Genomic DNA, 143,858 nt, shown 5'->3' on the forward strand with positions numbered 1-143,858 from the left:
CAATAGGGAACCATCTATGCACAGGATGGGATGTAATCAAAAGCATGTCTTTTATTTCTCCTTCCTTACTAGTTAGGAGGAGGCTCATATTGAGTCAATTTGCTGAAAGGCTGGTCAGGTTAGATACAATTTTAAAGTTACTTTTAATTTCTATAGGATTTTTAAATTTTTTACATTTTACAATTTACATTTAAAAAATTTAAATCAGATTTGTATATACTTGTCACTAGTTCTTTATTTCTTGGTTTTTCATGAAATCTGTTTACAGCTATGCACTCTACAAGCATTAGCCTTACAGGCTAGCATTTAAGTCTTATTATCTATCTTTAAAAATAGAGATGTAAATTATCTTAACAGATGGAATATCTAAAATGTATACAACAGATATCTGAGGCAGACAGAGATTGTGCAGATCAAGAGAATCTTACTATAGATGAACAGAAATGGAAGTGATGCTCCACCATAGAGAACATTATTCTTGATTGCCTAATTTTTAAATATAAAGTACTCAATGAGAAATTATATGTGGCCTTTGATAGAATCAAAAGCTGTTTTGAAGCTTACAATCAGACATTTCAGAACAACTTGGTTCAAACTGGAATTTACCCAAGCACATTATGCCTTCTCAGATCTCGGTGTGTGACCTCAGTAAGGCTAGGTCTACACTGGGGGGGGTGGGGGGATCGATTTAAGATACACAAATTCAGCTATGCGAATAGCATAGCTGAATTCGACATATCCTATTCGACTTACCCCGCTGCGAGGATGGCGGCAAATCGACCGCTGCGGTTCCCCCGTCGACAACGCTCACTCCTCCCGACGAGGTGGGAGTACACGTGTCGATTAGGTGATCGATTTATCCATCTAGATGAGACACGATAAATCGATCCCCGAGAGATCGATTTCTACCCACCGATCCGGGCGGGTAGTGTAGACTAGCCCTAAGGCCAGAATTAGAAAAGGAAGGCAAGGTGACTCCACCAGCATTTTCGGGAATTTCAAAGGGGGGCTAGATTAAGCAGAGATGACTTCTGGCTCTTTATTTAAATTTTATATTAATAACAAAAGAAAAATTAAAGGAGCTTGTTTTTCTTTGTTATTCTTAGGTTGACTGAAGTGTTGGGTAGTGCTGTACATTTGGTTAATTTTGCAATAAATTATCAAGCTAAAACGCAGTCTCGTGGGGCTGTAGACTACTGAAAAACTCTGAAAACTGCACTGGATTACTTTTGAAGATACTGGCTCTGCTCTGCTAAACTCCAAGGTTACACCAAGCACTAGGGAATTAACCCTGTGCCTTGCTGCTAAACTGCAAGAAGACATCGTCTAGGTTTATGGCTACTAAAGCAGCACCTTAGCTTCCTGCAATTAAACCCCCCCAAGCCTGGGGAGAACATTTGCAGTTTCCAACGATCCCGGCGCTGGAGAAGGGTCAAGGATTGTAGGGACGGCGCATCCCGGCCCTGCAGAACTAGGGCTCCGCGGTCCGGGACCCGCTGCAGGCAGGTGGGAAGCTGGTTTGTGGCGTTTCCTCACCATTAGGCGCGTAAAGCCCAATGACACGAACTCGCGGGACTGAGAGCGTCCGAACCACTCAGCTAGGGTTACCATATTGCAATACTGCAAAAAGAGGACACTCCACGGGCCCTGGCCCCACCCCTTCCCCAAAGTCCCCGCCCCAACTCCGTCCCCTCCCCTGAACGCTCCGCCCCCCTGCTCTTCCCCCTCCCCTGCTTCCCCCGAATCAAATGTTCCTGGGAAGCCTGAAACAGGCAGGCAGCAGGTAAGTTGGGGCGGCGGGGGGGGTGCGAGGAGGCGCAGCCCAGTCCAGCCTCCCCAGCTGAGCGGCTCCTCCGTCGGCCAGCCCTGGCCAAGAGGCTCTGGCCCCGGCGGCTCCAGACCGGCTCGGGCTCTGGCCCCAGCCCAGTGGCTCCGGCCCAGCCGCGGCCGAGCACTCCAGCCCCAGCGACTCCAGCTCGGCTCGGGCCCCAGGGCACCGGCCCCGGCCGAGCACCCCCAGCCCCAGCGGCTCTGAGCCAGCTCGGCTCAGGCCCCGGTTCCAGCCAAGCGGCCCCGGCTGGCGGCCAAGCACCCCTGGCCCCAGCGGCTCCGGCTCCAGCCTGGACCCAAGCCCCATGACCCCGGCCGGAGCGCAGCCCAATTCTTGCTAAAGCCGGCCCTGATCGGGGGAGTTGTTAGTTTTGCTGCAGCCACTCCACTCGCACTCGGGGTCCCCCGAGCGTCTTTTGCCCAAGTGCGAGTGGCTGCAGCAAAACTAACAACTCCCCCGATCTGCAGGGGCACAGAGGCGGCAGGCGGCATCCGAGTGCGCAGCTGCCTCCTCCTGGGCTCCGGCTGCTGCTGCGCTGGGGAGAGCGGCGGGAGCTGGGTAAGCTGGAGCCCGGGAGGAGGCGGTCCCCTTACCATGCCTCCCTATTTTCCTGGACATGTCCGGCTTTTGGAAATTCCTCCCCGACGGGGATTTGAGGACCAAAAAGCCGGACATGTCCGGGAAAATCCAGACGTATGGTAACCCTACACTCAGCACTGAGCCCACGGGGACTGCGCCCGGCTGGGCCGGCCCCTTGCAGGTGTGCTGTTAGGGCGGGGGCGCGCTGGGCCCCGCCCGGCCACAGGCGCTGAAGCTCGCTCGTGCCGTGCGGGGGAGGGGCCGTCTCAGCAGCGGCTTCCTCCCTGTGAAGCGAGGTTCCCTGTGCTGACAGTCCCCAGCCCCCCCCTTCGCAAGGGGCGCGCACCCCGCCCCCACGCCTTCTGGAACCTCCTGGAAGGAGAAAAATAACCGTCGCTCGTAGCCCCGCCCCCTTGCCCAACATGCAACGTGACTCAGGGGGACACTCAAGGAGCAGGCGTGTTGCTAATCTCAGAATCCAATCACTACCTTCAATCTAGGCACCTTCTGGGCCGCATTGCAACGGGCTGCTGGATTGGACGGAAGTGTTTAACATCGTCATGATTCATCGCCGTTCCTTTCTCCCCACATTGCTCTGTCCCCTCCCCATCAGACTCTGCGGTTAGGGGCCAGTTTCCCAGCAAGCCTTGCGGCGTCACCGGCGGATTCTCCTGCAGCAGCGCGTGTATCGCTGTCTCTGTGCGCGCGGGGAAGATGGAGATGGGGGCGCTGGCCGTGTTCGGAGAGCGGATCTCCGGGGAAGCGATCCGCGGCCAGAACGGTAACGGCTGCCCGAGCGCGGAGCGGGGCCCCGGGCGCCTGACTCAGCGGCCGCTGCCGCCATGTGCTGCCACGACGGGCGGGGGGACGTTCCTGTAGCAGAGGAACCCGGGGAGGGGCCAGGCCCCGGCTCTCAAGCGCGCTTGTGTCTGCGGGACGGGACGCGGCCTCAGGCGTTACGTGCCTCAGCCCGAGCCCGCGGAGGGGGGCGCCCGGCCGCACCTTGGCGCGCTCGGAGCTCGGCCCGGGGCGGTGGCTGCCGAGAAGCAGCTCGTGGCTGTCCACGGGCCCGTTACTTCGAGCCGCTTTCCCCGCGGCGGCGCCCGCGTTCACACGGAGCCGCCGGGCCCGCGGGCGCTCTTGTCTCGTTGCTGTTCGCAGCCCGCTTCCCTTTAGGGCGCGCGGCCAACCCGAGCTCGTTGTTACGTGAACAGCCCCGGCCGCCATTTTTGACCCGCCTTCAGCAGGAGAGACTCGGGGTAAAGCGGTGTGAGACTTAACCCGCCTGGGTTCTGTCCTGGGACGGGCCTGCGGCTCGCTATGGGCAAAGGGCCGAGAAATCGGTATCCGTGTGCCGTGAATGTTTACCCTGCCACTGAAACGTCTGACGTGCCTGTGAACAATAGTGACCATCTTATCAACCCCACCACCACCACCAATCACCACCGGGGGGCTTTGCTTCCCGATTGGGCAGAATTTATGAAAAGTGGCCCTTGGAGTTACACTGAAGATTAAGGTTACAAATGGGTGAAACTTGATATTGGTACTCTTAAGCTTTTGTCTACATGAGACCATTTTTGTGTGTGTCCTACAAAAGATTATTAGTGTTATTGAATATAAATTATGAATGACTTTCCAAGATTAAAGCTTGCTGCATATGCAAGTTAAGAGCATGAAAACTGAGTTTCTCATCCTTTGTAGCATAGATGTTGTTTTAATATGTCTGAGGATCAAAAATAATTTTGAGACATTTGCTTAACTCCATCCAGTCACTGTCAATTAATAAGCGAATACCAGTATGTGGCCCTTAGCGCTAGTATAAAATCAAGATGCGTTAATTAAACAACGGGGTAGACTGACTAGTTTTGTGTGAAAATAATACAGCTCGGTATAAAGCTTTGGTCCCAGATCCTCAAAGGTATTGGGCGGGGGAGGGGGGGGGTTGATGTCTCACTACCATAACTTTGAGAATCTGGGCATTAGCTCATTTGGGATGGAATCAAGCCTGGTGCAAGACAAAGACAGGCCTAGATGTAGCTCCCTAGTACTTCACTAGCCCATTAGCCCACCTTTGCCATAGCTGTAATGATCTCTTTGAAATGTTGGTGAATCTGGAAGTTTTAGTCCTCTAAAGGATTCTTTGTACCATCCGTCTCAGTGCTTCAGACAAGTTATTACAGGAGCCCTGCACTATGAGCAGAAACCAGCTGTTTTTGAAGTGGATGCTGTGTGGGTAGAAACATCAGGTGTAGAAAAGTGGTACATATCTTAGTAAAGTCTAAGGAAGCCTCTGATATATGGGCAAATTTGGGAAATAGCGGTTAAATGTTTTTGTTTTTTACAAAGGGTTGATCTCCGGAAACAAAAAATGAGCGAGTTTGGTACATTTAAAGCTTTAAAGGAAAGATCAGATTTAAACTGAACCCTTCCCATTTGACTACCACTCCTTCAGTTTACAGATTGAGTGGCTATGCTTATGGGATAGAGAAAATACTGCCAAAGTCTGAAGGAGAAGATTGACAATATCTTTTTCCTATATGAAATGGCAGAACACAGAATGAAAAGATTCTGAATGACAAACCAAATTACATCATTTATTTCTTTGACCTAGAAAGTTTTTTGGTTATTTCAGTAGCCAAAACAATATCCTTCGGACACCTGACTTGTTCCAGTCATGAAACTGCTATTTTGTAGTATCAAAGGTCCAGATCTTGCAATCAAGTGAGGTCATGGACCCTTACTCAACCTCCCCTTTTTTCCCCACTTTCCTGGTCAGATTGGCAAATTTGTTTGCAGGATTGGAGTCTAAATAAGGAGTCATTTTATTTCAGGTTCCTGAAATTAAGAATCTGCTGACAGAAAAATATAAATGCTCTTAAAATAGATATTTGGGAAGAAATAATTATTTATTTTTATTTTGTTTGATTTATACAGTTATGGCTGCAGCTTCAATTGCCAATATTGTGAAGAGTTCTCTTGGTCCAGTTGGTTTGGATAAAATGTTGGTGGATGATATTGGTGTAAGTAAGCATGTCTGTCATGTTAACTTTTAAGAAAAGGGCTTACGTATTAACAAACTTACACTGTAAATTAGTGCTGTGATCTGTTCTGTTTCCGCTGAAGGCATGTCTGTTTTTTTGTAAAGTGTTTCCATCTAAAATATGCTTCATGGCTCTAATTTACATTTGTTAGTTTGACCTCTTTTTCCATTTTGTCATTAGGGATGAAAATACTAAACGGTAAGCATTAGTCTTACTGTTAACCCACCATTAACCTCCAGCTCCGGGCGGGCTGGCCAGAGCAGCCCCAGCCCTGCTCCTTTTAATCAGTTAACTGGTTAAACATTATAATTTTAATTGTTTAAATGGTTAACTTTTTAAATATTTACATCCCTATTTGTCTTTATTTTATTTATTTATTTATTTATTGAAGAAAACCTTAATTGTAAACTATGGTTAACTGTTACTTCATCCATGATGTGCTCCCTTATTTTATAACAAAATTAACTCTTGCTCATATGCAAGTACGTTTGCATTTCAATAAACTTTTTTTCTCACATGGATACTTGTGTGATGGGTTGGATCAGAGAAACCCCCTTCGGACTGCCACTTGATGTGCCTAGACTACCTCTCAGTCCGTTTTCCCTGCCAGCTTGGGACTTCAGTACCTTGCCTTGTTTGAGCCAGACACGCTTGCCTGCTGCAACCACAAATCCAAGTCTGAACCCCATCCCCCACAAGCTGCAGGCTTAACTGAAACAGCTTAAGAAATGCTCCTATCTCCAGCACTCAGATACCCAGCTCCCAATGGGGTCTAAACCCCAAGTAAATCCGTTTTACCCTGTATAAAGCTTATATAGGGTAAACTCATAAATTGTTTGCTCTCTATAACACTGAGAGAGAGATATGCACAGCTGTTCTCCCCCCCCTCCCACCCAGGTATTAATACTTACTCTGGGTTAATTAATAAGTAAAAGTGATTTTATTAAATGCAAAAAGTAGGATTTAAGTGATTCCAAGTAATAACAGACAGAACAAAGTAAATTACCAACCAAAATAAAACAAAACATGCAAGTCAAAGTCTAACACAGCAGGAAACTAAATGCAGGTAACTGTCACGCTCAGAGATGTTCCAATAAGCTTCTTTGACAGACTATCCTCCTTCTAAGTTTGGGCCCAGTCCTTTCCCTTGGTACAGTCCTTGTTCCAGCTCAGGCAGTAACTAGGGGATTTCTCATGACTGCAGCCCCTTTTGTTCTATTCCACCCTGTGGCAGGGCAGAGGTATAAACCCCTTGGATGCTCTGCTAAAGGTGTTCCGCCGTCACCCCCCCCCACCCCCCTCCTGGCAGAGCAGCTGGGGGCGGGGACCCAGACACTCAGCAAGGAGCTCAGTTGCAGGCCCTAATGAGGGCAGGCTCAGGGGAATCAGCTGGGCTGGTGACTGGGAGGAGATATAAGCTCAGTGGGAAGCTAGCCAGGGGAGAAGACGGGGATTGCAGCTCTCTCTACCAGCTGCAGGAAGCCTCAAGGGCGAGAAGACCCAGGGAAGGGTCAGTGTGGGGATCGGTGTTGGGCGAATTGGGATTGCACTAAGCACTGTAAATAAAGAGACGCGGGTGAAACACCTGAAAGAGGCATTGGGACCCTTTTCCTTGACCAGCCTAAGCAGAGAACACAGGGACGAGAGGGAAGGAACCTGTGCAGACCCTGTGACCACCCCCGCCCTCCCCCATATAGCTTTGGCACAAGGCGGGAATCTTTTGTCTCTTTGGGTCCCCACTCCTCCTAAATGGAAAAGCCTCAGGTTTAAGATGGATTCTAGTATCAGGTGACATAGCCACATGTCCTGTGAGACCCCCCCAAGCCTTCATTCTTCCCGGCTTGACTCACAGGAAGGCTTGCAAGTAAACAGAGCCATCTACAGTCAATTGTCCTGATTAATGGGAGCCATCAAGATTCCAAACCACCATTAATTGCCCACACTTTGCATAATTACAAGAGAACCTCGGAGTTATATTTCATATTTCTAGTTCCAGATACAAGAATGATACATTCATACAAATAGGATGAATACATGCAGAATAACATAACCTTTGCACAGATATGTTACATGGCATATCTAGTATAAAACGTATTCCCGTTATGTCATATTTACATTCATAAGCATATTTCTATAAAGCATTATGGGGTGCAAAGTCACAACTTGTACTAACATTGTTTAGAACGGCGCACAGAATGAATAAATCAAAACTTATTTTTGCTGGTGTTGACATGCATACTGTTGTCTTTAAATTGTTGTACATATTTTAGAATTCGGTACTGTTGTACATAATTTGCATTGGTTAATGTTTATAATAAGATAGAACCACATCCCATTTTCAAATATTTAAACCAGGTGATAATCTGATTTTTATCTTTCTGCTGTGCTAGCCTGAAAGCCAAAGTGAGATAGCCTTATGTAATTAATAAAAGGTAATATTGCACATTAGCTTAAACTGAGATTTGTAAATAACTGTATTTAAAATACTTTATTAAAAATTGACAAAGATATTCAAGCTACATTTAAGAAATCTTCCCTAGTTCTTATTTATACAACATAAAGAATTCTACCATCTAATAGCTCATGCATATTCTTGTGTGCCAAGGCTCCCATCCTGCAACACATGGTTCTTGGGGATTAGTCGTGTGATTACATATGTATGGTTGTAGTATTGAAGACTTGGCTTAAAAAGACAAAGTAAACTCTTGAGGTAAATGGTCAATATGCATGATATTGCACTAGGCATATCATTGTCATTAAAATGTCTTCTCATATTTTACAGTTTAATAAAGTTTAAAAATAAATTAGTATGAATATCAATCTTTTGTTTATTTTTTTCAAACTAGGATGTGACCATTACTAATGATGGTGCAACCATTCTGAAGCTGCTGGAGGTAGAACATCCTGCTGCAAAAGTTCTTTGTGAGCTGGCAGAACTGCAAGACCAAGAAGTTGGAGATGGGACCACCTCAGTGGTATGTAGAAAGTTTTACAGGCAGACATGCTGAAAGTCATTATCAAATGCAGCTTTTGGCATATCCTTATAAATCCTGGCACTGTGCAGATTAAATCTGGACCATTTCATTATGTGACAACAAATTTCAAATGCATCTGCCCCAGTGCAAACTGAAAATTGCTTTGAAGCATGTCATAAACATACAGCTAAAGGTAGCATAAAATCCCTCCTTTACCTGTAAAGGGTTCAGAAGCTCAAATAACCTGGTTGGCACCTGACCAAAAGGACCAATAAGGGGAGAAGATACTTTCAAATCTGTGGGGGAAGTTTTTTGTGTTCTCTGTGTGTTCTCTCCGGGTCAGCGAGGAATCAGGACAGGGAAAATACATCTCCTAAAACCATACCTGAACTAAGCATTTAAGATTACAAATTGTAAGTAATAGGAAGAAAATGTGTTAGATTATCTTTTGTTTTAGCTTGTGAATTTCCCCTAGGCTAAAAGGGAGGTTTAGACCTGGTTTTTTTTTTTTTTTTTTTTTTTGGTAACTTTAACGTTTTGCCTGGAGGGGAATCCTCTGTGTTTTGAATCTGATTGACCCTGTAAAATTACCTTCCATCCTGATTTTACAGAGGTGCTTCTTTTACTTTTTCTTTATAATAAAGTTCTGCTTTTAAGAACCTGATTGGTTTTTAGTGTCCTAAAAACCCAAGGGCTGGTCTGTGCCCAACTTGTTAACTTATTTGGTTCGTATATTATTTTCAAGCCTCCCCAGGAAAGAGGGTAAAGGGACTTAGGGGATATTTTGGGGAAATAGGAACTCCAAGTGGTCCTTTTCCTAAATCTTTATCTAACTCAGTTGGTGGTGGCAGCGATACCGTTCCAAGGACAAGAATTTGTGCCTCGGGGGAGTTTTTAACCTAAGCTGGTAGAGATAAGCTTAGGGGGTGTTTCATGCGGGTCCCCACATCTGTACCCTAGAGTTCAGAGTGCGGAGGGAACCCTGACAAAGCAGTTCCTGGAACCAGAGTAATGAGGGGAGACCACTGTACAAAAACTAGCACCTCTAAACATGCTTGCATTCTGGAAAGGGGTTATTCTTTACTTACTGGCTGCAATTTGAGAATGATCATTCCTTCCCTTCCTGTAGTTATATTTAAGAGTAGGTTCTGGGTCGAAGAAGTTCTTAATTCTCAACCCCTGAGAAAAAAAGTGAAACATAGGTGAACTAATCGATGGAATAGAATCGGCTGATTCCAGACAACTCATATCAGAACCCCAAAATCAGTTCAGAGTTAACTAGTGAAATGAAAAGAAGAATTAGAATGGTTTTACTCATTAATTAATTTAAATGATGGGGAACTTCTCATATTCTTCACTTGTTTGTTTGTTGGAGCAAGAACTACTGTTTATATTAAGACTTGCCCATTTTCTCAGTGAATCTTTTTCCTCTTTTCAAACAGGTAATTATTGCTGCTGAACTTCTGAAAAATGCAGATGAATTGGTCAAGCAGAAAATTCACCCCACCTCTGTTATTGGTGGCTATCGTCTTGCTTGCAAGTAAGATAATCTATTTCAGCGGAAATATTTGTATTTTGCAAATCTAGTGTTCCATTATATCCAGTGAACACTTACTTTACCTTAATCCTGTATTCATTATCACCGACAATACAGGATTTTTTTCTAAGCTGATAAATTGTAAAGACTTGTGGTGGTGGTGGTTTGTCAACTTGGTTCTAACTCAGCATTTAGTCTGCATTTCCCCGCAGAGAGAAATTCTACTAACAAGAAATAGAGAGAAATTGTTCTTGAAATGTTGTTGGTTTTTATCCAACAGGGAGGCAGTTCGCTACATCAATGAAAATCTTATTATTAACACAGATGAACTTGGCCGGGACTGCCTTATTAATTCAGCTAAAACATCAATGTCCTCCAAAATCATAGGAATGTATCCTTTGACTTGGTAATAATAAATTGGAATCTTAATTTTAAGAAAATGAGGGATATTACTGCGGAGAGCTTGAGTATCCACTTTAAATCCCGTGGCAGCAGTTCTTAGTCCTTATCCTTTTTCATTATAAACCCTTATTTTAAGAGTTATAACTCCATTGTGAAAACTTGTTCTTGGTATCAACTTGGCATAAAAGGTGTATTCTGGTTTACTAAACCAAACCCTGCTTGTTCACAGGACAGTTGCAACATTTTTTTAAATCTCTCACGTACCAAAAAAGGAAAATGGTTTGTATCACATTTTGTTAAAACCCTTAATCCTTAAACACAAGCTACAATTAACCACCTCCTTAGATGCTGAAATTGTAGCTGTTTTCTCTGACAGAAGCTGCCCCAGAGGCTTGAAGGAGCTGTTCTAATCTAAACAGCTATTTTCATCCCCCTAATAGTTGTAGAAAACATGATGATGTGCTGTGACCCTTGCCTATCATTTTTCTTGTCTTTACCAATCTTAGTTTCTTTAAAAACAAAACTCTGGTGAGTTTGCCTGCGTGTGGTTTTTTTGTTTGTTTGTTTTTTGTTTTTTAAGTATAACAGCTTTAAAAAAATGCTCTTTCTGCCATTTACTACATAACCCATCACCCTTTTCTCCTTCCTGGGGCTGCCCAGGGGCTTTGCCCCTGTGAAGCCCACTCTGACTCAGTTCACATTCCATCTTAGCCAACATATAGCTTATATTTTGCATTAGATAGAAACATTTTAAAGCATTCAAGCAGGTGATCACCCACACTAATCCTAAAAGTGTCTCCATTATTCCAGGCAACATTCCTTCTTGCAGTCTGTCTTCCCACTGTAGTTCAGTGATGGTTACTTGCTTATGACATGCATTTGTTTCCTTTGAAAAACTGGTTGCTAATTCAGGATTCTGATCTGACTGGGATAAAGCAGGCAAAAATAGGCTGTGTGCGCGCAAGTTTTGTGTACACAGTTTTGTATGTAGCAAATATATTATCATTGTGAAAACATGAAATAATTTGATATTTCTAAAAATGTACTGGTAATCCAGTTATGTGGACTTGCCATTTCTTCTGAGCTTTTCAAAATAGTCATATTGTATGCAAATAATACCTTTTATATTTTCAATTTAAGTCATATCTTTAATTTAATTTTAATGTATTTATTTATAATCTGCTTGGAGACTTGTTGGATGTCAATCTCAACTGATGTTCTGGAGTTTAGAGCAGTAGTCCCCAAACTGTGGGGGAATGCCCCCCCATGAGGGCGTGGAGAAACATTTGTGGTGGAGTGGCAGGGCCCATGTCAGCCTCCCCGGGAGCGTGAAGCAGGAGCACCACCCATTCCCACTCTGCCCCCACCTCAGCTACAGGCCCCGACCGCAGGCCCACCCCAAGCTTCCCGGGGAGGGGGACAGACCAGGTATGGGGGGTGCATGATGAAAAAAGATTGGGGACCACTGGTTTAGAGTGAAGCCACATGAATACGTGCAAATGCCACAAATAACGAGGAAGACATACAAGTGGTAGGAGCCTATAATTAACTATTACTTGTTCTTTCTGTTTAAGTGCCATGCCCTTGGATGGTATCGTATGCAGATGTTAACTGCTTGTTGACACAATAGAAGAAATTACTGGAACAACTTGTAAAATGCTCTGTGAACAAAGGGGAATATTTTTTGTACCATTTGCTTGGGAATGGGAGTCAGGAACACTTGAGTTCTAGTGCTGGCATTGCCACTGATTTGCAGTGTGGCTTTGGACAAAACATTTAAACCCTGTCCTAGTTTTTTCTAGCTGTAAAATTAGATTAATAATTATTTTACCTCATAGATGCTTCAAGGATTATTTTAAAGGCATGTTAATATAAGGCAGCCTATAAATGTTGTTTTTAGCATTAAAGTCAATGTATATTATGCTAGTTGTCTCTGTGTAGCTCATTTTAGCCTTAACAGTATTTTAGTGATGGTGACTTCTTTGCCAACATGGTGGTGGATGCTGTGCTTGCAGTTAAATTCACAGATCAAAAGGGTCAAGCCAAATATCCAATCAGTTCCATTAACGTTTTGAAGGCACATGGCCGTAGCCAGAAAGAGAGTATTCTTGTAAACGGTTATGCACTGAACTGTGTGGTGGGCTCACAAGGTAAGCTCAGATTTTGTTTTATAAGCCTTCAGTGAGCAGAATGACTGAAGTTTATTTCTGAATATTGCTCTTATGTGGATGTTTCTAGTGATGTGAAGAATTGGCTAATAAGCTATTGTTTATTTAGAAAAATTAAAAACAACCCTTGAAACAACTTATAAGTAAATGAATACATTCTTAAATAAAACCAAACCCTACTCTAAGCAGAAGTTTTTGGCCCCAAAAGTGAGAAGTGACAAACTCTGTGAAGTCCATGGGCTCTGCTGTTGTGTTTTATGTGAAAGGAACTTGGGTATTGCAGTGACACACCACGGTATAAAATCCAAACAGAAAAATTATGGTGGTTGCTTTAATATATTACGTTGTACTTCAGTGTTGACACAACTTGGATAATTATTCCCGTTTTCACGGTCTTATAATTACATGTCAAATATTTGTGTCATTGAAACACTATCCTGGTTCCCCAGTCGAAGGTTGTGTTTTTCTGAAATTTTGTAAAGTTACTCTAGCAGTTTAAATCAAATAAATAATTTAGCAGTTTCTAACTACCCATCTGTAGAAAAATAGCAGACACGTAGGTCCAAATTCTCCCCAGAAACTCATGGGCAGCTACTAAGGACTTCAGTGAAACTTGCATTCATGTCTGAAGTCAATATTTGGCTTTGAAATCTTGTCTCAATAAGGATTTTTTAAATGAGATCTAAGATCATATACATTTTTAAATGTTTAGTCTGTCTGTTCACTTTCTTGCACTTGAATGATGGAAATAAGCTAATCGCTTATCTGGTCCTTAATCAGTGCCTAGTAGATCTCTGGTTACGTTTGGAATGCATACATTGCAGTGTACTGTTTATTTAAAAACTTGCAATTTAAAAGAGACTCAAGGAAATATTACTATTGCCCATAAGGTTTTAAAAGCATTTTTTTTAAGTCTAAATTTTGTGCAGTCTTTGATCTGACTGTCTCATCATTGTTTATTACATCAGTTACTGTGCAGCACTTTGCATGTGTCAAGAAATCACACTGGCAGGTAAAACTGTGAGGCTTCAGTAGTCAGTGTTGAAGGAATGTGCATTTCAGTGGCAAAGTCTGGAATACAGCAGAGGCTGCTGTTAAGTTGCTAGTGGAGAGGAGGTTGACTGTATTGCTCAGCCTATCTAGCAAATAAGTGAGCAGCAATAAATGTCACGCAAGGGAGTTCCATCCAGCCCTCCTTAGCTTGAGGATAGTTGACTGCAGTGCAGGGCCTCAAAGGTGGACAGTGTAAAAGCAAGGAAATTGGCTACTGTCACTAGAACTAGGTTACCATATTTTGACATGTTCCGCTCTGTTAAAATCAACATGTTTTTATTATCCCTTACTGGGACCATAGTAGGGCCCTGCTAAATACATCAGAGTTTTCTGTAGATTTACATAGTGATTAAACTAGATACCAACAGGTCAGTTTTACCTGTGGTACTAATACATCTTGAACTTCTAGCTCAACAATGTAACAAACTGGGAAGCAAGGAGTCATGGAAAGGTGCTCCTCCATGCCTTTGTATGAAGAGGTAAATTAAGAAAGCAGCTAAGATTATGTCTGCGTATTGAAGAATGTCTTACTACCCTTTTCATTGTTCTTGTTATAACATTTTCCCAAGTGTGTTCGTGAAAAGAGTTGCAGGGGAAAAAAACAGCTTTAGATGGGTAATTGTGTGTGTATTAGAAATCTAAAAAAGTAAAATAATACATCACAACTATTTTCATTTTATTAAGCATTTTTAATTAAAACTTACTTGTAACATATTGAGTAAAATACCATTTTTATATAGGTATGACCAAGAGGATAGTTAATGCAAAGATTGCCTGTCTTGACTTCAGTCTGCAGAAAACAAAAATGAAGCTTGGTGTTCAGGTGCTGATCACAGATCCGGAAAAACTGGACCAGATTAGACAGAGGTATGCTGGGTTTTTAAAGCAAATGAGCACATTTTTCAAACTAATTTTGGTATTTTTAATTATGTACTGGGTGTATGGGTGTTCTGAAGAGTGTAATACGCAAAAAAATTAACTACAGAGATAAATAACACATCATCTTCTCAATATAAAATATTGGTGGAAAACATTGATCATAACTTGATTAAAATGTATTTGGATAATCTGTGTTCAGTTGAACTGTATAATTGTATTGAATTCTGAAGCAAAAACCAGTTACGTTATTTAGAATCAATTATTGGATTGATTTATATCAGAAAATAGGAAACTTTGATTTAAATAATTGATTTACAGTGTTTTACGTTTGTACTTTTTATTTTCCTAAAGAAAGATTGATTCTTTTATTGGTTGGTGGCCACTAAAATATAGCCTGTACACTATATTTGGCAATTTTTGCTAACCAGGTGGGTACACTGTGTTTGTATGCTTAAGCAGATATCTAGCTTACACCTACATTAATTCAGATTCTTAATTTTTATTATATCAGAAAATGGTGAATGATGCATTTGTTAAGATTTTTTTTTTTTTTGCGTGTGATTTGTGTTGGTGCATTTGGATGGGTACAGGAATTCAATTAAAATGCACAAACAGAATTGTAAAGTCTTTTATTCGTTAAATAAAAAAAATGATCAAAATATGTTTTGAATTTAAAACTGATTTATTAAACAAAGAAGTTAATGAATTGAACTGATTATTTCTGCCCACCAAGTCCTTCAGTATTTTAGAATGAGTAGATCTCATCCTCTCAACACACACTTTTATTCCTAGGTCAGGAGAGGAAACAAGACTTCATAATTTTTCAGCTTCCAGTCATTTCTTAACTTTGAATGTACTAGTTGTTGAAAAAACTGAAATGAATAAAATATTCTCTCTGAGCCTGTGGAAGGGGGGTTACTGCTGTCAAAAGCTCATTCAGCACTTCAAACTTTAGTGTGTAGCCAGTGTTTTCCACAAGTTCAGTGGTTTGACTTTCATAGATTCTAGGACTGGAAGGGACCTCGAGAGGTCATAGAGTCCAGTCCCCTGCCTGCACGGCAGGACCAAATACTGTCTAGACCATCCCTGATAGATATTTATCTAACCTACTCTTAAATATCTCCAGAGATGGAGATTCCACAACCTCCTTAGGCAATTTATTCCAGTGTTTAACCACCCTGACAGTTAGGAACTTTTTCTTAATGTCCAACCTAAACCTCCCTTGCTGCAGTTTAAGCCCATTGCTTCTTGTTCTATCCTTAGAGGCTAAAGTGAACAAGTTTTCTCCCTCCTCCTTATGACACCCTTTTAGATACCTGAAAACTGCTATCATGTCCCCTCTCAGTCTTCTCTTTTCCAAACCAAACAAACCCAATTCTTTCAGCCTTCCTTCATAGGTCATGTTCTCAAGACCTTTAATCATTCTTGTTGCTCTTCTCTGGACCTTCTCCAATTTCTCCACATCTTTTTTGAAATGCGGTGCCCAGAACTGGACACATACTCCAGCAGAGGCCTAACCAGAGCAGAGTAGAGCAGAAGAATGACTTCTCGTGTCTTGCTCACAACACACCTGTTAATACATCCCAGAATCACGTTTGCTTTTTTTGCAACAGCATCACACTGTTGACTCATATTTAGCTTGTGGTCCACTATAACCCCTAGATCCCTTTCTGCCGTACTCCTTCCTAGATAGTCTCTTCCCATTCTGTATGTGTGAAACTGATTTTTCCTTCTTAAGTGGAGCACTTTGCATTTGTCTGTGTTAAACTTCATCCTGTTTAACTCAGACCGTTTCTTTCATTCCAAACCATTTCTTAAAGTTTCTTTAAAACTTAAGCAGCAAACATTCCTTAGTACTTTTAATTTAATTTAAATTATAGTAAATTTAGGTAGATTATTGTAATTTCAAATCGGCTTATTTTTAAAAATAGAAATACTTTTTGTATTTAAATATATTTGTTTTTTTAAAATTACCAATTTTTGTCCACCCTGACATATATTCATGTGATGGTTCCTTTTCTCCCTAGAGAGCTTAAACTTTGCGCTACTGCTAATTATTCAGATGTTTGTGTATGGTTTAGCTATTTAGTCGATGATTTTTAATCCCACTTTTATAATTTTTGGTTATAAGTAAACATGTACCCGTTATCTCTTGCAGAGAGTCAGATATCACTAAAGAGAGGATTCAGAAGATTCTGGCCACAGGTGCTAATGTTATTCTAACCACTGGTGGCATTGATGATATGTGTCTGAAATATTTTGTGGATGCTGGTGCTATGGCAGTACGCAGAGTTTTAAAAAAGGACCTTAAACGTATTGCTAAAGCAGCAGGAGGTATGTATATATTGTGCTTTTGGTCGTAGTGTAGACTTCTAGTAATATATAGTGCAACCAGTTCCCTGAGTACTATTGGGCTGATCCACATACAGAGTGATAAGGAAGTATGCTTGGAATAGAAAACATTCAGGTGCTGCAACGCCCTGACAAGGAGCACCTCACTAAGTAGAGGAACCACTGAAAAATTGTGACTGCTGAACATGTGCAGTGAGGGGAGATGTTGGCTGGCATACGGAAGACTCTGTCATGCCAGGGGACACAACCACACTATATCTTATCTAGAAGTCTCTGTTAACCAGACTTCCATAAAATGGGGATTATGGAAGTCTGGTTAATGTAATTTCCAACTTTCTGTAGTGATTGTGAATTTTAAGAAAAAAAAATTCTGTCTATAGTATAAAATTATTCAATCCCCAAATGCATTTTATAAGGATCATCTAAAAGAGATTTTGATAGTTCAAGTCCTGTTAGAACCTTGCAGAACAAACTGTATAACTTGTTTTTAGCAGCAGTGTGAAAACTTCTATTAATACAGAATATGTGCTGTAAAGATAGAGTAAAAATGAACCCAGAGAGACTAAGGGGGACTATAAAATACAGTAACTGACTTAAAAAGTGAGGTTGGGCCTACAGGACTATTTATTTCCCTCAATTGCTGGCTGGATTAGAAATGCTCAATCTTGCATTTATGCTTAATGTTAAGGATTACTGATGACTATTACCATTCTGTTTGCCCTGTAAAAGTAAAACCATTTGTTGTGTGAGGTTGATAAATAATAATGAGTTGGTATTGTCCACACTAACTTCACAATTTTGCATTTGTTTTAAAGCAATCATTTGTTCGTCTCTGGCTAATCTGGAAGGTGAAGAAAGCTTTGAGGCATCAATGCTGGGACAGGCAGAAGAGGTGGTTCAAGAGAGAATTTGTGATGATGAACTGATTTTAGTCAAGAAGTAAGAACACTTCTAGCGTACATCACGCCTTGGAAACCTATTTTGCTAAACCTTTAGATACAACTTCCCATTTATTTACTGCCATGCAGTCTCAATGCTATGAGCAGTTATACGCGTGGGAGAGAGTATAATAAGGCCATTGTAAATTTGTGATGAAACAACCGATGTTTCACCATCCTTGCTAGGGCTGGACATCTTTCTCAATCAGACCAGTTACAATCTATCAGCCTGTCCTATTGTTGTGTAGTTGACTTAAAGAATGTCTCTGAATAGCTTATCTATAACTACAAAAATTACTTTTCTAAATATTGATGTGTGAAAATGTAGAGGAAAATCAAGTCAGAATGGTGTAACTATATTATCAGCTTCACTAGTGATTATAGTGATAAAGGAGTGGTTATATTGTGTCTTCTTTGACACTATCTAGATTTGAAAATGCTGCATACTAAAGTTTGATTAAAACTAGCTCTGTATAACCTTTTGGAGCTGATTTAAACACATTTAATGGAAGGAATTAGTGTTGTCACATGAATATCAAGAGCAGCAATTCCTAACTGAGTGCATTTTTCCTCTTATGATTTTGGTATGCCACACTGAGAGGAATGGAAACTTGTTTGTGCCTTGATCTGCCTCATCATAAAACATGTCTACACACTTAATCGGTTTCCCATGTTTTCTGGTGTGATCCCCTGGTCTCAGTTTCATGAGACTAAAAGACATTCTCCAGGATGTTGAGTAGATTACAGGCATTGAGTTTGTATGTTGAATAAAGAAATCCAGGAGTGGTACTGAGAGGAATCTAGCAGAGGAATTGAGGCAGTTTGTTTATTAAAAAAATAAATAAAAAATCTAAAATCTCTAGTGGCAGTAAATGTGTTTAAAATGCATGCATTTCAATTTTCGTTTTCTCACTCCTATGGTGTGGAAATGCCTTGCCTTTCTTGCTGAGAGGTAAAGAATTTTCTGATAGGGTGAGCAAATCAAAATGCATTAGCCAGGATAGAATATCTGGGATTGTCTGAGAGGGGGTTAATGTGAACTGATGGGTTACCTACAGATGTTGCAAGTGATAATATAAACCCTTTAGGAGTAAGATCCTACATTAAATGTTCGAGGAACCTAGCTGTAGAAATGAGATGGTAAAATAGCAAAGCTTTTTCTCCAGAAGAGTTTTGCTGTTCTGCATGAAGATAGAAGCATGAGTTAACTGACTTTTTTCCTCATTTTTGGACAGTACCAAGGCTCGTACTTCTGCATCAATTATTTTACGAGGAGCCAATGACTTCATGTGTGATGAAATGGAGAGATCCTTACATGATGCTCTTTGTGTAGTTAAAAGAGTATTGGAGTCCAAGTCTGTGGTACCAGGTGGTGGTGCTGTAGAGGCAGCACTTTCAATATATCTTGAAAATTATGCAACCAGCATGGTAAGTGCAGTTTACAAAATAACAACGTTTCATTGCATAACACTAAAACTTTTTACTGTGGTGGTTCTAATACGTGAACTTTGCTTTTAAGTACTTTGAGCTTGGTTCTGCCGGATCTTGAACTACTATTTTAATACACCAAAATATTAACTTCAGTCTTCAAAACAACTAAGAAATAAACAACCTAGTACTGGGAACAGAACAGTTCTTCCTCTCCCTACATCTATTTTCCCCCTTTATTGTTCATACTCAATATAGATTAAGTGTCTACCTGCCTGTGGTGCTCTAAAATTATGGCTACATTTTTCCCCTTGTATTGCATGAATTGGCTTGATGGGTTTCAAAGTAAATAACTCTTCCTCCCTCTCATTTAGGGATCACGTGAACAGCTTGCTATTGCAGAGTTTGCAAGGTCTCTCTTAGTTATTCCAAATACCTTAGCAGTAAATGCTGCCCAGGATGCCACAGATCTTGTTGCAAAGCTGAGAGCATTTCACAATGAGGCTCAAGTTAACCCAGAACGCAAAAATCTGAAATGGCAAGTATCCATTCAAACAATTAATAGAAGTGAAAGGGGTTGCATTTAAGTGGAGGGCTGTGTCTTAAGAGTTTTGTAAATATTGACTGCTTGTGTAGAAGTCCTGTTACAAAATATATTGTAAATTTACTTTTCTCTGAATTTCCGTTCTTCTCCTGTGGTGTAGTTTAGCTGCTCCTATGCACCATAATTTAGGAACTATGAGCTTGCTCTGGGAAACTTTATTTTCCTTCAGATAAGCATAGTGGTAATCCTCAGAAGTTTATGCTCTAACTTTAGCCAAATTATGTGTATTACCATAGTGCCTAGCACCTATGTGCAACACAACAAATTAGACTTGTCTAATTCATTTCTTGCTTGCAGGATTGGTCTTGATTTAATCAATGGGAAACCTCGTGATAACAAACAAGCTGGTGTCTTTGAGCCTACAGTAGTCAAAGTAAAGAGCTTGAAATTTGCAACAGAAGCTGCAATTACTATTCTACGAATTGATGATCTTATTAAGTTGCATCCTGAAAGCAAAGATGATAGAGGCGGGTGCTATGAAGATGCTGTTCGTTCTGGAGCACTTGAGAACTAGTCTGGCTTTTATTTATGTTACTGTTTAATTGTTCATCTTACACTTCTTCCCAGTATTGTACCTAGAGTGTATGTTAATAAAATAGGGGTAGTTACAAGAGAACTTTGCTGTCACGTTTGTGTTCTTTATTCAGCACAGTAAGTCCAGGGCTCAGAGGTAGAGTTTAGGGGTGTAAGTTCTGTTTATCACATCCTCCCTGCTAAAGTTAATTACTTCAAATGACTAACTTCAATCATTTTAGTAAGTTTACAATTTAGACAAACTAAGTGAATTAAGTAATACCATAGTTTTATTAGTAAGCTGAAACCACTCTATAAATTGTTGTACATTAGCAGTGAGAAAAGACTGAACTATGTTCATCTTTCAATGCACATAGCTATTCCCATCCCCCCTCCAATACAAAGCGCAGCAACACCACGTTTTCCTGCTGTTCGTTCCAGTGCATACAGAAGCGTAACAAGAATACGACAACCAGAGGCACCCAGAGGATGACCAAGGGCAACAGCCCCACCTTCAATGTTAACCTGAAAAATAAAATCAGCCTTATTTGTCATATGGATAATTAATAAGAAAGAGACAAGGTAGGTGAGGGTACTCATTTATTGGTTTAACTTAAGTTGGTGAAAGGTAAACAAACTTTGGGCCAATAAAAGATTCCCTCACCTACTTTGTGTGTCTCACATAACCTGGGACCAACATGGTTCCACCACTACTGCAAATAAGAAATAAACACCCTTCCAATAAATTGATAGTTTAATGACTGGTAGTTCAGGCTTTATTTCCTGAAATATTTTCACTAGCCCTTCCCTCTTTCTTGAGGTATTTTCTGGACATATGTGCCACCACATGAAAGAAAACAGTCACTGTCAGGTGTTTAGACCACACTGACTAGTACGAAAATAGTGAGCACTTTCCTTTTAGTTCCAACAAACACCCTCCTTATACTTAATGGTCTTACTTCCCCTCTGACAATGGTTTGCAGAGTACCTTCAGTTCTCAAATGATGCCCTGAATTACATCAGTACATCTTTGTATCCAGGCTACCTTTGCAAAGGAAACAGGCCTAAAAAACTGAGTTTGAAGTGCAGGCACAGATGCTATCCAGAATTACCTAAAGATACTCGCAGTATGTAGACGGTCAGCATAACTGTTACAGGAACTATCCAAACTTTCTAAGATGATAGCATACATCGCCTGCTGTAGCAGTAAAGCTCATGTACAGTAAGATTAAAGGCCACTGTATGCTTTAGTACAGTGGTTCTCAAACTTTTGTACTAGTGACCCCTTTCACATAGCAAGCCTCTGACTGCAACCCCCCTTATAAAAACACTTTTCTATGTTTAATGCCATTATGAATGATACAAGCAAAATGGGGTTTGAGGGAGAGGCTGACAGCTCATGACCTCCCTCTCCCCCATATAATAAGAATTGCTGGGTTTTTCCATTACATACCTTCTCTGGATTCAATTTCAGTTCTTTAGCTATTACTACAGCTAGTGATGCAAAGGCTTCATTAATTTCAAACAAGTCAACTTGGTCCAGCGTCCAACCTGCTTTATCAACCTAGGAGATAATGTTAAATATAATTGAAACACAGAGACTGGACTTTAATGGCTTCTGGAGGGCCTTTGTCCCCTCACAACTTACTCTGGTTTGTGACTAGGGAGAATATTGTGGCCTAACACTCTTTTCTGTAACTTTTTGCTCATTACCTACAAGTTTAGTGATTAATCTAAATGAGGCAAGAGATATCCAATATCCACTAGCCTATACTTGATTACAAAATGTCACTCTTTGAGGCAGTTGTGTGTGAACGATTTCAGTAGCTCTACAGTAACCCCAGCTGTAAGCTGTTTGACATAGTGCTCACTGGGTTAGCTCAGGGAGCCACCTGTGACAGAAGAGAGAGGGAATTGTTGAGCTTCCTCTTCCAAGCTCCACTGGTATTAGCTGTATTCCAGGAATCTACCTGTAAATAGTGCTGTTAATAGAAATATAGCAGCACTAAGGGATATTTTATTTTAAAAACATGCCAGTTTTGACAACCCTGCACATACTATATCCTGGATATTTGAAAATATTTTCTGCTGATATTTTAAGGGAGAAATGAACTTTACATAGGAAATAATTACATGGACTATGGAGTGCTGTGAAATGCACCAACTTTTTTCCTTGTTGGCTTTCTCTTAAAAGTAATCTTGGGTGCCATAACCACAGTAGGTCCAACATCCAGAAAAAGGGAGATAAAAACATCTTTAAGACAAAAGCTTTTCTGACAGCATCACTTAATTTCTAAACTCGGGGAATTTTTTTTTTTTTTTCCTGCTTCAAGAGTCTCTAAACTAGGAACAGGCCTGGCATGTTTTATGGAAGTCCCCCATCCCCAGTTTACCTTGCATCACTGTTGAATTTGCTTTATCAGCTGAAAATGTTTGCTGCAGTAGCATTTCACAACCATTTGTATTCCTGTATCTCCTCAGGTATACAATCAAGGCTCAGGACCCCATTTTACTAGGTTTTATTTAGACATTAATTAAATGACTCCCTGCTTCAAATAACTTGCATCTCTTTAGAAACTATTCTGCTACTGCAGTGCTAATATGCAGGGATCAGTCACTGTTTTTCTATAATGCACAAGTAGCTTACAAGGTCCTCAAGCTGATATTCCTATCAAATAGGCATAGTGACAGTTTAAACTTGTAATAGTTACAATGAAAGGATCTGGAATGTGCTTGTTTTTTGTAATTTACTGTATGGCTATGAAGTGGTAGACTGTTATCCCCTCAAAGCTGTTCATACACAGACAGTACTTTGTGTTCTTGTGTTAGAAGCTTTAGTTTCTTTTTCCATTAAATATTACACTTGGAGGGTGGGGTGAGACAGTAACAACCTCCACAGCTCAGTTCTGCAGTTTTCGAAGAGTACAAGTGTAAAGTAAGAGGATGGTACACCCCAGATCTATCTACTTTGGAAAATAAGAGACTTCACCTTCTGCAGCTTAACGTCCCCCAGACACAATTCTGATACGGATGGGCTATTCCGCCTCCTGTCTACAGTCTCCAGAGACAGTTCAAAGCTGTAGCACAGCTCATGCTACCCACGCTCCCTTTTCTGGCCTGCTGTCCGATCTTCTGCCTTCAAGTGATGAATCACCTTGTGCCTGACTTTTCTTTGCCAACTTATTACATGTTTTTACAGGTAGCAACATGCAGCCTTTCTTCTCCCTCCTGGATCAGTGGAGTGATCTCAGCTACCTGGAGCCAGTATCACAGCACCTCCCTGCCCCCTTCTCAGGCATGGCAAAGCTGTTGTGCAAACACTGAGCTAAATCCAAGCAGTGTTCTATTTGGAAAGCAGCTTACAGGCTCTTTGGAAGATGAATTGGGCCCTGCCTGTTCTCATTCAAACTTTGCACTACCAGGGCATAGGTCTTTGAGTCAGACAGACATGTTGGGTTCCCTCCCTTGCTCCAGGAAGCTATGACAAACAGAACAGCCTGATCTGGAGATGCAGAATGGGGAGAGACTCCAAGGATGAGTTCAGCCAGGCAGCTTAGTGTGAGTCCTGGGTCAGAACAGGACCAGAAAGAAAAGCCCTTAAGGGACACCAGGTCCTTGTCTCCCCCCAGCCCCAAAGTCTTAAAATGGGTCCTAAGTTCCTGAGGGAGAAAAGCAAGACTCATGTTCAGCTCCTTTCCATCAGGGAATTCCAAGGAGGAAACCCCATCCCGCAGGCAAGGGGAGTGACACCCTGAGGAGGAGGCCATTAAGGGAGAGATATCCAGAGAGCTTTGCATAAAGTAAGATGCAAAATGGCCACAGCTGAACAGCAACACCTACAAAGTGGGTCAAAAAGGAAAAGGTTTAAAAAACCTAAGAGTCCTCTGATGCAAACACCTCCTAGATGGATCCACCTATGCACTATCGAGGCAAACAAGGCATCAGGTGCTCCTGTTCCAGATGGCATCAAGGTGCACTCCAAAAGACCTATTACAACTGCATAGAAAGGGCTCGTGCTTCCACTACAGAAATCTGCAAGGCAGCAACATGCCCATCAATTAACACATTTATCAGATGCTATGAAATGGACTTTCTCCAGTAATAGCATTGCCATTTTGGGAAGTTAACCCTGAGGGGTCTTCGTATCATTCTGTTTTTCTCATCCCTCCCTAATTCTGTTCACTGCTCACTACTTCCCATATGTATCAGACCTGTGGAAGATGCTGAGCTGCACAATGTTAAATTTCTCACCTAATTATTTCCTTTCTGCTAGCAGTCTCTCCCACAATTCTGTCCTCCCTGGGTGGCTTCAAAGTCATTGTTACTAATCATACTCAACACGTTTTTACACAGCTTTGGAATGAATCGTCTGGCAACAGGCCAGAAAAGGGGGCATGGCTAGCAAAGGCTGTGCTACAGCTTTGAACTGCCTTAAGATATTACTTCATCCACCTTGTCTCTCTAGAACCTTGTCTCTCTGCACAGGATGGGAATAGCCCATATGTATCACAATTGTGGGAGATACTACTAGCAGAAAGGAAATCAGGAAAATGTACCTTTCCTGATATTTCTAAGAGGTTACCAAAAAAAAAAAAAAAACAAAAAAAAAAGAGGCCATAAACCCAATTAAAGAGAACCTTTGTTGTTTAACTTAACAGTAACTCTTCTAAAGGTGAAGCTTTGTGTATGACAATTGGGAGGCATTCCATAAACTAGGCTCGTTTCTACTTTTGACCCATTTATAAACTTCCCTGAAAACAACAATACAGATACTAGCCCTAGCAAAAAAGAATCAACGCTTCACATGTTCTCCTGCCTTTTAAATCTTGTTTGTCACTGTCTCCATTATAGAATTGTTTGGTGCTACATTTTTGGCATTTCTTTGAGAAAAACTAAGTCTGGACAGTCAAGGGGAGACATGTCTTAAACAAGTATTTCAAAGTGATCAGTAATGTTTCTTCTGATATTACTTACAGCTTTCTTTATTGCTGAGATAGGTCCTACTCCCATGATGGAAGGGTCTAAACCCACTTGAGCCCAAGACACAATTTGTGCCAAAGGAGTAAGACCTCTTCTAGCAGCTTCCGACTTCTTCATAAGAATGACAGCTGCAGCCCCATCATTCACACCTGCAGAACAATCACAATTGTTTTCAGTTTATTATTTTCAGACACCTACAACTGTGATTGTGTTAAACTCTTCACAGTAAGCAGATCATAGAATATCAGGGTTGGAAGGGACCTCAGGAAGTCATCTAGTCCAATCCCCTACTCAAAGTAGGACCAATCCCTAACTAAATCCCCAAATCGCCCCCTCAAGGATTGAACTCACAACCCTGGGTTTAGCAGGCCAATGCTCAAACCACTGAGCTAGATGATGGGTACCTCTCTGAAAGAGTTAGTTTAAATTATAGGTTTCAGAGTAGCAGCCGTGTTAGTCTGTATCCGCAAAAAGAAGAACAGGAGTACTTGTGGCAAACGAGAGTACACAGGTTATAGATATCGAGGCTGGTGTAAGTCAGTATAGCTCCATTGGTTTTGGTGGAGATATGACAGTTTACATCAGCAGGCCAAAGGTTACTCAGATTAGGCGCATAGATATTTACGTTGCGGGGGGAGTTATGTGATGTGTACTTTCTGTAAGTGATGCTGTGGAAGCGAGGTTTTAATGAGAGAGTGGAAAGGAAAGGGTGACGGCTGTGCTGAATAGATTTTGGAAGCACGTGGTAAGCATAAGAGGCAGCATGGAAGAAGGCATTAAGACCACCATAGAAAAGTTTAGTTCCATGATAATGGCGATTTTTTAGCGTTGGGTGTTTGATTTTCCTATTTACGATCTATGGCTAGTAGTGAATGTGCAGGAAGACCACTGGGGTCCTCTAGAGGGCTTGAAGAGGAATTCATTTTACATTGGAACAAACAGAAATACCAAGGTAAGGAAATGAAAAGGGGAGGAATACAGGAATGATCTAAATACAGTTAGACTAAGAAATAGAAGCATGAGGGACTAGGGAATGTGGACGCTGCTGAGATATGTCAGTAATAAAAGCACCTCCGACTTCATGTCATGACAGGCTGTTGCGGGTTGAATTCTGGCACTGATGCAAAAATCAAGTCTCCACTGCACAACATCTCGATAAAGAAGTATAGCAGGGAGAAAGCGCACACGCATATGCAAGTTCTTACATGTGCACTTGAACTCAGTGCTGTATTTCCTTGTACAGTAGCACACACTGTATATTTTGCAAACAAAATCCTGAGCTGCTTGCAATTGCTGGCCTACTGCATTTTGTTTTACCCATCTACAAACCTGAGGCATTAGCTGCAGTTACTGTCCCAGTTCCATCGGTCAGAAAGCAAGGCTTTAACTTCGCTACTGTTTCCAAGGTGCTTCCATGGCGAGGATGCTCATCTGTTTTAACTTCTACAGGACCTGCAAAATGGTCAGACATGAATTTGAGATCAATTCTGTGCAATTTTACATTTTTAAAGCGGTTCTAAATGGACAAAAATAGCCTCTAGAACAAAGACTACAGAGAGTAACTTCTAAGTAGTGGCCACTCAGGAATATTGTACACATAACTGGGAGGGAAAAAAGGAGTGAGGAAGGGATGTGTTTAATTTTTCCAGTTCATAACTGTCAGGGTTATAACAACAATATACAAGAACTTCACGTTTATATTTTAGCCCCATAACTTCCTTTAGAGGCCTATTTCCTTCCAGGTGCTGGTAGCAGTATGTAGGGCTACTTTACACCTGGGCTTTCTGAAACAAGCCCCAACTGCTAAATTTGCCTGCCTGTTCAAAAGCAATTCTCCTATCTGCTATTTCCTAACCATCCTTCTGCTAGGCTGGCTCTTTTGGGAATGGATACTTGTAGGGTTCTTATCATTTGAGAGAGTCAAGCTACATTAATATTATCCAGGAGCCTTCCATGGTTCAGCTTGGGCTTTTTCTTCTTCCCTTTACTGACTGTGCAGTTAACAATCACATATCGTGCCATTAAGCTAACTCCAAAGCTATTTTACAAAGTCCATTAAGTGCAAAGAAATGCTATGATATGCTCTGGGAGTTCTTCAACAGACAAATGAATGTAGGGAGTGTGAGTTTAGCACAAAAGATGTGGAACTCTCCCCCCATTCCCACCCAAAAGTGGATCCCGGAATCAATCAACTGTCAAAGGGCCTATCTATACAAAGAAAGGCACCCCAAGATTTAAAAAAAAAAAAAATCTGATAAACAAGATTAAGAAAGTGACAGGCTTGTAGAAAATCCACAAGCTACTGAGTGTAACAGAATGACTCTCTAGGTTATTTTCATTGTGTCTTTCACCAGTGAGGTTTATGCACTGAATATCAGGGTGAGTGTGAACGTGTTTTAAACTTAGAATAATATGTGTCTAATGTAACTCAGGACCTGATTCTACAACTGGCTCCATGGGGGCAGGAGCCCCATTGAAGTCAGGGGTCCACCTACAAAGAAGGGGTTGTAGGATCAGTAACAATCATATTTCATATATTTGCTGAGTTACATTTGGAAATTCTGAACATACATCAGTGTTCTTCCACCTTCTCTCTCATTTAAAAGAAATCAACAATGGGGGAAGCCTCACCCTTTGTTAAAGATTGAAAAGAGGAGCCCTCCTATCTGTAAAATAGGTTTTCCACAAAGACACCATTCATTAACTAGAAGGGACAGTCAGTACCAGATACTCCAATGCCAGCTTTTAGTTATTTAATTACACACACCTTTCCTAGAAGGCACAAGAACAGGAACAATCTCTTTATCAAAGTAGCCAGCTTTCTGTGCACACTCTGCCTTGTTCTGTGACTGTACAGCAAGTTGGTCTTGTTCCCTTCTGCTAACTTGCCATTGCTTGGCCACATTTTCAGCTGAAACAAAACAAAATACCAGTTTTAAGAAAAAAATAGATCTTTTACTATTAGCAGCAAGTTTGCTAAGTCTTAAGTTAAAATTCCAGCATGCCAATTAGACAGTTTGCTGGTAGCAGTCAGTAGTTAAGCTTACAGAACAGTGTTCATTCTGAGCTCCTGTTTTCACTCCCTCATGACTTTCTGCTACATTCACTTTTGGGGCTGAATATTTCCATACTTGATCTCCATGCAGAATCGCTTTAAAGAAAAAATTCTGAGCAAGCAAAATCAAGTGTTCATTATTGCTCTGGACAGTTGTGTTCAAATATCTCTGCAGCAATTGTACACTGGAAAGACTGTACTGTAAATGATACACTATTTTCATAATATCAGAGGTTGAAGACTCATTACCTCTTTCAGTGCAGAACTGTTTCCTACACATTCATACATGTTCTCCAGTATTCTGTCCTTGTACTTAGAAGTTTGGGGAAAAGGAATTTAAAATCTGAATTCACAGAGATTAAATTTTAGATGATATCTGTTGTAAAGCATTATATCATTATCTGATATAGAGTATTATGGGACAACATGCTGAAGAGAGAAACAGGTAAGGCAGACCAAAAAAAATGTTTTCCCCACAACTGACTTTGTTAGCTCAGATAGTAAGTATCCTTTCCAAGTCAATTTTGTATTATGGTAACACGCAAAAGGGAAAATGAATGGGAACTTGTAGATATAGTCCATTTCTTAACTATTGCTTAATTTCTATTGCCTTGAAGTATATTTAAATCATACTTTAAAGTTTCCAGAATTTGTTTATACTGCACTCCCACCCCCTTGCTAATTTACAATTAACTCTTCAGAACTAGAGTAAATGGTGGATTCTCTGTAACTTCAAATCTTTAAAACAAGATTTAAAGACTTCTGTGGTAAGTCCGTAACCTCTGGCTGAGTTATTGGAGCGGCTGCAGGATGTTCTGTGGCATGTAATGTGCAGAAGGGCAGATTAGATAATCATGATGGTCCCTTCTGACCTTAAAGTCTTGGAGTCTAACTGCTACTACTTACCTGTTATACCCATGTGATACTGGTAAAATGCATCTGTAAGACCATCACAGATCATACTGTCCTGCAATGAGGCCTCCCCCATTTTCACTCCAGCTCGCATATGAACTAAGTGAGGAGCCTGTAAATAAGATATTTTGAGAGAAATTTAGAAGTCTAAATGGTACGGTTAGTTCTTCCCAGCAAAGCCCCATCTCACATCCAATCCCTTCATCAAAAAGTCTGACCTTGATCTGATGGCCAAAAGGAATCCTCTTCCAGTATAATGAATAAAAGACCCCCAGAATAACCAGCAAAGGAGGGGCCACCCATTAGTTTTGGGTTTTTTCCAACCACCAAGAGAACTCTCTTATTCTAAGGTTTTCAATCTGAAAGCGAGTCAGCAGAAGGCACTGGGTGGCCCTTGGAGAACAACCAGTTCACATATGAGAAATGTAGTCTTCAGATTACTCCTGCACCTGGGCCTCCTGCAGAGCAAGAAGCAATACTGCCTTTGCCTGTTGCCAGGAGTAAACCATTCACTGTCATGGGGATGGAGGGAAGTTAAAAAAAAGGTTTGAACTATAAATTAAAACACAGTGTAATCAGTCTTGTCTCCAATGTTTCCATTCCCTCTCTGTTTAAGCCAGACATTGCATTTATAATTATTGTCAACTAAGGAAGTTTAAAAACTTAAGACACTCTAAATTCACCCCCAGAGCATGGCCATAGAGAAATAAGCAATTACATCAGAATTTACAAAGTTATCTTAATCTGTTTTCTATAATTACTCCAAATATATCCCCACCACCAAAAACTATTTGTCAGTATCTATCATCCTAAATAGCAAAGCTCAAAAAGAAAAAAGGTTGTCAAGTAGTCTAGCTTCAGTTCAGAAGGATTCATTCTGATCAATCAGGGTTCATATCAGCACTAGTTTAATTTCTACTCACTAAGGTTCCAGATGGTCCCATTTAAATCAGATTACTCAGGTGAGTAAGAGTTACAGGACTGGGCCCAAAGGGTCTGATCTAGAGCCCAACAAAATCAGTGAAAAGATTCCCATTGATTACAATGGGTTTTGGATCGGGCCTTAAGTGAATCTCTCTTTGAATTTCCTCTTTCTATATTTTAAGCAGGAACACTTAATAGATACATCAATAGTGTACACAATATTATTTTCACATCACGTGCAGTCTCATAACAGGGTCATTTTATTAGATCTGTCATACTAAAATTCCTAAATCACATTTTGAATTTCAGTAAAGGGTTAATCCAAGTTATGGACCCCTACAACTATATCCTGACTTTCATTTTATATCATTCATTATATATACATGTTTAATAGATTATATCTAGAAATATTCTCACTAGGAAAGAAAAAAATAAAAGGTTGCTCAAATGGATAGTTGGAGGATACTAATGAAGGAGAAGAAATTCTTGACAGTATTGAAATTTCAAAAGAAGCATTTAAGGACAACTCTGCCTCACAATCACTAAAGAGGTATTGGTTAGGGGAAGAGGACAAATACAATAGATGTATTAAAAAAGACATCTACAAAAGTAGTGGTAACTTTTAACAAAGTTTAATCTGCAATTGAAAAACAAAAACCTAAATCAAAAAAATAAATGAACAACAAATACATAGGCAAATTCCATATTGTTACTCACTTGCAACCCCAGTTGAGCTCATTAAGAGTTCCAGGTGCCCCAAAAACAAAGGAAAAGTCCAAAACATTTCCTCTCTGAAGATTTTCCTACCAGATTATTCAAGTTTTAGAATCAAATAGTAAACCTGAAGTCACGAGTGACCCTTTGTTATTGCCAAAAGGGACTATTGCCTCACCTTGCTCATGTTTTCCATGCCTCCTGCCACCACAATGCTGGAATCTCCTGTCAATATGGACTGAGCCCCCAAGCATACTGCTTTCAGGCCTGAGCCACAGATCATCTGACAGCTCCAAGCTGGTACAGCATATGGGATTCCTGCACCAACACTGGCCTGCCGTACAGGATTCTGACCAGCACCTGCAAGAATTACAGATCATTCCCAGTGATGAATGGCAGTTAAGAGGGGTTATCTAACTGAGCTCCTATTGGACAAGAGGAAGAAAATTACAAGGTCTTTTTTGCAAATGGGATAACTCATGGGAGTTCTCCTGCTTTCTGACACCAGAGGATTTTGCTCACATGACTTTCATGGTTAGAAATGAAGAGCACTCTTCCAAGTGGGATTCTGTAGTTGCCTAAAGTGATTTCTCAGATAAGATTTTTTGTTTTTTTAAAAAGAACCCTCACGCTCAGCTTAATTTGAGCAATAGCACATCCATCACAATGTGCTTTAAGGATTTGTTGCAAGCTCTCCCCATGCACTGGTGTTGTGATTCCCTTTGAAGAACTCACAGCAGAGCAGACAGAAAACTCTATTCTACCGTGCGCTGCTGCGGTCTTTGTCAGAGAGGGCTTTATCTACACTACAGACACAAGAGTCAGGGGAACCAGTTGCAGTTTATAACAGACAGGACTTTTGTCATATTTGGTCACTGGATTATATCTTTGGATATGACAGTTTTATTTGCTATTTGTAGCAAAGACAGGTAAAAGATTTGCAAAAATAGATACTTCCACACTTTGCTGTAAATAATTCATATTTACAGCCTACTTTCCATTGGTTACAGATTTCAGGCAAATGTGTGACTTAACTAAACTATTTCTTTTTTTTAACTAAACAGACATGTGTCATTTTATTTATTACTAGCTCAAACTTCTTGGAGATTCTACACGACAGTTAAGAATGGCCAAATATTACCATATACCCCTTAGGAAATGGATAACGCTCAAGCATACAGCAAGAGTCATAAAAGCTTTCATTCTTTGCTCTGTAACCTCTGATGGTGAGAATGGAAGTATTGCATATTACAGAAAGCATTCTTCAACTCCATGTCTCCAGGCCAAAGCAGTGCCTGCTCTTTTGTATAAAAGTCACTAATAAAAGAAGAGTGTGCGCACCCTTCAGTGAATTACATAATATAGGAGACAAAGAATTGAGCTCTATTTTAAATTAAAGAAAACAGATAAAGGCATGTGTATTAGAATTTATAGTTCAAATAACCCAAAGCCATGTAACGCTCTAATTAAGAAGCCATTAAAGTGGTCTTCTTCTTTAACAGCTGCATTTCCCATCAGATCAAAATAATCTGAAGTTTCTCTTTATGGGATTTTAACCCAAGGATTATTTCTACAGCATCACAGGTGTATATATTGCATTACAGACAGATACAATGCAGCTCTTTGCCCTGGGGAGTTTCTAGTTAAAGTCAGACTTAACATGGCAAGCAATGATTAACAAGGATATGAGAGGAGGCTGGTTACAATAATGAAAGGTGACAGTGTGTGGTTAGTGTTACATACCCACTTAGATAATTCCTCTTTGGATTAAAAGAAAAATAAGTTAGATATCTATGGCTCTATGCAGAGTGTCCAGAATGAAGGTTGGGGGTAAAGTCAGGATCTGCTTTCTTCAGTCCTTAAATGCCAACAATGTTAATCAATACTATTCTTAAAATGAAAATTTTAAAATTAACATATTTCAATGGAACAGTAAAATTGGGACTTGATTGTATAGCAGAGAACAAATCCCATCAAATATCATTACAATATTCCACTAGATCAGGGGTGGGTAAACTTTTTGGCCCGAGATCCACATCTGGCATCCAGGGCCATGAATGTAGGGCTGGGGCAGGTGCGGGAGGGAGTGCAGGGTGTGGAAGGGTGTGCAGGATGGGGCTCAGGGCAAGGAGTTGGGGCAGAGGAGGGGTGCGGGGTGTATGAGGGGGCTTAGGGCAGGGGCTTGGAGTGCAGGCAGGGGGCTCAGGGCAGGGAGTTGGGATATGGGGTGCAGGAGGAGTTCGGGGTGCGGTCTCCAGCCCGGCGCCGCTTACCTGGAGCAGCTCTGCGCGCACCGGGGCCAGCTCTGCGCGCTCCCTGCCTGCCTGCCCTTGCCCCGCGCCGCTCCTGGAAGTGGCCAGCACCACGTCCCTGAGGCCTCTGGGGTGGGCAGGGCAGAGGGCTCCACGCGCTGCCCTTGCCTGTGGGTACCTCCCCTGAAGCTCTCATTGGCCGTGGCGGTTCCCCGTTCCCAGCCACTGGGAGCTTCGGGGGAGGTACCCACAGGCAAGGGCAGAGCGCGGAGCCCTCTGCCCCCCCTCCCGTATGGACTGCAGGAACGTGGTGCCAGCCACTTCCCAGAGTGGCACAGGGCCCACGGCACCGGGCCCACAGCACCACGGGCGGCAATCCCGCGGGCCGGATTCAAAAGCCCTGAGGGGCCAATCCAGCCCGTAGGCAGTAGTTTGTCTACCCCTCCGCTAGATAGTCTCTCATCGTAAAACTAATTCAAAAAATACCTGCTGTCAAGACTTGTCCAAATATCACCTCAGACACTTCTTCCGGATTGACATTTGCCCTCTTCAGTACTTCTTTAATGACAATAGAGCCCAGTTCATGGGCATGCATTGTGGACAAGGCACCATTAAAGGAGCCTACATAAAAAAACAAACAATTAATTAGATTTTTATGTCAGTGTCATACTACTTTTTTTCTTTTTTTTCTTTTTTTTTTTTTTTAATTCCAGGACTCCAAAAAAGAGATTCTGAGAAAATATTGCCCAGGATTTCACTTGACGACTTGAAAGAGAGAGAATTAGTTTTTGCCTTTAGGATTCATTTTGCTCCTTCTCAAGTCAGAGTCAATGGAGGAGGAAAAGAACACAGGAAATAAAACATCTAGTTTACATTTGATCAGAGCAGCACAACAAGAACAGAAGGAACTCAAGGGTGATATTCAACAACTAGTGCCATTACCTAATCTAGTCTAATCTAGATTTTAAAACATGGTACATCAACAGAATATTTGAATTATTTACCCGCTAAAGGGCCTTTCTAAACCCATGTTTCATTCTGTCTAGTGTTCTTTAGAAGTACTATAGTGCTGTGGTGTGTCATAAAGTCTATCATGCCTTTCTTTTAGTTAATTCTTTGAGGGGGAGTTGAAGTTGTAGGGGAAAAGTAAGGTTTTAGGAGTATCATTTCAACTGAATACTATGTTGGGGGGGGGGAGGGGGAAGGAAGGAATGCAATTTCCAGACTGAAAAAAAGTCTTCTAGGATCACCATTTGATCTAGCCAAAAATTGTGTGGGGAGCTTAAAAATTTAACTATATGACCTAAATATCAGCAAACCATAAAATACTTTTCCAGGCTACCATTCCTTACTGTGTCCTTAGAATCCCCCCCACATATACTCGAACTAGTTCTATTTAGGGATCACGATCTACTTTGTTTATATTATTTTCTCACTCTCTCAAAAAAGGAGATGGGAAAAAATCATTAGACTATCAGAGAAGTTTACATTCTATTTGGAAAAAATCTTTAATTAATCCATCCAGGACAGAAAGGAGAGATGGCTGGTATACAACATTTTTATGTACTTTAATATTATTCTGTCCAATATAGATTTGTTTTTTTTAATTCATTAGCCACACTTGAGTATCACCTCTCCCATCAGTACCTTGGAGGGGAAAGAATGTTCCCTCAAAAAACTACTTATGAACAATATAATGGTGCAGGAGTCAGAAAGAACACAAGATAAAATCTTCATAAATATTTATGAAGTAGTGCTCAAGGAAATTCTAGACAGACTGGACACATTTTATCTCAGTTTACCAATACCTTAAACAAATGGCTATGGGTAACCTAACATTCTAAGATTAGCCTAGAAGCATAATAAAACACTTCAAGAAAACAGACTTTACAAAGAGGATAAAGGTCAAGTCACCTTTATCAAGTCATCTGGTCAGGGGCCAGATGAGCCCCGACACTTATTCCTTCACAGAAGGAATTTCATTGAAATGAGAAAGCCCTTGTCCTTCTCTTTAAGTGTTTTTGTTTATACCGCTTAAATACTGGCTGGTATGTTATGTGCATGCTACCCACATCCTTGAATCTTTGCATCTTGTTTACCTTACAGACCTTCCCCTACAGAAAGGGCTGGCCTCAGGCCAAATGAAGAGGGATTGTTTGCTTTCCCTTTAATACAAACCATACACTAAACAAAATGAACCTAAGGTGCCACAAGTACTCCTGTTCTTTTTAAAATTAACCTAGTAACACATCAGCTTTGGACTCCCCGATGCTACTGAATGAGACACGTTACAGAGCCTCGGGCAGCAGCAGGTTATGGTTCTACCCTGCGTAACCCAATCGGAGAAAGAGCAACCACTGAGGACGGCGGCGAAGCAATCAGCAAACCTCCTTACAGCGTGGCTCTATAGCTTGTGTCCAATCAGTGCAAGGCAAGCGCAGGGCCTGGGAGGAGTCTCCCTTCGCCCACATTGATGCGGCAAGGATGGGAGCGAGCAACTCAGCAGCATCTGCCTTCTCCCCCAGCCCCATTCACAGAAATAAGAGTAGCAAAGGATAGTGCACGTCTATAGCACCCTCCGTCTCCAAGGCTCCCCAACGCACCCTGTAACCTATGGGCAGCACGCCTCGCGTGCCCCAGAAACACACCTACCTGGCTGCTGGGAGGGGGCAACAAAGCAGCACAGCGCTTTAAGCGACCCTCTCCCACAGCTTCCATCAGCGTACGCGGGGCTGCACGGCAGCCTCAGAGCGGAGCGCACACACATGCACTCACCCGAACAGTGCAGAAAGAGGAGCCCCCCGCAATCACACACGCGTGCAAGAGCACACAGGGACCCCCTGCCATCTGCAGCCGCTGGATCAACGTCCCAGCTCCCCCGCCTGTAGTTTCTGCGGGGGGCAGCGGGAAGGGATGGCTCTGCCGCACGATGGAGCCGCTTACCAACAGGGGTTCTTGCAGCAGAAACAAGCACCACCGCTTCCGAGCCTCCCGCGTTCATGGTGGCGACAGCCGGACTCCCACCGCCTCGCTGCTTGCCCGACCGACTCTGAGACTGATCTTCCTGGTCCTCTCCCTCCCGAGCACCTTTGGCAGGGAGGCGCTAGACTAGGGAAGCAGGGGCATCACATGACAGACACGGGGGAGGAGTATTGCCGTAGGACAGGCCACGTGACCTTCTCTCCTGTTTTTCCAAAAGGGAGGTGATTTGGCCTAGGGCAGGGGGTGCCCAGTTCATGGTCTCCTAGGACTGGGCCAGTCCGCACTACAGATAAAACTAACTTAGGGTAAGGGAGGCTGCTGATTGCTGACACCATCCTTGAAAGCTGTAGCGTGGGCTGGACCTATTTGGATTGCAAACAGGACTTCAGCCTTGCTACCAGAGACACAATCCTGTTCCATCTATGCTACAGTTATACACAGTTAAATATAATCCTGGCTTGGTTATATTTAAGTGTGACATAGGCCTGCACATGCCATATTAGCAACTCCAGTATTAATAATCATGAGTCAGGCCCTCAAAAGGGATGAGGTTGGCTTAAAAATCATGAGATTTAAAGCAAAAATACTAAATGTTGGTTTCTTTTAATTTGCCTACTATTTTTTCAGCTTTTAGGGTTGACATTTTCAAGCTTTTCTCCATAACCATAAAGGCTTTAGGCTTTTTTTTCTCCCCAATGAAAGCAGACATTCTTATATAATCACTTGACAATTGGGGCTGAGGCTAAACACCAAAAAAAACCCACCAAATATCATGAGATTTGTGATAAAATGACAGTTTGGGATGCAATTCTGCCTGCATCCATTCCAGCACTGTACTATATCATTGCAATTGCACTGGCTTTTGGGTACCAATCTCTGTTCCTGAAATAGCTACATGAAGTACTGGCAGGGCCGTCCTTAGCCATAGGCAGAACAGGCAACCGCCTAGGGCACCATGCTACCTGGGGGCACTGCTCTGCCCGGAGCCCGGACAGACGGGAAGCAGTGGAGCATTTAACAGCAGGGCTGCTGGGTCCTAGAGAGAGCCGAATGCAGCACAGTCTGAGGGAGGGGATTGGCTGCTGGGGTCTCTGGGAAGGGAAGGGGAGGGGTGAGGGAAGGAACTCACCTGTGAGTGTGACTCTTTCCCCCAGCGTGAGGTGAGGCAGGCTCGGCAGCTCTGGCACCAGTATCCTTTGTTGTCCCCAGGGCCGGCTCCAGGTTTTCTGCCGCCCCAAGCGGCAAAAAAAAAAAAAAAAAAAAAGCTGCAGCAGCACGATTGCGCCATTCCACTCTTCGGTGGCAATTGGGTGGCAGGTCCTTCGCTCCGAGAGGGACTGAGGGACCCGCCACCGAATTACTGCGCTGCAGACCCAGACGTGCCGCCCCGATAGCGGCTGGAGTGCCGCCCTTTGGTATTGGCAGCCTCAAGAACCTGCTTCTTTAGCTGGTGCCTGGAGACGGCCCTGTTTCCCACTTATTCTGTAGCTACATCTGTCATGCTTCCCCACTCCTTCACAATTCTGCAGTGCAATTTCCTTTGTTCCCCTTGCTTTTATCCATAATGGCTGTTCAGTAAAACCACTTTTCCCTGGATGATGGAATTGATCTGCAAAGGGATTTATTAAATGCAGCATTTGTCAGAGCTGTTTTTTAAAAGATATTTAAACCCACTTGCTTTACTCAAAGGGAATATATTTGTGCTTAGGCTTGTGCATCCAGTGTGCCTTCTTGGTGGCTAGTAAGAGGTAATAAGATCACAATTATTCCTTTGAGGTCATGGATTAGTCCAGGAAAGGAGAGACGAATTAGGTGGCCCATGCTAGGAGATTCCCTATGCATCTACCTGGAGGGGGGGAGAGAAGAGATGGAGGGCAGGGAATAAGTCAGTTCAGCCTGCTTATGGAGCTACAGCAATAACTGCAGTTGTGTATCCAGTTGTGTATCCCCACTCTATCACTGAATTGTTTTCTTCCTAACCAGGAGTCAGATTCTATTCTATTCATGTTCTTAAAACAATGCCCATCCCTGACTTATGTGAGCCCTGGGGCCTTGACAATTTGTCCCTTATATGGACTAACCTCATTCCTTGGATTTAAAAGCAAGTTATGTTAAATGATCACATTAATTTACATTTTGATAAAATAGCCAAAGTTTTATGGGTGGGGCAAAACATAGGAATATTGTTAACTTTCTATAGCACTTTATGCTCTAAAAGAAGTTGGTGCCTAACTTCCCTTAGGCTACCACTTTTTCACAGAGGCTTACAAACATGCTTTATTTGGTTATGTTGACTGAACTGTAAAACCCAGCTCAGCCCTTTGGCCCCCACACCAGTCAGCTGACTCCTGGGACAAGGGACCAGGCTGGATCAGAGGTGCTGGAACAATTTTTATAGTGGGGTGCTGAGAGTCAGTGAACCAATCTGTAAACATAGGATGGAAACCACTTCAAGCCAGGGGGTGCGCACTTCAGCACCATGGGCTGGAATGGTGGTGGTGGAGGGTCTGGCTGGAGTAAGGGGACAAAGAGACTTGGCTGGGGTGGCGCATGACTACCATGATGGGGTGAGAGGCTGAAGATCCTTCCTCACTGGAGTGAGAGAAGATAGGAGCCCAAATGATTGGACAACAGTATACCATTAACATAAAATAGAATAAAAAATAGAAAAAATAATACATTTATAAAAAGTGCAAAACAAATTTAAAATAGGTTTCAGAGTAGCAGCCGTGTTAGTCTGTATCCGCAAAAAGAAGAACAGGAGTACTTGTGGCACCTTAGAGACTAACAAATTTGTTAGTCTCTAAGGTGCCACAAGTACTCCTGTTCTAAATTTAAAATAGTAATAATGAATAAAATACAAAAATATTAACAGACTTAAAAATAGTAAAATAATAAAAACTGAAAAATAAAAGAATTGTAAAATACATAAAAACCATAAAAGGGGAAATAAAATTAAAAGAAACTTTATATATATATATATATATATATATATATATACATAACAATAAAATAAAATAAAAAAGGAAATACAAGTAAAATATATTAAAAAGGTAAAAATATAACTATTAAGAAAAAACACACACACAAAAAGAAAGAAAAAAGAAGTACAATTGTAAAACCAAGGGCGAGAGTCCATGGGGCTTGTGCTCCTATATCATAGGTGAGGAGCTCTGATGTGTGCCCCCATGTCCCCCTCTCTGTCCCCCGTGTGGACAGGGCTAGACAGCAGTCTCACTCCGGCCATGCGGCCACCCCAGCGTAGGAGTGAGGGGTGGCGCCCTCTCGGGCTTCCGGACCCACAGACAAAGCCCGGGGGGAACCACTCCCATTTATACTGGACCCTGCGCTCCAGGGACGAGGTAGCTGGTGGACAGACCCCGCCGGAGCGGGGAATGTCCACAGGCGCCACTCTGCCTTGGACGTAGTCATCTCCACTTGAGCAAGCGAGACTCCCCGCAACTGCCAGGCACCTCTTCCGTCAGTGGACGGTGACCCTGACTCCGAGAGAGACCCCCGGGAGAGCGAGAGAGAGACGGGGTGTCCCTCGGCTGGGCCCCCTGGGGCGAGATTCAGCCCAGCCGCAGCAAGGTACACAAGGTACTAGGTGGAGAGGGGAAGGAGAGAGAGAGCCAGGCTGGAGGCCTCCGGGCTCTGCTCCCCTCTCTGCACCAGCCTGAGTCCCCCCACTCAGGGCTTTTCCCAGCATGTACCCAGCTCACCCAACCTTGTGTCATGGGTCCGGGCCAAGCCTTCGGAATGAGGGGAGAGAAAAGGGCAACGCTGCCTCTGCCTGGGCTGTGCAGGGAATCACCCCGCCCTTCTGGAACTACCTCTGGGGACCCAGCTGGGATTGTAGCTCATTGAGACTTCCAGAGCCTGGCCCCATTGCGGTCACTCCATGAGGTAGAACAGAAACACCTGCCTTTAAAATTCAACTGTATCTAGGGTGACCCCACCTGTATATCAAGTTCCGTATTAGAGGACACTGCTGCGGGGGGAGGGGGTGAGCTCGAGGGGGTATTTTGGGGGTGCTGGAGGGGTGTGTGTGTACTGGGAGATGGTATTTGGGAGGTGCTGGACAGAGTATTTGGGGTAAGAGCAGGGGTGCCTCTCGGGACCGGGGGACCTCCCGCAGGCATGCTGCCGAAGGCAGCCTGACTGCTGCCCTCAGGGCAACCGGCAGACAGCACCCCAGGCAGGTGCTTGCTGCGCTGGTGCCTGGAGCCGCCCCTGGTTGTCCCTCATAACGTCCATTCTTCTCCCCCCCACACCCCACGGAGCACTCCCCTTTTCTCCCCCCCCCCAAGGAGCACCCTTCTTTCTCTCTCTCCTCCCCTCCGGCAGGGCTGGGTTGAGTGAGGTGTTGGGGGGGAGGCTAGCTGGCTGCCTGCTGAGGAATGAAAGTGAAAGTAACTCACTTCCTCGGCAGCCAGCCAGGATTGGAAGGGTCACCCGTGGCTGGGCTGGGGATAGCCGGATAGCATGTGTGAAAAATCAGGACGGGGGGTTGGGATAGGGTGAGCAGATGTCCCACTTCTATAGGGACAGTCCCCATTTTTGGGTCTTTTTCTTATATAGGCTCCTATTACCCCTCCCCCCCCATCCCCTGTCCTGATTTTTCACACTTGCTATCTGGTCACCCTAGGTGTGGGTAATTGGTGCCTATATAAGACAAAGCCCCAAATATTGGGACTGGCCCTATAAACTCAGGACATGTGGATCTGGTCACCCTAGCTGGGGAGCGCGTCTCTCCCCCGGGCTGGCAGCGATCCATCTCATCCGGGGGGAGCTGCGCAGGGCAGGATGAGCTGCTGTGGCTCCATGGGTGCCCCGTCCCTGAAATCAGATGGTGTGCTAACTTCACCATGGTCCGTTGGGCTGGCGGTGGTGCCCATTGGCGTGTGATCGGACCTGAGGGTTTGCTGCTGCTGTTGCCACTCTGTACCCCAAGAGGTGGATTTTGGGATCCTGCAGTTTTCCACCTCTCTCCTCCTCTACTGCAGCTGTTGGTCCAGCAGGCTGGCGGGTGAGCCAAGCATGAAAGCAGTACTGTGTTGCCATTTAGATTGTCATTTAACAACTTTGTTTGCCAAAAATGCTTGCTAACAATCCCTGAATTCAATTTCAATATATTTTTTTAAATCAATATCTTAGCCAAAAACAGAAAATTAAGTTGTTGACAATTATTTGTGGCAAGTTTGGTTTGGGGCAGGGAGTGGGCCAGTTTTCATCAGACACACAAAAATGTTGACTGACTTTCCTATAGCCCTGTTACTGCTAAATAGAGCCTCCAACAACTGGAATATGCTCATCCCCTTACTAGTGTATAGAGCAGGGGTTGGCAACCTACGGCACATGTGCCAAAGGTGGCAGACAAGCTGATTTTTGATGGCACGCCGCGGCAGGCTGAGCGGCTCAGCCCACCGCCGCTCTGGGGTTCCGGCTGCTGCCCCATTGCCAGCCGGGGTCCCAGCCGCCAGCCCCACTCAGCGCCTGCTGCTGGGCTGGGGACCCCCAAGGAACCCCAGGCTGGCAACGGGCTGAGCAGGCCCGTGGCTGAGACCCCGTCTGAGCCACTCAACCTGCTGCCGGCCTGGGGTTCCATTCACTCAGCCGGCAGCGGACTGAGCGGGGCCGGTGGGGGGCTGAGTGGGGCCGGCAGCAGGCTGAGCAGGGCCGGCGGCTGGGACCCCGACTGGCAAGGGGCCGGCAGCTGGAACCCCAGAGCAGCAGCAGGCTGAGTGCTGCCAGCACCCCAGACTGGCAACGGACTGAGCCACTCAGCCCCCCCGCCGGTCCCACTCAGCCCGCCAGCGGCCCGCTCAGCCTGCTGCCGGCTGAGTGAATGGAATCCCAGACTGGCAGTGGGTTGAGTAGGGCCAGTAGCTGGACCCCAGAACGGCAGTGGGCTGAGCGGGGCAAGGATCACACTAAATTGATAAGATCTGCATTTTAATTTGATTTTAAATGAAGCTTCTTAAATATTTTAAAAACCTTATTTACTTTAAATACAACAATAGTTTATTTATATAATATAGACATAGAGAGAGACCTTCTACAAATGTTAAAATGTATTACTGGCATGGGAAACCTTAAGTTACAGTGAACTTGGCACACCACTTCCGAAAGGTTGCCGACCCCTGGTATAGACCATATGTTGTACTAAGATTCACTTGCTTTTTTTCCCAGTGAGTCAGTATAGCTTTTGCCAGCCCAGAGGTTGGGCAGCCAATGTCTTACATTTTCACAATGTTTTGTCCAACTTTCATAAAGTAAATACATGGTTAATATGAGTTAAAAAGGGACACTTCCTTGTGAAGAATCTGTGTAGCAGATCATGCTAGAGCTGTGAAAATATCAGTTTTTGATGGAACTTTAGAGGCAGTGATTTATCATGTATTTCTGGCAGTGCCCAAAATGTGCTGCTATTGCTAATGTCTTTCCAAACAAAAATGAGGCACAATAGGACTTCTGTAACATTTCTGTGCTACCTTAATCTTGATGAGATTATTCTGTGCTGACTTCATTTTGGTCACTTTGTGCTTTACCTAGGAGTAAAACTAGGGGTTATAGTTCCCCACTGCTTGGAAACCCAGCTTATTAAACTGGATAATGCCATTGATCTATTTACAGTAGAAGGTTGATATAGAGTTGTAACTAACATTAAGACTGATGTCCACTATACATTTAAAACTAAAAAGTGGCTTTGTAAAAATGACATGGGTTTCCAACTCTATTGTGTCTCAGTCAGGGTGGAGCGCCTTGTGAGGTTCTTCACACTAGCTCAAGGTCACAGTGCAAGAACCTAGAGAGCCTTGTGAAGCACGGTGATAGTTTTGATTTAAATGGACTTGAACTGTACGAAGAATTGAGGACACTGTCATCAATGTTGCCACATGCAAAATCGGTGATGGACATTGTACAGTTTATTCATACCAGCAAACTTGTTGACATATATCCTAATGTGTACATTGCCACTCGTATTCTACCGACAATTCCTGTAACAGCAGCATCAGGAGAACGGAGTTTCTCAAAACTAAAGCTCATTAAAAGCTATCTCCGTTCTACAATGAGTCAGGAATGCTTGACTGGTCTTGCTATTCCTGCAATCGAACAAGACATCACTTTGTCTTTGTCATACAATGACATTATTACTGCTTTTGCCAAAAAAAGCCAGAAAGATTGCTTTTAATTAAAAACAAATCCTTGTTTCAATACCTCTTCATATAAATTTCCAATAAAATGTTGACAAATTAAAAAAATTATATTATTTGCATCATTCTGTCAAATCAGACTTTTTTCTATAGCGCTACTTCTTTAGTGCTAGTCCATCAGCATTACAGTGTGCTTAATTAAGTTAAACTGGGTTTAATAACATGCATTTGGCAAGTTTTCCAATACTGTAAGCTTATGTTTGTGTTGTTAAGAGCAAGTCAGGCACAGGGGCACCAGTTTAATAATCCCGCCTAGGGCACCATAAATCCTAAGGACGGCCCTGAGTAGCCCTTGAAAGGGGAAGAAGTGCTCCCAGTCTCTTCGGGTTCAGTATACGAGCTGCATGAGGAAGCCAGACAAATCCCTTGAGCAACAGAATGTTGGGTGGGCAGAGAGGAAGGCATACCATATGTTCCCAAGCATCTAGAGATTGAAAATATGAAGGGTTCAAGGTACAACAGCTCTTCCTTCAGGTGCTTCCTCCTTGTTGTATGACTCCCCTGACCATGTTGGCCGGGGCAACTGGTCCCTTAACAATGATCTGTTTAAATTTGAAAAAAAATGTATTTCAGTTTGGGGTCCTTTAAAAGACCTGATCAATAAGCAATTATTATGCCTACCATCAGATAAGGGAGAATTATGATTACATACTTTTATGCCAAACAGGATAGCTAACCTTAGAAAAAATCCATATAATTCCTGAGACACCATAGCATCTGCAGCAAGAAGTAGTCTTCAACATCTTTTTACAGACCAGGAGGGAATGACTAGTGTGGACATTCAAGGGTAGCACATAACTACTATACTCATGCTTACATTATCATTACTATAATTATCAATTGACTATTAATATTTGAGGCCTCGCTGCAGGTGCACAATCTACAGTCAATCTAAGATGAACTTCTGGTATCATTAAATGTTATTTTTAGGAGTTCAAAGTCAAGACAGGGCAGTAAATCAACAGGACTGCTCACCCCAGTAAGCTAGCCTGCTGCAGTATTTTTCGTCTAGCTGCAAGCAACAGAATTGTTTGACAGCCCAGAACAGAGAAAGTTACGACAGTCAAGATGTGATACAGCAAGGGTCTCAGTGGTGTTGGTGAATTTTATAAAAGTGTTCCTACCAAACTTGCAATATCCTAACTCTGATCAGAGAATAACTAGGATGGGACCCAAATTCATAAAAACAATGCTCAAAAGAACATAGCAATTGCATAAGACAATTATGAAACAGGTAGGTTACAGATCAGAATAAGTCAAACTGCAAAAAAATGATACCAAAAAAGTACATTCAGCGATTTGGCAGGTTGTGGTTTGGATCCAGCAGTTAATGAATAGTGAAATAGTGTCCAAAGTTGGTACATTTTCCCAGTACTTGGAAATCTCATTCATACCTGACAAATCCAATTGGGTAAGTTGGGGACATTAGTTTGGAATGGAAGCCCTGATCCACAAAGATACTTAGACGTCTAAACCTCAGATTTAGGTGCCAAAGTCTCAGGTTTAGGCACCTAAGTCCCTGTTTTAATCTCCACTGAACTGCCACTGAACTCTGTAGGCACATAAAGTCATTCGGTAACTATGTTTTCAGGGTAAATGTTCCCTGCCACCCACATTTTTGTCTCTGGGCCTGCGCAGTGCTTCCTCACTCTAGTCATCCAGTCATCTATCTCCTGCATAAGCCCCAGAGTGATTCACACACAGAGGAAAGATAGACGTTTGCCTAAGTTGCATATGATGCCTGATTTGGTAGGCCTGCTCAGAGGCCACCTACCAGACTGGGTCCCATTTACAGTCAGGTTGCCACCAGAGGAGGAGGTGATGGTACTGCCCACCTTATAACTCTTAGCCTGGCGGCTAAGGCACTGGGTTGTGGGAGACTCTGCTTCAATTCCCTTCCCTCTGCCAACATGGGGAAGAAAGGATTTGAATAGGGGTTTCCCACCTCTCAGACTTTTAACCACCGCACTATAGGATAGTCCGATGTCGGAATCCCTCAGTCTCTCCTGTTGAAGCTGTTCCACAGTAGCTAAATAATGAAAGAGAACTGGACCCTGGATTTCCCACTTCCCAGATGGATGCCCTAACCATGGGACTACAGAGTCATTCCTATTCTTTCTCTCTCTGGTCCAATGACTATTTAAATATTTATCCACAGTGGAACAGTCCTGGGGCCAGAGAGAGAGTGAATCTGTAGTCTAGTGGTTCGGACAAAATCTCTTCAGCAATGTTTGTGCCTGAAGATGGGGGGGGAGGGGAGCACACACACTCTTTTTCCCATTAAAAAATAATTAAACACACTATTATTCTTTGTTTTATATACAGATATACAATAATCTGAATCTTAAAGCTTTGCATTCATGCTGCAAAAATGAGTACCTTTGACTGATTTGAGAAAGCCTTGATGAAGCAATCTTTTCCACTTTTGCCCTTCCACATAGTTTGCGCACAGGAAGGCCTGATTTCACATTGTGCCTGGGCCTGTTCAAGGCCTATAGTGTATGCTCTAAAGTCTAGGGCAGGGAATACAGCTGAGTAAAATTTTTTGACAGAAACTTTCTTTAGTGAAAAATGCACATTCAGCACCACAGAAACATTTTGCAAATTCATGTTTAGTTTGTCAAATTGTTTTGGTTAAAAAACAAACACACCAAAAACAATTTTCCAAATAAATCAAAATGTTTTGTTTCAACATGTTTGAAATAAAACATTGCGATTTATTTATTCTAGAGGGCTTTTTGTTTTGAAACTTCCTTTGATTGTACTAAAAATTTGTTAAATGTAAAAAAAAAGTTCAAAATACAAATTAAATGTTTTGTTTGACCCAAAATAACTTTTTTACTTTTGGTTTTGATTTGACCCAAAACTATCTTTTTCCTCCCAGTTTTTTGGAGTTGTGAGTGAACAAAAAAAATCGGTTATTCACCCATCTCTAGTAGGGAGGCTGTGACATTCCTCCTTCAGATTTTCCCACCAAAAAGAACCCACAGATCCAGTCTGCAGTGCAGGGACAGATTCAGGCCATTAGACATAGCCTAAAGATCAAAGTGCTATCCCAAGGTAAGAGAGCCAAAATAAGGGTTCAAATTCCTGATCCTCGAATTATGAACTGATTGTATTGTGGGAGAAAAGTTTCTGAGGAGTAGGCAGGAATTCCTCTCAGCTATGAAAAGCTCAGGGTAAGCAACTAGCTTCCTTGCTGAATATAACTTAATCAGGGCAAGTGCAACTCATCCCCTAATCAGGATCACATAAAAAATTCTGGCTTGCTTTCAAATAAAAATCGTTGCAAATTAAAGCTGTGGGGGCTATTCTATGACTTAAAAAAGGAGCCTGACAGAAACATGATTTTATTCCTTAGACAAATAACTGTATATTGCAGGGTTGTTGTATCCATGTTGGTCCCAGGATATGAGAAAGAGAAGGTGGGTGAGGTAATATATTTTATTGGACTAACCTCTGTTGGTGGAAGAGATGAGCTCGGGGTAGTGTGAAAGTTTGTCTCTTCCACAAACAGAAGTTGATCCAATAAAAGATATTACCTCATCCACCTTGGCTGTCTCAAAAAATTGTACAGATAGTTGTGCTTTGAACTTAAACTGTTCCCCCAAAATTGAGACTGACTACAGCAGCAATTCTCAAACTGTGGGTTGGGACCCCAAAGTGGATCACCCCACTTTGATGAGGTCACCAGGGCTGTCTTAGACTTGCTGGGGTCCGGGGCCAAAGCCCGAGTGCTTCAGCCCTGGGCGGTGGTGCTCAGGTTACAGGCCCCCTGCCTGGGGCTGAAGCCCTTGGCATTTGGTTTTGGCCTCCCGGCCCAGTGCAATGGGGATTGGGCTTTGCCCCCCGAACGGGGCTCAGGCAGGCTTAGGCTTTGGTCCCCCATCCAGGGTTGTTTAGTAATTTTTGTTGTCAGAACTCAGAAGGGAATCGCGGTGCAATGAAGTTTGAGAATCATGGACTACAGTGATTCAAGACACCACTGCCCTTTTAGTTAGATGAATCATAATGGCTTGTGTGTGGTTTGTGGGAAGTCCCCAGGAAAGACTCTGGCCTTGCTATAGGCCCACAGTGAGTAAATGGGAATCTGTTTAATATTGCTAACAAACCCCAAACAGAGTGTCACATTCCACCAATCAATTCAGCTCTGTAGTATCATGACGTGCACTATGACATAGAAGCACATTTGTCATACCAGCTCCTGTAGTATCATCAATGTCAATAAATTCTAGAAAATGCTCTCTGACAGTCACCATTGCAGGGACATTTTTACCACGTTCTGTTGTTACAAAGGCACCATTAAAGTAATTTGTTCCGTATTTTTTTTTTTTTTTTTTCATAGATTATAGGACTGGAAGGGACCTCGAGAGGTCATCGAGTCCAGTCCCCTGCCCACATGGCAGGACCAAATACTGTCTAGACCATCCCTGATAGACATTTATCTAACCTACTCTTAAATATCTCCAGAGACGGAGATTCCACAACCTCCCTAGGCAATTTGTTCCAGTGTTTAACCACCCTGACAGTTAGGAACTTTTTCCTAATGTCCAACCTAGACCTCCCTTGCTGCAGTTTAAACCCATTGTTTCTGGTTCTATCCTTAGAGGCTAAGGTGAACAAGTTCTCTCCCTCCTCCTTATGACACCCTATTAGATACCTGAAAACTGCTATCATGTCCCCTCTCAGTCTTCTCTTTTCCAAACTAAACAAACCCAGTTCTTTCAGCCTTCCTTCATAGGTCATGTTCTCAAGACCTTTAATCATTCTTGTTGCTCTTCTTTGGACCCTTTCCAATTTCTCCACATCTTTTTTAAAATGCGGCGCCCAGAACTGGACACAATACTCCAGCTGAGGCCTAACCAGAGCAGAGTAGAGCGGAAGAATGACTTCTCGTGTCTTGCTCACAACACACCTGTTAATGCATCCCAGAATCATGTTTGCTTTTTTTGCAACAGCATCACACTGTTGACTCATATTTAGCTTGTGGTCCACTATAACCCCTAGATCCCTTTCTGCCGTACTCCTTCCTAGTCTTTTCCCATTCTGTATGTGTGAAATTGATTTTTCCTTCCTAAGTGGAGCACTTTGCATTTGTCTTTGTTAAACTTCATCCTGTTTACCTCAGCCCATTTCTCCAATTTGTCCAGATCATTTTGAATTATGACCCTGTCCTCCAAAGTAGTTGCAATCCCTCCCAGTTTGGTATCATCCGCAAACTTAATAAGCGTACTTTCTATGCCAATATCTAAGTCGTTGATGAAGATATTGAACAGAGCCGGTCCCAAAACAGACCCCTGCGGAACCCCACTCGTTACGCCTTTCCAGCAGGATTGGGAACCATTAATAACAACTCTCTGAGTACGGTTATCCAGCCAGTTATGCACCCACCTTATAGTAGCCCCATCTAATTTGTATTTGCCTAGTTTATCGATAAGAATATCATGCGAGACCGTATCAAATGCCTTACTAAAGTCTAGGTATACCACATCCACCGCTTCACCCTCATCCACAAGGCTCGTTATCCTATCAAAGAAAGCTATCAGATTGGTTTGACATGATTTGTTCTTCACAAATCCATGCTGGCTGTTCCCTATCACCTTACCACCTTCCAAGTGTTTGCAGATGATTTCCTTAATTACTTGCTCCATTATCTTCCCTGGCACAGAAGTTAAACTAACTGGTCTGTAGTTACCTGGGTTGTTTTTATTTCCCTTTTTATAGATGGGCACTATATTTGCCCTTTTCCAGTCTTCTGGAATCTCTCCTGTCTCCCATGACTTTCCAAAGATAATAGCTAGAGGCTCAGATACCTCCTCTATTAGCTCCTTGAGTATTCTAGGATGCATTTCATCAGGCCCGGGTGACTTGCAGGCATCTAACTTTTCTAAGTGATTTTTAACTTGTTCTTTTTTTATTTTATCCGCTAAACCTACCCCCTTCCCATTAGCATTCACTATGTTAGGCATTCCTTCAGACTTCTCGGTGAAGACCGAAACAAAGAAGTCATTAAGCATCTCTGCCATTTCCAAGTTTCCTGTTACTGTTTCTCCCTCTTCACTAAGCAGTGGGCCTACCCTGTCTTTGGTCTTCCTCTTGCTTCTAATGTATTGATAAAAAGTCTTCTTGTTTCCTTTTATTCCCATAGCTAGTTTGAGCTCATTTTGTGCCTTTGCCTTTCTAATCTTGCCCCTGCATTCCTGTGTTGTTTGCCTATATTCATCCTTTGTAATCTGTCCTAGTTTCCATTTTTTATATGACTCCTTTTTATTTTTTAGATCGTGCAAGATCTCGTGGTTAAGCCAAGGTGGTCTTTTGCCACATTTTCTATTTTTCCTAACCAGCGGAATAGCTTGCTTTTGGGCCCTTAATAGCGTCCCTTTGAAAAACTGCCAACTCTCCTCAGTTGTTTTTCCCCTCAGTCTTGATTCCCATGGGACCTTACCCATCAGCTCTCTGAGCTTCCCAAAATCTGCCTTCCTGAAATCCATTGTCTCTATTTTGCTGTTCTCCCTTCTACCCTTCCTTAGAATTGCAAACTCTATGATTTCATGATCACTTTCACCCAGGCTGCCTTCTACTTTCACATTCTCAACGAGTTCCTCCCTATTTGTTAAAATCAAGTCTAGAACAGCTTCCCCCCTAGTAGCTTTTTCAACCTCATCAGAGGCAAGTGTTGTAGGTCTTCTTAGTAGGCTCTATGGATTAGATCCTCATCTGCAGAAAGTCCATGTAGCTCCATTTAAATCAATGGAGCTAGGGCTAATTAGCCCAAGTGAGGATCTGACCTTATATGCTCTGGTTAGTTCCTCTGTAAATACTCATAAACACATTTACTAATAAAGGAGTAGTCATTACAAGGGCTGTCCAAAGAGAATGAGTTCAACTACCTGTGGTACAAAGCCTTCATTAGAAACAAAAGGAAAATATGTAGTAATTCTAAATGAGGTCTTGGGAAGTGCCTAATAGGAGTGTACAAGAATAGCCTTGCTCCTCCAGTTTAGTATCTAAGATATTCCTTTAGCCAAACCCTCTCTGCAGAGAGAGAGTCATTGAACTCAAACCTGGGCTTTCCTCTGCTCAGATGTCCCCACCCGGTAGCCACAGTGTAAGCCTGTCTGTCAAGGCTGATTCTCCACTCTGGCACTTTGAATGCAGAAGGTGGGGCCTGCAAGGATTCTAAAAATTAATACTGGCCATTCCAGGCTGGTATTGAACTCCCAAGGTTACAGCTTTTCTCTGACCATGGCTTGGTAAACGCTTCCACCACCCAAATGCCAACCCCTTTTTGGAACCCAGGAAGATGCACTTGGGAATTCCTTCCTGTGGCGTACCCTCAAGCCCTTTCACACATACCCCCTCCAGGGAAGAGCTGAAAAAGAAAACAAAGGAAATTATCTGTTGCCACCAAACAGCATATGCACAATCAAACAGTATATGCACAAACCTCTTAGGACACAAAAATCCAAATCCTTCTTAAAAAAAGTAAATTTTATTAAAAAAAAAAAAAAAAAAAAAAAAAAGAAAAGAAAGAAAGAAAATACATCTGGAATTTAGGCTTTTGCTAGATTTTAAAAGAACAATTCCAAAAATTAAGCACCCAACATAGCTTTCTTGGGGGTTCAGCTTAAAGGTTACAGGCACAAACAAAAGCATCTGGGGTTAGCACAGAGGAGTTCCACAAGCCCAAATAAAGAAATAAACCTGATTGCATCTATCTAAACATTCTCTGTCCCAATGAATCCTTCTAGGTATGGAAGATGATTTTTTCATACCTGGTTCAAACCTTACACAACATTCCTGCTATCCCTGTCTCTTCAGCACAAAGAGAACAACAGACAACAAAGGGAAGTTTTTTCCCCAATTTTAAAAAGTTCTAGCCCTCCCATTGGAGGCATTTTAACCCTTTAGAGGTAAAACAAGCAGAGAACAGCTACCAAGAAGGACTTTATAGCTAACTTGCTGGCTGGGTATTCATAAAAAGGAGCTACTCCCCCTTCATGTGTCACACCATCCATGTCACTTTCCTGCTGCCCAGTGGTTTCAGTGATCCATATATTCTGTTGGATTACCTTTCCTGTTGGTGACACTAGGGTGACCAGATGTCCCGATTTTATAGGGACAGTCCCGGTATTTGGGGCTTTTTTTAATATGGTCTCCTATTACCTCGCACCCTCTTCCCGATTTTCACACTTGCTATCTGGTCACCCTAGTGACAGAAAAATACCCCTTCCCCATTGTCCCTGAAAAAGCTCTTGCCTGTTCCCCATTCCATGCTCCTTCCACACCTCATTGTCTATAGAACTAAGTGAGGGCTATTGATTCATTCCTACCCTCGTTTCTACTGGGGAATTTTTTCCCAGTAAATATAATCAGAGTCTGCCTTTTCATGATCTGATCAGCTTTTTTTCAGTTCCTGCTCTTTTAAGGTTCTTGCCGACTACCAGTGCTTTATGGAAACTGTATTGACCCTTCTATCTTGACTGCTTCCATTTTCTTTTCTGAATAGTGCTATAACCCTTATTTTCTCTTAGCTGTTGCTGCCTAGCTCTCCAAGGTTACAGATCATAGCTGCTATCGGAGCTGTTGCCAACTTTTGCCCTTTTTAAACCCTCAGTTTCTGGAGCCAGATTATTTAATGGGAATCTCAACTATTTAGTTTCTAGCCCTTGTAGTTAAGAGAAAAGTTTGATAACACAAATCAAGTGCACGGCTCAGAAGACTGGCAACAAATAAGAACCCCACATTTATTATTATTATTTTTAAATCCCATGATTTTTAAGACAATCTCATGACTTTGGGGGTCTGGTCTGACTCATGAATTTTAAATACTTGGGGTTGGCAATACTGCATCATTTTTTATTTGGCAAGGACTGTACTTGTGTTTGCTACATGGCAGTAGGAGACAACTGTAGCAATACTATGCTCAGAGCCCAACTGTTCCTCTCTTGCTTGCTTAGTGGACCCAACCATCCCATGCCAGCTATTCAAGTTATATAATAGCAGCTCTAGCTCTGCAAGATGCATCTCAGCTGCTGGTTGCCTAGAGAACCTGCATGCCATGCAATTATAGAAGAGGTCAGGACCAGCCCAAATGAAGAACAAGAAGGGAGAGAAAATACTACTTTTATCTGTGTGTTCTCTTCCAGTAGCAGTGGTTTAAGACCACTTTTCTAGTTTTTTTAAAAAATCTATTATTGACATATACAGGCTTTTGCTTTTAAATGTTTTAAAGTTTGTTTTCTTCTAATTTGCCTCCATGCTGAAAAGCCAAAAGCAAAACAAAAAATCCAAAGCTGGATAAGTGAAGAAGCACTCTAGTTGCAAGCCTCTCAGCAGTAGAATAATTAGGTTAATGTGCAATGTACTATTATCCACAGAACCTACAACAGGATAAGAGGATGAAAAGATTACAAGCAACAATTAAAACTGTCTATAACCATACCACTCTGAACAGGCCTGATCTTGGATGCCAAGCAAGATTAGTAGTTGGATGAAGACATCTTTGGCATACTGGCGATTGTAGACTTTTTGATTCTACTCTAATGCCAGATGGTGCTCTCTTCTCAAGTCATTTTCTCTCTCTCTTTAAAAACAACTTTTCCACTAAAAGCAAGTGCAAAACAGGAAGAGCCAGATCCACAAAGGGACTTAAGGCACTTCTGAGATCCACAAAACCTCTACTCAGCTGCTTCCTAAACTCATTCAGCATCTAACTTTTCACTACACTGCTACTGTATTTTCCACTCCATGCATCTGCTGAAGTGGGTTCTAGCCCATGAAAGCTTATGCCCAAATAAATTTGTAAGTCTCTAAGGTGTCACAGGGACTCCTCATTGTTTTAACTTTTCACTAACAGATCCATACTTGCCTCAGCCACTATCACATACCAAAGTCTCAGCCTGAGCCTCAAACCAGGGGAAGCTAGGCATTCTCATACTACCTTTAAAAAACAGCAGCAACAAGAAAGAAATATTTTCTTTTTACCTATTATAGAAACGCCCAACACACACACAGGTGCAATATGGACAATATGTACCAATGACAGATTTAAAGTCCTACATCTCACAACTCACCAGAGCTTGGTATGAGCTTTATATCATTAGAGAAGAGGGATTCCTGGTTTTCCAATGAGATGAACTGTACTTACTTCTAGCCCTGGAAATCTTGAGATGTCTTATATTTAAAACTGTGATTTATGCATGGGAAAACAATTTTAAATAATGTATGTATGGAATATAAATTACCTGAAATAACTGTCCATTATTATTTTAAAGTGGGAAATCTTCCCTTTTCCATTGTATAAATCTCCCACTTCTTGTCCTAATTGCTTTATATATAAATTCCCAGTTTTGTAGAGTATGAGCAGTCAGTGTTCCACTTATACCAATGTTTATATTACAAACTAGTCTGATAAAATAGCAGCCCACCCAGACTTTGGATATGTTATAATTTAATACAAAATGCAAGAACTTGAAATAAACTTCTGCCAGGTTGGGGGTGAGAGTGGGGGGGGGTTTGGGGGGTGGAAGAAGGGTATGCAAGACAGCAAGGAGCCACAGCAGGCAACATCAAAGCTAAATGCTTCTCTTTAATTTCACACTTTGAGGGTACCTACAGACTAAAGTAGAACTTCCAAGGAGTCCTATGTCATTCAATGCTGGTCACAGCATTTTGATTTAAATTGTGCTTAGGGTTATTTCCCACACTACCACCCTTAATTTTTTTTTATTAAAAGGACACAAGTAATTTAAAGTGCAGTTTTGCAGTGAACAATAACTAAGTAAAAATAGCATCTTCTTATTCAACAGATCCATTTTCTGTATACATTTTCACAACCAGATCTGCCCTCTAGGGACAAATACATTTGTACTGCTTTTTACTCCTTCTAGTGCTACAGAGCTCAGTTAACACGGCTGAGAGAGAATTGACTGGATGGATTCTGTTATTCCTTGTGCATCATCACTAGAATTGCTTACTGAGTTCTAATCAGTTATGCCTGCACAACCCAGTTGCATAGGTGTAACAGAGGGCCTAATTTGACCCAGAGAACCTTTATTATTTCTTGAATTAGCAGGGAGGGAACATTTCTGTCAGCTGAACATCTTTAAAGCTAGAAATAATGGATAGCACATAAAGAGCTCCACAAAATGAAATTTAGACAGTAGCTGTTCAAACTGTGCCAACATTAGGCAATTTTTTCAAAATGTTAAAATCAGAAGAAATATTTTTTTTTCGTTTGAACACTAATAGGATCTAAACATTTCCTTGCAGTTTACTGCCTGAAGATTCAACATTGTACTGGACAACTGAAACTGACTAGTCTCATTTCCATTCTACACGCTGAGAAAAAAGCAAAAAGTAAACAATGTAAAAGGTGAAAATAAAAATTACATTTTTAAACGTCCGTTTAGTTTAGTAAGCTGGCTAGTAGCAACAAGTAACTGCTTCTCAACGTGTTTTATCTTTTTGGTGACCCTTTAAAGGCAACACCAAGGGCGCCTCCAAATCCAAAGGTCAGTTCAGGGGGGCTTCAAAAATGCGTGTGGTTACAGTGAGACGCGCTGGGTAAGGTCATGCCTTTTATTGGACCAACTTCTGTTGGTGAGAGAGCCATGCAGTGGACATAGTATTTGCTCTGCCCTGAGGGAGGGTGGAGATGAGGCCGGGGAGCTGCCAGCGCCACCCCCCGGCTGCTCTCTGGGGGATGGGTTTGGAGCCTGCCACGGGAGGGGCGGGTCAGAAGGTACTGTGGGGGTAGCCCCGCGTTAGGCTTGCGGCCAATAGCGCGGTGTCTTCTTACGGACTAAAATGGTTGGCTTTGTCTTCTTCCGCTCGAAGCCTCACTTCAGCAGGTGGTATCCCTCCGCATCTCCCCCCCAGCTCCGATCAGATGTTCGGCTGCCCCATGCGATGTCCGTTCAACTGTCAGGGTAACCGCCACATAACAGGCGAGACGCCGTGGAAAGGCGGAGGCTCTGGGCCAGGACCCCGCAGGAAGGAGGAGGAGAGGCGCTTGGGAAGTAGTTCCGGCGCGGAGCCGGAGAAGGGAAGCTACCGCCGTGCCGCCGCCGGGTGAGTAAAGGCGGCGCGAGACGGGGCATCGCCGGTGGGTCGCGCTGCTGCAGCTCCTGCTTCTCCAGCTCCCTGCGCGCGGCGGGCACTGCGGGCGGCAGCGACTCCTCCCAGGGGCGGGGCGACTGCACTCGCGTTTCCTCCTTCGGCGCCATTTTGTAGCGCAGGGAATCCGCAAATAAAGAGCGGGCGGCAGCGCGGGGTGGGGGAGGCGGCGACCGCGGAGGCCCCGGGTCTGGGCGCTGAGGCGGGTGCGGAAGGTGCCGCCCTTGATGTGACGGGCCAGGCCCGGGCAGTCGGTGCGCGGGGACAGCGAGGCCTCCGCGCCGCAAGCGGGAGGTGAGTGACCGAGCGGCCTCCCCCTCTGCCGGGGTGCCGCCGCCGCCGCCGCCTCCTTCTCCTCCGCGCGGGATGTGGCCGCTGGAGCGGGGGCGGTGGGCACCAGGGTGTCCCCGCCCTGCTGCTCTTGGGGCTGGGGGCTCCGAGCCCGGCGGCTCCGGCCGTTACCTACGGGAACAGGGGCAGCAGCACCTAGAGCCATTTTGTGTGAGGCGCAGGCGAGAGCCTGGCTGGGTGCGTGAGTCATGGCCCGGCCCCGGGAGCGTCCATTGTCCCCACCCGCCGGCTGGGGAGGCCCCGTTTTCTTTTATAGGCTGCGGCGAAAGCGGTCAGGAAGGGGCGGGCGGAGCCCGGGCGGGATTAGGAGCCGTTCGGGGGCCCTGCCCCCCTTCCACCGGCAATGAGCCGTGTCCCCGCCGCAGGGAGAGGCCTGTGCGCTCCGCTGTCAAATGGCCCGTCTTGCTGCGGGGGCGCCTGCGGGGGCACGGAACGGTTTCCAAGGCCTGTTCAGCGTGGCGGCAGGGTAGAGGTGCAGCTCACTTGCGTTCCCGGCCTGCGGAGGCTGATGCACATGCTTAGCTTTACGCACTGTGCGTGGGTTCCGGGAAGGCAGCGGGACTAGTCACCGTGCCTAAAGTTAAGTATGTGAAGAAATCTTTGCGGATCCGGGGCCTTGTTTTGTATTTGTTTGTTTTTTGGAGACACTGATACCTGTAGTGGTGGTTTCTACACAAACTGTAACATAAAAATTAGCTGCCAGGTATTAAAGAAAAAAAAAAGCCCTTAAAGCAATGTTTAACTAAAACAATTGCAATTAACTGCATAATTTTATGTCTGTATCTCTTATATTCCTTAAAATATTACAGTACTGATGACATAATATTGTAAAGTGGCCTGTAAGATAAAATAGAACATGATCCTCTGGCACGAGCCTTTTAGTTCATGTGTCAAATATGGCACAGTAACAGCTGCTATAATCAGCTTATAAGAAGTTTTAAGAATTTACATAGAAATTTAAATAAAAACCTATCCTGTGTTCCAACTATCTGTGTTAATGTGTTACAAATAGGTGAAATATTAATGTATCTTGATATTACTGAGAGGAAAAGTAAAAGGCTGGAAACTTGACAAGCTACCATTTGTCTCCAGAATGAATTTTGGGGTTAAGATGTACATTTTCGTATGATAGCGAATAAATTATGCCATATATAAACACTGAATTTGTGTCTGTCAATAGGACAGATTGAAGATTATTCTTTAAAAGAATTTTCATTGTTTGTTTATTCTTGTAGAAAATGGCATATTGTCATGCTCTTACAGAAAATTACAGTCACCTTAGCAGTGAGGTTGAATGTTCTTTCAGTTGAGAGCCAATTGAGGGGAGGCATCTTTAGCTATTGCACAGTATTTAAAGTTGCTTATTCTATGTGCTTTGCTTTTAAACAAAATAACTTACTTTTTAGTAAACATAGTCTATGTACTGTGGTCAGTGTCTTGGAGATGGTGGTCCATTAGCATGTTTTCTTACCCATCTTACTATTGGAATGTTAATGGCAATTAAAATAATAAAAATTGATAAAATAACAAATAAGACCCCTTAGGCCTTGAACCTGCAGAAAATTAAGAATGCAATAACTTTACACATTGAGTAAGAGTACCTCATGCTTAAGTGTTTATAGGATTGTTGCTTTACAGATTTATTTATTTATTTCCCCCCATATCCAGGTACATATAGTGACAAAACAATAAGCAATTTAGAACAGCCAGTCAATATTCAAAGACCTAAAACAAATTTAGGTTGGCTTCTGACACTCCTTCATGCTGCTGTAGAGGTGCCAGTAGTTTTGAGGAATTACTTAATGCATCTCAAAATGTTGACTACTGGGGTGCTGCTATCAATCTGCTCTGTATAGCTAAACCTCTCAAGTTTAAATTGCTAAGTTACTGTGAAGTATTGCTGATGCAGAAAGTCTTCCATGTTTCAGTAATAGGGTGAAATATATATATAATGTGTACAAAAAAACTATTAAGAGAAAGTTAGCTTTTTAGGTTGCAAAGTCAACCTCTAAGTTAAGAAATGCCGGATGTACAGTTGCTCATGCAACATGAATTCAGCCCCTTTTGCATCCATCCTGTGCCCTGAATAATATTAGCTCAGGGAGTAAGGGGGGGATACACATGATCAGATTAAAGGTTATATTATTATGCATATACACAAGGGGGGAGAATTAAGATTGCACAGGAAATTTAAATCTGGTATTTCCCAATGTTTGAGCCACATGGTTTTGCAACCTAAATAATTGTTTTAATGTAGACTTTTAATATAGTTTTGTAGTTCTTAAAGGAAAAAGTGTTAACATGATGCATACAGCATCATTGGCATGCATCATTATTCATAGAGCAGCATGGTTTGAACTCTGATCCTTCATTGCCTCAGGACTCTTACTACAGTAGTTGGCAGCAGGAGAAACAACTTGGTTGATTAGCTGCTGGTAGCTTTTGCTGGGGTGGAGGTGGCCTGGCTTGGCTCTGATCGGTACGTTGCCCCTATAGCAGAGGTGGGCTACATCCAGCCCTTGAGCTCCCAGCCAGGGAGACTAGCCCCCGGACCCTCCCCCACAGCCCCGTGGGCAGCACTCTGGGCGGCGCATCTGGCTCCGGCTGAGCGGCACAGCTGCCAGACATGCTGCTCTGAGCAACATGGTAAGGGGACCGGGGGGTTGGATAAGGGGCAGGAGGAGGTTCCAGGGGGCAGTCAGTGGACGGGGGGGTTGGATGGGGTGGAGGTTCTGGGGTGTGGTGGTCAAGGGATGGGGGGGTTAGATAGGTGTGGGAGTCCTGGGGGGGCCTGTCAGGGGGCAGAGGTGTGGATAGGGGGTGGGGCAGTCGGGGTGGGGTCCTGGGGGAGTGGTTAGGGTTGGGAAGGGGGTGGTCAGGGGACAAGGAGCAGGGAGGGGAGTTCTGAGGGGGGCAGTCAGGGGATGGAGGGTGGGGGGGCAGGCTGTTTGGGGAGGCACAGCCTTCCTACCTGGCTCTCCATACAATTTTGCTACCCCGCTGTAGCCCAAGGGCCAAAAAGTTTGCCCACGGCTGCCCTAAAGCCTTGTACTTGGTCCAGAGAGAGATGGTTGTGGGAATGGAGCCCAGCTGTGCTTCCACCACTGCTTTTGCAGCTCCAAGGTGTATCTGCTACTGCAGCTTTGGCACAGCAACTAGGACCTGTTTTAGAATGTTCATGTTTTGTTGGTTTGGCATGCTGCTAAGATTTTCGTGAGGCAAACAAGTAGCGTATGGGAAAGAGTTGTCTAACGGATTGTAACTTCTCATGCATTTCATGAGACAAGCAAAAGGCACATCCCTATCCCCAAGGCTTTTGCCTTGCTGAATTTCAGACATGCCAAATTAATTACAAAAATAAAAGAACAGGAGTACTTGTGGCACCTTAGAGACTAACAAATTTATTAGAGCATAAGCTTTCGTGGACTACAGCCCACTTCTTCGGATGCATATAGAGTGGAATAAATATTGAGGAGATATATATACACACATACAGAAAGCATAGCCCAATGCCAACTCTGTCCACATATCTATTCAGGTGACATCCTCATAGGACCTAATCACATCAGCCATACCATCAGGGGCTCGTTCACCTGCACATCTACCAATGTGATATATGCCATCATGTGCCAGCAATGCCCCTCTGCCATGTACATTGGCCAAACCGGACAGTCTCTATGCAAAAGAATTAATGGACACAAATCTGACATCAGGAATCATAATACTCAAAAACCAGTGGGAGAACACTTTAACCTGTCTGGTCATTCAATGTCAGACCTGTGGGTGGCTATCTTACAACAGAAAAACTTCAAAAACAGACTCCAACGAGAGACTGCTGAGCTGGAATTGATATGCAAACTAGACACCGGTCAACTAAGGATTGAATAAGGACTGGGAATGGCTGAGCCATTACAAACATTGACTCTACCTCCCCTTGTAAGTACTCTCACACTTCTTATCAAACTGTCTGTACTGGGCTATCTTGATTATCACTTCAAAAGTTGTTTTTTTTTTTTTCCCCTCTTACTTAATTGGCCTCTCAGAGTTGGTAAGACAACTCCCACCTGTTTATGCTCTCTGTATGTGTGTATATATATATATATATATATATCTCAATATTTATTTCACTCTATATGCATTCGAAGAAGTGGGCTATAGTCCATGAAAGCTTATGCTCTAATAAATGTGTTAGTCTCTAAGGTGCCACAAGTACTTCTGTTCTTTTTGCGGATACAGACTAACACGACTGCTACTCTGAAACCTTACAAAAATAAGTGAACCTTTTGTAATGGAGTGGTAGGCAACCTAAACATAGGGGGCCACTATCAGTTCCATCCTATGATGTAGAGTAACTTGAGGTCTTTCTGGATGACCATACCTGGAGCAAAAGTGATCAGTAAAACCAAGATTGAGTATTTCCATTACAATTCCATTTTCAGTTGCTTAGCTCTTTCTAAAATTTTCATCTATTGAACTGAAATCTCAGAACATGGTTTCTGCCCACAAATGGATAGTTTTAGAAAGTTTGATCAAAAAGGCTTTGGTGGCTTTTCAAAAGGGGGGGAGGGATGCAGTGGCAAATGCTTCTCTTTTTAAAAGTTTGAATAGCAATATCTCCACTTGTTCCTAGGAAAAGTGTCTTTATTTAACCAGGCAGAGAGGTTGAAAATTGCACTTTGTACATGCACTGTACTTCAGGTGCAACTTTTAAGTACTTTTTTCCACTGTTCTATGCATGGCTAACATAGCAGTGTGGTGTATGTACATTTATGGAGCCCTCTTTCATTGAGCGAGTTTAGCTTTGCACATCTGAAAACAGTACATCGCCACTGCAGTCTTTAAAAATATGAAAAACGTTAAGCCTTTGCCTTACTCGGTGCTCATCTAGAACGTTTTGCAGTGTCTAGCCTATATGTTTGGTTTAAAAAAATAATTTAAACTACATCTAGGAGTATTATGCTTGCAAATGGTGAATAAAAATCAGTTTAAAAAAAATTAAAATTGATTTTTTTTATTTAAATTAAGTACAGACTTATTTAAAAAACCTGTTAAACATAAAATTTGAAATTGACCACCTATGTTAAGACCCAAACTTTCTATAATCTATTAATCACTTAAATTAAATACAGAACAGAACATTAAGCAGCACGTCAGGTTGTAAAGAAAATGAAACCACTGAGCTAGTGAAAGTCAATAGCTAAGCACCTGGAACCAGAGTTTGATGAAATGCTAAACCAACTTTTGACATCAGTAGCCTTGTCTGCAGAGAGAATATTCTGTTCATTTCAGTTTATTCAAATAGTTCAGTTTAATGACTAGCTCATTCAAAGTTAAGAAACCAATTGGGATTTGAAAAATACGTTTTCCTCTTCCAATCTATGCATAAAAAGTAGGTGTGAGGATGAGATTATGATCTACTAGTTCTAAAATATTGAATGACATGGTGACTAGAAATGATCAGTTCAGTTCACTAACTACATATAATCAGTTTTAAATGCAAAGCATGTTTTGATAAGTGTTAAATATAAAACAAATTTAAGAATTTTATTTAATGAAAAAAATTAAAATGCTCTTCATACATTTTGATTTTTGGATTTCTATCCAAAAAGAGCTTGACGCGTCACAAGAAAAATTAAGCACCTAGTAAATAAGAAATGCATTATTCACCATCTTCTAAACATACATTTATTCAAATTCTTAACGTTTACTTAAGTTAAGCTATATAATTGCTTAAATGTGTATGGATCATGTATCCTAGTTAGCAAAGTTCCAAATTTAGCATAAAGGCAATATTTAGTTGCAAAACAACATGTTTTAATAGGTTGATTCTCCTTGACTGGTAACTTTCTTTAGGAAAATAACTGAAGTACAAATGCAAAACATGATTAAAATCAATGACTTAAATCAAGGTTTCCTGCTTGTCAATGTAAATCATGATTAAAATCAGTGATTTTTAATCAATCCACCCTGCTTGCAAACTAGGTAATGCCAAAGTTAAGGTTTGCTGCTTGTGTGTATACATCATGGTCTTAAGATAGTTTACAAAATGTAGTAATATAGAATTTGAGAATGCAAGGTATTTCAGAAGATTGGAGGGCTGTGCTGGATACTTGTATATCTTGTATGTTAATGACTTTTGAGGACTCTGTTGTTTGGCACTTCAGTGATTAAAAAATGCCACATCTGTTTAAGGTGTGGAAGTGTATACTGTAATTCAAGAAAGTGTAATCTAACCTAATTTAATTACTGTATTGTGACACATGCATAATGGAGCAGAATTTAGGCTGTGCAGGCACCCTAAACTTTGGTAATAACCATGCAACCTCCAGTGTTCTAAGTTGCTGCAGTATACTTTCCATCCATCCAAAACTTTCTTATATCTGTACTCTTAAGAGAAGTCTCCAGCATTCATTGCAATCTTCACATCTCCTACAACACGGTCAGTAACACTCCCAAAGTTATTCACTTCCATCACCAATAGAAGCAAAAAGCAGTATGCATCCCAGATTATCAAACTTTGATTATAAGGCAAAACATTAATAGTGATCTCTGCAGTGTGAAAGTAGAATAACATTACATAGGTGTGGTCTGGGACATATATTATCGATATTATGTGTCAGAGTTAAGGTTTATTTGGGAGTGTAGTTGGCCAAACGAGGCATTTGAACAACTGAAGAAACTCACATTAATTCCATTAAAAAATAAACTATTAGCTTCTGATAGCCACTGTGGAAAACTTGACGACAGACAGAAAATTCCTTCATGACCTTTTTCTTAAATGTTCTGACTGAAATTCTTTAAAAATACAGTATATTTCTGATGATCAGTGCAGATATTTTTGGCAGTTGTGTACCATAAATTCATTTTATTAGGAAATGCACTTTCTGTATTTGAATTATATTTGTTCTTAAATAGTGTGGAATGGAGGGAGAGAAGAAGCTTCATGATGATTTTGCAAGGCTTAATTAAGTAGCTTGAAAATGTTCCACAAGGGGGTGTGATAACTGATTACTTGTCCAAATAAAAAAAAAATTTGCTCATGGCAAGTGGGTGGATACAGTTTAAAAACTCAGTTTTTTGTAACTGATCACTCAAAAGAAGCATTTGCTCTTTGAAAGTTGAGGTTTTAAAAAAAAAAAATTAAACTTTCTCCTGTGAAACAAAACAAAAGGAAACTTATGGTTTTCTTTGTTGCTTTCTGGGAGAAAGGTAAATCTTTTTAGAGCATTAGAAAAGGTGTGAGATTTAAGCTCTTAAACACTAAAATCAACAGAATTAAATCTGTATTATATTACAAATGCATGGACTATTTTTAAATTCATAACTGTATAAAACCACATTACTGGAACTGGACTAGTATTTTACTTATTTAAATTTATTTAAATTTGGATAGGTGTAACTTACCTATACATTTGACCACAGGACCACTTTCTTTTAAAGAAACAACCATTCATTACTTTTGGGCCAGGTCTACACTACGGACCTATATCGGTATAACTGCGTCATTCAGGGGTGTGAAAAACCCACCCCGTGAGCGATGAGTAATACCAACCTAAGCCCCTGCATAGACAGCGCCATGTTGGTATGGGGGATTAACTATGTTGATAGGAGAGGTCTCCCGTTGGCTTAGTGCGTCTTCATTGAAGTGCTACCGTGGTATAGCTGTGCTGATGCAGCATCTTAAGCATAGACTTGCACTCAGAAAAGACAAAAAGATTATTAAGGGCAAGTGTTCCTTATTGCTCATAACATGCTGATAAGTCTGGTCCTGAGGACAGCTAAGAAGGCTGTTGCTTCTACCTCTCTTAGATGGAAACTAACCATTGGTACCTGTGTGCGGGGGGGAGGGGGAGGAGAGTCAAAATCCAAGTTGCTCTTATAAGTTAGGCCTTTGCTAGGTGTGTTTTATCTATGTAGGTATACCAGTATACGACTCTGGCAGAGCTCTCCTGGTGTGGATTATAGTGGTAAAGATGCGTTCCATAGTTTATTCTCTGGGCTTGTCTACACAGCACGTTAGTGAGCACCAATGGGGATGTAAATTCTTGTGTGTAGCAGCGTGTTGTGAACTGTGCTGGTGCACTCTAAAAGTTCCCTAATTGGCGTTGCCATAGTACTGTTTGAAACTTAGTCTGTGTCAGCAAGGTTGCACCCCGTGCGTGACACGCTGCTGCACATGAAAATTTACACACTCGTGTGCACTAATGCACTGTGTAAACAAGCCCTCTCTACTTGTATAGCTTGATCTACTGGGGAAAAGTAGCGTTTAGCCAGGTAGGGGTCATGTCTCAATACCCTGGACCAGTGGTTCTCAACCCATGGGCCGCTTACAGCCCAATCAGCAGACAGCTGCAGCCCATGTGACATCCTTGGGGCCATACAGGTAGTATATATAGTGTGTGGATACAGCCCACATAAAACAGAGAACTGTACTTTTGGCCCACAATGGTAAATAGGTTGAGAACTGCCTGGACTGACAGCTGTTTCAGCAAAAGTCTGTACTACAGACATAGCCACAGACTTTCATAATAGACTAGAGTCCATTTTAATGAATACCAGATTATAGGACAAACATGTTAACACTTCCAGTGTTATAATAAAATGCAAGATGAGGCAGTGTATCCTAATGATTAGAGAAACTGGGTGCCTTAGAGGTTCACCTTGGGCAAGTGATTTGATGACCCTCTTTCCTTAGCCATTCAACTCTAAAAGTTTTAAAAGGCACATTATCTAGGAGAACTGAACTGTGCACCTTAGATAGAAATTCATCTCAACAAGTTCCCTTTACTTCCCGCCCTCCACACTTAAAACAATAATACATACTAAAGAAACAAAAGTAAAATCAGATGAACATATTTTCTGGGAACCAAGCAATTTTTTTAGTAAAACTCTCCAGTATCTATTAGATCAGTCTTGCAAAACTAATGAAAACCTATTAGCCAAAATATGGTTGCTTTTTCTCTGAATCAGTAATATTATGGACAAGTTAATGATACTGATGCAGTCTTGAAAAGTTTCCCTGGGAAAACAGAACTGTTGACTGTTGCACCATTATTCCCTTTTTATTAAACACTCTTGGGGAATGTTTTTCTGTTGCTGCCCTTAACTAGGGTCTTTGAGAACAGAATCTCAGTGTTTGGCAAAGGAGTTCTTGCACTCCACTTTACTTTGTTTATTTAAAAAAAACTGCTTCCAACTGCATAGCATCTTTCCTGCTCCACAAATGCTTTTCTGGTGACTATACTTCTTTCCTTTCCATCTAAATCAGCCGCTTTCTAGTTTTGAAGCTTTCAGAGGGAGGAGGGGATCAGTCTTTTTGTTGTTTAAAAGACTTATTTGGCCTGTGGAAAGCTGGAGTGTCTCTCTCCCCTTTTCCCTGTCCCCCCAGGTTAGAATTGGTTAAAATTTCAACTTATTGTTAAAACTTGTCAAAAAAAAAAAATCATGGGAGGTACTGAGGTTATTTAATGTTGAAGTGTTGCAGAGAGGTTCGAGCATAACAGACTGGGGTATCCTAGTTAAATTGAAAAATTTAGTTTTGTTTTATCCCTCAACTGTGTGTGTGTGTTCGCTCATAAACTACTTCCCCTGAGTTGAGTCAGTGTGGAATTAGTGGCTTTTCTCCAGCAAATTGATTTGAAACAAAGGGAGTCTATAATCCTTTTAAATCATCAGCCACTTTCCAAACTGGCTAAATGTTACTCAGGAGCTACTTCAGTGTTTCTCAAATGCAGCCACCAGGGGCTTTTCGTGCAGCCACCACCTCCTGGATGGTGATTGGGGTGGGAGGGAGGGGGACAAAACAGGGGCCTTTCCTCTGGCGCTGTCAGCAGGGGTTGGGCCCTGACCCCATCTGGAGCCATAAACACCAGAGAAGCAGGCAAGCAGTGTGAGTACCCCACCTTCCTGGGGGTGGTAGGGCACAGGCTTCTGGCTTTCGGCTTCAGCGCTGGGAGGAAGGCAGTGGGCTCCATCCCCTGGCTGCAGAGTTTCAGGCCTCTGCCACGTGGCAGCAGGTGCTGGCCCTGGGCCCACCCCTCCATCATCCCTGCTGTGTCCTCCAGCCCTGCACTTCGGTGGCACAGCTGCAGGCCTCTGGTCCCCAGGCTCCAGCTGCAGGCTCACCCCTCCCCCCCCATTGCCCCGGCCTCTGTTGCCTCCCTCGGACCCCCCTCCATTCCACCAAGCACCTGCTGCCTCCCTTGGCTCCTTATATATCTTCCCCCCACCCCCACATCATCTCTGTGCTGCCTCCCTACCCGCCTCCCCATCCAGAGCTTAATTTGTCTCCTGGCTTGCCAGGGCTGAGTAAGTCTGTTGTGAAAAGTGATATTTGTATCTTTGTTAATATCACTTGTAGCTGCCTCCCAGCTAGTTAGCAAGGCTGCTGCTGAGAAATGATGTTAACAAACATACACATCATATTTCACAGAAGCAGACTAACTAGCAAGTCTTAAAAAGAAAAGGCAACCCCAAAAAAGCAAAAACAAACACCAAAAACCAAGAACATGCAAGGCACCTTATGTTTCTATTCTGTTGAGGTCCAGTAAATAGAAACTACATTAATTTTTATTACTGAGTCTGCAAAAAACCTACATAAATAAATTGCAGTGAACTGGATATTCATTTTTGACAATTTTTCCTAAAATCTTAATTAACTTTCGAAAAACAAATAAAGTGGCCACCAGCAAGAGTTGGTGGCTGCACTCTGAGGCCACCAAAATTTTTTTTTGTGATTAAATCCTGTTTAACTAGATTGGCCTGTGACTGACTTACCATTGCAGTAGTGGACTGCCAAAGAAATTAATGTTGTGCATAAATGAAAATTTAAAAGACCTGAAACTGCTATCTTTGCTGTTTATAACCTTCTATTGAGCTCCTGTATTTCTTCTAAAACACTATAACCAACCAAAAAGTTTTAAGTAAGTGATCCTCTATTTTGGTGGTGGTTTTTCCATTGCCTCTTATGGTATTTGACCTTTGCCTATTAGGTTTTGTTATGCCTGTCATTACACCTGTTGCTATAAGGCATGACCCGTGTGTGAGACAGAGAGAGACTTCTGAGGACTTTGCGTTTCATAAATATTGGTAGCAGTACTACAGAATAAAGTTGCAAACTGTCTCACTAGGAGAGTAAACTGTGGATATGTGTGGCAGAAATAAGAATTAACTGGAAAAGTATTCTCTGGAGGTTATCACCAGGGTCAATAGCAAAATTATAGATGTTTGCTTAAATATGTAAGCGTCTATGTAGAGTTTTCCTCCTACACTTGTGAAAATAGAAATGAGAATAAACACATAAGACCATTTTCAATTTTAACAGACCATTCTTTTGTTAGTCACAGTAAAAACAACATTAATACCAGTATCAATAGTATCACCAAAATAAAATGTTACTTGAATTCTACCTCCTGATGTTTGTGCTGGAAGAGTGACCAGCATGGTTATGGTGGCTTGTTGTCAAACAGATGTTGTGTACTTCAGCCTCTGACCTCACTGATGGTTTTCTTTATATCAAGGCTGGGAATGCAAAGATGGGCTAACTTTCTGAACTCAGTAACTGGACCAAATCAGACTAATGTTTGTTTTTTCTTCCTCAGTTCACAATGACTAATGAAGAACCTCTCCCAAAGAAGGTAAGTTTGAAATTTTTTCACGTTTTTTTTTTTTTTCCTTGTTTTGTTGGTAGCAGTGACAAACGGTTACATTGTTTGTTTTTTTTACTTTGCAGGTTCGCCTTAGTGAAACAGACTTTAAGGTTTTGGGTAGAGATGAACTGATCCTAAGGTAAAGTAATAAATGGGTTTTTACTGTATAAACAAACATTTTTAAAATGGGACTTCTCTCAAATCCTAATAGGAAATGTACCGCTCTGTCCAAACTGCTTTTCGTAAAGCACACCATGTAGCAATACTTGTAATTTGATAGTTGTCAGTGGCCAAGATTTTCAAAGTGATTTGATGTTTTCATGTCCAACTCGAAACATATTAAAAGAGTTTGATTTCTCATATTGCTGCTCTCCAGCCTCTGAAAATCAGGCCTCTTTAAAGGTGTCTCAACTTAAATACCCAGAACTGAGGCACCTGAAATCAATAGTCACTCTTGAAAGCATTTGTCAGTATCTGTAAATATGTCCTTGAAGTTATCAGGGTTTAAAAAAAAAATCCATTTTAATTGTAAATAGCATATTAGTATTGGTGAGTAGGGAGAGTTAAGCAGCTAGAAACTATGTAATTTAAGCTTTTTATTTAAAAAACAAATTTCTGGCAGTCTTCACACCCCATAAGGATTTCTTGAATGTGGATCAAATATAAACTGATGCAGTGCTGTCTTCCTGAGCCTGCATACATTTTCCTGTACCTCAGCTGCTTAATATTTTTCCCAAGTAGCAGCTGAGTGAAATTGGCAAAATTGATCCATTTCACTACTGCTATTGGGAGTTCTTTAGCCAGCACTGAAACCGATAATCTTGTTTTTTCTCTGTTATGGAAAGCTGTCTAGAACAAATACACTGAAACTGTTCAAAGGAGGGAACATCAAAATCTGACTGGAGAGAGCAGAAGAGACTGACTATATGGGGAAGAGAAAGAAGTCCCTTTCCCCAGCCATTAAGTGGGAGTATTTCAGATTGGTCAGGTGTTCTCAGATTCTGGCTAATAGGTTTTTGTAACTGTAAAAGTTGCAACAGTTTAACTTAAATCTGTTCACTTATCCCAGTGTCAGGCCCTGTGATGAGCACAATCTAGCTGTAAACAGATTTAACTATGAACGCAGTTGGGATTGTGGTTCAATACAGGGATGAACATTGGTTTAAGTAAATAGATTTAAAAAGCAATTTTAGTTGCAGATATGGTATGTAGATCAGCCCTAATGAAGGGAATTCACCCTGGGTTGGAATACCCTCCCCCCTTCAAGCAGCTGGAAGTCGTAGGGTTGGGTTTTTCCACCAGGCTGTTACTGCTGCACCTTGCTGGTGACTGCACTCCACCACAACCACCTGGTGTATTGTATGGCCTTCATCCAGTGTTTTTTTTTTTTTTTTTTCAAGCCAGTATCTCACTGTTAGATGGCAAATGACTTCAGAGTTGTCGTTGGACACAGGAATATGCATAAGTGGTGTCTCAACCTTGAAGTTTGAATGTTTATATATGTTGGGACACCCTTCTCCCCCTTAAAATACTGGAATATTTATGGCAATATTTGTGTTTACATATCTCTTATGTAGGGATTGCGTAGACTTACTTTCCTTGGTTATATATTTTGACAATTTAAAATGTTTCAGTATCTTCTGTGGTGTCTGTGTGGGGAATCTTGCAGTCTATATATGTTGTGCACAGATAATCGGTGCGTTTGTGGATAATGTTTTGCTGTTTTCGAATGGTCTAAAAGATGTACACATTAAGTAGACAAACTTCACATCCTGGCACTGGTTACATCAGTGAGTAAACAAATATTAACTTGAAGTTCAACAAATACTGTCTCTTTCCAACTTTTTTAAAACTGGTTATGTGAGTACTTTTTTTTTAAATAGATATAGCTACACCTAGGTGTAGCTTCATTATAGCTCTGCATGACTGCAGCTGCTGTCCCCCTCTCCCCCCTTCTTCTTCTTCCACTTTATCCAGTAGCTAACTACTATAGGAATTACATCCCCTTGCTTATACAGACTGCTCAAGAAAAGACTATGGTTCCAACATTTATCATAGAATCCTGCCTTTAAATCTGCTTTGCTTGCCCCCACACGTCATTCCGAACACTGTTCCCACTCTACAAATAGCTTCTGTAGAGCATGTATGTAAGCCACTTGTGACCTGCATGAGGCTGCAAATGTGCTGTTTCACAGCAATCACGTGCTTATTCACTCTCTCCTTTTGACTGTTCTGTACTAAATATAACTGGTAAAAAGAGAAAATAAGAGAAACGTGAAGGTGAGCTACCAGAACAGACACAATTATAAAGGCTTCTGGGAATCTCATGGGCACACTGAACTGCAGCAGATTTTCATTTTTTTGGAATAGTATTTCTCTGCAGTGAACTTCCACTTATCTCCTTCACCCACTCCTTTCCTTCTAGTAATGTCATTTAGAGGTTTCAGATTTCTAACTTAAGCTTTTCAAAGATTGGAATTCTATTACAAGTCCCATTTCTAACAGCCTGTACTGATAAAACAAATGAGGAGAAGCTGTGATTAAAAAAAGAGGAGTGACTGACAGCATGGAAAGCAATTAAAGTAATTAGTCTGTAAAAATTTAATAGGGGGTAAATAATCCAGAAAATCAATTATGCTCTAATGTTCACAAGATTAAAATATTTGTTTACATTTGAAGTGACAATTTATAAGATTCTACTTCTAGCAAGATTGTAAACTCATAACTTAAACGTGTGTTAACTTCAAATTCTAACAATCCCTTATTTCCCTCCTTGATCTTCCATTTTAACATCCCCACCCCCTGGAAAAGTTACTTTTTTTGCCAGCAGCTCAAAACAATCAAGATAACCCTTAGATGTCTCTTCCCCACAAATTGCAAAACAAAGATCTGTCAATCTACCATTTCACTAGCCCGGACTACATGGTTTTTAATAGCGATACACACATTAACTTTATTCTCCATCATGCTTAGAGCAAACAAATTGTGTGAACTGATAACTTTTACAGTTTTGAAAGGCTGTGTCGGGATTGCCCAATTCTATTGTAGAAATTTCAACAAACAGATAAAGGCGTATAACCCAGCTTGTGTGCCCAATACTTAGTGCCCTTTAAAGTGGGCAAACAATACCATTGCCTATATTGTGTCATGAAAAGGGATGGTCTGCTTGACTCGTTCAAATGTTTTTAAATTGAATTTAACAAACATATGAAATTGTACTTTTGTCACTGAAGGGCCTTTTTGAAGATGGATGGAATCCTTTGGGCTTCTGAGGATGAATTTTGTGTGTGTGTGTGGACAGAATTGTGTTAATGGTCTGGTAGGATATTATGTTAACCTTTTATCTACTGTTGATATAGTAGTTCCAAAACACCCCTTTCTTGACTTTATATTCACAGGTCACTGTGGTGTTCTAATTCACTTTACTAGTCATAAGTAATCTAGTTCACTTCCCTGTAGTAGTGGAAGGAGAGATTACTTACCTTGTACAGTAACTGGAGTATTTTTGAGGATGTCCCTATAGATATTCCACCTCAGGTATGCGTGTGTCTTTGGGAGATTTTTTTTGTGGCAGTGTCTCTTTGGCATGTGCTCTAGACATCGTACCAAGGAGATACAGAACTGTTTGGGTGAAACACTCTTGGTTCCTTTTCTACCATAAAATCCTGCAGAAGGAGGGTGGGTACTGGAGCAGCCATAGGGGGACCCATCTCTAAGAACTTAACGTACAAGGTAAGTAACCTCTCTTTCTTTGAGTAGTGTCCCTATTGGTGCTCCACTCAAGAGACTCCAGAGCAGCATTCCTGGAAAGAGGAGCAAGCTTCAGAGCTTATTAAAACTATAATAAGACTGCTGTGTCAACAGCAGCATCTGACTTCCTGGAGGTGTATACCAGAACAAAGTGTTTGGAAACTGTGTGAACTGATGCTCAAGCTGCAGCTTTGCCAATTTCTGCGACTGGTACGCTTTTCAACTATGTATGTGTCTCCCAGACAGTGGATGCACTGTGAATGTCATTTGCTATCTTCAATAGATTCCAAGCATCAGTGCTTGAGTCCCATGGACCCTGGTATACCACACTGATGATAACCCCTGAGTAGAGTCTCTTGATGGGAGGGGGGCGGGGGGAGAGAAGAGAAAAGAGGTGTTTAATGGAGGAAAAAACCCTAAAACAAAATAGGGCTATAAAGTAAAAGGAAACCATGTCAACCTGAAGCAGGCATGCTAGATGCTCTGTTGCAGGACAGTTGAGAGGTAATGGGTGGTGGTTTGCCCTCTTGGGCACAGCTCTGTATTGGCTCTGTATGGGCATGAAGAAGCCTAGTGTACACCCATGGGCTGAAGAGGCACTGCTACCAAAAATCTCAGATTAAAGGCACATGGAGTGCATGCATACCTGAAGTGGAACATGCAAAGGGAGGCTACTCAGAGAAGTCCTGTTCTAAGGCTGAACAATTGCAGCACAAATGTTGAAAACTCCTCACTGTACAGGAGAAGGAAGGTAGGTATCTTCATCATAGCATCTTCAAAGTTCTGATCAGCAGCACCTTTCCATAAGATGAACAGCCTGGCTAACTGAGGCTGTTTTTAGTCTAGCAACAGTCACAGGTTTATTATTTAGAATGATTTAAAATTACTTGCAGATAAAACCACTTGGATTTGGACTAAGCTGTCTTCGTAGTAACAAAACCGTGCATGACTGGCACCATCTTTCCTACTTGATCTTTGACAGATTTGGACATAGATTCTGAGGGAGCTGCAGGGTACAAGCCTACAGGTTGGGTCCATAACTTGTCTAATAAAGGCAAGTGGGAATACGCTAGGCTATTGTTGAAGGGAAGGCATTGATGAGCAACTCCAAGAAGGCTAGGATGTTGCTTAAGAAAGCTTCTTGTCATTGTTCTCAACTATTGCTCTGCCCAATTCATCTTTTTTGGGAATGGTGGTTAGAAGGTTGTGATGGAACAGCTCTGGCAGAACCAAAAGTAATAATCTCCTTGACCCAGTCATTGTTTTTTAAAGTCGTGGGAATAGTGTCAGCTGTGGTGGTTCCACTCCTAGTAGTGGATTAAAATTAGATGTCAATGCTACTTTTTATGGAAATGTCAGTTAACAGTATTAAAGCCCATAAATTGTTTGTTTGCCATTGGAGCCTACCAATGGGAAGGGAATGAGAGCCCCAAAGATTGCGTGGAACAAATTACTCCCCTACCTGGATGACTCTATTGTGCATAATTTTATTACCCCTCTTATTTTATGTATTAAAACCAGTAGGAAGCCTAGTGAGGAAGTATGGGCTGTGGTGTCAATCATTTAAGATAAGTTATGCTTGCAGGCTGTGGAAAGCAACAAGAAGAAATGCCAGAGATCTTTACAGTACCTTTTTTTTTTGTTAAAGGAAGTTGAAAAATTGTGTTTTTAAAAAAAAGGGGGTTTCAGGTCTCGAAAACATGTCCTTCAATGAGAGACTGAGGTCCTTCAGTCTATTAACCTTCTCTAATAAAATCTACAATTCGATCTCTGATGTTAGTCCAGAAAGGATCATTAAATCATCTAGTCCAGCAGCTCTCAAACTGTGGGTCAGGACCCCAAAGTAGCTCGTGACCCAATTTTAATGGGGTCACCAGGCTGTGTTAGAGTTGCTGGGGCTCAGGGCTGAAGCTGAAATCTGAGCCCTGCTGCCCAGTTCTGAAGCCTTCAAGCTGTGCCACCCCCCAGGGTGGCAAGGCTTTGGCACCCCTGCCTGGGGTGGTGGGGTTTGGCTTTGGTTCCCTTTCCCGGAGTCATGCAGTAATTTTGGTTGTCATAAGGGGGTCGCGGTGCAATCCAGTTTGAGAAACCCTGATGTAGTTGGACCTCTTGTATAATAGGCCACAGAATTTCACCCAGTTACTCCTGTATTGAGCTCAGTAACCTGTTTCACTAAAGCATATCTTTAGGAGAGGCATCCAGTCTTTATTTGAAGACTTATACAGGGAGAAGATCCTGATGTCTAGAGAGTACATTAATCTTAGATAGTCCTAAGAAGATCCAATGACTGGATCAGGTGGGGAAATAAGATGCAGGCTTTCTAACAGTGAGCATAATGAAATATTGGAACAGATTATCAGGTGTGGTAGGTTCTCCTCACTTGATCTCTTCAAATCAAAGTTTGACATCTTTTTAAAAAAAAAAAAAAAACTACCACACCTCTAACTTTCACAAAAGTTAAGATCAGTGGAGGAATTATTGGGTGGAATTCTATTCTGTGTGTTTATGCAGGAGATCAGGTTAGATCAGGAGGTTCTCAAATTGGGGATCACAAGTACATGCACAAAGCAGAGAGTAACTGGTTTAAATTATATCATTTAAATCTAGTGTTTTGAAAAATTACACACACCTTTCCACTTCAATGTAGTGTATTTACTTCAAAAAGTATTGTAAACGTAGAATGCAGAAATCTTTGTTCCTAAATACAAATATATATTGTGTTATCACCACTTAAGGAAATTGGGCTTTCGGGATTGTAATATCATGCATGCAGGTTTGTCGTCTTGAGACTAAAAAGGTGGGACAACAGAGGGCTTGATTGTTCAGCTGCTGAAAAGCTGCACTAAACTAGACCAATCAAAACATTGAGATCAGCGCCCCCCCCCCCCCCAAAGTAATTTGTAATTTAACAGTCAGACACACACATAGGTTGGTACTGTGGGGGAGAGGAGCTTGTGTGGCCTAAAGCCCCCCGAAAATTTGCTGTCCTTCTCTCCCTCCCCCCCCCCCAGCACAAAGGCCAAGCATTACACAGAAGTAAAGGTGGCATGATATGGGCAGTGCCACCCTTACTTTTGCAGTTCTGGACTGCTGTTGGTGGTGGCGCTGTTTTCAGAGCTGGGCGCCCAGCCAGCAGTTGCCGTGCTCTAGCTGCCCTGCTCTTGAGGCAGCACCTGCAGCCGGCAGCAGCACAGAAGTAAGAGTGGCAATAGGGCACTAGCAAGTCTGCTGTGAAAAGTGATACTGTATTTGTTAATGCCACATTTCACAGTCTCCCAGCTAGCTAGCAAGTCGTCCCCTCCCCCCCCCCTCCCCCCGAATTAAACAGTAACTATTTAATTGTTCTAAGCAGAAAAGTTTTTTTTTTAAACATTTTTATTGACCTCTTAATTTAAAAGTGGTGAGAAAAGGTAAATTCATTTTAACATAATGTTAAATATAAATGTTTGATTTATATGGGGGGGAGGGGTCTCACTCAGCGGTTCGCTGTCTGAAAGGGGTTGCCAATACAAAAAGTTTGAGATCCACTGAATTAGATTTGTTGACTATTATTAGCCTTAAAAATCTGTCAAACCCTCCTCAGAGGGTACTTGTGCCATTTGTCTAGTGGATAAGGTGCTGCACTGGGAATCGGGTTTTGTTCCCAGTTCTGTCACTGACTTGCTGTATGAGCTTGGGTAACCTGTTTCCCCTACCACCCCCTAGTTGTCTATCACGTCTGTTTAGATTGTAAACTCTTAATGGCAAGGATTCTTAACGGAGTTTGTACTGTGCTTAGGACAATTGAGCCTGATATCTGTTGAAGCCTTTAAGTACCACTGTAATACAAATACTTAATGATGCATGAGAACAGAATCCAGCTCATTTTTCTAGCTTTGCTCTGTATTAACAGGGACAACAAGTAGTAACTTTTGTCATGAAAGCAAGCAGATACAGACAGCTATTACACAAGATCTGTTTAATAAGAATGGTTCATTTTTAGTCATACTTCTCAGTAAAACTGCACTTTAAGCCAGTTTCCTAGTAACTGTCAGTCTTCCTAGCCTTTAAACCATCAATTTTCATGAAAAAGTGCTGTTAACACCTATTAAATGTGCTGTTCTGTCTCAAGTTTAACGTTTCAGGAAGTAGCATTTCACTGCAGTGCCTGCTGCAAATGAGTTCTCTGGGGTTATGGAATAGATGCTATTATAGGAACATATGTCAAAGGCAGGAGTTAAAGCACAGTAAATAACCTCAGTATAGGATTTTCACTCCTGGATATTGTGCATTCCTGGCTCTTCAGATTTTTGCCCCTCTGTGGCACCTGTAGGCTGGCTGTATGGCAGAGCTTTTCCCTACTCAGAACAGTCTAACCCCAGGTACCTCAGAGGCTTGAACATTTGAGCTAGTTCCGTTTTGACTGGTCAAGAAAGGAACTTCCTATATGAGCTGTCTGATGGTTATTTAAAGGTTAATTGTGTGCAATAAAAGGTTCCCTTGAGTCTGTTTACACAGTAGATCAGTAGATTCCACTTATTAGCAACTGCCAAATAATAGCAACTTTTTACTGGCAACTGAGGTGACAAGTGGAAGGCAGGTTTCTGAATCAACAGCCAAGGAAGGAAACCAAGGGCTGCAGCCCCAGAAGGAATGCTCCGAGAAAATCTGCTTGCAGGCCTGCTTGCAGGCAGGGCGGCAGGAGAGGGAGGCTGCAGCCCATGTGCCAGGGCTTTCTGTGGGGAGCAAGGGGACTGGGAACCAGTCGGGCTGCACTGTACCTCTCCCTGTGCTCTCTGGGGTTGGGGATAAGCACATCCAAGTGCTTCCTTGCCTGTATGTAGTTCCCTGGCAGGGCACAGCTTGGAGAATGCAAGGAGAGAGGTACCATGTGATTCTGACATCTGGGCTGCAACCCCCTGCCCCTGCAGCCCCATACCTCCTGTGTGGTCCCTGTGTGCAGGTGCGCACATTACAGCCCCAGCAGGAAGCACTAGGATGGACTGAGCACCAGCTGCAGGCAGGGAAGGCATGTCCTAGCACTTTCTTCCCTGGCTTCAGGTGGCAACTTTAACAAAAAACAGCATGCTGTTGCCAATATCCGAATCCTCTTAACATTGTGTTAATGGGATGGGATTGGTTCCTGTCAACATATTGCCATTAACTGGAAGTTGCTAATATCAGGATTGCTATTAGTAGAATCTACAGTAATTCCAAGACCTACAAAAGAATTGTGAGACCTGGTTGGGGAACACCATGCCTTCTGGAGCAAAGCTTTCTGAAACGGAGCGAACATCTGAAGCAAAACTCTTAGGGCTTGTCTACACTGGCACTTGAAACACTAACTTTCTTGCTCAGGGGTATGAAAAAACACCCCCCTGAGCACTGCAAGTTTCGGCGCTGTAACGTGCCAGTATAGACAGTGCACCAGCGCTGGGAACTACGCCCCTCGTAGAGGGCTGTGGTGTGTGAGTTTTTTTTTATTATTTTTAAATAAGAGTGCTGGGAAAACCCTCTTCCAACGCTGTGCTGCGACTACACAAGCCATGTTAAAGTGCTGCGGTGGCAGCGCTTTAACATTGCGCGTGAAGATGTACCCTCAGTCTCCTGGGATTGGTCCTGGCCATCCAAATAGAAGAGAGAAATCACATTTGTCTGGATCGGTATGAGATTATTAGACCACTTGTGGCAAGTTAAGAGTTGTGTTAGATGGCTGTTCGCTTCCAAGTTCAATAGGTATAGAGTCCTCAAGGAGGTTTCCCAACTCCTGAAATTTTGGTAGGAGCCTACAAAAGGGTCAGCAGTTGTGAATGCAAACTGTTTGCCACAAAGTTTGAATGTTAAGATGTGCCTAACACTGTTACAGTAGAGCAGTTGTGAAATTGTTAACACACAGGTTGTCAGTTTGCATGTAAATTGGTGATTTCTTGCAAGGAACAAGCTAGAGTATTCTGGAGCCTCTTGAAAAATTAGGCTGGAGCAAGCTCGGTATTCAGACTTTGAGTTAAACTACAGGAGTGCTAGAGGGCCTCCCCCCTCATCCCCTCCCCCCCATGAATGTATGTACAAGACCCAAGAATGAATCCTATATGGTATTTTTAGAGAAATAATAATTTAAGGTAAGTAATTTTGTTCTTGAAAATTGATATTTAAGCCTCCAAACTTAGTAGAAATTCCAAAGGAAATCTTGAATAAAAAGCTGGCCATAAAATAGAACAGATTGAAAATGCTCCTATAAATTAGGAGATTGCACCCAGTAAATAATTTCTGTTAAAAGTTGCTTACATGTTATTCCTAGGAGTCAGGTGCTCTCATGAGTAAATAAAGATATTTGGACAAGTCACTCTTTCACTATAACTGAATTTTTCTCAAATTAGACTTTTTTCAGTCCTTTAAACAAAATGGAAAAATGTCTCTCTAGACAAGGAATAATTGCAGAATTTTGCTTAAATAAGAACATTCTTGAAGTTGTGGTGTCTCGTGGTCATTACTAAAATATTAGTCTTATTGTATACCTTACCATTTGATAAAGACCTCTTGAAGTCTGCTGTTAAGTCAGTTGGGAGCTCATTGCTTTGAAAATCTAGGTAGTTTTAGTAGTCTAATTTTTTCCTTGTTGCCCAAATGCCCCTCTCCCCCCCCCCCCCAAAGTTTTGTTTGCATCAGAATGGTGTAAATCTAGTCTCTCTTCTTGAATAAATAGATTAAGTATTCCATGGCTAGAGTAGCCAAAAGATGGCCAACTCTTATAACTGCTTCTGTGCCAATAACTTAACTATTTGTCTCCCATTCGTTGGATTTTCAGAAGACAATCCTGGCTTGAACAAGCCAAGAAAACTTTCCAACTTCTTACCTTATTAATTTTGACTGTCTGAATTTCTTGATGGATTCTAAATCTGCTTGTATGTTGAGCGTTTGTGATTTCTTAACTTTTTTCTTTTGTTTGATAGTTTTGCATTTGGGAACATAATAATATTTAAATGAATAAGTAAAGTGTTCCATATATTCATGGCTAAATAGTAAACCTGAATGGTCCAAAGTTTTGTCCAGAATAACACAAACAACCTTCTAAGACTTCTAGTATGTCACTTTTTTTAGAAAGCAGTGATTTTTCTTTTTATCCTTTTCTCCTTTAGTTCAGAAGCAGAATTAAGTATTCCATGGCTAGAGTATCCATGAACTTTTCCATCTTTTTAACTAGCATATAGAGAATCTAATGTATATACCTGCATGTTTCCCTTGTGACCTATTCTGGTTATGGTACAAATGTGTATTATTATGTTAGTGTTTAAATGAAGATGCCTCAATCTAATAAATCAAGGTTCAGAAATGTTTGTTTTTTCTCCCTCAATAGGTGGAAGCAATATGAAGCATATGTACAGGCTCTGGAGGGCAAATACACAGATCTTAATTGTAAGTTAGTCCACTTTCAAAGTCATAAATGTTACACAAATCTGCTTTTAAGTACAGTGTCAAGTGATTTATATGCCTTGTTTAAAAAAAAAAAAAAAAAAATTCAGTAGGGAATAATAATCTGGACAGAAGGGGTTACCTGGCTGGTGCACTGGCCAGGATGGTTTAGTATAGGCCACAAGACCTGCATCTTCTAGAGCAGATCCATCTCTCTTTTCTCTCCCCCCCCCCCCGTACGTTCAATCAATTGTCTTCCATTGAAGATCTTCCAATGGCTTTTTCATCTATCAGTAAATGGTTTATTTTTGTTTGGGCACATCAAAATTAGAAGGTGTGCCCAGACTTGGGGGGCGGGAATACATGCCCCTTTTGAGACAGACTTTGGCAGTCTGGGCCATTCAGACCCATCATATTATCCTGTGAAAGAGAGGCTGTTTTACAAAACCATTATAGGATGAGAAGTGATGGGATTTTTGGTTAAGGGAAGAGATCTAAAATGAATCGCCAGTTAAGTCTTATATAGGTCATGTATCTTAATTTACCCCTTTTGAACATTCACCAGCTATGCTGTTCTTTAACTGTAGCTCTTCTCCTTTTGAAAGAGAAGAGGAGAGACTTCCACCCACCCTAAGATTGGACGAATGGGTGTGTTTTAGGGTAGCTGAGTCCTAGTTATGTCACTAATTGGACTGGCAGCTAAAATAACTGATTTACCACCTTTTTCTTTTCTCCCCGCTTTCAAATCTTGAGACTTTTGTACCACTACTCTTCAAGGTGGCTTTGCTCCCTCAACCGGTCTTTATCATGCTTGCTTTGAGAGAGACTGACATCTAATTGGTTTCATGCTCGTTGTGGTTTTGTACATGCAACAATCTGAAATGAGTGTATACCATGGATTTTTCTCTGTGCTGGGACCACTCTAGCCCTGTAGAAATGCATTAAATGGACTAGATATGTAACTTTCACTCTAATGCTCCTGCCATCGTCAGATGGAGGAGCAGTAGTACCAGCACTAATAGTCAGGGACTAAAACTAGTACAGATTTTGTACAAACAATATTTTTTTAAATCCTCCCCAAAGCTAGTTTTAAGTTTTTCCTTGATGTGCATTAAAAGAGAGCTCAAGTAGTCTAAAATAACATTCCTAAATAGCAGTTCTAGCATCTTAGCATTTGTCAACTAAAATGACATGAGCAAAACAAAAAAGTTATATCTGGTGTCTGATGGTGCTTCCATTGAAGCCAGACATTGGCAAAAGTTCTGTTACAATGTCAGTAGAAACAAAAATTGAGTCCCTAACTTACATTTCCAACATATCTAATATAAATATTTTAACATGGTGTGTTTAGTTGGAATGAAACTTTTAAATGTGATTGGATTGCCATCTCTGAAGTTTTGTAATGTCAAAATGTGACTGTGGGGTTTTGACATTCCAGTTTGAGTATTGTCTAAAAACAATGCTGCTTAGAAATTGAGCACAGTTGCTGAGAATGCACACTCCTCACCTGTACTGGTCTCTTTCTGAAGACCTTTCCCTCCCTTAATACCAGTGCAGCTCCTTGAGTGGTAGCAGCAGAGTTGGAGTGCTAGTGAAGAAGAGGCCCAGGCAGTGGCTAGTTTACACTAGCACTCTTGCAGTTGCTGCTACTGGTATTTAACATGATAGAAAGTTTTCAAAAAAGGACTAGTAGAAACTGCTTAACAGGGACTGTCACAAATGTAAAATGGACTTTAGAGTAATTCCAGTATCTGAACCTTGATGTTTTTGACTTTGTTTTTCTTTAATCTATTTTAAAGGCAACCAGTTTATGCTTTCTAAAGTAGTCCTAGTCTTTGAACTAGTCTGTTGTAAACTAGGCTATTAAAGTTTATGCTTTCTGTATTTGATCATTAATATTAGCTAATGATGTAACTGGATTGAGGGAGTCTGAAGAGAAGCTGAAGCAACAACAGCAAGAGTCTGCCCGAAGAGAGAATATCCTGGTGATGAGACTGGCAACGAAGGAACAGGAAATGCAAGAGTGTACTGTAAGTATTTAATTTTGAGAAACGTCTTAATGTTACAGGAATGTGTCTTCAGCTGAGCATGTACTGCATATTGTTCGTATCTTGTGGGGAAAAATAGGATCAGAATCTAAAGAGTAATGATGGAAGAATATACATTTTAACTTAAACTATAGCAAAGACATTCCTCTCCTGATGAGTGGCACTAATTCAAGTATTGTTACATTCATAAACAATTCTGTACTTTTGCTGCTGCTAACCTGTTGCATGAGTCCATTTTCTAATATATCGTTTATCAAATATATAAATGTCAAATAACTTCCTCACTCTGGATATGGGAGCAGAAGTCAGTGGCATTTTATCCTTAAGTGCCAAGAATCAATGTCTGCTGCTGGAGCTTCTGGTCTGACATAATTCATATTGGTGTTGGGTTGCTGGTTTTTGTTATCCTTCCCACTGATTCAGATGGGTAGACAATGCAGTAATTTTAGGAAAGGAGGCTTTGATTTTTTTTTCTGATCAGCATTCTTTTGAAATTTAGCAGCTCAATTTTTCTTTTCCCTCGGAGTTACACTTCTGTTGCTCCTCTTTTTATATTTAATTATTTTTTTTTTCTTTCTACTCTTTTTCCCTCCCCCCCCTTACTTTTCTGATTTTCTAACTTTAATTTGGCCTCTGGGGATTCCTCTTTCCTTGTTTGGGATTCTCTTGGAATTCTGTATTTTCTCCTTTTACACGTTTCTTCCATATCCCCTCTACTTTACTTATCTAGTCAAGTATTTGTTTCTTCAGTGAGCAACTCATGAGAGAGAGAGAGAGAGAGAGCTGTAAAATGCTCCCTAATCCTAGGGGTTAAGTGTGCCATCCATCACAGTGCACTCCTAGGATCTGCTTGCATGGGGAACAAAGACCTAAGCTCTGCTGAGAGCAGTTTCACAACCCCCTTCCCTTTCTCCAACTTTCCTTCCTCCTCCTCTTCGGGATCACAGAGGTGCCAGAAGTAGTGTGAAACGGATTGTCAGGTTTACATCACTGATGCAGAGCCACTATTGAAACATTGTCGCAGTTCTCTACTCATGCTGTGAATGTTAAGAAATGAAGAGAGGGTTTTTTAATTTTTTTCTCCTTTTTCCCCCATACTCTTATTTACAAATGAATAACTTCAACAATTTCATTTTTCTTGTAAAGAACGTTATTTTTGGTTCAGAGAGATTTTTGAAATGCGTACAGGAATAATTTTATCTTGTTAGATAGTCCAATTAAACTGTTTCTGAAATGAGTCTGTAGAACATAGATCAATTGTTGAATTCAAGTGTGTGTGTATATGGCATACCACTGAGCTTGAACCACTTAATTATCCAGTAGCTGTAGATATGAGATTACACATTTTGACAATCATGTAAATCCTTGTAACGATGCATCCTTACCTTGAGTACTGCTTCTTTGTGTCAGGGTGCAGTGTTGCCAGGGGTCCTCGTCTTTGGGTTATCATTTTCTTGGCCCTGAGATGGCCTTGCTCTTCTTCTTTGGCCTGGCTGTCCTGCCAGCTTACACAAAAGTTCACTCCCCTTCTGGGCTAAGAAAAGGTCCAACTAAAAGTACAAAACAAATGCTCAGATTTATGGTTCTTCTGCCTTCTCAGGCTCTACCAAAGTACTCTGCTTCTTGGCTGCTTCTCCTGGCCCCTGTGGAGCTTCTTGGTTTTCGTGTCTTGGTTCTGCCCCAGGATTCCCCTACTGCCTCCCTTCCCCGGGGACTCCAGCAGCTTCACTTAAGGCCTATGAGGAGTAGGGAGATCTCTCTCACAGCTCAGCCACCAGAGTCTACTCTGCTTCCTGTGGGTCTCTTAGCCCCTCTTCCCCTTCTGGAACACTGGCCCCAAGACAGTGTCCCTGGATGCCTGGCCCCTTCCAGGAGCTCACCATAGGAGTTAGCTCTACAGTAGAGCTCCGCTCTCTAACCACGGCCAGCCCCAAACTACTGGGCTTCCCATGCAGGAGTATCCCATCTCCTCTACAGCATTTCTCCCTGTACTGCGTTCTCAGTTGTATTTAAGAAGTCCTTCCTGATTCTCTGCAGCTGGGTCACTGATTTAAATTGCCATATCACCATCAGCTGGGGTTAGCTGGTAGGTCAGGACAGGGCTGAGCCTGGTTTGCCTTAAAGAGACAGCCAGCCTGTGACAATCCTGTGAGGTTTTCTTGGAATGTCATTAAATTGTTTGCAGATAGGACACGTACACCTAAAGAAGATTATCTTACAGAAATTTTTTTTCATATCTTTAAGATGGAAATTTATTTTAACTTCAAGGTGTCAAAAAATACAAATTGCAGCTTGATTTTTTTTGTCCCTTTAAAAAAAACCATTTTCATGTTGGCACATGTCCTTTATGAATCTCCTCTTTCCGGGATGGTTAAAAGGATGGACTATCAGCCTCTAAGTGAAGATACAGAAAAGATAAAATGTAAGATGTATACCTTTTGAGTATGTGGGCTTTTTAAAAAAAAAAAAAAAAAAAAAAAGACAATTGGAGAGGCTCGGTTGTTTGTTTTTGTGGTTTTGTTTTTTTTTTTAACTCTTTCAGAATTGATTTTGCAATGCAGTCTTTGAGGAAGCTTGGTATATGTTTTAAATGGTGGTGGTAGAAACCTGTTTTTGTAACATTGGAAGTGAAGTATTTTCATAAATAAAGTACAGTACTGGCAGCATTATATATGAGAGGGGAGCAAACCTAAGTGAAAAATGGGTTGAACATTGGGGGTTTTGTAAACAAACAAAATAAGTTAGTGAGGTCTCACTGTTTAGTGGAAAGATGAAGCCCGTTTAGTGAAATGTTCTATGTGAAATAATATATTGTGTGGATTAGGTAATTTGGTAAAAATACAAAATGACACCACAGGGCATTCCCTAACTTTTGGCTATTTAACTTTGCAACTGTAATGTTCTTTCAGTGTAGTTTTGTATGCAATATGTTTTATATAGAGGGGAATATGTAATAAACATGTTCTTGGAAAGAATCTTTGAAAAAAGGCTTTGTAATAAATTGGTTGACAAGTTGAATTTTGTTTGAAAGACCTCCTGTAAACAATTAAAATAAAATTGGTATTCTAGTTGAAGTCCAAGTGAAACAGTGGATATCTTAAAGTTGCATAATTAAAATAAAATCTAATCAGTCAGAATTTAAACTGGTTTCAGGGACTAAACCTGCCTCTGGGTCTTCACTGCTGTTTTCACTGGTAGTGGTCTTTCAGTCAGATTTTTTTTTTGTTCCCTGTTGCTATGTGGAAGACTCACTCAAATAGCATAAACTCACTATACAAAGAGATCAATCAAGCTAACTGGACATGCAGTTCTGTCAAATGCACAAAATAAAAGAAAAATATTTGTTTTTATTTTATATCATGTATACAAAGCGGCCTCAATCCTGCAGGCAGATCCTTGTGCCTGGTGCAGAGCTTTCTTCACTTCAGTGAAACTTTACTTAGGTACAAGGATTTGCCCATTCACACCTACCTGCAGTATTGGGGTGTGTGTAAGTGACCACGGCAGTTAAAAATCAAACAGAAGTGTAATTTTTAAAGTTGATGTTCTTTTCAGCCTGTGAAACTCTTAATTTACTTGCTGTAATCAAGAAACATGAGAGAGGCTTAGGAAGCATATTAAACTGAATTTAGTATAAACCGATTCTGCCTGTGCTAAGGAGATGTAATTTTAACAAGAGTATGGATTTAGAATTCAAATCCTTCTGTTTAGCACCCCTTTTAAAGTAAAATATATAAAGACATGGCTTTTAAGTTGAAAGAATTCACACTTCCAAAAATGCATTTGAATGAATCATATTTAAATATGGTAACAGTGGTTCTATAAGTAATTCATGTGCTATAGGAAAATAGGTAAATTGAAAGTAAATACAAATCTAACCATTATTCTACAAGGGATTTCATTACTTGATTGCAGAATCTGCAGTCGATCCTAAATCCAAACAGAAACCCTTGTTTTTTGTTGAAGTATAGCTTAAATTCATTTAAAACAAGATAACTAAGTTTCATACTCGGTAACAAAACAGATTTTCAACCTTAGCTTTCTGATTTTATTTTTAAATAATAAGAATACTGCAAATAATACAAACCAGCATCAAAGGTGCTTGTTTGTGGTCTTCAAAAACACATCAGGATTTCAGACAAACAATTTGGAAATAGTAAGAACCACTATTTATTTGTTGACATTAATGTCATCACTCTGATTTGGCCTACATTACAGCTATATGGAAACTATTCAATTTCTAATTTGACTCTGGGAAAACTCAGTGTGTTTTTGATACTCTTCCTACTTGTAGTCACCTTTCAAAAGAATGCAAATAGTACAAAAGTAGAGGACTATAGTAACCTAAATGCTATTCTTATTATGCAAACCTAAATTGAGGTGGTATGAAGAATTAATTAGATTTGGGAGAGAGGAGCAAAATTTGTAGTCTTCAAATTTAAAGTAAGTTTTTTTTTTTTTTTTTTTTTTTTTTTTTTTTCCTTCCCTCCTCTCTCTATTCTGGGTTCATTTTCCTACTGATTATACTTTAGTTAATACTGCTATCTGCATGTGAATTTAACAGTTAAAATATGGAAGAAAAATGAGCTTCTTTTAACTCCATCAGCAGAACAATGTGGTTTTTTAACGCTGTCCATTCTGTAATCATTGAAGCTTTTTAAATTATAAATGAGTAACAATTTTTCTCTTGTTTTATGCAGAATCAGATTCAGTACCTCAAGCAAGTCCAGCAGCCTAGCGTTGCCCAACTGAGATCAACAATGGTGGACCCAGCCATCAACTTGTTTTTCCTAAAAATGAAAGGTGAACTGGAACAGACTAAAGACAAACTGGAACAAGCCCAAAATGAACTGAGTGCCTGGAAATTTACGCCTGATAGGTAAACAAAACAAATACTCCCCAGTCAAGACTTCCCTGACAGTCTCACTGCGAGAATGCTATGGTGGGACAGCCAAGTACTCGTTTCCACACCAAGACTCAGACGTTTTGAGCCAAAAAGCCACATTCTTATACTGTCCAGCTTGTAATGCTTAATGTAAAACTTACCAGATGAACCTTGTGTTTCAGCTTTTTTCTCCCCCTTTGCTTCAGAGGCCTGATGGCGTCGGACTATTCTGAAGAAGTGGCCGCCTCTGAAAATTTTTTCCTTTCTAGAACATGTAGACACGTGCAAAGTGGTTCTATTTGAAGAAATAGAGGGAGAAACAGAAGTCTTAAGTCTGTGGCACACTGTGTCTACAGACAGTTTGGAGGAGAGAGAACCTAGAGATTTTAAATCATGAATTGAACATGTAAAATTCCAGTAAAATGTAAAAATGGAATATGCTTCGCTCTTAACCTTGAGCCTAGTGACTTAGAGACACTGTAAGTCAGTTTTGCCAATAAGACTGTGGACTTCCTGCTTGTTCACTGAACTGCTGGGTCAAAACTCAATGAGGTGAATTTTGCATTAAAGAGTTTATTTGCTAACCAGCTTTAAATAGCCATGAGAGAGTGCTATTTCATATCGCATCAGTGGTAGTGTACACTTTTGACTGACTGTTTAGCATTTGGGCTATATAGCATTTCACTGAGCCTTAAGTCAATATGATTTTAAATAATGGATTGTTCTCTGGATGGTTGATGATACTGTGGACTCAAAAATAGTACCTGTATTTTATACAGTCCTATCTAATTGCAGGTGTAAATTGTTTGAAGCAATATATTTGATCACAACTAGAGTGTATGATGAGGAAAACTAGTTGTGATAAGTATTTCACTGCATGTTTCCATGCAGAAATTAGAATTTTTCAAACTTCTGTTCTGAGAACTGATCTCAAATGCTCCATATATAAGGCACACATAATGGCAACTGTCTTCAGTGTTGGTGTGGGGTATTTTTTGTTTCATTGTATGCCTGTTTTTGTATTGCACTTCTATATAAAATGTGCCTTGAAAGAGTTGTTAATATAGAGCTTAAGGAACTTGACTGGTCATTCTATTGTACTGTGAAACTTTTGGGGTAATGAACGAGAATGTTACCTTTTAAGATGTCTCGTTCTCTGAAAAAAGAGGGAAGACCATATTCTTAAAAAATAATAATAATTTAAATGCATGCATCCTTCTGGCTGGAATCAATCAAGGAGCTTTGCTACTCTATTGATGCCTTGTTGTAATGTTGTCCCAAGTTATTTGCAAGAATAGTAATATGGGACAGCTCAGAGTGCATGTTTGAGATGTGTAAGTGTGCAGAGAAATGTGAAATTATGTGGACTGGTATAGTGCTCATGTATTTCAGGCACTATTTCATGACTCCGTCCAACACTCTGGAAAGTTCAGTGTAACCATATCATTTAAAAAACAAACAAACCAAACTACCTAAAAACCCCAAATCCACCAGGTTCAGTTTTATAAAAGGTAATGTATTCTAAGGTGGGTAGACAATAACTGCTTATTGTTCAAAATGCAGTTTTCATTAAGATCACTTAAATTTTAATTCAACTCACTTAAAGTATCTTAAAGTGTTGTATGTTTCAGATAATTAATGTGGGCGAGAGAGTAGTGTGCTTGTGTGTAGGCTTATTGTTATCTAAGCAATAGATTTACATCAAAAGAGAACCTTCAAAATTTTAACTTTTAAAAAAAATTACACATCTATTGAACCTACTTTGCTGTGCCAGTATTATGTAAGGTTTTAGTGGTCTAGCATCAAAACAAAGGTAAGACTTGCATTAGTGAACAATTTTTGTGTTAACGGGTTACCAAATTTGAAATTACTATTTACTATAATATGCAGTCAAAAAAGCCAGCCATGCTGATTGCTTGGTTAACTTGGAGTTTATAAATCAGTTAATTTATTTAGATAAAGGATGCAAAACTGTCCTCTGGATCAAAATGTGTTGTGTGACACTGAGGTGACAGATGTTTCTTACCACTTTGTCTTAATTTCAAGCAGAAGTATTTAGATTTTTTTTTGCTAACTTTTATATAGTCTTGAGGGGGGAGGTTATGTTGTGTTTAAATGTAAGTGATAAAAGAGAACTGAACAATATTCCCTAATTCAAATTCTATGTAATCTGAGTCTAATCATGGTGCAAGTATATAAATACATATTAGATATGTGCAGGAAATAGAATGCAAGGAATCAACAATGTATTTCTAGTCTGTTTAATTATTTAGGGAACTTTTTTATTTGTCATTGGGTTCATGATTTTATTTTCGTTGGTAAAGGGATAATGAGTCAGACTGCTCAAGCTATAAAGGGTTTGTAGAAATTTTCATTTATCGTTTCACTAGGACCTATTTCCCATTATCGTCCCGTCCTTGTGTATAACCGCTCTTATTTCATGGCACCTCATCTCATGTTTGAAAGAATTGATGTTCTCCTTCAAAATCTTAAATTGTTCTGAACTAACACAACATGTGTCTGCTCTAATACCACTGCAAGCCCAAGTTTAGCATCAAGCCTAGGACTTCATTGTGGTAGATGCATACAACATTATCCCTGCTGACAGATGTTTAGAGGGGGAAAGAAGGGAGTGGTTTTATTAAGCCATTTAAATCACCATTTAAACATTCAGTACATAATACGCATTTTTGTTTAAATTAAATGTCAGCAGAAACTTCACTTACAGAAAGCTTACTGCTACGGATGTTAGTCTTTTTTGAAATTTAACTTCTTCCATTTTTACAGGTTTTATAGTACGTGTTCTCACATAAATTTGTAAAACATACAGTTGCAAAACCTGGTTCTGTGACTTTAATCAGAGTTATTCTAAGATTTACTGCCTTTGTTATTCTTGCATGTATTACCTTTATTACATCATTCAACATGCAAGGTAGGTTTGTTCAAACTCAGTAGTACAAAATGTTTAGACAATCTTGAGGGGAAAAGTTAAATTGCATTATAGGTAACTGTGCAAATTCCTATACGGGTAATAAAAGCAAAAGGTTTGTTGTGGCAGGAACAGACCTGGTGAAGAAATTAGCAGGCATTCTAGAATGGTGCAAAGCTTCTGAGGTTGTTAATGGTGCATACTAATACATGCAACAGTTGGCAATGGCTGTTATGAAGACATTACATGATTATAAACTTTTGAAATCTATAGTGGTGGTAAATACAGAATAAAAGTTTACCAGTAGCAGGAACTTGGAACTGGCTAAATCATTGCCTATCTGCCTAAAAGCTTTTGCAATATCTGTCACATTGGTTAAGTCCAAAGTGGTCCTAGTTTACACAGAATAAATAAGCATCCCGTAGAAAATTTTTATCTTAAATTGTATTACTTGTATTGTATTAGGTCAGCACAACTCTAAGCTTCAAGGACTTGGCATTGGACATCACATCAAGATAAAGAACAGGTTGCTGTATTAAGCACATTTGCAGGCTTCCAGGACTTTACGCAGCCAGATTCCTTCTGGAGCAGCCCATCTGAAAGATGTGGGAGAGTCAGTTGGAAGACTTTAAATGGGACAGAGTTGGCAGAACTTTTAAAAATCTGAAGTGTTAAAAGCTTGAATGCTTAAGCAATAGCTAATTGAGAGATGATTTGAAGTGACTTTTGGCTGGGCACCAGTTTTGCTGTGGTTGTGAAGCATACTAGCAATTATTTTTTTCTTTTTTAATATGCAAAATTTCATTCTGCCCTTGTGACTTTATTATACAGTCTCAAGCTGACCTCCTCAGGCTTGTTACCTAATACAAGTCCTGAAGTTCAATCACAAACCTGATTAATTCTGTTTTTCTAGGGCTTTCATTTCCTGTGGAAAAAGAGGACTGCTTCATTATATATGTTGCTGAACCTCAAGGAAGGCAAAATATTTGGTTACTTTCCTAGCTTTGGCAGACCACCAGTGGTAGAGGGCTTTAGCTATCCATTTTATTTTGTGATGAAATAAACATTATTGCCTATATATTAATTTGCATACTAGTTCCTATAATGCTCTACATTGCAGTTTTAACATGAAGATTTAAGATATGCATGTGTTCCTGATTTTGCAAAAAGCAGAATATCAAATCTGCTTTTTCCCTATGAAATACTTTTTGGTCTGATGTTTCCTGGCTTTTGATCACCAGACACTCTTAAAGGGACACTGTCAACTTTCAAATCTGGTTAAACTAAAAAAACAAAAAAGCTGCTTATACTTGCTCCTGGATCCCCCTGCTGCCTTGTATTTTTCAGCTCCATTTTCTGTTATCTCCTCTCACACTCGTGAGTAAGAAGGAGCTGACTAGCTATTGGGGAAACAACAAAGCAATGTGTATAGTGTCAAAAGTACAAAATTGGAAAATATAAATATTTAATCATTCAGGTACATTAAGAAGTTTTCATGCTGATCAAAAAAAATCATTAAATTCAATATTCTCCAAACCTGACAGTTTAAAAAAAAAAAAAAAAAAGCTGAATAGCTAGTAAAATATTTTTAGTACATAAAGTGAAGGATCACTTTTAATGTTTGTAACTCACTGTCTGATTACCAGGCACATACTTAACCTTGTTTTTTTCTTCCCTTGAGAATGGACAAATGCCAAATTGTGTCTTGATAGTCCAGATGTCAGTAATCAAAAACATTGTGGCCATTCATATTTACAGTAATAGAATTTGCCTTTCGCTTTTACGGAACAGCGACAGAAGATCAACAGACATTGGAACAGCACGTGGTAACTATAGGGAGACTTTCTGCTATGACAATTACCTTGAGGCACAATGTTCCTTAAATTGTGACATGCAGAAATCGCATCTCCTATCTCTGTTATAATTGTAATTGAGGAAGATTACAGAAGGTTTTATCTTCATTTTGTGATAGATGGCTCTTTCCTTTGCAGCCAAACAGGCAAAAAGTTAATGGCGAAGTGTCGAATGCTTATCCAGGAGAATCAAGAGCTTGGAAGGCAGCTGTCCCAAGGACGCATTGCACAGCTTGAGGCAGAGCTGGCTTTACAGAAGAAATATAGTGAGGAACTAAAAAGCAGTCAGGATGGTAAGGGCTTTTTTAAGAAAATGGAAATTGCCTTGCATTTGCACTGGCTTAATTATTTAATCTACTGGTCGTGTGGATATTGTAAATTAGCCCGTTACTGAGCATGAGACACTTTTTTTTTTTTTTTTTTCTTTCCCAGAATCAAAGGGACAATGTCAGGTTAAACATAACTTAAAAATTCTTATCTGTGGTGCTGGTTGCCTTAGATTACTAAAACAAAAAAATTAAGGCTAACTTTGATGCTTACGCTGGGGTGAGAGTCACTTGAAGGTGGAGAATGAAACTATTTCACTTTTTGGGTCTCAACACAATATTTTGCACTCTCTGGACTGCAAATACTACTGAACTGTTAAATCTAAAACTTATTTTTTTATTTCATGCAAATATTGATGGGATGTTTTATAATCTCACTTCATTTGCTAAAAACAGCCTTTTAACAATACCTAAAATCAATAGAAATGTTCACAGCAATCTTTTTACATTTCAGTGACTATTTTTTACACAAATGTTCTGCAATAGTCACAATCCAAATATTGCAGCATTTATTAGTGCCTCTGAACCTACAAGTGAAACAATCTGTGAACTGACTTCTTTCCCCATAGCTGAAATGGAAGAAAAAATCCTAGCCTACTAAATTTCCAGCCTTAACAGTTCAGAGTTTATAACATAGGTCAGGAAACTTCTTTTTAAACTTACTGTCCTGAGCGTGACCCTTAGACTTTTTTATAAAATATTTAAAAAAGAAAGTTTCAGAATTAAGTCTGACACTGTCCCTGAATCCAGTTGCAAAAAAGGAAAGCTAGAAGTTCAACAGGACTGCAGATTTTATTTGACTTTACAACCTGTAGCTGGTTAATGGCTTGTGACATGATGTACTTGTTTTTGAAGATAGGATTATCTGTTTCCTTTGTGAGGAAGCTCATTGTAGAATGGTAGAATGTCTAAGAAGAATTAGGGAAAACAGTTCTTACAATTGTGGCATCAATTTGCAATAGGTTACTGGAATGAAGATTACTTTTTCAGTTCCCCAAATTAATGTGTTAAATCATCCAAGTGACTTTTTTTTCCTTCTAAATTTATCAAGTTGGTAATTGAATCAGAGGAAGCGAATGTTCTTTCAAAAATTGCCTCTGCAGAGATCTACTCTTGAATATGATGCAGTATTACAAGCTTCAGAATGATTTAAAAGCAACCACTAGGGGTTTGAGCACACCTTCCCTACAGAGGCAAATGTTTTTAAGTGAGATTATAAAAGGCTTGAGATCTTAACCAGTCCACAATTCTGTTCTCTTCCACCCATGACCATTCATTTTCTCTTTTTTTTTTTTTTTTTTTTTTTTTTTGGTTTCCTTTATAGCTGCAAATAGTGTTAGAGTTCTGAAAAGTCCACCTTTTCAAGATACTTTGTTTATAAAACATCAAAATAAAGTAATATAGACTGCATGTTTTGCTTTGTCATCTTCGAGTTAATGTGCAGTTTAATGTAAAGTGACCAAAAATTGCACTGTTATTCCATATTTCTCTTATTGACCTGGTCAGACTTGCTCAATTTGCCAATACAATTTTTTCTTTCCCTGACTCCCAGTATTGCAACCGCAATCCAGGCTATGAGAGGCAAGCTGTTTTCTTTTGTTATACATCCATACTAAAAATTCTACAGTTGGAAGTTGGTTAACAATTCTGTTAATGATGCACAAATCAGACTGGAATCCATCTCTCTCTTGTTGTACTCGGTATGCAGGGCTGAAAGCAGGAAAAGTAATTAAAGCACATATTGTTAGTAAACTAATGATTCTGAATACCTACAAGTAGCCCATATGTTGCATCAGAATGTGCTTTGTCCCTTTTTTTATGATTGCTGCTAACCTATTGTGTACCTGGAAGTGAAGTTCACTTGCAGAATATTTCCTACTAATACTTTGAGTTCAGCTATTTCCCAGCACCTATTTCTACACCCTCCCTTTGTCCAAGAATGGATTTCTCCACACAAACCCCCACCCTCACCCAATAGCTGTTTTTGAAAAAGTATGTAGATAGCAGTTTGGAATTTAGGTTTTCCTCCATATAAAACATTGCAACATCACACATTTCGCAGATGCAACAGCTGAAAATACAGACCTCTAGGAATTTGAGCATACAAACCTTTAGTAATAACTCTATCAACTCAGGGTTCTTTTATGTAATGTTTTAGGGTCCAGATGTGTGAGCTATTAAGTGTGTGCTCCAAATGTGTTTTCTCTATATAGAATTGAATGACTTCATCATCCAGCTTGATGAGGAGGTAGAGGGTATGCAGAGTACCATTCTAGTTCTCCAGCAGCAGTTGAAGGAGACTCGCCAGCAGTTGGCTCAGTTCCAGCAGCAGCAGTCCCAGGCCTCAGCCCCAGGTACCAGCAGGACTCCATCTTCTGAGCCTACAGACCAGGGAGAGGCCATGGGTAAAGACTGCAGCCGTCTGGCTAATGGACCGAGCAACGGCAGCTCTTCCCATCAGAGGACGTCTGGGCCTGGATTTTATAGGGAGGGTAGTGGCACAGAAGATGACTTCCCAGCGTCTCCAGGGAATGGTAATAAGCTCTCCAACCACTCTGAAGATAGAACTGTCAGAGGCGGTTGTAGCTACATAAACCAACTAAGTACTGGGTATGAAAGTGTAGACTCTCCCACTGGCAGTGAAAACTCACTCACTCACCACTCAAATGACACAGACTCCAATCATGATCCTCAAGAAGAGAAAACAGTGAGCATGAAAGGTAACAGAACTGTGGGTTCTCGTCATGTTCAGAATGGTTTGGACTCCAATGTAAATGTCCAGGGTTCAGTTTTGTAACATTTTTTTTTCTGCAACACTTTTATACAGTGTCATTTAAATTGGGAGAGGATACTGTCCAGAAACCGTTTAAATTAGTGCATACTTGTCACAGTTTTGCCTTTTTGTGGGTTTTTTTGCTTCAATACCTCTGCCACTTTGGAAATTTTAACAGTTAATTACGTTGAATGTTGCTAAAAGGACATTTGTGTAGGCTCAAGTTATTTTTATATGAGTTAATGTGAAGTTGAAAATGGAAATTATTTCCACAAAGTATAACATAAATGATGTCTGTACAAATCTGTGTATATCTAGAACCTGTGCTGTGTAAGGGCATTCTTACTCGTATTGTTATATTTACACCACATTCAAAATTTGTCATACTAGCTGTGGGTTTATGACTGCCAAGCTTGCCCAGTACAGTAGTTTTATCACTAAAAGATGGACTTGTTGAAGGAGTCCTGTAGTAGTTCCAGTGTTAATTACAGTTTTTTCCACCATACATCTGCATTTCTCCTTAGGTGACCGAATGTTTAAGAAGTTTGTGTGCATAGTTACTCAGTTTTAAGAACTGTTGTATCCTGTTTATGCATATTGCTCTGTGACTCCAATATTATCTTACCTGTACTGACCAAACCTAAATAAAGACTTTTAATAATGTAATTTATTTTAGTCTGCATTGGTTTCATATGATGTATTTGTATACAATGCATTTTTATTGTACATGTTTTCTGTTGGATTATTTGCCCACTACCAATCTACATAGTAAAAAAATCATGCTGAAGACTCAAGTTTGAGACCTGTGGCATTTTGTTTTTAATAAATAAAAATAAATTCTTGTAGTTTAATTTCAGGTTGGCTTGGTGGCTGGGGTGTGTGTGCTTATCTTGTAAATTCATTTTGTTGTCACCAAATGAAGAAATGATAATACCATGTGTGAAGAATTGATATTGCAGGCTTCATGGTGTCATATCTGATTCTTAGCGAGGTATAAATGTTTTGTGCGTAAATTCACAAGGAATTAAACTATGAAGGATGAAGAAATTAAGTTAGTCCTGTTTTTGTTATAATTAACTTAACCTTAACCTTAATCTTGAGTTAAAGCAAATCTGAAACTGCTTAAAAATACCACACTTTATATAGTCAGATAAGTGTGTTTTTTAGTTACAAGTTCTTCAGCACGTGAGTTTCTGGTGACACAATCTGCTTTACCAATTTAAAGGTGGCTGTATGAAAACAAGGAGATAAGTTATCTAGTGTCAATGCATTTCTAGTTAAAGGTAAAACTAAAGCAATTTTAAAAGGTATGGCACTCACTTATCTGGTGGGTTTGGTTAAGAACCAAAGTGATTTAGCCAGATAATTGTGTTTATAAAAATGCCAATCTGCTACTTGACGGTTTTATGCTGCTTGTGCATAGCTGAGGCAAAAAAAGAGAAACACTGCTGCCAGCTTTGCAGCCTACTTGTGGAAGCACTTGCACTTCTTCTGTTGCTGTAAAGCAGTACTTGTAAGCCATGTAGATTTTTGGAAACCATCTTTTAACTAATTGTTGTTAAAAGAAACTGTCCACTATCCATTTTACTAAATTCTTATAAGAATAAATGTGTTGATATTTTCTTTGGTACTGTAATCTAGAGAAGGATGTGGAGTCCATGGTATACTAAAGTGTCTGCAATAGCAATATCAAGAGATGAGGGGATGGAGATAACATGTTATGAAACAAAACCATTGATGTAATAAACTGTAGGGCTCCTGTTAGACATCAACATGAAATATAGTAGATCTTAATAAATGAGTTAAAAGTAGTTTCAGATACACCTGCATTGAATCCTCAAGATATTTTTGTGGTTTGATAGGCAATTTTTTTTTATAGCTTGTATCTGCACATTTCACAGCAACTAGGGAAACTACAGGTGAATGATAAAATTGACTCTGCACAGTGCCATCAAATGTTCAGAGTAAATATATGAAAAATACCTTTTCCTCTAATCTTCAAATTACAGCAATATGCTATTTTTAATAAGTGATTTTCAAATGTGATTTTTTTTTTTAAATTGACTTTGTTTCTTATGTAGTTATCTACTTTGCAAAATAATGCATTCTGATACTGAATATTAAAAGCATTTTCATTTAAATTGCTGGTTTACATTATAAATCTTTTTAATATAAAATGACTTCCCGTTTTAATGGTATGTTTTTAAATTAACTCTATTAAAAAGATAGCATGGAGTAGTTTGATAGCATTTAGGCTCTCTCCATTCTAAAGCAGATAATACTAATTTTTATAAAACTTGTAAGTTGCATTAGTAAACACCCTTTTTCTATGCCCAGGGTAAACCAATTGCTTTTCAAATACCTGTTAAACAAAACTTTCCCTCTCTATTCTCCACTTGCTATATGTTAATTGTGTTCCAATATCCAGAGTTTAAAAAAATTTAAAATTAGTATCTAGCCTATATATTTGAAAAAATCTGAGCAGTTTTGCAATCCTTATGTTGGTTAATGGGAGAAAAGTTTGATCGGTTTTGCAAAATGGCTTGCTTATTGGAACATATTTGTCAGAATGCAGCACAACTGGGAGGAAATGTGGCAATGTAAAAGATAGACTGGCTAAACGGCTGGAATATTAAGTATGTGTGGATATATAAATGGTCATAACTACCACATTTAATGAATTTATCAATATACACATGAAGTCACATCTAAGTATAAACATAGTATAATCTCACTGCATTTGTCATAAATGTTGGGGGTGAAAACCTAGCCCCACTCAAGTCAATGGCAAAACTCCCATTTACTTCTGTGTGGTCCAGATTTCACTCTAGATGTTGGAATATACAACTATTTTTATTCTACATTCATGGATTGCCAAACAGTATAACTGGCTCAGATGGAGCCATTGACACATTAGTATGCTGTCCCAGCAAATCCTAAACTGGTGACCTAGATGCTATGGTACTACACATACTAAATAATGGGATTACAAAACAAAGGTGCCCTCCAATTGGATTTTCTGAAATGATGCTTCATGTTGCATCCCTAGCAGAAGCCAAGTATAACATGCTGGCTTATACATTGCTTGATGTATTTATAGGGCATAATTGACATCTAGATTCTGCAGAATCTGAAATCTTTCACTTTATTTAAAAGCAAACTAACAACCTTCTGATGTGATCTAAACTTGAGGCAGTATTTGTTTCTGTAAACAACTTTAAGGATGTAGAGGCCTGAGCTCTTCTGTATATTGATGCTAGTGGGCTTCACAGTTAACTTCCCAATAACACACATGTCAAACTACTTAATATCTGATTATTTAGCTGATAAAGGAAAAGGTGTTGGAATGAAGCAGTGGTGGGGAGGGAATGAATGGGGGTTGGAATTTGAGTAGATGCATGGAAGAAAATGCAGAGGGGAAAACATAAAGCCTGAAAAGATCAATAAGGAAGAGAACAGAAATAGCAGGTTCAACATAACGGTGCACTCAGTATCACTGAAACCATATTCCTGATCACTTGAAGGCTCAGATTTTCCAGTTCACTAAGGCCACTTGGTGTTGCTATAAATAATAGAATCAGAAATGTAGTGCTGGAAAGGACCTTGACGTCATCTAGTCTTTTCCCCTGTGCTGAGGCAGGATTAAGAATACTTAGACCAGGGGCTCTTAAAGTGGGGGGTTGTGACCCCTCAGGTGTGTCAAAAGGTCATTATTTGGGGGTTGCAGGCTGTCAGCCTCCACCTCCAAACCCCACTTTGCCTCCAGCATTTATAATAATGTTAAATACAAAGTATTTTTAATTTAGTGTGTGTGGGGGGGGGTTGCACTCATAGGTTTGCTGTGTGAAGGGGATCACCAGTACAAAAGTTTGAGGAACACTGACTTAAACCATCCATGACAGTGTGTCTCTAAATCTGGTGATGCTCAAACTTTTTTTGGGGGGGAACCCCTTTTGAAAATATTTCAGGCTGTGATGACCCTCATGCCATGCCACTGTTACTTCTGCACTGCTGCTTGCAGCAGCGCTGCCTTCAGAGCAGGGTACCCAGCCAGCAGCCACTGCTCTCTGACTCCTCAGTTCTGAAGGCAGTGCAGAAGTAAGGGTGGCAATACTGTGATCCCCTTCTACACTATGCTTGTGTGACCCCTCTTTTGGGTGAATACCCCCTGTTCTTAAAACCTCCAATAATGGAGATTCAACAACCTCCCTGGGTTACTGGTTTCAGTCCTTAACTATCTGTAGTTAAAGTATTTTCTGATATCTAACCTAATTCCCCTTTGCTGCAAATTAAGGGGAATTCTTCTACTCCTACCTTCAGTGGACATAGAGAACAATTGATCAGTGTCCTCTTTCTAATGACTTTTTACATGTTTGAAGATGTAACGTCTTCTTTCTCCCCTGCCATCTAAACTAAACGTCCAATTCTTTCCATTTTTATTGGTAGGTCATGCTGTCTAGTCCTTTTATCACTTTTGTTGCTCTCCTGTGGATTTTTGCCAATTCATCTCTCTCAAAGTGCAGTGCCCAAAATTAGGCACAATACTCCAGTTGAGGTCCCACTCCTGCTGAGTACAGAAGAACAATTACCTTCACCGTTTACATATGACACTCCTGTTAATACAGCCCAGAATGACATTTGCCTTTTTTGCAGCAGAATCACACTGACATACTTAATTTGTGACCCACTCTACCCCTACAGATCCTTTTCTGCAGTACTGCTTAACCGGTTATTTCCCATTTTTCATTTGCTAAGCAGTGCAAAATAGGTGTAAATCAGCTCATGCCTCAGAAGGGAGAATTCCCTCTGTAGGGAAAATCCCTGCTGAGGGAGAGACCATATTGACTTTGCATCTTATATCAGCCTCCATCTTCATTGGTGCTAGGGGTGAGGCATAACTCAGCTATGCTACACCCAATCCTCCATTGGCATACAGGATTTAGGCAAGTTCAGAGTACGACCATTCCTGCTCTAACTTGCCTGGCAACTGAGGCTCTGAAGGGCTGCAACTGGCTCGCTTTGGCTACTACCTCCACTAGGTTCAAGTACAGCTCAGCCATAGTGGAGAATGGAGACCAACATCTTTATCCTTCTCTAAACTTAATTTATTCTTGATTTAACCTAGTCCAGTATTTCTCATCTGGTGGACTGTGAGGCACTGAAAAAATTTATTACAAACTAAAAGCAAGGAATCATGCACCCTGCTTCTGTGCACATCCTTACCCTCCTTCAAGGTAAGTATGCTTTGTCAACCCCTTGGAATACTCTCACGAATCATAGGGTTAGCATTGATATTGTTCTTTTATAGTAAACATAAGGGCATGGGGGGGGGGGGAAATTATGTTGGGGCAACCAACCTAAAAAGGTTTAGAAACAGTGGTCTAGTTCAAGCACTGGAGCTAGATGTAGAAATTACTGGTTAAAGTTCTATGTCCTGTGCTATACCTAAAAGGTGAGACTAGATTATCAAAATTGTTCCTTGTGGCCGAAGAGCCTACCACATCTAAGAAATTCAACACTACCCACATAAGACTGACTTTGAGACAAACCAAACTATAATGGAAATTTATAAATCAATTCTCCCTCTCCCTTTGATTTTTTTTAAAGATAGCCTTGCCCTTTTTTAGTGTTTTTGTATTTATTTATTTATTGGTAAGTTATCTCTCTAGGTAGGTATTTATGTGGCCCCCATCACTTTATTATCTGATTATTTTGTGCCACACATGTTTCATGATGGTTCAGTATGACCCTATATTTACAATATTAATATTAAATGGAATAAATTTGATTGTCAAGTAACATCCCTATGGGTGCTCCACTTCAGATTTTCATAGTAGTTCCTGTTTGGCCTGCACTTTCACTCCAGCCGTCCTTGTGAGGATATATAGAGCTGCGTAGATGAACTGTCTCGAGTTCCTTCTCAATCACCCACCTGAGACAGAGCATCTAGGGTGCCACTTAGCTTATACCTTTAACTATACATTCTTAGTGTTAATTTATATTAGTTTTACACCTCTTTGGCTTTAAGGGGTCCCTTTCCCCATCCCCTCCTGCCTGAGGGGCTTTCTCAGGGGTTGCATCGCTGAGGTGTGCAGAGATCCCTGGGATTCAACATAAGAATAAGAACGGCCATACTGGGTCAGACCAAAAGTCCATCGAGCCTAGTATCCTGTCTACCGACAGTGACCAATGCCAGGTGTCCCAGAAAAAAGAACAGGAGTACTTGTGGCACCTTAGAGACTAACAAATTTATTAGAGCATAAGCTTTCGTGGACTACAGCCCACTTCTTCGGATGCATATAGAATCTATATGCATCCGAAGAAGTGGGCTGTAGTCCACGAAAGCTTATGCTCTAATAAATTTGTTAGTCTCTAAGGTGCCACAAGTACTCCTGTTCTTCTTTTTGCGGATACAGACTAACACGGCTGTTACTCTGAAAGGTGTCCCAGAGTTAGTGAATCTAACAGGTAATGATCAAGTGATCTCTCTCCTGCCATCCATCTCCACCCTCTCACATACAGAGGTTAGGGACACCATTCCTTACCCAACTTGGCTAATAGCCATTAATGGACTTAACCTCCATGAATTTATCTAATTCTCTTTTAAAACCTGTTATAGTCCTAGCCTTCGCAACCTCCTCAGGCAAGGAGTTCCACAGGTTGACTGTGTGCTGTGTGAAGAACTTCCTTTTATTTGTTTTAAACCTGCTGCCCATTAATTTAATTTGGTGGCCCCAATTCTTACATTATGGGAACAAGTAAATAACTTTTCCTTATTTATTTTCTCCACACCTCTCATGATTTTATATACCTCTATCATATCCTCCCTTAGAGTCCTCTTTTCCAAGCTGAAAAGTCCTAGCCTCTTTAATCTCTCCTCATATGGGACCCATTGCAAATCCCTCATCATTTTAGTTGCCTTTCTCTGAACCTCATAGACTCATAGACATTAAGGTCAGAAGGGACCATTATGATCATCTGGTCTGACCCCCTGCATGCTGCAGGCCGCAAGACCCTTCCCTAACCTTTTCTAATGCCAGTATATCTTTTTTGAGATGCGGCAACCACATCTTTATGCAGTATTCAAGATGTGGGCGTACCATGGATTTATAAAAGGGCAATAAGATATTCTCTGTCCCTTTTGTAATGATTTAATTTTTTAATTTAAATTTACTTTAATTTAAAAAAAAATTTAATGATCCTTACATCCTGTTTGCTTTTTTGACTGCCGCTGCACACTGCGTGGACATCTTCAGAGAACTATCCACGATGACTCCAAGATCTCTTTCCTGATTAGTTGTAGCTAAATTAGCCCCCCATCTTATTGTATGTATAGTTGGGGTTATTTTTTCCAATGTGCATTACCTTACATTTATCCACATTAAATTTCATTTGCCATTTTGTTGCCCAATCACTTAGTTTTGTGAGATCTTTTTGAAGTTCTTCACAGTCTGCTTTGGTCTCAACTATCTTGAGCAGTTTAGTATCATCTGCAAACTTTGCCACCTCACTGTTTACCCCTTTCTCCAGAACGTTTATGAATAAGTTGAATAGGATTGGTCCTAGGACTGACCCTTGGAGAACACCACTAGTTACCCCTTTCCATTCTGAAAATTTACCATTTATTCCTACCTTTTGTTCCCTATCTTTTAACCTGTTCTCAATTCATGAAAGGATCTTCCCTCTTATCCCATGACAACTTAATTTACATAAGAGTCTTTGGTGAGGGACCTTGTCAAAGGCTTTCTGGAAATCTAAGTACACCATGTCCACTGGATCCCCCTTGTCCACATGTTTGTTGACCCCTTCAAAGAACTCTAATAGATTAGTAAGACATGATTTCCCTTTACAGAAATCATGTTGACTTTTGCCCAACAATTTATGTTCTTCTTTGTGTCTGACCATTTTATTCTTTACTATTGTTTCAACTAATTTGCCCGGTACTGACGTTAGACTTACCGGTCTGTAATTGCTGGGATCACCTCTAGAGCCCTTTTTAAATATTGGCATTACATTAGTTATCTTCCAGTCATTGGGTACAGAAGCTGATTTAAAGGACAGGTTACAAACCATAGTTAATAGTTCTGCAATTTCACATTTGAGTTCTTTCAGAACTCTTGGGTGAATGCCATCTGGTCCGGGTGACTTGTTACTGTTAAGTTTATCAATTAATTCCAACACCTCCTCTAGTGACACTTCAATCTGTGACAATTCCTCAAATTTGTCACCTACAAAGGACAGCTCAGGTTTGGGAATCTCCCTAACATCCTCAGCCGTGAAGACTGAAGCAAAGAATTCATTTAGTTTCTCCACAATGACTTTATCATCTTTAAGTGCTCCTTTTGTATCTCAATCATCCAGGGGCCCCACTGGTTGTTTAGCAGGCTTCCTGCTTCTGATGTACTTAAACATTTTGTTATTATCTTTTGAGTTTTTGGCTAGCTTTCTTCAAACTCCTTTTTGGCTTTTCTTATTACATTTTTACACTTAATTTGGCAGTGTTTATGCTCCTCTCTATTTACCTCACTAGGATTTGACTTCCACTTTTTAAAAGATGTCTTTTTGTCTCTCACTGCTTTTTTTACATGGTTGTTAAGCCACGGTGGCTCTTCTTTAGTTCTTTTACTGTGTTTTTAAATTTGGGGTAGACATTTAAGTTGGGCCTCTATTATGGTGTCTTTGAAAAGTGTCCATGCAGGTGGCAGGGATTTTACTCTAGGCACTGTACCTTTTAATTTCTGTTTAATTAACCTCCTCATGTTTGCATAGTTTCCCTTTCTGAAATTAAATGCCACAGTGTTGGGTGTTGGGCTCTTGAGGTGTTCTTCCCACCACAGGAATGTTAGATGTTATATTATGGTCACTATTTCCAAGCAGTCCTGTTATAGTTACCTCTTGGACCAGATCCTGTGCTCCACTCAGGACTAAATTGAGAATTGCTTCTCCCCTGGTGGGTTCCTGTACCAGTTGCTCCAAGAAGCAGTCATTTAAAGTATCGAGAAATTTTGTCTCTGCATTTCGTCCTGAGGTGACATGTACCCAGTCAATATGAGGATAATTGAAATCCCCCACTATTATTGAGTTTTTTATTTTGATAGCTTCTCTAATCAACCTTAGCATTTCATCGTCACTATCATTGTCCTGGTCAGGTGGTCGATAATAGATCCCTAATGTTATATTCTTATTAGAGCATGGAATTACTATCCATAGAGATTCTATGGAACATGTGGATTCATTTAAGATTTTTACTTCATTTGATTTTACATTTTCTTTCACATATAGTGCCACTCCCCCCCGCACGACGTGTTCTGTCCTTCCGATAAACTTTGTACCCCGGAATGATTGTGTCTCATTGATTGTCCCCACTTCACCAGGTTTCTGTGATGCCTATTATATCAATATTCTCCTTAACACGAGGCACTCTAGTTCACCCATCCTATTATTTATACTTCTAGCATTTATGTACAAGCACTTTAAAAACATGTCACCGTTTATTTGTCCGCCCTTTTCTGATGTGTCAGATTCTTTTTTATGTGAATGTTTCTTGTCTGATCTGACCCCTACTTTATCCTCTTCCATCATCTCCTCCTGACTAAAACCTAGAGAATCTCTATCAATAGACTCTTCTCTAAGAGAAGTCTCTGTCCGATCCACGTGCTTCTCTGCAGCAATCGGCTTTCCCCCATCTCTTAGTTTAAAAACTGTTCTGCAACCTTTTTAATGTTAAGTGCCAGCAGTCTGTATAGGCTCCCCCATCCCAAAAGTTTCCCCAGTTCCTAATAAATCTAAACCCCTCCTCTCTACACCATCGTCTCATCCACGCATTGAGACTCTGAAGCTCTGCCTGCTTACCTGGCCCTGCGTGTGGAACTGGAAGCATTTCTGAGAATGCCACCATAGAGGTCCTGGATTTCAATCTTTTTCCTAGCAGCCTAAATTTGGCATCCAGGACATCTCTCCTACCCTTCCCTATATCATTGGTACTTACATGAACCATGACCACTGGCTCCTCTCCAGCACTACACATAAGTCTATCTAGATGCCTCAAGAGATCCGCAACCTTCACACCAGGCAGGCAAGTCACCATACAGTTCTCCCGGTCATCACAAATCCTACTATCTATGTTTCTAATGATCGAATCTCCCATTATTACACCTGCCTTTTCCTAATGACTGGAGTTCCCTCCCCTGGAGAGGTAACCTGAGTGCGAGAGGATACCCCAACATCATCAGGAAGGAGGGTCCCAACCAGGGGCGGCTCCAGGTACCAGCGCACCAAGCGCGTGCCTGGGCGGCAAGCCGCGGGAGGCGGCCTGCCAGTCGCCGTGAGGGCGGCAGTCAGGCTGCCTTCGGTGGCATGCCTGCGGGAGGTCCACCGGTCCAGCGGCTTCGGCGGTGGGTACGCTGAAAGCGTGGGACTGGCAGACCTCCCACAGGCATGCCGCTGAAAGCTGCCTGACTGCCGTGCTTGGGGCGGCAAAATACATAGAGCTGCCCCTGGTCCCAACTATGGGAAGGATTCCCTCTGCTCCTGTTGACTGCTCTCCTTCCCTGAGCCTTTCATCCTCCTTAACAGCACAGGGGCTGTCTGACTGGAGGTGGGACAAATCTACAGTGTCCCGGAAAGCCTCATCAACATACCTCTCTGCCTCCCTTAACTCCTCCAGCTCTGCTATCCTGGCCTCCAAAGCCTGTACGCAGTCTCTGAGGGCCAGGAGCTCCTTGCACTGAATGCACATATACATCACCTGCCCACAGGGCCAGGTAATCATACATGCTACACTGAGCGCAATAAACAGGATAGCCCCTACTCTGCTGCTGGGCTTCTGCTTGCATTCTCTCCTACAGCTACCTAGGTTAATGATAGGGTTTTTGTTTAAATCAAGAAATTTTGATTATGGTTTAGTTTAAAGGTATTAAAGAATGGCAAGTGTACCTTGCCCCTTTCCCACTCCCCCTCCAAACTCCGTTAGTGGCCCCTGGTCACTTGCTCACTGCTTTATAAAGCCTTGGCCTTCCTGATAGCCCTGCCCCCCGACTAAGGCTCAGCCAATGAACAGAGGCTTCTAGATTTCAAACCTTCTTTAGAAGCTCACAGCTCCCAACTGCTGGCCACAGCACATGGTCCTTCAAACAAACAAACAGACAAACACAAGCTCAGCACACAGCAAGTAACCCCCAAACACAAACACACACTACAGACAGCCACTTACCCCAAGGGTCCCATATTTGCTCCTCCTTCACCTGGAGAACTCCCTCTTGAAACTCCCTGTTAGCGGCCGCTGTTTGCAAAAGCACTGCCTCTCCTGCTGGGGATCAATCTCAGTGATTGACACACTTGGTGCCTTTGCTGTTTGGAAAATACCTACATACCTTTCAAGTGAAAGATCTGCCCTCTTTTAAAATCACATTTCAAAAAAATAGGAAGATTGTTTTGGCTCAGTATGACACTGCCCTGTCAATCTCCATAGTCCCTGAGATTTTCATGGGAGAAGAGTAAGGCAGATACTGACAAGGCTCTAAATAAGAGGCATTCTAGAACTAACAGTCTCCATCAAAGATTACCCCAGAGACTGACTACTTTAGAGACCTCAAGTGCCAGTACTGGGAGCTCTTCAGACTTTCAATTCTTCCAAAAAACATGGTGTCAGAAACCAACCCAGGTAGGTTGGGAAGGGATGGTGTGTGTCCCTAGTCTCTGCCAGAAGCTGGGAATGGGTGATGGGATGGTTCACTTGATTCCTGTTCTGTCCATTCTCTCTGAAACACCTGGCATTGGCCACTGTCGGAACACAGGATACTGGGCTAGATGGACCTTTGGTCTGACCCAGTATGGCCATTCTTATGTACCATCTAAGCATGATTGCTTTATCAAAGTGCCCAAGCACTCTGGCTTTCAGACTACTTACAGACTCTTCAGTGTCAGTAACCAGATGGTATCCCAGAAGTCATCAATGTTCTCAGTACCATTGTCATCTGTTAAACATGTATTGCTGAAACAGCACTCTCAGTACAAACGCCATCTTCTAAAATGGAACCACTGAAGCATTCAGCTCTCCAGGTACTGACACCAGCCGCTGTGAACCCTCGTATTACCTCGGCTTATATATATCAGGTACCTCAGGAAATTTGACACACCAAGGAATTGTATATATCTGATGTGATAGAATCTCTACTGTTAATGGATTCTGAACAACTAGGTCCCCAGACCTTATCTTTTCCTGATAGCACCTGATCTCCAGCACCCAATCTCCAACACCTACCTCACAGGACAGACAGCTGTCTTCACCATCATTGTCCGCCCCACCCTTGGACTATGTCGAGGATGATTCCTTAGATGCCCAGATTTTGGTACAGGGGTCTCCTGTCTATCATTAAAGGGACATTTTCCCTATCACTGTCTCTGGCAGAGAAATTCCTAGGAAAAACAATTTCATGCCCCTTCTCACTGGCATTACCAACATTGGATGCCCCCTCTTTTGCCTTATGGTCCACCTCAGGAGCCATAATGGGACACTTGGGCTGCCTATCATCAGTAGTTCTGAAGACCCAGCTCCTCTTGAGGAGATCACTGAAGGAGATATTCTCCTGCTACATCACTCCTTTCTCAACATCCCCAACCTCAGGAGGGCTCTTTTGAGGAGCAAGAGGTTGCAGCAGACAACGTGATGACTACTGCAGACTAATATTTCAGCATTGTTGCAAGATGAAGTGGTAATGCCTCTCCGCCGCACCTTCTCTTACAGACAGTTTTAAACAGTTTCAGTAACTGATGAAAAACATTGCTGACTCATTACAGATTCTGTTAAAGGAGATCCAGGAGTCACAACATAAACCATTGGACATTTTGCATACATTTTGCTCCAGTTGTGTGGCTCTACCAGGGAACGATACCTTAGTAAATCCTGCTAAAACCATCTGGCAAATGCTTGCCACCACACCAGATGAAAATGGACCAATAAACGTATTAGGTTATGGTGAAAAATTTGGAATTTTTGTTTTCACACCCTGTGCCAAATTCTTTAGTTGTGGAGCATGTCAATGAACATGACAGATGACACCACACAAGGTCTATACCTTATGATAAAGACCAACAGCAATTCAACCAATTGCATCCCAAGAGCTATTCTTCAGCAACCCTGCAATTTTGGATTACAAATTACCAAGTGCTGATGATGAAATACAACCACACCCATTGTGAAAAATCCAATAATTTTATTGAGCACCTCCCTGCAGAACACTGTGACCAGGTCAAGTCCATAATAGCTGAGCGTCAACTCCTAGTAGGGTGAGCAGACAGCAAATGTGAAAAATCGGGACAGGGGTGGTGGGTAATAGGAGCCTATATAAGAAAATGACCCAAAAATCGGGACTGTCCCTATAAAATCAGGACATCTGGTCACCCTAACTCCTAGCAAAAGCCTCATTGTGGGCTACAGTTGTCTGAGTTTCCTAGGGAGGTCCAAAATACTGTTAAAGACTTTCCTTTTGATAGATTTAAACTCTTTTCCAAGTCCACCAAAGAATCTCTCCATACTTTGAAGGATTCCAGGGCCACTCTCAGGTCCCTTGGCATATACATGCCTGCAAACAAAAGAAAATCTAGCAGGCCACAAATAGCACAGAGAGCTCATCTGGTTCAGGTCTTTACATACATAGCCCAACTGAACTATCAAAGAGGCCGCCGAGATCTCAAATGAAAAGACCACAACTGCTACCCTGACCCATCTGTCCAAGTGATAATGTTGATGGTTTGGCCAAGGGTCCAGAACATCCCCACCTCCAGAATCTTCAGCTGCACCATCCTGCTGACATCCCTCCCTTTGGAGACCATCTCTCCCATTTCCAACCTGCACAGGAGGCGATTATATTTTGCAGGCCATTGCATCTGGTTACTTCATTAATTTCACCTCCATCCTCCCTACCCACACCCTCATCCCCATCCCGTTTCTATGTGGCTGGGGGGCTATGCTGGGGGGGGGGGCTGTTTTTGATTCATTACTCTGATGCAGGATTATCATCTTGTATATGACAGGGCTAAATCGTGCACGTAGCTCGGGTCTCAACGTCGTGAAATGGCTACACATGCAATAAAAAACCAGCTATTAAAAAGTTTAACAAACGGAGGGAAACGTCAAAGACGCTCCTCACCCGGGGCACCATTTGGTTTGTGGCTGGTCCCGAGCACCACGGAAGCCCCGGCCAGGCCAGCGCCACTGAGCTGCCCTACAGGCAGGCAGGGAGCCCCCATCACCCGGCTCCAGCCGCCCTGCGCCACCGCGGAGGCCTGGGGCGCCAGGCTGGGGTTGGGCGGGTCCGACCCGAGCAGCGTGTGGGGCCGGCGGGCGCCCCCTGGGCAGCCCGGCCGTGCCTGGCCGCTTCCTTCCCGGGCTGGGCGCTGCCGGGGCCCCGGGAACGGGCGGGGGCGGAGGCGGATCGCTGGGCCCGGTCCCACGCTGGGCCTGGGCGGGGAAAAGCCGGGGCGGGGCGGGGCGGGGCGGCGCAAGCGCCTTGTTCGCGACCTCGGGACAGCGAGTGGCCTCCTGCGCTCAGTACTGCCCGGACCCGCCACCGCCGCTATGCTGTGCCGCCTGGCTTCCCGGGGCAGGTGAGGGCCCGCCCGGCGCGGGGGTCCTGGGGCGCCCGGCCAAGGCCACGGAGGGAGGCGCGGGAGCCGGGGGGGGCCGCAGGTGTCTCAATGTCGGTGTGACCTGCCCCTCCCCCACCTGCTCCTTACCCCTTTACCCTGCTCCTCATTATCTCCCCCGCTCTGCCCCTCCCCCACCTGCTCCTTACCCCTTTACCCTGCTCCCCATTATCTCCCCCGCTCTGCCCCTCCCCCACCTGCTCCTTACCCCTTTACCCTGCTCCCCATTATCTCCCCCGCTCTGCCCCTCCCCCACCTGCTCCTTACCCCTTTACCCTGCTCCCCATTATATCCCCCGCTCTGCCCCTCCCCCACCTGCTCCTTACCCCTTTACCCTGCTCCCCATTATCTCCCCCGCTCTGCCCCTCCCCCACCTGCTCCTTACCCCTTTACCCTGTTCCCCATTATCTCCCCCGCTCTGCCCCTCCCCCACCTGCTCCTTACCCCTTTACCCTGCTCCCCATTATCTCCCCCGCTCTGCCCCTCCCCCACCTGCTCCTTACCCTGTGACTCTGCTTCCCCCACCCCGTTATCCCCCCGCTCTGCCCCTCCCCCACCTGCTCCTTACCCCTTTACCCTGCTCCCCATTATCTCCCCCGCTCTGCCCCTCCCCCACCTGCTCCTTACCCTGTGACTCTGCTTCCCCCACCCCGTTATCCTCCCGCTCTGCCCCTCCCCCACCTGCTCCTTACCCCTTTACCCTGCTCCCCATTATCTCCCCCGCTCTGCCCCTCCCCCACCTGCTCCTTACCCTGTGACTCTGCTTCCCCCACCCCGTTATCCCCCCGCTCTGCCCCTCCCCCACCTGCTCCTTACCCTGTGACTCTGCTTCCCCCACCTCGTTATCCCCCCGCTCTGCCCCTCCCCCACCTGCTCCTTATCCTGTGACTCTGCTTCCCCCACCCCGTAGCTGGGTGGGCTTCTTGAACTAAATGGGGCTACTTATGTGAGTAAATCTAAGCAAATGCTTAGGTGTTCAGAGGCTTGAGCCCTTCATACTGGAAAGCCCCCAGGAACAGCTCTTGTTTCCTTTGTGTGAACTGTTTAGCATCAGAGAGCAAGGGTGGGTGAGGTGATAGCTTTTATTGAACCAACTTCTGTTGGTGAAACAAGTTTTCAAACTTATCTAGAGCTCTTCTTCAGGTCCTCAAAAGCTTGTCTCTCTCACCCACAGAAGTTGGTCCAATACAGTACAAGATATTACCTCACCTACGTTGTGTCTCTAATGTCCTGGAACCATCATGACTATAACAATACTGTTTAGCATAAGGGAGCTGGATGTTGCCAACTCATAATTTTATCACTATTTGTGTTGTAGCTGGTGTTTTTCCTGAAGCCTTAGCTGTTGGAACCAAGAGATTGCACAAAAATCTTGGCTTTTCTTAAAGAGAGAGAGGTTTCAAGCTTCCATAGTTGCAGTGAAAAGGTTGCTTGGGGCTGCCAGTACTGTTAATAACTTCTTTGTACGTCTGGACCTTAATTACATAGAGTAAAATTCTACCAATGTTACTCCCATTGAGAAGTACCTTATGCCACAAGTAATCACAATGAAATTAATGGGACAACTTGAGAAGTGTCACAGATTAGGGCAACTGCACCCCTGTTCCCCTCTGTGAGCCAGCAAGGCCACCCACGCTCAGGCATTCAGCTGCCTAGTTGTTACCTCACTAGGGTGGAAATCTACTCTCCCTTCTGACTGGGGTATTTCCAGGCTGAGCAGTTCCCTGCCTTCATTGTGTTACTCCTAGCAAAGGCAGTTTAAACAGTCCTGCTTAGTTTCTCTTCAATGACATAACAGTGCAGTTGCTACGGTGTTAAGTTACCACACAGTTCTTCCTATGCAGGCCTATTTTTATTCTTGGGGTAAAAGCATGACAGAGAAAACACATTAAAAACAATAAAAGAACCAAGTTATCTGCTAGCCAGTGTACCGGAGATTTCCCCCCAGTTTTGGCCAGTGAGTCCTTCAGACTCCCAAGGAGGTCTCTTGTAAAATCACAAATTCATAGCAATTTCAGCTCTGAACTAGCACACTCATGAACAGTGGAGTTCATCTTTCATGCAGTTTGGGGAGCTGGTAAATAGTAGACACTGGGACTCTTTTCCCAGGGCATAGCTTCAGAAGGATGGATTTAAGTTGGATAATTTGCATTCCTTTTACCCCCAGGTATTTCCTAGGAAATCCACTTTACGTGCATTGTCCCCAAATGTCCTTTGAAGTTCCTAACATTTCCCCCAAGTTTTACCTTGGTCTCCTAGAAAAGTTACAAACAATACTACAACAACACATAAACAATTACAGATTTTTAATACATTGGACCCCACAAGTATTAAATCTAATTCATTAAAGTTTAACTCCATTCAGTGAAGTTAATCTTAACTCCATAAGGTTTGTCCAAGACATTATCAGTCTGTCCTAGTAAGAGACTAATCAGCATAAAAGTGGCAGGATCTGGCACATGAGACCATTGTGTAACTGTATTTGCTTTTTAAAAAATAATTTAATATTGAATGTTCAATAAGATGAGTATTTTTTTTTTTTTTTTTTCAGGAGTCGCACTCAGCTGATTGCAGCTTTGGGATGTTCGGCCTCCAGGCAAAAACACACTCTTCCTGACTTGCCTTATGACTATGGTGCCCTGCAACCCCACATCACTGCAGAAATCATGCAGCTACACCACAGCAAACATCATGCTACTTATGTAAATAATCTGAATATTGCAGAGGAGAAATATAAAGAGGCATTGGCAAAAGGTATGTGTGGGCGCTGTTAACAGAAGGGAAGAAAGCTACTACAATCTTATCTTGTAGTTACTGCACGTGACTGGTAGTCAGGAGATATGGGTCTTATTCCTAGCTTTGCTACAGTCTTACTGTCATGACCTTAGAAAAATCACTTAACTAAGACACTTAACTGAGACACCTATAAAAGGGTGATACTAGAGTATCCACCTTCCTCTCAGGCATGTTAGACTTAACTTATTAGTGGGCTCAAACTTAAGGTTTTCCACAAAACTCTATAGAAGTGTAATATTAATAATACTTTAGATACATAGCAATATTACAAATTTTTTGCTTGCCAAAGTAAATGTATTTAAAAATTTCTGCATTGGTTTCCTGTAATGTCAGTGCTGCATGTCTTCTATTTCAGAAAGTTGGCAGCAATAGTCTTATATACTCTTAGCACTGTTTTCAAATATGTTTCAGTTTAATTGTATTGAGAAGTTCATCTTACATCTTGTTCTGTCAGAGTACTGGACTGGTAAAAAGGAGTGAACCTCCCTTTAGCCAGGCAGATCAATTTTTGTTGGTGCTGGTGACATGTTTCTAAAGAACACCTGATTTTTAAGATGTGTTCTGTCTAGCGTCACCTCTGCTACTATAGTTGGTTAACACTTTACAGGAATAGTTGGCAGCACTTTTACTGCTGTGCATAGAATCGGAGAAGTGCCAAGAAACTGGTGACAGACAACAGTGGGAAACCCACAGAAGATGCAGCCAGCTACCGCCCCATTGCTCTCAACCACCAGCAAGCTCATGGAACAGGTGCTGCTCCACCATCTGTCTGATATTATCAAAGACATCCTCCCAGCAAACCAGGCAGGATTTCACTGGAAGAGGAACTGCTGTGACCAAGTAGCTTCACTTATTGGCCACATTGAGGCAGGATTCCATAGTAAGTTGAAGACCGGGATCACCCTTGTTGATCTGTCCTCGGCATACAACACTGTCTGGAAACAGGGCCTTCTCCTCAAATCTCCCGCATCATTCACTGCTGGCGAACAATCCACCTCTTGGCGGCAATGACTGGGGACTGCTGCTTTTAAAGTACACCTTAATAGCAGGATCAATAGACTAGGAACTCTTAACTTGGGCATCCCTCAGGACTCTGTCCTGGCCCCAATACTTTTTAATCTATATATCGGAGATATACCAGCGACGTAGTCAAGGAAATTATGTATGCGGATGACATTGCCCTAGCTGTTCAGCATACAAGCTTAACCTGAGATCTTAGCAGAATGGCTGATTATTTCCAATGCTGGAAACTTAGGCCTAACCCAAAAAACCCCATGGTAACTGCTTTCCATCTGAATAATAAAATGGCTAATACCAAACTTGATGTACAGGTCTGCGGTGAGAGTGTCAGACACGAGGTTAATCCAAAGTATTTCAGCATTACACTGGACCAGAGATTGACCTTTCAACAACACCTCAAGAACACCTGCGATAAAGTTAGGTCTCATGTTGCGCTTATCAGAAAATTGACTGGAACATCATGGGGCTTCAGTCCACGAAATTTACGAACCACAATAATTGTCTTGGTATATTCTGCAGCTGAATATTGTGCGCCAGTGTGGTCTCACAGCAGTCGCACTAAACTCCTTGACACTCAACTCAGTAATGGTACATGCATAATGTCAGATGCTCAAATCAACCCCAGTTGACTTGCTCCCGGTCCTATTGCACATCTAGCCTCCACAGATTAGAAGAGCTGTTCAGACATCTCGCTTTCTTAACCATGTCAATGCAATCATGACAATCCCGCTGCACCATGACCTGCAGAATTTGCCAAAGATTAAAATCCCACAACCTTTTATGGAACTGTACCAAGACCCTTACATCCAACTTCGATGCTGAGGCTCAATGGAGAGTCACACATGGAGCATTTTGACCGCTCAAAACAAACAGCTTGTTGATCCTGTTGAGGAACCTCCGGATTTTGTTTTATGTGGGAAAGACTGGTGCAGATTGAATCACATCAGGACATCTTATGGGAGATGTGGGCAAACCTCCTTTAAATGGAAAATGAGGCAAACACCTGTATGCAACTGTGGTCACCAGGCACAAATGATGGAGCACCTCATCTGAGTGTCTTCATCTTTTTTTTTTGCCAGGGGCCTGAAGGTCATTCACCAGCTCACTGCTGAGCATCATGCTGGCTGTCAAACTTAGATACAAATTTGTAGTCATTGTTACCTACCCAACCCATACGAAAGAAGACAACTTTACCCACTACTGTACAGTATCATTTGGTGGTCATGTATCAGCATGTGCGATTCATTTCCAAAAATAACTAGGTGATTTAGGTGCACTTTAAGGGTCAGTGGGATTTACGCACCTAAATCAGGGTATTTCTGAAAATCGCTTGGTACTTAACTAACTAGGTCATTCATTTCAAATCCATTTTCTTCAAATGCCATGTTGTCTATAATAGAAGCGTGAATTTAGTTCCCTCTTTTATCTGGATTAGACCATGCATTTTCCTTTCAGTAGTGGTCAGAGGAAAGCTTTGTTGCAGAGAAGAATTAGAGAAAATAGGATTAAGGAGGGAAAAGAACCAGACATACTGCTTATTGCACAAAAGCATAGTAATTAAAGAAATGCAGGATTGTTGTCTCCATTGGTGGCTCCCAGATAAGCAGATACCTGTCTGCAGCATTGTAAACTGTTCCTGATATGGTGTATTAATGGTACAGACCAAGTACTGCATTTAGATACGTACACACAGCTTCCACTGACTTCACATTGAATTGCATGTGTATATCAGAAGACAGGGTTTATCCCTTTTTAAAAAAGTCTTTCAGATGTATTCTGTACACCCTGAATGTTCACTACTGTGTAGTGTTGTTTTTTGTTAACATACAGCAGTGTTAGTAAATAGTTGCTTGTACAGCTTTAAATGCCAATAAACTCAATACTTCCAGTAGCATGAATTTTGTCCTTCAGAGTTCAGTTTTGTAAACATTGCTAGGAAAGAGCAAAGTCTCCATTTTTGTCATCTAGTTTAAAAATAACCCCCCAACAACATAAGCAATATGCGAAAGCATGCCTTTCTGAGAATGAAAACTTAAATTAGAATGAAACTTCCTCATATTTAAAGAAAAATATCTTAGTAATGCATTTCAATATTGGACCACATACTGTAGTATTTTTAAAGCAGTGTTAATCTGTAGGTGTGTGCTATCTTGTACTCTGTTAATTAGTATTTTAAGTATAGCTCATGTAATGTATGTATGTTTGTTTATTTAGAGAACATTGCTTTTCAGAGTTTTTTGTACTCATTTGAAAAATATTAAATTAACAAGGTACCCAAAATGATTTACGGCCCAGTTCAGGAAAGTGGTTAAATGCATGCTGCTTGCTTTCCTGAACTGGGTCATTACTACAGAAAATAAGAATATTTTTACTTCTATAAATTTAATATTTTTTCCAATTTAGACCCCGATTCTATAACTGGTCCCTCACAATTTCAGGGATTTGCCAGTTGCAGGATCAGATCCTTGGACAACTAATTCTTTAGGGTGTACACCATGTCTTCATATGCAGTTATACAATGTCTTCCAAATGTGGAGGTCTGTGGTTATTAACTGCAGTTATATAGTGACTTGCCTCTGGCTTATAGTACATTCATTTTTTGTTTCTCACACAGTAACATGTAGCACTGTTAGTGGGTTGCAAAATCAGCGTAACGATAGTCTATCAAGTAGCTGTTTGGGTTTTGATCTTGGTGTTCTAAACAGGGTTTTGAATGGCTAGGGTGAGGAAAATGTGGACTGAACTTCCAGTGCCCCTGTGTACAACTGTGGCTTTTCAGGCTTTGTCTTCACCCGGGGAAAAAAGGAGTGTTCTTACCTTAGGTTAGTTAACATGTGATAACCAACATGAGGTAAAATTCTAGTGAAGACAAAGCACATATTATGTGTCAAGATGTCAGAGAGCTATGTTAAAACAGTTTTGTGTAGAATATGATTTACAGTGGTGAGCACAAATGCCACAAACTTACTTTTTCACAAATTGTAATAACCTGTTACAGCACTATACTATAGGTAAGCTTTTATCTTGTTACGAACAGGGCTTACTTTATTCATCCCTGTGGCAACATTTTCTTCCACTTAATTCTGTTGATCTTATGTGTCTTCAGGTGATGTTACAGCTCAGGTGTCTCTTCAGCCTGCACTAAAGTTCAATGGTGGGGGTCACATCAACCACACTATCTTCTGGACAAACCTTTCTCCTAATGGGGGAGGAGAGCCTCAAGGTTAGTACTCATTGTGGATGGCTTACTGATATGTCAACATTAACAAATAGAATTAATTGTGACAAACTGTGGCCTGTAAAGAAATCTCTTGTATTTAGTTTGTCACTTAAAAGCTAAAAGATTTGAAAAATTAAGATCCTTCAAAATCGTCAGTCTTCTAGTATGTCTGCTCAGCACCTAACGTAATGGGGCCCTGATCCTGATCGAGACCTTTAGAGGCTCTTGTAATACAAATAATTAATATTCTAATTTTTTGCATGCACTCTAAAATAGAGCTTTACTGAGCATGAGACTAGACTTTTATTAAAGACCGACTTGGTTACATAGGTAGCTATATATTTGTTCACAGTATAAAAGCTGCCATTATTATGATGTTGCCATTGTAAAATTCATTAACTTTTTATTTTATTGATTGACTATGGAGTAATAAATTAGCCACCCGAAACTGTGATAATGCAATAAAAGTCTCCAAGACCTAGATTAGTGTTAAATGCACTGCAATCCAGGGAAAGAAAAAACTCACTGGTAACAAAAATCCACCATTCCAGGAGTTGGATCGGGCTGTCATTGACCTGACTCATTAGCTTTAAGGCTTTAAAAGACCTCATGGAAGATGTATAGTTTAAAAGAAGTAAAGTGTAGAGGTGTGTTGGACCAGTGGTTCTCAACCTTTCCAGACTACTGTACTTCTTTTGGGAGTCTGAAGCCCGATCCCTGCTGCCCAGGGCTGAAGCATGTAACTTAGCTTTGCAGGGCCCCCTGTGATGTGGGGCCCCAGGTAGTTGCCCTGCTTGCCACCCCCCAATGCCGGCCCTGGACTTGTAACCCCCTAAACCCATCCTGCGACTCAGGATAAGAAACACTTCTCTAGATGAGTTGACATACCCCCTGGAAGACCTCTGTGTACCCCTAGAGGTACACATACCCTGGTTGAGAATCACTGTGCTATAGACCACGACAGGGAGGCAGTTAAAGATATTGGGGACCATGTAGAAAAGAACTGGAGAAGGACATGAAGGAGGCTTTAGACGAAGGTGATTCTCCCCCAGCCCTCCAAAAAAATTAACAATTTTGTTTTTATGTAAAATCAGAAAGTGTTTTGAGTGGAGGTGTCAGTTCTTTCAATCTCTGGGATTCAGGATAGTACATAACTACTTCAGTTTTGCTCTGGTAGAAACTAGGCATTTGTTGCTATGAAGTAGTTAACATGCTTTGAAGAGTCACTGTTAAGGTTAAGATTCTATCACGGGTATTTTTAGTAAAAGTCAGGGACAGGTCACCGGCAATAAACAAAAATTCATGGAAAGCTGTGACCTGTCCCTGACTTTTACTAAGAATACCCTGAGAGGGGTATGGGGGGGGGGGGGGGGGACGACTAACAGTCAGAGTGCTGCTGGGAGCTGACCTCTGGCAGCTGCTCTAGCCCCACCACTGCTTCTGTGGCAGAGGCTGACTGCTGCTGCTCTAGCCCCAGCCCCAATCCTGGCTGCTGCTTCAGCTCTGGAGCTGCTGCTCTGGTGGCCCTGGGGCTGACAGCTGCATCAACCCTGCCACTGCGGAAGAAGTTATGGAGGTTCTGGAAAGTCCTGGAATCGGCAACCTCCATGACAGAATAGTCTCATTAGCCTATATATAGGTTGTAGTTTAACATCATAACCGCTCATTAAAATTGTAGCTTCATAATTCAATGTTTACTAGTTCTTCTTTGTCTTCAAACGACCAAAAAAAAAAAAAAAAAATAGAAACTTCAGAATTTCCACTATGGAATTAAGAAACAGGAAGGGGGAGTAAATGTCACTGCAGCTAAGCTTGAATAATACAGTTCAGGCTCACTTGTGTACAAGAACTTTGTGAAATACTTTAGACTAAAGTCTGCTTTAGTTTTGCTTCCCCTTATCTTGTACTCCTTGCAGCTTCCTCGGTTAGAAATGATTAGAATATGCTCTCCTGGAAGTTTAAGCAAAGACCTAGCAATGCTGCATTAAAGCCTATATGTACAGCACTATAAGAGTTCATGCTCCTCTTCAGGTACAGAAGATGCATCATTTGCTTAAAGAGCCTACAACTGAAGTTAGACAAAGAGGCTAGGGAAGAGAGTTGGTCATGACAAAACTATAACTGGGTTCAAAAAAGAATTAGATAAGTTCATGGAGGACAGGTCCATCAATGGCTGTTATCCAGGATAGTCAGGGACACAATTCCATCCTTTGTGTGTCCCTAAACCTCTGACTGCTGGAAGCTGGGACTGGACGGCAGGGGATTGATCACTCAATAAATTGCCCTGTTCTGTTCATTCCTTCCAGAACATCTGATATCGACCAGTGTCAGAAGACAGGGTACTGGGCTTGATGGGCCATTGGTCTGACCCAGTATGGCTGTTATGTTAGTTACAGAGGGTTTATAATACAACTGCTCAAATACTACCTTACAATATGGGATACAGATGATAGTGATATTAATGCATGCTGCAGCTCAAACATTCAGTAAAGTCTAAACACGTTCTTATAATTCTAATGCAATGCCTATTTTAACAATACCGTGGGTAAGCCAGCCTGATTCAGCTATGTATTTGTCAGTATTCAATTGAGGTGTGGGGACCTTGGCGTGAGCTGGCACCTGGTCATCAGTGAGCTTCAGAGGTGCAATCTGTGGGAAAGTTTATACGGATACTTGTCTCGCATACTGTCAAGTCAGACTATCTAGCACTCTTCAAATAACACCCCCCCCCCCCACCCATTCATCCTGCTGCCTGTCTGTCTGACAAACACATAAGCTCCTTAGTATTATAAATATTGGATAAGAGCATGGTAGTACCTTTACGTTGATTATTCAACTTGGAGATTTTTTTTCCTTTCTGCTTTCCTTTTAAATTGCAGTATCTGTATAAAATACTAATGCATAAGATCTATTAAGAATTACTTCTTTTTCCTTTCTCAGAAAAAATGAGGAGGGGGAAGCCAACTGCCTCTGCCTCTCTGACTTCAAAAATAAATCTTGATATCAGCTGGAAAATAGTGTAAAGTGTGTGGTGTGTATGTTGTTGTTGTTTTTTTTTTTAAATAAACATTTAAGGGGAACTGATGGAAGCCATCAAGCGTGACTTTGGCTCCTTTGGAAACTTCAAGGAGAAGCTGACGGCAGTATCGGTTGGTGTTCAAGGCTCAGGATGGGGGTGGCTTGGTTTTAACCAGGACCAAGGCCGTCTGCAGGTCACTGCTTGTTACAATCAAGACCCTCTGCAAGGAACAACAGGTTAGTTTTGTTTTTAAGTGATCTTTGAAAGAAAACCCAAACTGTTATGTATATTTGAAGAAAGTAGCTGCAGTGGCAGCTTGAAAGGGCTATTTAATACATCCATCTTTTTATTTCTAAGTAAATATGGCTAGAGAGAGACTGCATGTGACTTTATCTTTATTAAAAATTATGAAAAGTAGTAATATCCTTTTTAAACCTAACACTTGTGAAGAACAGCTTATAAATTTTGGAGAATGTGTGGGGGAGGAGGTTTTAAAATCTTAGCTTCGGTGGACAGGGAGAGGAGGAAGATGGATGAATTTTCAGCTGTACAGGGACTTCAGCTTTGATGGATGATGGGAGGGTTGCTCATATGGTTTCTTCTTTGGAGAAAGTAATTTAAAGAGGCATCAACTTAAAAATTGCCTTCATTTGAACACTTTTTGCCTCTCTTTGCAAACAACACTTAATATCACCTAGAAGTGGAAGATTAAACTGGTTTGTTTGTTTGTTTGTTTGTTCTATGTGTTTGACAGCACTTTGTGTATAATTAATTTTCCCCTGTGTGTAGGCTTTTCTCTCAACAGAGGGGAGAGAAACCTCTTCTCTTTTTACAATCACACTATTTTTATTTTTAAACATGCTGACGTTGACAGGGCACACTGGGACATATGTTAAAACCTGAAATTACACTTACCTTTGAATCACTACAACTAGGGGAGGTGTATGCTAATGACAGATACCGTATATACTCGTTCATTAGCCCATTCGTTTATAAGCCGACCCCCCCCCCCCAAGATGGATAAGTAAAGATAACAAAAACTGTATGACCCTTTCATAAGCCTACCCTATATTTCAGGGGTTGGAAAACTTTGGCTCCCAGCCTGTCAGGGTAAGCCGCTGGCAGGTTGGGACGTTTTGTTGGCATGGAGCCGCTCAGCTCCCTGTGGCCACAGTTTGCTCGTGCCACTTCCCACAGCTCCCATTGGCTGGGAACGGCGAACCGCGGCCACAGGGAGCTGAGGGCTCCATGCCTGCAGACGCTCCAGGTAAATAAAATTACAATGTATTAGATTTTCAATTCAATGATTCCACAGAGCAGGGATTGGCAACCTTTGGCACACGGCTTGCCAAGATAAGCACCCTGGCGGGTTTGTTTACCTGCCGCGTCCTCAGGTTCTGCCAATTGCGGCTCTCAGTGGGCACAGTTTGCTGCTCCAGGCCAATGGGGGTGGCGGGAAGTGGCGGCCAGCAAATCCCTCGGCCAGTGCCGCTTCCCGCAGCCCCCGTTGGCCTGGAGTGACAAACCGCAGCCAATGGGAGCCGCAATCGGCCAAACCTACGGATGTGGCAGGTAAACAAACTGGCCCGGCCTGCCAGGGTGCTTACCCTGGCGAGTCATGTGCCAAAGGTTGCCGATCCCTGCCATAGAGTTTAAAATCATCGAATTTTGGTGTAGACCTGGTTATAAGCCGACCCCCGCTCTTTGATGCGTCACCTTTTTACCAAAAATATTCAGCTTATGAACGAATATATACGGTATATTGTCAACCAGAGATGGCTCTTAAAGATTTCTCAGCCAGGGATAAGCCAACAGCAAAATGTTGGCCCTGACCCCTTTTAAAAGATATCTGATTTGCCGTGTGTGGGTTTTATTTGACTCTATGCTGTGATGGTAGCAGTTGAGCCAATTGGATTCAGACTGCACTGCTGAGGGAAGATACCACAGTACATCTAACAAGGTGCATAATTTTTGATGGTTTCTCTTATTGTCCGTCTTTCCCTCCAATCCCAGTGCAAAAACTCTGCAAACTTCCGCCATGGCTCTAGAGAGAGAACAAACCACACATGACAGTTGTTAATCACATCAGTTAATGGACTTTTGGAAGGCACTCAGATACTGTGGAGTTGAGGGCCATACAAGAACCTATGTAGAACAGAATACAGGGGATGAACTGAATCTCTGTGGATTAGCAGCTGCAAAGACTGTTTAGCTGGATTCAGTTGCAATTCCTTGTTGGGGTTTCCTAATCCTTAATCTCTCAAAAACAAGGATATATGTAACTAAATCAGGTGTTTAATGAATGTATTTTGTGCCTTAAAACATATTAGAGTGGAATGTTACATAAGCACAGTTTCTAGAAGTATGATTATTGTTGCACCACAGTAGAGTATTTTGCAGTAACAGTGTTCCTTAAGGCAGTTTTTCCAGTTGAAAACTTTATTTTTAGAACTCAATCGTGCTCTCAGGATTGGGTGTTTTCATAGCTGTGTATCATAAAATCAGCTACTGCACTTCCTTTTTTATGGGAAGCAGCTGTATAAGATCTAGCAATGTGCGCCTGTGTGTTGGAGGGTTCATTGTCATCTTTAAATGTTATGGAAATGAAGAATAAAATAGTTGGAAATATTCTGAAGTAGGGTTTTGAAGTTTTGAAATGTTTCTTATTCATAGACTCTCAAAGTTATTTTCTCTTTTCTAGGTCTTATTCCTCTGCTAGGAATTGATGTGTGGGAGCATGCTTATTATCTTCAGTATAAAAATGTTAGACCTGACTATCTAAAAGCTATCTGGAATGTGATCAGCTGGGAGAATGTATCTGCAAGATTCACAGCTTGCAAAAAATAAAGTGGAGGTCTCACACAGACTATTACAAGAGCACCAGTTCTACTCTGAAATAATTTTTGTAGTAGTGTGTTTACTGGCTTGTTAATGAGTCAATCCACTGCTGAAAACACTTTAATGCATCCAATGAAAACATTTGCAATCAAGCCAAGTGTCGAATTCTGTGAAAGGTATTTACCCATAGACTTAAAGCTTTAAACTCTTGTGCAACAAGTGGAAACAATTCTCTAATTCTTTGTAGGGATATAACTCTTTAACATTTAATTGTGGTTCTGCTGAAGTTTCCTGTAGTTGATAGCAGTAAACTTATGAATGTATCTAGTGTTGTCCTTTACTACAGAAGGGAAAACCAAGCTAATCTACATCACAATGGCTTTGTGAGGAATAGTTACATATGAAGCACTATAAAAGTGCTAATTATTAATAAATAACATACTAATACATCTCACAATACTTGCACAGATTGTTAGGGAAACTTTGTTTCCAGGAGCATTTAATGATTTCAAAGGCAAAAGTGATACTCAAAATAACTATTACAGGTTAAATATGCAGTGCCAGGGAGCTTCCTTTAGAAAGTGATAGTAGCAAACATTTGGAAAAAAAAAAAAAAAAGACTGCATTGAATGGGGAGTAGTGGGACACCTGATTCACTTGTGGTAAGGGGGTTTGTTATGCTCTTGAAGCTTCAGTGTATGAGTTTTGGTCCCTTTATTTAGGAGCCAGTGAAGATAGAAGTATTTTCCCACAGCTGCGCTCTGTTCCATATGGAAATATAGTTGACAGCAAGTGATGATAATCCGATTACTGACTGTTTTCTGATGCTTATTGATCTAACTTAATTCCTTGTTGCACTTAAGTATTCAAGTAGAAATGTATGTACCTTATTTGTTGCCATAAATAAAAATAAAAAAATTCAATAACTGAATCCATAGTAATACAACTTAATCATAGTAAGTCCAGATACGTTTCCCTTCAGCTGCAGCACAAAGGGACCACCAAGCTACCTACATACAACAGGCATCACAACAAACTTCCTTGGACCTCTGAGGATGCGTGATGCAAGGCCAAGTGGGCATGCTATGCTTTGTGCGCTCTGCATTTTTTTTAATACAATACATGGGGTAATTGGCTTTAAAATCAATTAAAGATGCAATGTTTGTCCTCTACTATCTTGGTAAAATAAGCTTTTTTTTTTTTTTTTTTTTTCAAGGTATCTTTCTGAAAATAGATATGCTCTTATAACTCATAGTTCAGATAGAAAATGTAGTTTAGCAAGAAAATGCAATACTGGGAGTCAGGATGGATTGATTTTAAACAGCGATTTAAATCATGGTTTAAATTACGAAGTCAAAAGCCTTGATTTAAACAATTGATTTTAATCATCTTTTTCCATTTGTACTTCAGTTATTTTTCCTAAAAAAAGGTGCATTCTCAGTGATATAACCACTGAAATGTTGACTTACAATAAAAAGCCTTTTCACTAGGTTTGGTACATCCTTTTGCCATTTAGGAGAGTATGCTATAACTGTACATTAAGCAATTGTATAGCTTAATATTTTCAGATTCTTCTTCATTGTGCACTTTTAGTGTGTTAGAAACCAGTGAATAATGTATTGCTTATTTACCACTATTGTGCCATATGTTTAAAAAATTGACCCCAAAAGAATGAATCGGGGGGGAGAAACGCACATTTTATAGAAAAGCAGTCTTTAACTCCCAAGTTTTTGATAGAGATTCATGGATTCAGTTTATTTCATATTGAAATGGTTTAAGAGATTATAATTTTGGGCCTTAATATATTTTGTATTAAATTCAGATTTCATTTAAAACAGATTTATTTAAAAAACCCTCATTTAAATAAAAAAATCTGGTTTAAATAATTTTTTAAAAATCTGATCTGTTTTTATCTGCTGTGTTGAGGGCAGAGTGAATTGCTCTCCCCTTCTGTGCCTATATGAACATATGAGGCTTTAATATTACTGCTACAAAATTGAAATAGAAAAGCCATATTCTAAAGTTCCATTTAGTTTCTGAAATAAACTTAGTCTGCACATCAGAGCTGAATTTAACCTAAGTGTCCTAATGTAATTGTGTTCCCTAAACAATACATTTTTAGCAAATGAAACATATTACAAATATCTGGCAGTAAGTTGGCTGGGCAAAAATATATATAAAAGCAACATTTTTGCTATTGTCACTAGTTATGAGATTTTGTAAACTGTGAACTTAGGAAAAGTTAAATCAGAAAAATAAATGCCTTAGAGGACTGCTCAATGATTAATATTCACCTTAACAGCAAAAGAAAGTCATATGTTCTGATTATTATTATTTTTATTTTTTTGGTAGTGTCCAAAGTCTGTGGGATGGGGAATTCATTGTGCAAGGTGTTGTACAATCACATATATAGCCAACTATTAGCCCAAAGGGCTTGCAGTCATGAGCTCATATTTGGTTCAGAGGCTTTAAGTATTTTTTAAAGAAAAAAATACCATCTTTTTTTTTTTGACTCTACATGTAAATGGCTTTAAAAATAAATCTCCTGAAATATTCCCTTTTTCATAAGTCACGAGAACTGTATTTGAAGGGCCGTGTAAAACAGTCTAGAAAAATCATCAAAGTTACTAGCCCAGGCACAATCTTCTGTCCAGCCTTTACCACAATAAAGAAATCTAATTTTACTTGTCAGTCAATAAATTACATCCCAGAGCAGTGCTTCCCACAGTTTCATAGAATATCAGAATTGGAAGGGACCTCAGGAGGTCAACTAGTCGAACCACCTGCTCAGAGCAGGACCAATCCCCAAATGGCCCCCACATACCACCTTCTTAACCTGTTTTGCAGTGAGTTGCTGGAACATTAAGCTCATGTACAGTAAGCAGTACACAAACTGCAGTTTGAAACCCTGGCTCTAGGTGAAAGGGTGTGTAGAATATTACATGGCCATTAAGACAGCATGTGTTTTGTGATTCATGGTTTGTTTGGGTGTTTTGTTTTAAACCCAGAAACATAAAGTGCTTTCGACTGTTCATTATGACTTGTAGGTTTCACTTAAGTGGAAATTCTGGTGTATTTTTGATAACTTAAGTTCTGTGAAATATTGCCCTTATCTGGCTCTTATTTAGAAAGACTGGCATAATATCCAGTGTGGAGCGTAATTGTGTCTGTACCAGTAAAATTAAGCAGTAGTGAAAGGTGCAATAAATGATGCAACATTAAGAAAACCCATACAAATGCAAGAAAACTGGTATCTAGTTCGTGGCTTTTGCAGAGCAAAATCTTAAGTTGTATTTTGCTTGTTTGGGGGGGGGGGGGGGTCTGGTCCACACTGCAGAGTTGGATTGATGTAAGCCATCTTGCCTCAACCTATATTTGCATGTGTCTACACTCAGATTGTCTCCTGCCAATGTAAAGACCTTGTTACATCGACACAGTAACATGTCCTCCCTGAAAGCATTGACTTGTGTTGGTGCACTGTTGACATAGTGGGAATGCAGACACTGCATGACCTATGGTGACTCTAACAGTCCTCCAGCAGCTGTCTCACAAGGCCTGACACTGACCGCTACGATCATAATTGTTAACACTGCTGCCTGGGGATCATGGAGACTACAAACCACACCCACCTTTAAAACCACGGTGTATTTTTGAAATGCCTTTTCCTGATTGCTGAGGCTGGTGATCACACCTAGCAACTCTCCTTTGTGGGCAACTGTACAGCTCACCAGGCCTCCTACCCGCTTTAAATGCCCTCCTGCCTGTAGTAGATAGGAGGTATTGGCTCTCCTGGGCCTGTGGGGAGTAGATTACACAGGGCATGTGGAAGAAGGGCTACAACAGGAATTAGCAGCAGTGCCATGTGAAAAGCAAAGGAATATCAGAAGGCCAACAGTTGATCTGGCACCAAGCTGTGGACCTGCCACTTTTACAATGAGCTGCATGCCATCCTGGGCAGACATCCGCCAGCACCCCTCAGACACTGTGGAGCCCAAGTAATAGGCCCCTGCCATGAACAGCAAGGAGGATGGGGGATGTGTAACTGAGGGTCCCAGCTATGCTGTGAGTGAGGACCTGTCTGCACTCTAGTCAGTCCTGGCAGCTCAGCACAGGTGAGCCTGCTCCAGAGGAAGGAACCTCAGATAAGTGTGTGAGTGCATGTCCCATTAGAATGCTTAAATGTATAGATGGTGCCTAACCCCCGCTTAGCAAGACAAAGGTATTGACTTTTCTTTAATTTACTTGTACTAGAAGAGGTAGCAGTACAACAAACAGTGTTATCTGCTTTTCGTTCCCCTATAGGTTTAGGCGGTGGGGGGGGGGGAGGGGCATGTGGAGCAGTTTATGTACACACAGATGTCACTTGAATCCTGAGAGATCTCAATGAAACCTTCACAGAGCTATCCACAATCCTCTCCTGAAGGTTTCTGGGTTGGCAGCCTCATTTCTTCCTCTGTCATAGGACACTTTTTCACCCCAGTATGTAATGTCTCTGGCAAGCACCACTGCAGTAAATCAGCGCTGAACTGAACTACAGGGCTCTCCCAGGAACCACAGCGGCAAAAGAAGCAGAACGTGGGAGCACTGCTCCCAGGAGCCAGTGCCCTGCACTGGCATCTTCTCTGGCACAGCTTTACTGGTACTGCCCCCAGCCCTGTGTCTCTGGCGGGGCTGTACAGACCCCAGGAGACACAGCTGTGTGGAAGGGCTGGGGGCAGTACAGCTGCACCAGAGGGGCTGCTGGCCTGGGGCCGCCCTCCTTTTGCCTGAAATTGGTATCCAGCACAGCGGGAGGACAGAGCCCCCCTCCCACAGATAACATGGGATGGGAAGAGCATGGGGACCTGGGGTGGGGAGGAGTCATGTGGGGAGGTCACGTGCCCCCTTGAGCTGGTGCCCCCCCTTTGTGTCCCTCCCCTAAGTCACCTATGTGTGCTGTGCGCTACAGAGCTGAAGTGTCAATAAGCATCTTGTTTAAAACTTCAGGGGAACAAGGGAAGGGAGTTCTGAATGTAACTTTGCTTTTTTTTGGACTATAAATACAATACTTCTGTTTTATCTGTGCTTGCTGCCATTGTGGCCTTGAGCCATCCCCTGTCCACATCTGTGGAATGCCTGACTGTGATGAGTAGGAAGAAGAGAATTCTGGCGGTTCTCTGAGATCCTGCAAGCCAGTGCTGCATCGGACTGTGAACAAAGGGCCTGGAGGGTGAATATTTCAAACAGCCTGGAGAGGGCAAAAGCAGATAGGAGAAAATCCCAGCAGGAAGAGGAGTGGGAGATGCACCAGGACACAATGGGGCTTCTCTGGCAGCAAACAGGTGCTGCAGGCACTAGTTGATTTAAAGGTTCAACATGCTTAGAATCGCCTCCCTTTGGAGGCACTAGAGAACTCCATTTTACCACCTCCTTGCATCCCCCAATATTCAACATGTTGTTAGGGGCTGCATCCCTACCCCTACAACTACATGCCAGGGGACACGAAGAACAACTACAGCTTCACATACACTGACCTGTGAGAGCCATGCTTGGTGTATGTGTAGCCAAAATGGACTGGAATAGAGATGAATGTTCTTTCCCCTTATTAAGTACAGTTCCATTAATCTATTTCAGAAGACTTTATTGTATTTGTTTTTTGATTGTGCGCAGGGTTTTTTTGCACTAGTTTTTGTGTGAAATAAAAATCTATTTTTAGGAAAATAATTCTTCTTTACTACTTTACAACAAATGCTGCAGAATGCCAAGCACTACTGAAAGAACCCGCTGCTTGTTATTGTACAGGGCAACAAAACTCATAGGATCAGCGACAAACTGTAAAATTATACACAGACAGCAAGCACTGCAAAATGAATAGGTACATTAAGGGGGACAGAAGGACAGTGAAGAAATTTGGCAGCATGTGACCTCCAGAAGAAGAAAGAGGAGCATCCATTTACCAGCAATGCAGATAAGGTGAGCAACCATTTTCATGTTCTCTCCACAGGTACTAATGCGGAGAGTGGACTAGATGATACATCTGAGGGAAGGGAGCAGAAGGAGACTCCACCGATTGGAAGGCATGAGATGCACTGTCCTAGGGATGGGAGTTACACGACCACCACTCCCAAGAGGAGGAGGTCAGGGACTCCCTCCTAAGGGGGACTGAGTCATCTATCTGCTGTCCCGACCAGGAAAACCGAGAAGTGTGCTGCTTGCCAGGAGCTAGGATTCACAATGTGACAGAGACTGCCGAGACTCAAAAACCCCTTGGATTGCTATCTCTTCCTGCTTCTCCACGTGGGCACCAATGATACTGCCAAGATTGACCTTGAGCGGATCACTGCAGACTACGTGGCTCTGGGAAGAAGGATAAAGTAGTTTGAGGTGCAAGTGGTATTCTCGTCCATCCTCCCTGTGGAAGGAAAAGGCCCAGGTAGAGACCGTTGAATCATGGAAGTCAACGAATGGCTACGCAGGTGATGGAGAGAAGACTTTGGATTCTTTGACCATGAGATTGCTAGGTAGAGACAGGCTCCACCTAACGAAGAGAGGCAATAGCATCTTCACAAGTTAGTTGGTTAACCTAGTGAGGAGGGCTTTGAACTAGGTTCACAGGGGGAAGGAGACCAAAGCCCTGAGGTAGGTGGGGAAGTGGGATCCCAAGAGGAAGCATGAGCAGGAGAGTGCAAGAGGGGAGGACTCCTGCCTCATACTGAGAAAGCAGGACAATCAGCAAGTTATCTTAAGTGCCTATACACAAAAGCAAGAAGCCTGGGAAACAAGCAGGGAGAAGCCTGAGAAACAAGCAGGGAGAACTGGAAGTCCTGGCACAGTCAAGGAATTGTGATGTGATTGGAATAACAGAGACTTGGTGGGATAACTCACATGAAGGGAGTACTCTCATGGATAGATATAAACTGTTCAGGAAGGACAGGCAGGGCAGAAAAGGTGGGGGAATTGCATTGTATGTAAGAGAGCGGTATGACTGCTCAGAGCTCCAGTATGAAACTGCAGAAAAATATGAGTGTCTTTGGATTACGTCCAGAAGTGTGAGCAATAAGGGTGATGTCATGGTGGGAGTCTGCTATAGACTGCCAGACCCGGGCGTTGAGGTGGACGAAGCTTTCTTCAGGCAACTAACAGAAGTTACTAGATCACAGGCCCTGGTTCTCATGGGAGACTTCAATCACCTGGGAGAGCAATACAGCGGTGCACAGACAATCCAGCAAATTTTTGGAAAGTGTAGGGGACAATTTCCTGTTGCAAGTGCTGGAGGAACCCACTAGGGGCAGAGCTCTTCTTGACCTGCTGCTCACAAACAGGGAAGAATTAGTAGGGGAAGCAAAATGGATGGGAACCTGGGAGGCAGTGACCTCAAGATAGGCGAGTTCAGGATCCTGACACAAGGAAGAAAGGAGAGCAGCAGAATACGGACCCTGGACTTCAGAAAAGCAGATTTTGACTCCCTCAGGGAACTGATGGGCAGGATCCCTGATGGGAGAACAACATGAAGGGGAAAGGAGTCCAGGAGAGCTGGCTGTATTTTAAAGAATCCTTATTGAGGTTGCAGGAACAAACCATCCCGATGTGTAGAAAGAATAGTAAATATGGCAGGCGACCACCTTGGCTGAACAGTGAAAGCCGTGCTGATCTTAAACACAAAAAAGAAGCTTACAAGAAGTGGAAGCTTGGACAAATGACCAGGGAGGAGTATAAAAATATTGCTCTGGCATGCAGGAATGAAATCAGGAAGGCCAAATCACACTTGGAGTTGCAGCTAGCAAGGGATGTTAAGAGTAATAAGAAGGGTTTCTACAGGCATGTTAGCAACAAGGAGGAGGACAGGAAAAGTGTGGGCCCCTTACTGAATGGGGGAGGCAACTTTGTGACAGAGGATGTGGAAAAAGCTAATGTACTCAATGCTTTTTTTTGCCTCTGTCTTCATGAACAAGGTCAGCTCCCAGACTACTGCACTGGGCAGCACAGTATGGGGAGGAGGTGACCAGTATGTGGAGAAAGAAGTGGTTCAGGACTATTTAGAAAAGAAGCGGTTGAAACGATTGAAAATGGCCATGGAACTGGTCATAAGTGCGGTCCAAGGCAGGTGGTGTGGGAGGAGCTGTGTAGCCCCCACAGGCGGCCTGCTAATTGTTTTTTTCCTGTAGCGGTTTAGGATCCTCCCACACCACCTGCCTTGGACCGCACTTATGACCAGTTCCATGGCCATTTTCAATCGTTCCAATCGCTCGTTTCTCATGGCCCCCTGCACAAGGAACCCACTATGTCCAGGGGGGACAAGGACACCGTATGCCTGAGGAGAGTGAGTTGGAGGGTGGCCCCCCTGATACAATTGAGAAGGAAGGCTGGGACTTTAAAGTGTGTCAGGGGCAGAGCCAACATGAAATACCAAGGGCAGAACCGTTGGTGTGCTCTGCAGGGCTCCCCCCGCCCCCCCCATGCAATTCTCCACCAAAACTGTGACAAATTTTCGTTACCAATCTGCCTGAGGTGTCAGGTGATCAGGCTGAGGCCACAGGATCGTTTGGGGAGGAGATGACAAAACACATCAAGGGTTAAATTTTAAAGCTTTATTAATGAAATAATAAAATAACAGCAGAGAGTGCTGGGAAAACTCCCATGTCACTCAGGGGAAGAAAGAAAGTGTTAGTACCCCAAGCCCTAACCCACTTTCATACTCACACACGCACTACCCAAGACTGGCCAGACCTGGGTGTAAGGTCAGAAGAACAGCGGGGGGGAAGGATGGACGAGAGGGCTGTCCTGGGCTCTGCTGTTGATCTCCAAATTGCTCCAGTTCTCAGGAGGGTTTTAAGTCCTGGCTCCTCGAGGGTGTGTGTGTGTGTGCTCCGTTTGGGGACCTCTGCTCCTGGTGCCCTCTGTGCAAGTCCAAACCGGCTTTCCATGGTTTCTTCAGCTTTCCCAAAACACCCCAGCTCCCGGGACGTGAGGCTTGACCCCTCCACTTGTCATCTCGTCTCTGTTTTCAATCTCTGTGGCCCCAGACTTCGTTTTCTCCTTCGTTGGCCTTCCTGTCTTGCACATCTGTACAGTTGGATTTTTCTTTCTCACTGCTGCTCAGGCACATTCAAGCCCCCGTCTTTCTCGGCTGACAGCCAGCACCAGCTGTGAGCTATGGCCTGGGGTGGGGGCAAGCGTCTTATCTTTGACCTGAGACTGAGGAGCTGAAGTGTTGTTAACCTGTTCTCCGCTCTTCTCCTTCCTCCCCTCTTGGCCTCTTGTACCTGCAAAGGAAACTTCCACTCCCCACTCACACACTTTTGATCCTCCCCAAAATGGCTTGCTATGCTTGCAAGAGCGTTAGCAATATACAATGCTGATCTGCCTTGGCACCTACCAGGTGCCACTACAGCTGAGTGGAAAATGCTGAGTTCCATGCTCTCGGGGCAACCGCCTACCTCACCTATAGCCACAGGTATTTCTCAAGACTCCCCTTTACTGTCACAGTTAAAATCGTAAGAAAGGAAAAAAGACAGGAGGCCAGCCTGCTGCCTGTCCGCTTTTCTCTCTTCCTCACCCCTTGACCACCTGCCACCCCGTTTGGCTGGGCGATTGTCCTCATGCCCGAGTATTTCCCTTTGGGACTCTGAAACGTGTCCCCATGTGCAGGTCTTGAAGCTGGGCATAGTGGCGGAAGGTGACGTGGAGGATTTTGACGCAGAGGCTTTTGCTAGGGTGGGCAAGCAGGCAGGGGTGGGCTTTGGGGGCAGTTGTCTCTCTGGAGGTGAAAATCAGCACCGCGGGGTGCGAATGGACGTCGCTGTAGAAGGAGGCGGGGAATGCGCTGGTTGGGCAAGGCGTTCCTCTTTCCCCCTTCAAAAGGCCTTGCCCTCCCCGTCGGGGAATCGAACCCCGGTCTCCTGTGTGACAAGCGGGGATACTTACCACTATACTAACGAGGAAAAGGGCAGATAGGGCGCTGTGCTGCTCTCCAGGAGACCAGCTGTCAGCACGGCCCCCTCTGGGCAACACCACCTCCTGCTCCCTTCTCCATCCTAAAGACTTTGGCTGCAGTAACAGCCCTGGGAAAAGCCTGGTCTCTCCGCACATGCGGTTGCCCAGCAGGTCGCCTCTGGGGGCTACACAGCTCCTCCCCCCCCCCGCCTGGGACCTTTCCCTCACCGCTGGGCTGCTCAGCACCTTCTTCCTCTGACAACCATTTCTGTCGACCTTCCACGCTTGAGATTCTTCTCAAAGTCGCGCCTTCACAAACTCAGCCAAGGCCCCTTTGGCTTTAGAAGCGCCTCTTGAGGCCCACACCTCCTGCCTTTTAACGCGCAGTGGTTGGACATTCAAAACACAGCCGTCTCCAGGATGGAATATGCTGCTTCTGGATGTTGGCGCCCAGGAAGAGTTCCTGTTACTTTTCCCCATTACTCTTTTTCTGGTGGATTCACCTGATTGACATAGAATCATACAAGATTAGGGTTGGAAGAGACCTCAGGAGGTCAGCTAGTTCAGCCCCCTCAAAGCAGGACCAACACCCACTACATCGTCCCAGCCAGGGCTCTGTCAAGCCGGGCCGTAAAAACCTCTAAGGCTGGAGATTCCACCACCTCCCTCGGTAACCCATTCCAGTGCTTCACCACCCTCCTAGTGAACTAGTGTTTCCTAATAGCCAATCTAGACCTCCCCCACTACAACTTGAGACCATTGCTCCTTGTTCTGTCATCTGCCACCACCGAGAACAACCAAGCTCCATCCTCTTTGGAACCCTGCCCCCTTCAAGTAGTTGAAGGCTGCGATCGAATCCCCCCTCTTCTGCAGACTAAACAATCCCAGTTCCCTCAGCCTCACCTCGTAAGTCATGTGCCCCAGCCCCCGATCACTTTCCTGGCCCCGCCGCGGGACTCCCTCCAATTGATCCACATCCTTTGTGTAGCAGGGACCCCAAAACTGGAGGCAGTACTCCAGATGTGGCCTCACCAGTGCCGACTAGAGGGGAATAATCACTTCCCTCGATCTGCTTCTCTTGGTTGAACCTCAGCAGGTCTCTTTTGGTCCAAACCTCCAATTTGTCTAGGTCACTCTGGAGCCGATCCCTACCCTCCAGCAGATCTACCTCTCCCCCCAGCTTAGTGTCATCTGCAAACTTGCTGAGGGTGCCATCCATCCCATCATCAATAAAGATGTTGACCAAACCCAACCTTTGACTTGCCTTTACCGGCCGCTGGCTCTCTTTGCAAATGGAGGCAATCAGGCGGAGCCACTAGGCGCGCGTCAAGAGATCCCCCCACTGAAAAGCAATGCCGTGACTCGGAGTCGAACTGAGGTTGCTGCGGCCACAACGCAGAGTACGAACCACTATACGATCACGGCCAGCTGCGTTCTGTGCTCTCGGGGTGGCTGCCTACTGCATCTAAGGCTAGAGGTCTTTCTTAAGACCCCCCCACCCATTACTGTCACAGTTAAGATCGTAAGAAAAGGAAAAAAGACAGGAGACCAGCCTGCTGCCTGTCTGTTTGGCTGGGTGATTGTCCTCATGCCTGAGTATTTCCCTTTGGGACTCTGAAACATGTCCCCATGTGCAGGTCTTGAAACTGGGCGTAGTGGCGGAAGGCAATGTGGAGGGCTTTGAGAACCATTTCTGGCCACTTTCCCTCTTCCATGCTTCAGATGCTCCTCAAAGTTGTGCCATCACAAACTCAGCCAAGGCCCCTTTGGCTTTAGAAGCGCCTCTTGAGGCCCCCAGCTCCTGCCTTTTAACGCACAGTGGCCGGATATTCGAAATACGGCCGTCTCCAGGATGGAATATGCTGCTTCCGGACGTTGGCGCCCAGGAAGAATTCCTGTTACTTTTCCCTTTTATTCTTTTTCTGGTGGATTTACCTCATTGACTTTCCTTTACCAGCCGGAAACTAGGGACCAACTGCTGGCTTTCTTTGCAAATGGACTCAGTCAGGCTGAGCCTGCGGGGCCAGAGCTTTGACTGCCGGCGCTGTCCCCCGCATCCAGGGTGAAGCCCTGAGCTTTGCGAGCAGTAGTTGACTTTTGAAATAGCCCCATGCGGCTCGCAAGCCGCGTTTTGACCACGCCTGTTATAGTGTCTATTACAGAGTGGTTCAGCTATATTCATCTCTGGACAAAATCCTTCGCACTACTTAGGACTAAATCAGGAATTACCTCTCCCCTTGTTGGTTCCAAGAGTAGCTGCTCCAGGAAGCAGTCATTAATTGTTTCTAGAAATTTTATATCTCTATCCCATCCTGAGGTGACACATAACCAGTCAATATGTGAGTAGTTGAAATCCCCCCTTGTTATTGAGTCTTCTGTTTTGTAGCTTCTCTAATCAACCTGAGTATTTCACAATCACCATTTACATCCTGGGCAGGTGGATGGTAGTATATTCCTACTGCTATACTCCTTTTATTCAAACATGGATTATTAGCAAGTCACTGAAATGGCCAGCAGGTGGGGCTTTTATACTGCTGCTAAAACTCAGTTTGGGTCACAGCTATTTCATTTAATAGCTGAGCGTTGCCTTTTCTTGTGGTGGAAAGAAGAAAACCATTTTAATTTTCTAAGTTAATACTTTTTTTTTTTTGTGGTGTGGGGGGGAGGGGAAAGACTATATAGAGTTATTAAATACTTTTTGCAGTAAGTGATCATAGAACTGTGAAGAAAATTTGAGATGAAACCGGAATCTTTATAAAAAGAACAGGAGTACTTGTGGCACCTTAGAGACTAACGAATTTGAATCTTTATGAATGTTTGGGGATCTTGCAGCTGCTTGTTTTTACCAATTTGGACTTATATCTCCCATTTAAGTTATATGGCAACTTCACTCAGAAAGTATAGCTTTATATGAATGAGGACTTTCTCATTAGGATAACAGATTTCCTCCAAATAGTTCTGTGGACAAATGAAAGATCTAGGCACAGTAAATATTGTTTTTTATTCACAGAATTAATCTTGGAGATATATGTGTTTTGTGTGGTTCCCCTGTCCCCACTCCAGGGATTCTTACCTAGTGAAATAGCAAAACAGATGTAAAACATTATCATTCTGCATTGGTAGCATTTCACATGTATTGTACACTCCTTTTGCACAGATGTAAATGATTACACAGGTGCAAGGCAGTGAATCACTGTCTATAGCAATATCAATAATACATTCAGGGTAAAATTCTTGATTAGATTTAAAAATGATAAAAGGAGGCTGGTTTTATAACCATCTGATAAATCAAGTCCTTTCCCTTCCTTTTGGCTTTTCTTAGATTTGCTTCTGGTTAATAACTTAAAAATGTGTTCAGATGTGTTCAGTGCCACTGTTACTGTTTTGATTCAAAGAGCAAAAACACTTTCCTCTAGGGAGTTGTGTTCAGTAGTGTGTGTGTTTTAAGATTCTGCAAGTACAATTTTGGGATGTCACCAGCAGATGGGGTACATATCCACTTTATTTTTCTCTGGCAGGCTCTGTAAACCGTAGCAAGTCAGCATTACAGTGATGCTAAGCTTGGAATTCTGTACTGTGTTCTATAGTCTTTGTAGGTCTCCTTGCCTGCAAATGTTCTCTCCAAACCAGTGGCTTTGTGTGATTAAAAATAACCTTAGCAAACACAGGAGCTTTAAGACATCTATTTAAGTTCTCTATTGATGCAGACCAATCTGTATAAAGTACATGTAGCTGTTAGAAACTCTAGGCCTGATTCTCTTCTCCCACCAGTTAGACACAGAAGTAGTTCTACTGACTGGACCATAATTTCTGACTCCCATGGGAGTAAGAAAAGGGAAAGTCAGATCCTGGGAGGGAGCAAAGCCCAACTTTTTTTTTTAAATTTCTGTTCTTAATAGAGTGAAGCGAAGGTCCTGAGCAACACCAGGGACTTTGAGTTTACTTTTCAGTGTGCAGGTTCCTAAGAAACCTATGCAAATTTTCACTGTATAAAAGTGTCTTGTTTCATTTGGGGATAATCTAGAAAACTCTGGCACTGAGACCTGGTGCATGAGGTCAGCCTGCCTGCTTTTGTGTTCGTTGAAAGTTTGGATGGAATGGACATGTTCCTGTGGAATGTTTTTAGTTCCATTGAATCATCATTTTTTGACAGAAAACTTCTAACCAGCTCATAGGCGCCGACTTTCTAATTTCCCCGGGGGGCGGGGGGGGGGGAGGGGAGCTCAACCCCCACCCCATCTCTTCCAGCTCCCCCTCCTGCATGCCACTGAACAGCTGATTACGTGCAGGCAGAAGGTGCTGGGAGTGGGTGGGGAAGGAGCTGATTGGCTGGACCATTGGCTGGCAGGAGACACTGGGAGGGAAGGAGAGGAATTGATCAGCAAGACTAGCCAGTGAGTGCTGAGCACCCACTATTTTTTTCCCGGGGGTGCTCCAGCCCCAGAGCACCCACGGTGTCAGTGCCTATGAACCAACTCTAAAGACTAGTACCCAATTTTCCTGAGACTTAATCTAGTGCCCTACTCACCATAGCACACTGCCTCATGAAAAGCGTGGTTGTAAAGAGGTGTGCAGAGAATGACATAATCCACCATGACAGATCATGATGGAATATCTCACTAGCAGGAGAAATTGCAACTTTCTCACACCTAAAGTAAAGGGATCTCTAATTTGGAGAAATGTGCCAAGGAGTCCTATTCAGTACTGTGTGGTCCGCAGCATTAGTGGGATGGATTACAAACTGCTATTGTAGGTGCAGAATGTCTGCTTGTGAGTGAAATAATTTTGGGCCACAGTTTCAAAAGGGCCAGACTCCTTATTTGTGGGGTGATGTCTGCACCTCCAGTGATGCGCTCTGAGGGTTTGTCTGGACTAAAAGGGCTTTTCCAGTATAGCTCTACTGGCAGAGCCTGCAATGGAGATGCAGCATCAGGGCCGCCGACCGGGGGTGGGGGGAGCAAAGGGGGCAATTGCTCAGGGGCCAGGTGATTTAAAAGGGCCTGGGGGCCCCTGGCCACTGCTGCGGTAGTGGGTGGCAGCAGCCAGGAGCCCCAGGCCCTTTTAAATCATCCGGGCAGGCCGCAGGGCTCCTAGGCGCGCGAAACCACTCCAGACCCCTTGCTTTGGGGGGCCCCACGGGCTGGCGTGATTGGCCAGCGCCGGTGGTCCCAGAAGTGATGGATTTGTCACTTCTGCCCCAGGCCCCGCTCCCCCCAGGGACGCCCTGGGGCCCGGCAGGCCTGTGCAGCATAGTCCAATAAAAGGACTTCTTCTGTCAGCATAGTTAACGTAGTTCAGGGAGGTGGTTTATCTATGCACACAGCAGCATTCTTCTGTCACATAGCTGTGTCTGGACACTACACTGTGGGTTTTGCTGCGATAACTATGTTGGATAGGGAGAGTAATTCTTCCCTCGCTCCTCTTGGCTGACATAGCTGAGCTGGTAAAGTTTAGTAGTTAGGACTAATCCTAAGCTGTCTGTTCAGTCTTGAAAGTGCAAAATGAGGCACGAACAGCCTTTTGCAAATGTTGGCTCTTCAGACAAAACACAAAAGCCTTGATTTTCAGCATCTGCTACCTTCCCATTGTCACTATCCTATGACCTCTGGTTAGTAGAGGCTAATATTACTTGAGAAAAATTAAGGGATTAGTCCTTTTTGCTAATGGCAGCTGTAAGGAATATATGGGACAGATATGCCTTGAATTATTAATAACAATAATTCCTTCTGGCCCTCAAAAATTAGAAAAGCTATCCACCTCTGTCTATCCCAAAGCAGGATCCACCTATAAAGACAATAAGAAAATGGTTCATATTATGTGAGACACTTTGTCTAAGGACCATACATCAGCCAAGCCTGGGCATTCCCCGCCCCAGCTATCACAATACTTATTTAGCCATTTTAGTTTCTGATTACCTAGGCAAGAAAATCTTATAATTTGCTTATGTATAAACCTTTCTCCCTCTCAACCTTGCTAAAAAGAACTCCAAGTTACCAAGCAAGGATCACACTTTATGCAGAGTGTTTTCATCCCAAACTAGCTATAAACTACACATTGTATTCACAGTATATTTAATTTACAAGGAATAGTCTTATCCCAGATTAGAATCTGCACATTTTTTTCCTTGTGCGTCAGATCTACATTCTTAGACATGTGAAAAATGTCCCTCGTTCCATTGTAAGTCCTAAATAAGGTGAAATTATTATGTACAATCAAATAATGTATGGAATATGTCCTCCAAATTTAGAAGATAAGGAATTTTGTTGGTTTTTATTGTAAATAATTGTGCTCGAAGTCACAGAAATTGCCCTGCACAAGAAAAAGAAATGTTAAGGTATAAGCTAGGGTAGAACTTTGGGATATTAAGAGAAATTGTCTAAAAGGAGTATCCCAATTGATAGTAGGGGCAAATAATGAGATAGAAATGAATCAATCTTGAAAAGCCTCTGATATGATAAGGATTAAAGAAATTTGATATACACCAATGCCAGCTACTGGAGACCAATGAAAGCAGCAGAGAAACGAAGGGTATGTCTATACTACCCGCTGGATCGGTGGAGAGCAATTAATCCAGTGGGGGTCGATTTATCGCGTCTAGTCTAGATGCGATAAATTGACCCCCGAGCGCTCTCCCGTCAACTCTTGTACTCCCACTTCCTTTACCCAGAGATCTGCCTGACCTCGAGGGCTCCCCTTCCACTCTCCTGTCTGGCAGAGTCCTCATAACCCCAACAAGGCTGGGCCCAGGATTCCTTGGGGGCTTGACCCCCAACCCCTCTGTGGTCACCTAGGACAGGGGCTAGACCAGGGGTCGGCAACTTACGGCACGCGTGCCAAACACGGCATGTGAGCCGATTTTGAGTGGCACGCTGCCTGCCCGGTGAGAGGAGGAGGAGGGGCAGAGGGGCCAGAAAGCGCCACGCTGTGGGAAGAAGCGGGGGAGGGGGGAAGCTTGGCTGCCGCAGGACCCCTGGGCTGCTTCTCTGGCCCCTCTGGCTCTGTCTGCAGCTCTGCTCCCAGCACAGGATCTGCTCTCCCTGTGCTGTGTCTCTGGCTCCTCTGGCTGGCCCAGCTCTGTTCCCTAGCTCAGCTTTGGCCTCTGCTCTCTCCTTAGCTCTGCCCCGCTCTGTCTGACTCAGGCAATTCCAACTCACAGGGAGGACGGGACCCACCCTGGCCTCCTGACTCCCTGATTAGCCTGCCTGCCCGCCCAGTCAATCAGGCTGACCTGGAGCATTGGCCTCTCCCCATTCTTTTAGTGCTGGGAGCTAGCCAGCCAAAACACCCCCACTGAATGTTAGTAAGGGGAACAATCTCCTTACATATGGGGAAAGGATTCTCCCCCCATCCCAGGGTTTAAAAGGTGAGAAGAAGTGGTGAGATTTCATTTCAAAGATTGTATTTCCCCCTTCTATTCTTTAATATAAATAATTGTAGGTTATCTTGCTGAGTCTATAAATTAATGGAGATCTCCTAGAACTGGAAGGGACCTTGAAAGGTCTTCAAGTCCAGCCCCCTGCCTTCACTAACAGGACCAAATACTGATTTTGCCCCAGATTCCTAAGTGGCCCCCTCAAGGATTGAGCTCACAAGTCTGGGTTTAGCCGGCCAATGCTCAAACCACTGAGCTATCCCTCCTTCCTGCTAAATACTCTCTAGTGAGTCCTCAAGTAATCATATTTTATATTTGAACTCCTCTAAAAGTCCAAGCAAATTGGCCTAAGAGACTGAAAAGAATTGTTTTAATCAAGTACTTTTAATATTCTAAACTTGTTCCTTTTGACTAGATTGGTCCAAAGAGAAGTAACCATACCCTTCACAGAGCCTTAAAGAAAAGTGCACCCTTGGAAGTGTAATAAACGTGTTAGGTACTAAAGAACTGAGAATTATTGATCATAAATTAAATAAGAAATTTTGGTAACTTGAATTGATCTTTGGTATAACTGCTGAGCCTCAACTCTAGTTTGTGATAACTGCTTGCAAAACTGTATTGTGTGTGTAGTACACACAATTGGTTGTGTCTACATTTGAGTGGTGAATTGTTGATTATATATTAATGTGGTTCTGGGTAAATTAATAAATTGTTGATTGGCTAAGAGTAAGCAAGTGTTCTGATTTCAGAAATACTGTTGAACTTAAAAGTGGACCTGAAAAGAATCCAGAGTTAAATTAGTAAGCTAACGCTCCCTGGACTCAAGAAAAAGGGGTTATCCTGTTGAAGTCTATTGTATATTGGCAAATCTAGTTTTTTAGATTTCAGCTTTAAACTGAAAGCTCCTTTCATGCTTGGGCAATGCAGACCTACAGACTTGCTGTGGAATCTATCTGTATAGAAGACATCAGTATTGCCAACTCATTATTTTTAGCATGAAGTCTTGCAATATTTAGTGTGTGGGATGTGTTTTTTTTTTAAACCTCAACTGCTGGAATCCCAAGATTGCACGAAAATCTCTCTTTCATTTTTTTTTTTTAAATAAGTGCCTAGCTCTTGTCATTGCAGAGAAAAGCTGGAAAATGTGAAGCAAGTGTGCCCCACAGGCTCAGAAACCAGAAGGCAAAGCCCAAGCACCCCAAATTCATTATTTGAACAAATCTCAGGATTTGTAAGCCAGTCTTGTGATATTTTGGAAACGTTTTTAACAGTTGGGGTTGGCAAAACTGGAAACTTAAATTCTGCTCTGTCACAGCAACGTAAATCCTGAGTACTCAATGGAGTTACTCTGAATTTATACCATTGTAACTCAGAGCAGAATCTGGGGCATTAAGATGTGCAAAGGATCTTTCTTTGGGAGGAATGTCTCCAATGTATCCCTTCCATTTATCCCTCTCATAAAAGCCACAAATCAGGCCAATCCACCTGTTTGGCTGAGAGTGGTTGGACTCTCAATTCTCCCCAGAGTCTGTCAACACAATGCCAGAGAGACTCGCTCAAGAGTGTCAGGAGCTGTTCTCTTACTCCACCTCCAGGTCTGAGGAAATTTTGAAAGACCCCTGAGTTTAATTACAATAGATAAAAACAAAATTGCTGTAGATCTGGGAAGAAAGGTTTATAAACCTGTTGAAACAATAACACAAAACAAACTTTGATGTAGATTTTTGTATATTTGTTACATAATAAAATGTAGCTTTTCGCAACTAGTTGATCATTTGCACATCTGAAATAAAGCAAGAAAAGCAAAATGATATCCTGTCTCTGCATCTGAACTAAAGCCCACTGAAATCAACTGTGACTTCAGTGGGATTTGGATCAAGCTCGGTATAAGCAGCTTACTTTCTTTATTACCTAGCTGGGAATTGGAGTTGTTCCTGAACTTCATTTGATCTTAAACACAAGTCATCTCAGTGAAGTGGCTGCTATTGTCTATCTATCCATATATACTAAGGTTTTAATGATATCCTCTCCAGCTGTTGTAGGATTGTGTGAGTACATGTGTGACAGACAGAAAGATTAGTGTTGGAAAGGAGACAATACAGGATATGAAACAACAATCCATTTTCAAACTATGTACAGTGGTTTGGATCCTGAGCTGTAGCGGGGGAGTGGTTGGCCCAGCCCAGAAAGGGGATGCTAAAGGCCATTTTTAGCTGTGTTTGCACCTGTCAGTCCTGGGCTGACCTGCACTGAGCTGGCCTCTCATTGAAAATTTAGAGCAGCTACTGTGTTGCATCAGCTGCTTATGGCCCAGTAGGACATTCTAATAGCTGGATATTGTTTGTGTGCAGGAATATATGGGGCCAGCCTCTTTGGCCCGGCCATGGTCTCTGTACTGGGCAGGGAGGTGGTATGGGACCCATTAGGGCAGCTCTACACAACCCCAAGGATCTCCCTACTCGGTTTGATACTCTGGAGCTTCATCAGCCATAGAGCAGCTTTATGCTGGTGGAGCACAGCAAAGCTATCCCAATGCTGAAACTTGCGGCACGATCCTTCACTGCTGAAGCTGGTGGGAGCAATCTGTTATGGGTGCTGGGTCACTAGGAAGGCCAGAGCACCGAAGGCAGTGATCAAAAATTGTCGTTTGTAGGTTGCCCATTTAGAACATATTGCAGAAACTGTGTCAGCAGTGACGTAGTAGGGGTGTAGTAACAGCTTTCTTGCAAAAACAGTGAATTTCATGGTGGACTTATTCCCCATTGGGTCTTAAGGTCCTTTTTGTTTTTCAAGATCTTTTGTTGTTCAAGGCTCTGCAAAAGCTAGAATGTGGTCTGCTGGAACTCACAGCAAAGGAAGACAATCCCTTATGTCCAAAAATGTGTGTGCTTCTGTGGTGGTGGGGGGGGGGAAGGGGGAACCTTTTCTGGGTCTTTAGAGGCAACTCTGCAGAAAAAACACATTGCTATGCTTGAAGCTGCAGTTGAACAGGATGTCAGATTCAACAGGCTACAGTAACACTGCTCATGTGATTTCCATGCTTTGACTCCCCACAGTGATAAAAAGGAATTGGCCTGTTATGGCAATGCACAAACTAACAATCTGCCAGGCCACTTAACACAAGACGGAAATGAAGGTGCCCAACCTGAGCAGTGGTCTCTAAACTTACACTTAAATACCATCAATTCCACAACAAATGATGGTGCAAATGCATATTTCACAAATCTTGTAACCACCAGGCCCCCAGCCTTGCATGATATATTGCTCTTGGTGGAAATATTGTTCTTGCTGTGCTGTAGCATTGCAGGATTTGGTGTAGAGATGAGTTGGTAACCCAAGTGTAAATGCTTTCCAGTCCTATCAGGCTATTCTTTATTGGCTTGAAGGGGGACCAGGAACAAAATATATTTGTTGGCATAGTGAGCACTCATCAGCAAGCAACACTAGAGGAGATCTAGTCTAGTGGGTTTATTTACATGATGAGATCTAGATTTCAAAGCACCTGGACATTATCCATAATGTTATTTGGATATTAGAATTTTCAGTGGAATCTGAAATAAATTATAAGGTCTCAGATCTGACTCTCACACTCAGAAGGGTAGTGGCAGTGGCATTTTAGCTTATGTTAATGTGGGGACTAAACTAAACATAGGCCCAAGTAAGAGTCAGACACAGTAAAAACAAGAGAATAAAAAGAGAGGCTGTGGTACAATAGTCCAGAACGGAATAAACAACACAAGGAGAAATGCCTTAGAAAATCATAGCATCAGTATTTCAAGTGAATTTATCTGAGAAAATGAGAATGTGGCCAGACAAAGGCACATTTTCTTGCAAGTCAAATAAATCCAAATGCTTAGCTGCTTGGGCACAAGTCATCAGAGTTTATTTCTCAGCCTGACCAAAAGTGTAATTTTGAAGAATGGGAGGTGTATGAGCTTTAGTTTTGTTTCTTCGGTTCTAAGTTGCATGCAGTTCCTGTTACTTGTGAGAAGTTGTAGAAACTCACTAAACTAACTAGGAAAAGGTGGGAAAAAAATGTATTTTTTTTTAAATTAAAAAACAAATAATGATGGAGATGAACAGTTATTTACAACTGCACTTTTTTTTTTTTTTTTTTTGGCCAAGGGTTCAATGTTGTTCCTATTGTCTGAATGATAAAATACCAATCAGGCAGGAGAGGCACAGCTCTTTCCCCTACATATTCAATTAGCAACTCTTTTTATACTCAGGAATTACCCAGAATCCCCAGCCTTGCTAGTGAAAGTAAAAACAATTTAAGCTCCATAAATGCCATAGGCAAATAGGTAATTCAGTACAATCCCATTACTGCAGTACCCCTCAACCCCATCCTAGGAATAACATTCTTTAGTTAAAAATAAAACACAAAATATGTTTAAAATTACATAATTGAAAACAACTGTGGCTACTGGACTACATTTCCCAGCCAGCAACCAGCTGGAGACAAAGTTCACAGGTCAAAGTATCATTGAGCCACACAAATTCCTGCTTCTCACCAGTCCATGTCCTCCTCTCTATAGAAAGCTCCAACTCTTGGGAGGGCAAATAAAGTTGAGTAATGGGCTTTCCCGTTCCAATGGCCATATTGTAGCATAAGCAAATGACATAAAAATATAGAAAGGCTCTTCTTCAAGCAACACTGTTGTTTATTATAGTTGAATGACTATGAACCCTCTTGGGGATGTATAATTTAGCATTGGCTAGTTACCCTAATTAAACCATTACTGACTATCCTCCCTCCAGCCAAAGACTCATAGACTTTGAGGCCAGAAGGGACCATCATGATCCTCTAGTCTGACCTCCTGCACATCGTAGGCCACAGAACCTTTTCTGTTAACAGCTCCATTTAAAGAGCAGCGCACGATGTAAGTTATTTGCATTACACAATAACAATTGCATTTCACCCTAGAAAACCTATTAACAAAGTGGCATATTTTTGCGTGCCCTCTCTTAGTGCCTTATCTGTTAACTAGCTAGCTATGTCGATACAGATATCTCTTTTGTAGCGCATTCTTGGAACAGCAGGGTGTGTGTGTATTAATTTCCATATTAAAAACTAATACGACCCAAAAGTGGCATAAAAGAATGGAAAACCTTGGGGAAGGAATACAGGGAACCGTCATGATGAAAATCCCAGGCTTCTCCAAGTCTCACTGTGGCCAGGTATGCCGACAACCCCATACAGGCTCCAAAAGCCTTTTTTGAGAAACAGCAGTCTGATCATCCTTTTCCCCAAATGCACTCCCTTTACCCTTGCCTTGTCCATAATGCAGTAATAACAAAAGGGTATGAAAGAAAACAAAAGCTGGTTAGCAAGAGAAAACTGCATGCATCTACTGCATTCTGGGTCCTGAGATTCTTACCATGTACAGTGTTGCCTCCATGTCCAGGATGCTATCAAATTACAAAAGTTCCAAAGCAAGCAAATAAAAAGCTAGCTTGAGGCAACTAGCTAGGTAGCAGCTCCAAAGTCTTGCATGGTTCTAGTGAGAATCAAGGCAGATTTGTCTATCATTTACTTGTACTTCTCTCTGATGATTATTATCTGCACTTAATGTGGATGGGAGGAGGCTGCACTTTTTAGTTGGGATCAAATACATATAGGCCCC

General features: G+C 42.1%; 4 protein-coding genes and 1 non-coding gene across 7 annotated transcripts; 4 read left to right on the top strand and 1 right to left on the bottom strand.

Moving 5' to 3' along the window:
* Window positions 1–2,925: 2,925 nt before the first annotated feature.
* Window positions 2,926–20,403, top strand: TCP1 (t-complex 1). Its single transcript, XM_054022064.1, has 12 exons — window positions 2,926–3,191; window positions 5,345–5,430; window positions 8,298–8,426; window positions 9,869–9,966; window positions 10,244–10,354; window positions 12,334–12,515; window positions 14,327–14,453; window positions 16,624–16,799; window positions 17,633–17,756; window positions 18,991–19,183; window positions 19,558–19,721; window positions 20,085–20,403. The coding sequence occupies exons 1-12, from the start codon at window positions 3,125–3,127 to the stop codon at window positions 20,299–20,301; spliced, it is 1,674 nt and encodes a 557-aa protein (XP_053878039.1). The 5' UTR covers window positions 2,926–3,124; the 3' UTR covers window positions 20,302–20,403.
* On the top strand, window positions 4,836–4,970 carry LOC128835200 (small nucleolar RNA SNORA29). The gene has a single exon (XR_008444617.1). It is a non-coding gene; the product is annotated as a small nucleolar RNA SNORA29 (small nucleolar RNA).
* Window positions 20,404–20,572: 169 nt separating the features above from the next.
* On the bottom strand, window positions 20,573–36,237 carry ACAT2 (acetyl-CoA acetyltransferase 2). The gene is made up of 9 exons (XM_054022065.1): window positions 36,081–36,237; window positions 33,624–33,758; window positions 31,064–31,245; window positions 29,242–29,359; window positions 28,048–28,191; window positions 26,610–26,732; window positions 25,275–25,429; window positions 21,754–21,864; window positions 20,573–20,825 (listed from the first exon to the last, which is right to left on the bottom strand). The coding sequence occupies exons 1-9, from the start codon at window positions 36,136–36,138 to the stop codon at window positions 20,658–20,660; spliced, it is 1,194 nt and encodes a 397-aa protein (XP_053878040.1). The 5' UTR covers window positions 36,139–36,237; the 3' UTR covers window positions 20,573–20,657.
* A 17,689-nt stretch (window positions 36,238–53,926) lies between these two features.
* WTAP (WT1 associated protein) lies at window positions 53,927–94,259 on the top strand. 3 transcript variants are annotated; one of them, XM_054021513.1, is made up of 8 exons: window positions 53,927–55,411; window positions 67,408–67,443; window positions 67,539–67,594; window positions 78,539–78,597; window positions 80,497–80,624; window positions 85,343–85,521; window positions 90,448–90,602; window positions 92,849–94,259. In XM_054021513.1, the coding sequence occupies exons 2-8, from the start codon at window positions 67,414–67,416 to the stop codon at window positions 93,430–93,432; spliced, it is 1,191 nt and encodes a 396-aa protein (XP_053877488.1). In that variant the 5' UTR covers window positions 53,927–55,411; window positions 67,408–67,413; the 3' UTR covers window positions 93,433–94,259. The 3 variants fall into 3 exon arrangements, with proteins under 3 accessions (XP_053877488.1, XP_053877489.1, XP_053877487.1); XM_054021512.1 differs by lacking the exon at window positions 53,927–55,411 and adding an exon at window positions 55,538–55,750; XM_054021514.1 differs by lacking the exons at window positions 53,927–55,411; window positions 90,448–90,602; window positions 92,849–94,259 and adding exons at window positions 55,497–55,750; window positions 85,734–86,610.
* A 13,645-nt stretch (window positions 94,260–107,904) lies between these two features.
* On the top strand, window positions 107,905–121,878 carry SOD2 (superoxide dismutase 2). Its single transcript, XM_054022494.1, has 5 exons — window positions 107,905–108,015; window positions 110,606–110,808; window positions 114,977–115,093; window positions 118,166–118,345; window positions 120,811–121,878. The coding sequence occupies exons 1-5, from the start codon at window positions 107,987–107,989 to the stop codon at window positions 120,954–120,956; spliced, it is 675 nt and encodes a 224-aa protein (XP_053878469.1). The 5' UTR covers window positions 107,905–107,986; the 3' UTR covers window positions 120,957–121,878.
* The last annotated feature ends 21,980 nt before the right edge of the window (window positions 121,879–143,858 follow it).

Source organism: Malaclemys terrapin, chromosome 3 (genome assembly GCF_027887155.1).
Source record: "Malaclemys terrapin pileata isolate rMalTer1 chromosome 3, rMalTer1.hap1, whole genome shotgun sequence".
Taxonomy (NCBI): domain Eukaryota; kingdom Metazoa; phylum Chordata; order Testudines; family Emydidae; genus Malaclemys; species Malaclemys terrapin.

Coding starts and splice junctions, on each gene's coding strand:
- SOD2 (XM_054022494.1), top strand. CDS start 107,987: ATGCTGTGCCGCCTGGCTTCCCGGGGCAG. Junction 108,016..110,605: donor CGCCTGGCTTCCCGGGGCAG/GTGAGGGCCCGC, acceptor TTTTTTTTTCAG/GAGTCGCACTCAGCTGATTG. Junction 115,094..118,165: donor TGGGGGAGGAGAGCCTCAAG/GTTAGTACTCAT, acceptor TAAACATTTAAG/GGGAACTGATGGAAGCCATC.
- WTAP (XM_054021513.1), top strand. CDS start 67,414: ATGACTAATGAAGAACCTCTCCCAAAGAAG. Junction 78,598..80,496: donor CAAATACACAGATCTTAATT/GTAAGTTAGTCC, acceptor CATTAATATTAG/CTAATGATGTAACTGGATTG. Junction 90,603..92,848: donor ACTAAAAAGCAGTCAGGATG/GTAAGGGCTTTT, acceptor TTCTCTATATAG/AATTGAATGACTTCATCATC.
- TCP1 (XM_054022064.1), top strand. CDS start 3,125: ATGGAGATGGGGGCGCTGGCCGTGTTCGGAGAGCGGATCTCCGGGGAA. Junction 3,192..5,344: donor AGCGATCCGCGGCCAGAACG/GTAACGGCTGCC, acceptor TGATTTATACAG/TTATGGCTGCAGCTTCAATT. Junction 5,431..8,297: donor TGTTGGTGGATGATATTGGT/GTAAGTAAGCAT, acceptor TTTTCAAACTAG/GATGTGACCATTACTAATGA.
- ACAT2 (XM_054022065.1), bottom strand. CDS start 36,138: ATGAACGCGGGAGGCTCGGAAGCGGTGGTGCTTGTTTCTGCTGCAAGA. Junction 29,360..31,063: donor GCATGGAAAACATGAGCAAG/GTGAGGCAATAG, acceptor TCTTATTTACAG/GCTCCTCACTTAGTTCATAT. Junction 21,865..25,274: donor TCTCAGCAATAAAGAAAGCT/GTAAGTAATATC, acceptor ATTATCTCCTAG/GTTGATAAAGCAGGTTGGAC.